This window comes from Equus quagga, chromosome 12 (genome assembly GCF_021613505.1).
Source record: "Equus quagga isolate Etosha38 chromosome 12, UCLA_HA_Equagga_1.0, whole genome shotgun sequence".
NCBI lineage: Eukaryota > Metazoa > Chordata > Mammalia > Perissodactyla > Equidae > Equus > Equus quagga.
The window spans coordinates 101,738,264-101,882,442 of NC_060278.1; the positions used below are offsets into that span (position 1 = coordinate 101,738,264).

The window sequence follows — 144,179 nt, forward strand, 5'->3', positions numbered from 1 at the left end:
CTCTGAGCCAGTAAGTGGCAGAGCTGGCCTGAGATGTGAGTCTGTTCTTCTAACCACAGCTGAAGGGCCTCTGTTTTGTCTTCCACTCTCTCCACAATTAGCAGAGGGCAGGACCACCCAGGGATGCTTACAGTACTGTCCAAGTCATTGTCCAAGTTGAGAATGCAATGTGGGAAGTTCGTGTATTATGGAGACTGGACTCTCAAATCCCATGTTTTCTATTTCAGTCACCCTGGTCAACACTTGGTATCACCAACTGTAAAAGATTTGTCAATCTTACAGTTGGAAACTATCTCATCTGTCCTTTCTCAAGTCAGGCTCAGTCCAGCCCCTTGCATATGGTACTGACCACGTCTGTCCTTATCAGTCATCTGTCTGTCCACAGCCTTTACCCACGTTTTTCCCTATTGCTTTGTCTTTTTCTTGTTGATTTGAAGGAGTTCTCTGTGCATTCTGGATGTGAATTATTTCTCTAATAGAGGGATGGTTTTTGTGTCTTTTAAATAAAGTCATAAATGTGTTCTTCCATATTTTCTTCCATAATTGTCAGTCTTGCTTTTTAGGTTTTGTTAATCAACGAGGATTTATTTTTGTAATTAAAGTAGGGAATTTTACTTTACTTTTTTCCAATTTGATAGCCAATTTTGCCAGTCACATTTATTGAATTGTTCCCCATCTTTCTCTTTTTAAATTATATGTAAGATGTAAATCTTTTACAAATCATCATGTATTACTTTTATAATAGCCAGCCCTGGTGGTCTAGCGGTTAAGATTCGGTGCTCTTACCACTGTGGCCCAGGTTCGTTTCCCGGTCAGGGAACCATATCACCCATCTGTCCAACGTCATACTGTGGCAGCTGTGTGTTGCTGTGATGCTGAAAGCTATGCCACTGGGATTTCAAACACCAGCAGGGCCACCCATGGTGGACAGGTTTCAGTGGAGCTTCCAGTCTAGACAGACTAGGAAGAAGGACCCGGCCACCCACTTCCGGAAAAACTGGCCATGAAACCCCTGTGAGTAGCATCAGAGCATTGTCTGATAGAGCACCAGAAGAGAGGATGGAGGAAAAAGACCGGGCAGCCTTCTGCTCTGCCATCCACAGGGCCACTGGGAGTCAGAATTGACTCGATGGCACTAACAACCACCACCCTAAGGACAGACGAGAAGCCAAAGCAAAAGGTGACAAACGCAGGGGTAGAATCCTGAACGCAGTTTCTCAGCAACTGTCACAAAGAGATAAGGAGAGCTACTATAATGGCCAACGCAGAGAGAAGAAGAAAACAACAAAAAGGGAAGAACAAGAAGTCTCTTCTAGAAGATTCAAGAAATCAAAGGGAAATTTAAACCTAGACTAGGAATGCGCAACAACCAACAGAGAAGCACACTATCTTCAGGGGAAGGTAAAGGGAAGGTGGAGACAGCACACTGAGGTCTACAGAATGAGACAAAGATGACAGGCTCCTTGAAGAAGATCCCTGTGAGGAAGAACCCGTAATTCTAGGAAGAGACGGGAAAGCCGCCCTCAAAGTGGGGAAGAAATAAGTCACAAGGGGTGATGGGCTATTGACTGAATTATTTTAAGCCATGGAGACTGAAGCCGTCAAAATCCTAAGACGAAACTGCCAACAGATCTGGAAAACAAGAGACTACAGACTGGAAATGCTCCACATATATCCCAATCCCCAAGAAAGGAGATGCTGAGGAAATGCCGAGGAGTGGAGTAACAATGTGACCCCCGCTCTAATTTCCCTGCAAGGAAAGTGATGTTCAAGGTACTGCAGCAGAAGGCTTGTTACTCACATGGAGCAAGACATGCCTGATGTCCAGGCTGGATGTCGGAAAGAGAGAGGCACACGGGTCTAATTGCGAATATTCGTTGGCTACTGGAGAGCACCAAGGAATTTCAGAAGAAGGCCGGTCTATATTTCATAGACCACAGTAAAGCCCTTGACTGCGTGGATCATGAAAAGCCGCGGGCTGTTCTGAAAGAAACGGGCGTGCCCCATTCCTCGATGTCCCAATGCGTAACCTGTGTTGTGGACAAGAAGCCACCGTCAGAACAGAATCTGGAGAGACAGAATGGGTCCCTGTAGGCAAAGGTGTCAGACAAGGTGCATTTTATCTCCTTGTCTGTTTAATCTGTATGCAGAACACATCATACGAAAAACTGGGCTAGTTACAGATGAAGGAGGAGTGAAAACTGGTGGAAGAAATATCCACGATCTAAGATACGCAGGCGATACCATCTTAGTGGCAGAAAGCAGCAATGACTTGAAACCACTTCTGACGAAAGGGAGAGAAGAACATGCCAAAGGAGGACTGCATTCGAACATCAAGAAGACAAAAATCACGAGCACGGAAGAAGTACACCACTCTAACGTAGACAAGGAAGACACCGAAATTGTTAAGGGTTTTGTTTACCTCGGTTCAGTCATCAAGGTGAATGGAGACTGCAGCCAAGAAACCAAAACAAGACTGCGACTTGGAAGGGCAGCAACACAAGAATTAGGAAAGATCATCAAGTGTAAGGAAGTGTCATTAGAGATCAAGGCCAAGACTCTCCACAGCCTCGGATTCCTGACTACTATGTACGGGTGCAAAAGCCGGACAGCGAAGAAGACTGATGGGGAAAAAATGGATTTTCATTTGAAATAAGGTGTTGGAGGAGAGCTCTACAGACACTCTGGACTACCACAAAGATGAGCAAGGGGGTCCGATACTTTCAGCTATTCTTAAACTGAGCTACTTTGCAGCAATCCTGAATCTTTCCGGAAATAATTAAATGAAGTTATAGAAATGAAAGCGCAATGAGTGGCCCTTGATAGTTACTAGATAAGCATTTCTCCTTCCTTCCTTTTAAATATGTTGACTTTAAAGGATCATTGGGGGTGGGGCCCTCCCTCTGCCTCTCCCTCTCCCCTCTCCAAGGATCCCATTCATTTTTATACATAGGAGCTTCGTCAACTGCCGCACATTTCAATTTTTAGGTTCCCCTCAGAATTACTGAAAATCTGGCAAAGATGTACATCTATTTTATTGTGGCGCCTGCTCCCATACCCTTCCCCTGATCACTGCCGTGTTCAGCTATCAAGAGTTACATTTAAATATGGGAGTTGAAACACTCTGTGAGGCTATTAGCCATGAAAGATAATCAATTGGAAATGGGTCCCTGCTGGGTGATTTTCAAGCAGAGTCATCACCAAGAACTAATTGCCCTGGCAGCTTTTGCTCATCATGACCATCACCATCCAATTAGAAGTCACAGCATTTTGCTGAGTCCTATGATTTATCTACAAGTAGTATTTAATATTGATTAAGCATATCAAGGCAGAGGGCATAAATTCCCAACATTCTTGGGGCACAAAGTCCAGATTTGTAATAATTTCCCTCTTTGCTGGTTACTACAATAATTATGTGCTAAATAAAGTGGTGAGATTTCAAATGATTTTCTGTCTATATAGCGCTTACTACACTGCTGGAGTAAGGGGTTAGTGGGGTTCATAATTGCATACTGACACCAGGTCATCGACACTCATGATTCTTGGTATTTTTTGGCCATTAAAAAAAAATTTACTACATATCACTTGAACTATGCAAAAATAAGGGCATGTATGGATTTTTAAAAACTCCACTACTAATGCCATTAAAAGTTACTAACTCAATCATGATAATCGGCTTATCTAAATTAGTACAGACTTAAAATAATACCCAGTTTTGGAGGAGGGAAAAGAAAATTCGCTCTTTCTGCATTGCTGGTGAGTGTAAACTGGTACAACCCTCGTGGAAAGCAATTTGGCAACATTTAGTGAGAGCCTTAAAAACGTTTATAACCTTTGACCCAGTAATTCAATTTCTGGGAATCTATCTGAAGAAAATAATCCTATGTACGGAAACAGCTTTATGCATTAAGATGATAAATGCAGTCTTTTTTTTTTTTTGAGGAAGATTAGCCCTGAGCTAAGATCTGCTGCCAATCCTCCTCTTTTTGCTGAGGAAGACTGGCCCTGAGCTAACATCCGTGCCCATCTTCCTCTACTTTGTATGTGGGATGCCTACCACAGCATGGCGTGCCAAGGGGTGCCATGTCCGCACCCGAGATCTGAACTGGCGAACCCCGGGCCACCGAAGCGGAACATGTGCACTTAACCGCTGCGCCACTGGGCTGACCCTTACTTTTAATTATAAAAAATTAGAAGAAACCCAGATGTTCACTGAGGGAGCAATGGTAACTTATATTTATAAGTAGTATATAATAACATGAGGAAACAACATATTAGGTTTCAAAGTAACAATTTTCAAATCGTGCACACATTAACATGCATTAGACAATGATGTAAAAACATACTAAGCAGAGAAAGAGACTAAGAAAATAGAGCAAAATGTTAGCAACTGTTGTCTATGGATTTGGGACTAGATTACAGGTAATTTTCCTTTTTTGTATTATTTTGTTCTTTCTATAAGCAAGAATTGACTTTATATTAAAAAAGATTGTGTTGCAATAGTTTTGTGAAAATTAAGATCAATATTTTCCTTTGGTGTGAAATAGTGATAATACATTGTATTGTCCCCAGCACAGTATCATCTGTTCTTGAAAGATGTGGTAACGTTCTTTGGGAATATTGCATTAAGGTAAAGCACAAGAAAAGTAGGGGTTAAGTGACAGATGGCAATTAGGGAATAGATCCACTCTATGTCTGAAATTTCTATTTTCTTTTCTTTTTGTTTTTTTCAGAAACAAAGTCAGCTGCTGAAATGACTACTGCACTAATTGACTGAATTCTTACCTTATCCTAAGTTAGAATACCAGAGAATAACAAAGAAATCCATGAAGGTGATCACTTGTTCCAGGCTCACATTTGGAAAGAAGAGGTTCTGTGCAAGTCACAAACTGCATCATGAACTCTTTTCGGTTTGCTATCCAAGTGTTTTCCAGAGACCGGCAGAAAATGAGGTTAAAATTCCAAAGGTGGGAGTGGGGTGCGGGGGAGATGGAAGCAGAAGCAGGGTGTGGAAGTAAAATAGGAGAGAGATGATCATAAACTTTTTAATTCCAAAGGATTTTACCAGTTAAATTAACGTATCATGTATATTTAGAACATGGACATCAAAGTAAACAAATGAGAACCTGGGGGATAAATTTAAAAGCTATTTTTATTATTTATTTAATACTTGCTTGTTGTAAAAAGCCTAACAGAATAGAAGGACATTAAAATATTAGAAGGATATTATGATCATAGAAGGATGTTAAAAATCTCTTCTCTCCCCACACCTGCTTCACTTACCAGAGATGGCCAGCATTCCAGTTATTCCATAGCCTTCGAGACAATATCCATGCTCATACCTTCTCTTCTAAACATCAAACGGGATTATACTGGACAGAGGGCTCTGCAACTGGCTTTTTGTTTACTTAATAATTGACCTTCAACCACTCTCCAGGTCAACACACATGCGTCAACTGTGCCTTAAAAAAATAAAAAGATTTGTGTGGTCATCCACTGCATGGCTGTATCATAATTTGACCGGCTCTGCCGGTGCTCATGGAAATTTCAGTTGTATTCTGCTGACTGCTCTCATGGACAATGCTACTCTCAAAGGTGAGTCCTTGTACATATTCATTTGCATACTCAATCAAATTAATTCCAGGGGAGAAATTCCTATAAGCAGAATTGCTGGGTCAAAGGGTATTCGCATTTTATATTTTGGTAATTATCGTTAAATTGCTCTCCAATAACTCTCCTCCTAGCACAGCCTGAGAACTCTCTTTCCCCAGTCTCCCGGGGTGGAATTAAACTTTGTTTGTAATGAATAGATGATTTCTATTCTATTGTGTCCACTTATTTTGAAAGTACAGGCATTTTTTATTTGACCAAAGAGAAGAGGATAAAGGACGAGATGTGTGTAAGTTTGTCATAATTCAACTATGAGCAACAGCAACTACTATTAACAAAGTAAATCCAACACAAAAATTATGTCATTAACTCCCAAGTCACATATAAATGATTTGAGGATTAAGGAAACTCCTGTATATCCTAGCAGGCATGGGTAATTGAGAACTGTTGGGTATTAACTACTCACTTAAAAATGTAAATTATAAAAAAAAAAATGTAAATTATAGTTCGCTAGCTGTTGATCTGGGGCTTATTATGTGCCAGGCACGGTTCTAGCTCTTTACATAGATTAACATTTAATCTTCATGACAACTCCGTGAAGTAGGCACTATGATTATCTCCATTTTACAGGTTAGAAAAATGAGGCATAGAGGTCTCAAGTAATACGACCGAGGTCATGCAAGTAATAAAATCATGGAGCCAGAATTCAAACCAGGATCCTGACCACAGCCTTTGGGCTCTCAACTACCATGCTATCTTTGAAGTTCATCTTCAGGAAATAAGGATGCATTCCACAGTTCTCCACAAAGCTTTTCATCACGGCATTTACAACAGGGAAAAGTTCCTTACCTGCCTTTGGGTTGGAGGTGCCCCTAATAGCAAGATCTTACAATGGCTAGATTATAGGTCTTTAGTTTTTATTTTGCTTTTCTACATTTCCTCAGCGACCGCATATTGCTTTTGCAATAAGAAAAAGTTACTGTACAATACTGACGGTTCTGAAGAGCGGAACACTTTCAAGACCAGAAAATGGCTCATCTTTCCAATGTCTTCTCCAACCTTCCTACCAACAGCCACTCAGCAGCAGGAGGGCTTTGCTACCTCAAACCACAAAACCACATAGACACCAGAGGCAAAGTTTCACAATTCCTGACTGTCACATAACCATGTTGGTGACTCACACACTTCACACAGAAATCAGGAGGATACTCTATGCCCACTCAACTGAGCACAGATTTGAGCATCACAGGGTCTGTACGCCCAGTGGAGTTTACCACGGCAGGGGAGTGAGATGTGCAAAACACCACAAACCCCAAAGCAGAATGTGATGAGAGCAACTGTTTGCTTTGAGAAAGAAGAAAGAGAAAGCACTTCTGGTTGGGGCGGGGTTAAGAGGTGGCATTTGAAAGAGGCTTTAAAGGATGGGGAGAATTCCAGCAGAGACTGGAAAGGCCCTGCTAAGGGCTGCTCAGGGGTTGTTGGCACTCTCCTCTGATGCATTTTTTGTTTAAATTCTTCTGCTGTGCAGTACACAGAGTGCTTAGAATCCACTGCCCCCAGTGACACTGGGATATGGATTGCTGAGAGCCCTGGAACAGCTCCAAGGTTAACGCTGCAGGATCTCGGATGGGTTGTTGAGTTTGAAGCCGGGCTCCACCACAGTCATTACCTATATGACCTTGGGCAAGTTCCATGGCCTCAGCTGACTCATGCATAAAATGGGGAGAAGAGCTCTTCATACAGTTCTTGCGATGATTACGTGACTTATGGTAGGTAAGGCTCTTGCAAGAGTGTCTGGCAAAGAGTAATCACAAAGCAAAGGCGAGCTTTGTCATTACAGTGAGTGCCAACTGCGGCAGGTTAGGGTGGGGTGGGCCAGTCTCTCCTGTAAAGGCCTAGATCGTATGTATTATAGGCTTTGCCCATGGTCTCTGTCTTAACTACCCAACTCGGCCATTGCAGCCCGGAAGCAGCCATAATAAGGTAAATGAACGGGCATGGCTGTGTTCCAGTCTCATGTTATTTATGGACACACACTTGAATTTCATATAATTTTCACATCATAAAATGCTTTTGATTTTTTGTCTTTCAACCATGTAAAAATCTGAAAACCATTCTTAGCACAAGAGCTGTACAAAAACAGGTGGTAGGTTACCATTGGGGGAAACTGGGTGAAATGTACAAGGGATCCCTCAATATTATTTCTCACAAGTGCACGTGCATCTACAACTATCTCAACTGTACACATTTATATGGTCACTGACAAATAATAATGTACCACTTTTATAGAAGTCATAATAGTTTATAACATTGTGAGATTCCGATAAAACTACTTACAGAAACAGGCAGCAGCCAGATTTAGCCCAGGGACTGTCATTTGCTGCTTTGGATTAGACTATTGGTCCCAATTCTTTACCTCCCTTTAACAGGATTACATGCATACACCTTCATTATAGGACTTTGCAGAATCCTCTCACTGCAGATGAAATATATTTCTCCACCCGTTTTATGTTGGGCTTGCTTGAGCCAATGGAATATTAGTGGATATGATGTGAGCAGCGGCTTTAACCAGTTTTGTGTTTGCCTTGCCCTCCTGCAGTCCTGTGATTGGCCATGAGAAGGTCATGGTAGTCGCTGACCCAAGGAGAGTGTGGGACATCCATGGAATAAACTGGAACACAATCTGAAATCTGGAGCCAGGTCCAGTTAACCAGAAGCCTAAAACTGAGCCACACTTGTCAACCACAAGTGCTTGTGGTAAGCCACTGGGTTTTGGGGGATGGTTTGTTATGCAACATCCTGTCAGCAGTAGGTGACTAATACACCAGCTCACAGTCCTAGCCACCAAGCACTAGCATACTGCTTTCCAGTTTGAGTGGCTCTCGTCAGGGGGTATGTTTTGTTTGCTCCAATGCAGTCTTCGTTTTCCAGATGAAGGACTGTTGATTGATAGCAAGTAGTTTGACTAAACAAATGTGGGGTTATTTTAATGGTTGACCCTGCCCACTGGATATAAATAGCAAGTGTCATGGCTAGACAGGGAATAGGAGAAAGTTCAGGGGGAAATGTGTCTGGTTAGTCTTGGCCTACCCAAGAACAATTTTTTATTTTATAGAGGTCATAATAGTTTATAACATTGTGAAATTTCAGTGGTACATTATTATTTGTCAGTGACCATATAAATGTGTCCCTTTCCCGCTTGTGCCCATTCCCCAATCCCCTTTCCTCGGGTAACCACTGATCTGTTCTCTTTGTCCATGTGTTAATCTTCCACATATGAGTGAAATCATGCAGTGTTTGTCTTTCTCTGTCTGGCTTATCTCGCTTAACATAATACCCTCAAGGTCCATCCACGTTGTTGCGAATGGGACCATTTTGTCTTTTTTTATGGTTGAGTAGTATTCCATTGTGTATATATATATATACCACATCTTCTTTACTGAATCATCAGTCGATGGGCACTTGGGTTGCTTCACGTCTTGGCTATTGTGAATAATGCTGCAATGAACATAGGGGTGCATAAGTCTCTTTGAATTGTAGATTTCAAGTTCTTTGGATAAATAGCCATTAGTTGGATAGCTGGGTCATATGGTATTTCTATTTTTAATTTTTTGAGAAATCTCCATACTGTTTTCCATAGTGGCTGCAGCACTTTGCATTCCCGCCAGCAGTGTATGAGAGTTGCATTTTCTCCACATCCTCTCTGACACTTGTTATTTTTCGTCTTGGTGATTATAGACATTCTGTCGGGTGTGATATCTCAGTGTAGTTTTGCTTTGCATTTCCCTGATGATCAGTGATGCTGAACATCATTTCATGTGTCTATTGTCCATCTGTATCTTCTTTGGAAAAACGTCTCTTCAGATCCTCTCCCCGTTTTTTTTTTTTTTAAGATTTTATTTTTCCTTTTTCTCCGCAAAGCCCCCCAGTACATACTTGCATACTTTTTAGTCGTGGGTCCTTCTAGTTGTGGCATGTGGGATGCTGCCTCAGCGTGGTTTGATGAGCAGTGCCATGTCCGCGCCCAGGATTTGAACCAATGAAACACCGGGCCGCCTGCAGTGGAGTGCGCGAACTTAACCACTCAGCCACAGGGCCAGCCCCTCTGCCCATTTTTTGATTGGGTTGTTTGTTTTCTTGCTGTTGAGTTGTGTGAGTTCTTTATATATTTTGGAGACTAACCCCTTGTTGGATATATGATTTGTAAATATTTTCTCCCAGTTGGTGGGTTGTCTTTTCATTTTGTTCACGGTTTCCTTTGCCTTGCAGAAGCTCTTTAGTCTGATGAGGTCCCATTTGTTGATTTCTTCTTTTGTTTCCTTTGTCCAAGTAGACATGGTATTCGAAAAGATCCTCCTAAGACCGACGTCAAAGAGTGTACTGCCTATATTTTCTTCTAGGAATTTTATGGTTTCAGGTCTTACCTTTTAAGTCTTTGATCCATTTTCAGTTAATTTTTGTGTGTGGTGAAAGATAGCGGTCTACTTTCATTCCTTTGCACGTGGCTGTCCAGTTTTCCCATCACCATTTATTGAAGAGACTTTCTTTTCTCCATTGTATGTTCTCAGCTCCTTTGTTGAAGACAAGCTGTCCACAGATGTGTGGGTTTATTTCTGAGCTTTCAATTCTGTCCTATTGATGTGTGTCGGTTTTTGTACTAATACCATGGTGTTTTGATTACTATACCTTTATAATATATTTTGAAGTCAGGGATTGTGATGCCTCCAGCTTTGTCCTTTCTTCTTAGGATTGCTTGAGCTATTTGGGGTCTTTTGTTGCTCCATATGAATTTTAGGATTCTTTGTTCTATTTCTGTGAAGAATGTCATCGGAATTCTGATAGGGATTGCACTGAATCTGTAAATTGCTTTAGGTAGTATGACATTTTAACTATGTTATTCTTCCAATTCATGTGCGTGGAATGTCTTTCCATTTCTTTATGTCATCATCGATTTCTTTCAATAATGTCTTATAGTTTTCATTGTATAGGTCCTTCACCTCCTTGGTTAAATTTATTCCTAGATATTTTATTCTTTTTTTTTGCAACTGTAAATGCGATTGTAGTCTTTTTTTTTTTTTTTTGAGGAAGATTAGCCCTGAGCTAACATCTGCTGTCAATCCTCCTCTTTTTGCTGAGGAAGATTGGCCTTGAGCTGACATCCGTGCCCATCTTCCTCTCTTTTACATGTGGGACACCTGCCACAGCGTGGCTTGATAAGCAGTGCGCAGGTCCGCACCCAGCATCTGAACTGGCAAGCCCCAGGCTGCCGAAGCAGGGCATGCCAACTTAACTGCTAAACCACCAGGCTGGCCCTAGGATTGTTTTCTTGAGTTCTCTTTCTGTTAGTTCACTATTAGAGCATAGAAATGTAACAGATTTTTGTAAGTTGATTTTGTACCCTGCAACTTTACTGTAGTTTTTTATTATTTCTGTTTTCTGATGGATTCTTTAGGGTTTTCTATATATAAAATCATGTCGTCTGTGAACAGTGAGAGTTTCACTTCACTGCCAATTTGGATACTCTATTTCTTTTTCTTGCCTAATTGCTCTGGCCAAAACCTCCAGTAAAAGGTTGAGTTAAGAGTGGTGAGAGTGGGCACTCTTGTCGCCAAGAAATATTTTTAAAACTTGACTAATTTTAAAGAACGAGAAGAGCAGATTGTTAGTCCATACATCCTTGATGGAATGATTATGGTTAATGCATCATGACGTGCAGGGAATGCATCTCTAACGTGACTGCAATGATCCTTGCCGTAGCCTACTTGTGATTGTCCATCTGGGATGGGGCCCTCATGTAGATGGAAGAAGTGGAAAAGGAAAAGAGAGCAGAGGTATGTCATTCACAAGGTGGCAGACTGCTTGGTGTGTAGGAAGGAGTTAGGGTGAGGAGCGAGAGCTATGAGGCTAGAGAGAGGGCCTTCAACCCACAGTCAAGCACTTCTCATGTGGGCAACAGGAGCCATTGCAAGCGAATGCTCAGGGACCACTACCTACTAGTGACTGATGACTCTGCCCTTCAGGATCTCAATCTATATCACGGGGCCAGCATCACCTCTGTGGGAAAATTGCTGTATGGAGCAGATGTTTGTGAGGCCCTGAGCACCATCTGGCACTGGTAGCTACTATAATAATTATTATTATTTTATTGAGGTTATGATAGTTTAAAACCTTGTGAAATTTCAGTTGTACATTATTGTCTGTCAGTTGTGTTGTAGGTGCACCCCTTCACCCTTTGTGCCCACTCCCCACTCCCTCTCCCCCTGTTAACCACTAATCTGTTCTGTTTGTCTATGTTCGTTTATCTTCCACATGTAAGCGGAATCATATAGTTTGTCTTTCCCTATCTGGTTTATTTCGCTTAACATAATACCCTCAAGGTCCATCTACGTTGTTGCGAATGGGACGATTTAAACCCTTTTTATGGCTGAGTAGTATTCCATTGTATATATACACCAGCCTTCTTTATTGAGTCATCAATTGATGGGCATTTACGTTGCTTCCACCTCTTGGCTATTGGGAATAATACTGCAATGAGCATTGGGTGCATACGTCTCTTTGAATTGCTGATTTCAAGTTCTTTGGATAAATACCCAGTAGTGGGATGGTGGGGTCATATGGTATTTCGATTTTTCTATTTTTAATTTTTTTTCCCTGAAGATTAGCACCTGAGCTAACAACTGTTGCCAATCTTCTATTTTTCTGCTTTTTCTCCCCAAATCCCCCCAGTACATAGTTATATATTCTAGTTGTGGGTCCTTTTAGTTGTGGCATGTGGAATGCCGCCTCATCATGGCCTGACAAGCAGTGCCATGTCTGCGCCCAGGATCCGAACCGGTGATACCACAGGCTGCCAAAGCAGAGTGCACGAACTTAACCACTTGGCCACAGGGCCAGCCCCTAACTCTTTGTTTCATTGATCCTTTGTACTGTCTTTTTTGTGTTAATTTCATTTATTTCTGCTCTATTTCCCTCTTTCTAGTGACTTTGGGCTTTGTTCTTTTTCTAATTCTGTTATGTGTAGTTTGAGATTGCTTATTTGAGATTTTTCTTGTTTATTAAGGTGAGCCTGTATTGGTATGAATTTCCCTCTTAAGACATCATTTGCTGCACCCCAAATGAGTTGGTATGGTGTGTTTTCATTTTCATTTGTCTCCGGATACTATTTGATTTCTTCAATGATCCATTGGTCGTTCAGGAGCATGTTGTTTAATCTCCACATCTTTGCCCTTTTCCCAGCTTTATTCTTGTAATTGATTTCTAGTTTCATAGCATTATGGTCAGAAAAGATGCTTGATATCATTTCAATCCTCTTAAATTTATTGAGGCTTGCTTTGTTTCCCAATATATGGTCTGTCCTTGAGAATGTTCCATGCACACTTAAGAATGTGTAACCTTCTATTTTTGGATGGAGTGTTCTATGTATATCTACTGAGTCCACCTGGTCTAGTTTTTCATTTAATTCTACAATTTCCTTCTTGACTTTCTGTCTGGATGATCTATCCATTGGTGTTAGTGGGGTGTTGAGGTCCCCCACTATTATTGTAACCTTTTAGTTTTAATAGTTGCTTTATGTACTTTGATGCTCCTGTGTTGTGTACATATATATGTGTTATGTTTTCTTGGTGGAGTGTGCCTTTTATCATTATATACTGCCCCTCTTTGTCTCTCTTTACCTGTTTTGCATTGACGTCTACTTTGTCTGATATAAATATGATGATACCTGCTTTCTTATGTTCACTATTAGCTTGTAACATCATTTTCCATTCCTTCACTCTGAGTCTGTGTTTGTCTTTAGGGTTGAGGTGTGTTTCCTGGAGGCAGCATATTGTTGGGTCTTGTTTTTTAATCTCTCCTACCACCCTGTGTGTTTGGTTGGAGAATTTAATCCACTTATATTTAGAGTGATTATTGAAATGTGAGGGCCTAATGTTGCCACTTTATTGCTCATTTTCCAGTTCTCCTGCATTTTCTTTGTTTCTTGTCCCATGTATTTCAGACTACCAATTCAGTTAGGTAGTTTTCTATGTTGGTTTTCTTAGTTTTCTCCTTATTTGTAATTTGTGTCTCTGTACTAATTATTAGTTTAGTGGTTACCACGTGGTTTGTATAAAACACATCATAGATGAGATAGTCCATTTTCTTATAGCCTCTTATTTCCTTAGACTAAGCCAGTTACTTCCCTTTTCTCTTCCCCTTCTAAGTTGGTTGCTGTCACATCTTTTTTCCTTCTTGTGTTGTGAGTTTGTGGTTAAAACGATAAGATTATATTTATTCTTGGTGTTTCCCCTCCCTTTATTTTTAAAGTTATACTTAAGCATTTGCTAACCTGTTCTGATGGAGAACTGCAATTTTCTGATTTTGTTTTTCTACTTACCTCCTTGCTCTGGGTCTTGTAACCACCCCTCCTTTTTTTTTTTTTTTTCCAGGTATGAGGGCCTTCCTGAGGATTTCTTGTAAAGGGGGGGAGGAGTTTGTGGCAATGCACTCCCTTAACTTTTATCTGGGAAAGTTTTTATTTCTCCATCATAGTTCAAGGATATTTTCACTGGATAGAGTATTCTTGGCTGAAAGTTTTTGCCTTTCAGAATTTTGACTATATCATTCCACTCTCTCCTAGCCTGTAAGGTTTCTGCTGAGAAATCTGCTGACAGCCTGATAGGGGGTTCTTTTGTAGGTTATTTTCTTTGGCCTTGCTACCCTTAATATTTTTCTGTTTGTCGTTGACTTTTGCAAGCTTCACTACTATATGCCTTGGGGTTGGTCTTTTTACATTGATAAAGTTTGGAGATCTATCAGCCTCTGTCACATGGATTTCCAGCTCCCTCCCCAGGTTTGGGAAGTTCTCAGCTATTATTTCTTTGAACAAGGTTTCTGCTCCATTCTCCTTCTCTTTTCCCTCTAGGATCCTATAATCCTTATGTTGCATTTCTTAATTGAGTTGGATATTTCTTGGAGAGTTTCTTCATTTCTTTTTAGTCTTAGTTCTGTCTCCTCCTCTATCTGAAGCATTTCCATATTCCTATCTTCCAGACTTAATCCTATCCTTATTATCAGCCCTACTGTTCAGGGAGCCAAGATTTTTCTTAATTTCCTCCATTGTGTTTTTCATCTCTAACATTTCTGATTGGTTCTTCTTTATAGTATTGAGCTCTTTTGTGATGTAGTTCCTAAACCCGGTGAGTTGTCTATCTGTATTCTCTTTTAATTCATTGAGTTTTTTAATGATAGCTATTTGGAATTCTTTGTCATATAGGTTATAGATTTCTGTGTCTTCAGGATTGTTTTCTGGGTACTTGTCATTTTCCTTCTGTTCTGGAGATTTAATATACTTTTTCATACTACTCCATGGTGTGGATTTGTGCCTCCAGAGTGTGGTTACTGCTTCCACTTGCTGCCACTGGGGGAGGGGGCAGGAGCCGTGTCATCTGTGCCCACCAGGATCCCTGTCAGCTGTTCCTGACCAAGCCTGGGCCACTCCTTGGGATTGCAGCGGCCCTGCAGGGTCTCCTGTTAACTGGGAACAATCACATGGGAGCTTCAAGTTGCTGGTGCCTGCTCCCACAGACCCACCTAGACATGCTCCCTCCTCAGGGACTGCAGCCATGTTATGGGCTTTTGCAGCAGCTGGGAGTTTGTTCGCCCAGACTTGAAGCTCTGCTGCCATCCGGTCCCACTGGATCTCACTTGCCCCCTCTGGGCTGCAGCAGAGCCATGGGCATCTAATGCAGCCAGTGGTTAGCTCACCCAGTCAAGACACTCCTGCTTCTAAGGTCACCCGGCCTTCGTGCTTGGTGGGTGAGGCCTCTCCACTAGGGCTGACCAGAGATTCTCCCTGGGGCCACCGTGGGAACGTGGCTTTTCCCACTGGTCCACAGAGCAAACTCGGGGGGTTTAGGGCTGTAGTCCCGTTTCCACAGTCACGCTAATGCACATGTCCACTCTCGGGGCCGTGGCAGTGCTATGAGCATGTCAGCCAGGAGAGAGTCACTTGCAGGTACTAGGCTGTCTTGGGGTTGGAGAGTTCTCACCTATCTCCACCTCCTCCCTGGGCGTCATCCATCCACCTTCCGACGTACAGCAGCGCAGATCTCTCAGGCGTCCTGAGGTGCTGTGTGAGCATCCTCCATTGATCAGTGAATGTCCAATTAGTTGTAGTTTGAAGGGGGAGAGAGAAAGAAAACTGCTCACTCTGCCATGTTGCTGACCTCACTGTCTATAATTACTGTTTTTAACAGCTAACCCTAACACAAAAATAGCCATGACAACAAATTTTAAATCAAAACACATTTTTTTCCCTGCCCAAAGGCCCAGCGCCTGGTTGTATATCCTAGTTATAAGTCCTTCTAGTTCTTCTGTGTGAGCTGCCGCCACAGCATGGCTACTGACAGGCAGCACGTTGTGGTTCTGCAACTGAGAAACGAACCCGGGCTGCCAAAGGAGTGAGAGCGCTGAACTTTAAACATTAGACCATCAGGGCTGGCTCAAATCTTTTCATAGCCATATAGGGTTTGCTTTTCATTCTTTATTATTATTTTTTTTGCTGGGAAAGATTCACCCTGAGCTAACATCTACTGCCAGTCTTCCTCTCTCTGTTTTCCTCCCCAAAGCCCCAGTACATAGTTGTATATTCTAGTTGTAAGACCTTCTAGTTCTTCTATATGAGCCACCACCACAGCATGGCAACTGACAGATGAGCAGTGTGGTTCTGCACCCTGGACCCAAACCCAGGCCACTGAAGTGGAGTGCACTAACTTTAACTGCTAGGCCATGAGGGCTGGCTCAAATCAAAGCTTTCATAGATATAAAAGACACTTCCAGGGGGCTGGCCCTGTGGCCAAGTGGTTAAGTCTGTGCACTCCGCTTCAGTGGCCCAGGGTTTCGCTGGTTCCGATCTGGGTGCGGACATGGCACCGCTCATCAGGCCGCCCTAAGGCAGAATCCCACATGCCACAACCAGAAGGAGTCACAACTAAAAATACACAACTATGTACTGGGGGGCTTTGGGAGAAAAAGGAAAAAGAAAATCTTGAAAAAAAAAACAAAACACTTTCAGTGGCGACTACCTCTTGAAAGAAAAAATGAGAGACCTTGATGGGAGAGACCTTTCACTGCACATCTTCTGCTTTTGCTTGATTTTTTTAAAAAACCCTATGTATCACTATATTAGATAAAACACTAAGAATACGAGACTTCTTATAAATGGCTTTCATATTAAGGAAAGATGGTGTGCTAAGCTAATTAAGCAAACGTTTGACAAAGGTAAATTTACTTCATATCACTTAGATGGTTGAGAAACACTAGAGTCTTTAATTACCCCGACAGCTAGATGACAAAGGCTTTCTTATTTGAACTGTGATAGAACACCAATATTTGGGAATAGCACGCACCAGAAAAAAATCATATTCAAACATTCTTTTCATATCAAAAACAATCTAATAAGTGAGCAGTTTAAAATTAAATATATTTTCACACACTGTTCCGACAGCCCAGGGGCCAAAGTCAGCCAATTGCCTGTTAATTTATTATTTTAATTGAAATTTTTATTGAGATCATTGTAGACCCACGTACAATTGTAAGAAGTAACACAGAGATCCCGTGTATACTGTGCCCGGCTTATACCGTGGTATTCCCCACCTCCTCGTCTTTGTACAATCCATGAGCTAAGAGCGGTTTTTGGATTTTTAAATGGTTGAAAAAAGTCAAAGAAAAATATTTTATGATGTAAAAGTCACATGAAATTAAAATCTCAGCGTCCATAAAGATTTAATGGGACCCAACTATGCACATTTGCTTACAGATTGTCTATGGAGGCTTTTGTGCTACTACGAGGTCAGAGTTGAGTAGTTGCAACAGAGACCCAATGGCCCATGAAGCCTAAATACTTGCTGCTGCTTTACAAAAATGTTGGCCGAGCCCTGGGCTAGACTGGGCCAGGGTCAGGGAAGAAATGAGTATCTGGAATAAATATTTTTCTTTCCAAGACAAAACATTTCTAAATGACACCTGCACCATGGATTCCCTCAGATATCAACATTAGAAATGTCTTCTTGCCAATGGGGACAAATGGACAATTGAAGAAGAGGCAAATATATCTAGCTTTTCTCAAAATCCAGAGACATCTATTAGTTCTAAAAGAACTGCATGCTGGGAACCAATTTCTCTTAAATATAAAGGGATCACTTATCAAAGCTTAAAGAAATGGAAATAGATTGTTACCAAATCCACAAATAACCACCAATAAAACTGAAATACCATTCCCCTCCTGGGATGCAGATGACACCAGGCTGGGAACTATACTTAACTGCTCTCTTATTTGTCTATTACCCTCCCAGCTATGGGGTAAAAAGCCTATCTTTAGCGTTAGACTTTTGTGATCTTTCAAGAAACACATCGCATAGAGAGAGAGAGCACATCAGTGTGTGCAATGCCTTCAGAACTTCAGAATTGTTTGACAAACGTACAATTCTGTTTTCTACAGGCCAAAGTCCTTCAAACTAACATGCGAGGATTGGGCGGTCTGAAGAGTAGTTTATGAGGAACGCACTGTACACTGTATTACACAGAGCCCTGTTTGGTGAATCCAGCCCAATGCAAGGGTTATTTTGGGGGGGATGGGGGTAAGTATTCAATTGCTGCTTGACTTGGTTAGGATGAAAGCAACAGCAAGTTCAAATTTCACCAAGAAAACCAGACTCCAGAAACTCCTTTAGCATTGAAGTCTTTACATAGGGCCAAGGGGACCATGGATGGAATTCAGGGGGTGGCCAGAGACTTAGATGAGAAAGAAAATGAATCTTTTACTAGCCTCTAAGGGAGATCGAGCACTTCTGTCAAATCTGCGTGTAGGCACCAAACCGCAGCTGCGTTAGCAGGAGCGAGCTGTGGTATGGTCAACAAATCAGCTCTTTTCATATAACATCACGGCTCTTGTAGCTATCTGGAAATAACACTTACGCTCATTGCTGCCTCAAAATAAGAGTAGTTACTAGATCTGCTGGAGCTTTTATTTAATGTTAATAAAAATGTACATAAGTAAAAAAAAAATTGATGTCTATTTCAATATAATTGCTTTCCTTCACAAACCTATGCGTTTGTTTTATTCTTTAAACACACTCTGAGAGGCGACCCACAGACTTCAGATGACTGACAAGGGGTCCACGACTCAAAAAACAATGACAAACTCTGACCTTAAGGCAGATCACCAAGCAGGCGGGGTTGGGTAAAGGGGTTCACTGGGAGGCCTCAGACATGGGTCTAACCCTGACAAACCGCACGACCTCACACAGGCATCCTCACCTCTCATCTTCATCTTCTTCTCTTTTAAAGTGGAAGCATCTCAAGGTGCATGTGGGGAGTAAACAGGATCCCACCTGCAGTGTCTCCTGAGTGCAGCCGCACACAAACTCAGGTGGCTATTTACACTCAGGGGAGTTCAAGTGCGGTTATCACCAAGATCGGTATGGAAGCAAAACTTATAATTTTGTAACCTGCCTGTGTCGGGGGAATGTGGCATTGGTCATTCCTGCAATACTTGACCCAGTGTATGGTCGGACAGCCTAGGGACATTTTTCCAATCATCTAATACCCATACTTGAAGTTTTTTCCCATCCAACTAGAGACCTCACCATTCTTGCAAAACATCCTGTCCTTTTTTCTGCATCAACAATTAGAACAAATGATTCCATCGCTGATTCTCCAGCTCTGCTGGTGGAAGACCCCTAGACTAAGGAAGTCAGTGAGAATCAGACTGCGGCCCTGGAGTCCAGCACACTCGGGTTTGACTATCTTGCACTAGCTGCATGACCTCGGGCAAGTTAACTTCTCTGAAGATCAGCTTTCCCTTCTAAGGAAGGATGCAAATGCCTTTCCCCCGTGAGGTCTGAGGGGCGTCACAGAGGGATACCACATGGGGATTCTGAACATTATGGTTCACAGTGCTTGCTCCCTGCATCCAGAGCCCTGGCTGGCCAACCTAAGCAGGAATCTTGCTTTCAATGGCTGAGGCCCTTCCTGTACCTGTACCCAAAGCAGACAGTCTTCCTTCTTAGGGGACGTGTTCTTCTTTCTTCACAAGACTAGCTACACAATTAGCAGGACCCAATGCAAAACGAAAATGCAGGACCCCTTGTTCAAAAATTAAGAATTTCAAGACAGCGACACCAGAGCATGCAACCAAGTGCGGGCCCTTTGTGACAGCACAGGTGGCACGCCCATGAAGACAGCCCTGCTCCTTCAACTGGAGCACCTCTTCCCACCTGGCTGCATGTTAGAATCACCTGCAGTACTTTAGAAAGTACCGATGCCCAGGCCCCTCCCCCAGAGAGAGATTCCAAATAGCTAAGAACTTCCCAGGTAGCTACTATTGAGACCCACTGAACTAGAGTGACAGGAAACCTGGGAGGAGTGCCGTGGGCCACTATCCACAAAGGGCAGGCACAGGCAGCCCCAATAAAGCTCCCAGAAAATAGAAATGCTCATATACAGAATACCCCGGGTGTCCAGGACCTGTGCCACGCATTTCATAGAAAAGCCACCGGCAACCCTCATGAGCCTGCATTACTGATCAGGCGCAGAGAATGCTCACGACCCAGAGTCCCCTTCCAGGCTTTAACTCAGCCCAGGCCATCATCTCCTCGTCGCACCCTTGTAGGAGGGAAGGTGTGTGACTAGCCAGGTATCAGGGGACGTGAGAAGTTTCTGTGCAACTTCCCAGCAGCGTTAACTGGGGAGGCATGGCTTTCTTCCCTTCTGGCTGCAGCTCAAGTTGCCACCTTGGACCGCATGAAGATATGGGGTGGGGTGGGAAGTAAGACAGCAGCCACGATCCCCAAAGTCATAAAGCCACACACTAGTTTCTCAGTTACTTCTTACTCCTCTCTCCCCACCAGATAGGAAATGTGAAAAGGACAGAGGTAAGTCAACTTTTGTTTTAAACAAGTTGATTTTATCATTAAGCCAAACGCCTGACGTGGCCCATTTCACAGATGAGCAAAGCGAGACTCTGAGGTACAAGCCTCCAGCCAGATGTCAGCCACAGAGTGTCGCCAGAGGCAGGGTTTTCTCACCTCCTTCCTCCCCAACTCCATTAACTTATAAAAGACGGATTCCTTTGGACTGTTCCGTTATCACTCAGATCAATTTTTATGCTAATATTGAGACCCAACCTAACACTTTAAAAACAGACTCTGGAGCTAAAACCCAACCCTGTTCTAGGAAAGCTTCACCACTTTCATGCTTCAGTCCCCGCCTCCAAATAAGGGCAGGGACCAGGGTGAGGTCAGTGCAGCACCCCCTCGGGTGCGAATATGAAGTGGTGCCCCAAATCTCCCCGATCAAGGTAAACAGTCAAATTTTCTAAAACCAAACGTATTGCAAAAAAATCCACAATGAACAAAGTGTCAGAATTTTAAACAAAGATAGGCTCGAACTCTGCACTTGCATGGCCCTGCCTTAACTCCCAGACCAACTACCAATAAAGCTTCATAGAAACAAAGCAGAGCCAGCCCTGATGGCCTAGTGGTTAAAGTTTGGCACACTTCGCTTCAGCAGGCAGGGTTCAGTTCCCAGGCACGGAACCACCCCACTCGTCTGTCAGTAGCCATGCTGTGGTGGCAGCTCACAGAGAAGAATCAGAAGAACTTACAACTAGAATACACAACTACATACTGGGGCGTTGGGGAGGGAGAAAAAAAAGAGAGGAAGACAGGTAACAGATGTTAGTTCAGGACAAATCGTTACCAGCAAAAAAAAAAACCAACCCACAACTTTAAAAACAAAACAAAGCAGCTGACTTGTGGGCCACAGTTTGCCAACTTAAAAAAATGTTGCAGTGTTATTCCTTGGTTACTGCGCTTTTGGTGCCCTAGGCAAGTGTTGCCTCACCCCGAGTCCCGGCTCCGGATGGCACCTGGGAGAAGCAAGTGAGTGAACAGAGAAGGCTCTTAGTACAGTGCCTGGCTCAGAGTAACGGCTCACGTCACCATGGCAATAGGAATTGAGGCTCATCCTTTAAGGAAGAAATTAAGTGCAGGGAAAAACAGAAATTTCTGTTCCATAGCGTTTAGAAGGCAAGAAACCTTAAGAGGATGTCACTTTGATTTCTGGCTTCTTCATTGGAGATTTCATAGCAGATCTGAATAAGGATCAAAAGGACCCAGTTTTCCACAATGCCTACCTGGAACTCATCTACCTTATCTGTCGCATGCAGCAGCACCTTCCTTAAATTGGCCCCAGGAGGCTCAGCATTCTTAATAATTCTCCCCCGTGTTCTACCCATGACCAGTTACCCTGCTGCTTGCAGCCAATAGTCCAGCTCAGGAGTCAGCAAACTATGGCCCTCCAAGTCACAGTCTGCTTTTTGTAGATAAAGTTTCATTGGCACGCAGCTATACCCATTTACTTACCGACTATCAATGGCAGAGTTGAGCGACTATGCTATGACAGCAGAGGTGAACAGAGTTGAGTGGTTTTGAAAGAGATGAGGGCCAGCAAAGCCCCAAATATTTACTAGCTCGTCCTTTACTGTAAAAGGCCCATCAACCCCTGGACCGGGTGAAGTCAAACGGCAAACACACTCATTAATCAATTTCCCCTTTCAGATCCATCTTGACTCTGCAAACGGAGGTCGGTAGAGAAACTGTGCCTCTCTGGTCTGTACAATGTCAGCAGTCCCCTGACCATTACGGCTGGTTCCCAGTTTTATTTGGGGATTATCTGCGCATTTTAAATCTCGTCCCAGCAGGGTTAGCCGGTTTTCTCCCCTACTTCCTGATTTCATAAAGATTTACTGCAACCCAGACACGTTCCTTCTTTTTCTTAGAGCTACTTCTGTACTAAAGGCTGCTTCGGTACTAAAGCCAGAGAGGTGCGTCGTCACAAAGAGACCTTATGGCCCCACAATGCCTCAAATATTTACTATCTGGTCCAAAACTTTTTGCTGACCTCTATTCTCCTGGGAATCCAGATTTGCTAGGTCATACCACGGTGGATCTAAGACCTGTAATGTCCATACAGCTGTTGAAAAGACGCCTTCTAGAAAGGCTGACCTCTTTCCTGTTTATCTGAATAGCTATCACAGAAGCACGAGGAACGCTTATATGATTTTGATCTCTGGGTTCCCACTTGAAAGGTCAACAACCCTCCAGTTTCTAGAACAGCAACATAGATAAGACTCACGACAAGCAGCAGAAAGGTGACGACAGAATCTATACGACGCACCAGCATTCAGTAACCAAATACTTTTCTGAACAACTGAAAATAGTTCCAAAGCAAAGAAACAACTAATTCTATCACGGGCTCTATCCTTTTCCTCTTAGAGATTCAACAACACGTCATCACTCGCCTGATGTCAAACTTGAATTCGATTTGTCCAAACAAAATTCATAACAAAATAAGCTACGTACCTCTCGCTATTTCGTAAGTGAAATCTTCCCCCGTAGACAATTTATAGAAAAGTTCTCACATCCTTTTTCTTAGTTTACCAGCAACAATCGATCTATTTAATCTGTTTTAAAAGGACAGATGTTTAGCTCGATAAGGGCACACAAGAATTTGTATTAAACAAAGACTGTATTTGAAGAAAAAAATGTCAAAGTAGAACAAACAAAACAAGTTTGGATAAATTATACACCCTCCGCATTCTGCAGCCTCCTAAGTTTCAGTCAAGTAAAATGTCTGTTTACGAGAGGTGTGGATTTTCACTTGTTGGTTCAGCAAATACTGAGTGCTGACTGCGATGAAAGACGCCAGTGTCAGGCTGTCCCATGCACCACGTGTCCCAGAACCAAGCCCAGGGCCCAGTGGATCCCTAGTCTCTTCTTTATGAATAGAAGTACACCAATTTTGAATTCCACAATGCACAATGCCAGGCTGAGCTGGCGTTGGCTTGATCTTTGGTGCCACCTACAGATCAAAGCGCATTTCACTCCACTGCGGCACTAAGACCATCGGGAGATTCTCTGTGCGTTTATAATTCAATTACTGAATGTGGGGGATGGAGAACCCCACACCACAACCTGCCTCTGGAAGAATGGACTGTTCCTCTTACACCATTCTGCACATGAGTTTGCCTTTTTATTCTAAGACAACAGATAAAAGGAACCCCACAAAAATGTATAAGGCGAACACTCTTATAACCACCACCTGGGTTAAGAAACAGAATATTTCCAGCTACGGCCGACCCTCCACGTACTCAGTCCTCACCCTCACCTTTCCCACTATACAGATCAGTTTTAGTTTTTCATGTGGTCTGAACAGTTTAATAATTCCAGAGACGAATCAGTCTTAGAATTGGAATCCATCGTGAAGAAGCTATCTCTGTTGGATAGCAGCAAGCTCAATGGACCCCCGGGCCTTGGAACCACCGAGTCAACCTGCTTAGACGACTCCTGGAGGGCAGCCACCGACATGGAGCGTGTCTCCATCACGTGGCCTTGGCATTGGTCCTCAAGCCACGGTGACTGCAGCCACTGCCTCTGGAAGACCTGTAAAGTTGGAGCAGCCATCTCCAGAGCTGGTGACTAACGTCTGGCTTGATGGCCCCACCTCGGAGGGCTGGGCAACAGCACTGGTCTGGACTCCGGACAGCTGAGCACCCTCTGTGGCTGAGCTAGAGGCACTGGCTGGGCTCCAGAGCCGCCTCCAGCTGCCCCACGGAGACCAGGGTGCCGAGCTGCCCCGAGGCACTGCTCTCGGGCGGGAAGGTGACCAAGTCCGAGTTCTTGTTCTCACTCTGCTCGCTGTGCTGCTTCTTGTGGCATCTCAGCGAGTCGTCCCTGACAAAGGAGGCACCGCAGGTCTCGCAGCGGAAGGCCCTCTGCGTCACGATCTTGGCCACGTGCTGGGAGCTGCCGTCTCGGGGCCCTTCCTTGCCCTGCGGGGCCCGGTTCTCTGTTTTGGCCTCGTCCCTGTGCACCTTGTCAATGTGCTTGGCCAGGCTGCTGGGCCGCTTCGTGTCGAAGCTGCAGAAGTCGCACTTGAAGGGGCGGTCCTTGCAGTGGACCCTGCTGTGCACACGCAGGGCGGCTGCGCTGGAGCAGGAGTAGCTGCACTCGGGGCACTTCTCGGGGTGGTCGGCCTGATGCAGCCGGCTGTGCTCCAGGAGGTCGGCGCGGTCCCGGCCCTGGAAGGCGCAGTGCAGGCACTTGAAGGTGTGCTTGATGCGGATGTGCGACTTGAGGTTCGCCTTCATGGTGCAGCGGACGTCACAGAACTCACACTTGAAAGGTTTCTCCCCCGAGTGCACGATCATGTGCCTTTTCAAGTCTGAGCTGATTTTGAACTTGGCGCTACAGAGCCAGCACTGGAAGGGGGTGTCCCCTAGCAACGGAAGGTGTGTTTCCATTAGAGCAGGCAGGCAAAACAGAACTCCCCCCAAACATGCGTCAGAACACCTGGCCGCAGAGAGTCGGCACGTCTTTTGAACTCCAGCTACCCATACCCTCCTAATACCACCACTTACCATGTGTAGTAACTCACTTACTCCTCACAATCATGCTAGGAGTGGGTACTGTTACTCCCATTTGACAGACGGGATAACTCAGGCTCAGATAGGTCAAGTTATTTGACCTAGGTCAAAGAGCAGGGATTTGAACCCTGGCATCACAGCATCAGAACCTACACTCGTCGCAAGGACACTTCTGTTTTGAATCTTAAACTCTCCTGTAACTTGACATCCCAAAATTGAACACGGAAGAGGTGCGATTTACATTACATACAACTGTTCCAAATCAAGCTAAGACTTATAAACAAGCTTCCTCTAGTATTTAAGCTATATTATCATATGGGTTAATTCGCTTGTATTACTAAAGTTTCATAGTTTTACAACTATAGACTGAGTTTTATTTATAAAATTAACACATGAATACGGCAGCAGGGGCCAAATAATGAAAAGCCATGGCCGCCTCTGCCTTCCCTGGAGGCAGTGCTAAGGGTGTTTTGGTTCTTTTGGAGGTTATAACCTGAGTCATCGCCATCAGTTGAGTATGAGCAAAGACGAGGGTCTGACTTACCCTCCACATCCCTCCTTTCCCTCACCTCCCCCCGCGTGGTGTTGCTGGGATTTTTATCCTTCCAGCATCACCTTCTAAGCTGAGTAACAGCCTAACAACTTCTAGTCCATCAGCTTAGGTTTTTTTGTGGATTCCCTCCCTCTTCATCCCACCTCCTCTCCCACTTGTCAGGAATAGATTTTTGCATTTAAGTTCAATGACATTTGCATTCGGACCTGTGAATCCCCACGCTTTAACTAGTTGTTTTCAACTTCAAATTGTGGTTGGACTCTATATTATCACTGGGTATGTAATATTCATCACAGCCAAATACTGCACATCCACCTCCTTAGAGGGTCACCGTCACACCTGGGCCAGGTGAACGTGTTGCTAGCATCAAGGTCAAATTGACTCTCTTTTCTTACATGCTCATCTTGGGCCACATTTTATCTTGCTTCTTGACTGGACTGTGCATTTCTTGAGAAAAAAGAATCTCACTGTGATCTCAAAGTCATCCAGTCTCTTAATTATATAAGTCTTTACATGGAATTTCTAATGGATTTTTCTGAGTTTCTGATTTACTGAATTTTTTCTTTTAAGCTCTTATGTAAGTATCATCCAGATATTTCTCTTTACTGCAACCCCAGGGAGCCATATTCAGATATTCACATATCAAATATCTCATCCCAAATTTTGTTTTCTCCCTTGTTTTGCTAGTTTGTCTTCTGGTACCTTCCACCAGAATGGTGGCTGGGAGTAAAGTCTGGGTCCTTGCATATCTTTGTCTATTCTGCCTTCATACTTGAGATAGTTCGGTTGGGTATAGAATTCTATGTTCAAAATCATTTCCCAACTTTGGGGGCACTATTCCACTATTTTGGAGAAAGCAGTATCACTGAGAAGCCTTTCTAAGTACGGATCTCCCCACTCCCTCTGTCCTGCTTGGCATCTCATGAGCCCTTTCACTCTCCTGGACCCTTAGGATGGTGAACTTCTTTTTCTCATTTGATTTTTTCACTTCTATTTTCTTTTCTTCCTAGGCCTGGTCAGAAACCGGATTTCTAGCTGCTGCTTCTCAGTTCTCCAACTCAATTTTGTTTCCCCATCTCTGAGAAGTTTAACTTCATAGTCAGCAACTTTAGTTTTAATTCATCCCTCTTTGTTCTCACAACCTTTGCATTGAACTCTTCTTGCATACAACATTTCTGCCAGTGGGTAGATACCAAGTAGAGTCAAAAAATTCTTGTCCGTTAGACAAGTGCTCTGTCAACTCCAATATGAGTTATTTGTTAGACTTAGAGCATTTTATACCACTTATTTCCTGCAAATGACTCATACTTCATAGTTGACCCTTCATATTTAGGAAGAGTAGACTAGTTTAAGTATTAGATGGAGGTGCCATGGGTTTTACCTGCTACTGTGTAGTTTGGGCTCTTTTGCCAATAGGCTTCAGCTTCTCCTCTGAGCTCTATGGCCTTGGCAGCCTACATGCCAGTTTCCAGTCCAGAGCTCTCAGGTCAAGTCAGACACTGGCTGGAAAGCTTCGCTCCCAACTCTAAGGCTGTGTCCCATGTGTCCGCTGGGATAGTTTTCTTTACTCAATTTCTGATATCAGCGTATTCCTATCTGCTTGTCATCCTCTGTAAATTCATTGAAAAATCATTTTATGAACCTCCTTATGAGCCTCCCAATTCCCATATTCTGTGCCATGATGGGTGTTGGCTGGTTCATTCTATCTACATCTATTGATTGTTATTTCAATGGGGTCTCACAAAGAAGGGAAGGAAAAGCTCTTTGCTAAGTCTAATTTCTAGAACTAGAAAGTTGTGATTTGCAGTTACATTCAACTGATTTTGCTCCATGCTTCTGAGTTAAGGCATGCAATCAGAGTAAGTTCCATCATTGGAACACCTAGTTTAAAGGTCAGACTTTTATTCGAGATATATCCTTTGCTTCTTGACTACTGTACCAGGTACTCATCCCCAGCTGTATTCGGCATAGTCAAGTTAGGAAACTGGGCTGCCAAATTTTCATGTTTTACTGAAAGCTATTGTGCTGGTGAAAGAAAAGCCACAAGCTTCACGATCACCACAGAAATTCCAAATTTCTCTACTTACACCACCAAGTCATTTAGGTTGCTTGTGTTTTTAACTAAATGAAGGTTAACTAATTAGAGAATAAGTAAGGCACAGAGGTCTCCAGGTCAGGGACTCACCTGTGTGGGATCGGAGGTGGACGGTGAGCTGGCTGGAGTTGCGGCTAGCGTAGGGACAGAGCTGGCATTTGTACGGCCGCTCGTCGGAGTGTATCCGCAGGTGCTTCTTGAGACTGCTGCTGTCCACCGCGGCGTAGTCGCACAGGTGACACTTGTGGGGCTTCACACTGGTGTGGCACCGCATGTGCATGGTCAGGTTGTCTTTCCGGCTGAAGCACTTGTCACAGAACTCACACTTGTGTGGTTTGTCTCCTTCAAACACACAAGATTCAAGGTTTTAAGGGTCTATCAAGATGACTACAGAGATGGTAGCTTGGGGCATATGAGTCTGCCTCTTCCTTCTGTCCAAATGCCCAGAGATGGGAAGATATAGTGAAGTCCAGATAAGCACATCAGGAAATAGGAAGGTGTGCCATTCATTGAGGCCTAGAAATTTTGAAGAATCTTAAGGGACAGATTAGATAAGATTGAAGGAGAAAAATCATAGGCCAAATCCCATTTGGGAAAATGGGAATGGTTATGGAAGTATTCAAGATCAGAGATGGCAGGTGTAGGTGTCTTGGAACAGCTTTCCGGCTCACTAGTTGATCAACCACATAGAGAATGGTCGGGTTGACCCCTTCTCTCACTTGCACCAAACTGCAAGCAGCAATGTCATCCACCCCCCGGGCTGTTAGGAAATGAGGGTGCTTACACCAGAGAAATGATGCAAAGGCCCCAAGTATCCAGAGATACCCTGGAGAACAGAGAACCCCATGCCCAGAACATCCACCAAACAGTGTTCTACCCTTCCCTACAACCACTCCAGAAGGATCACGTCCAAATATTTCCATGATAATTTCCATTCTATGATTGCCAAAATAAAAGTTCAAGTTGACGAGCAGAAAGGATGTCGAGAAACGATTTAGAAGTAGAAGAAGGAGCTAAACAACCTCCCAGAAGGCTGCCCCAAATGACCACAAGGAAAGTGCAAGACAAGACATGAAAGCTAGTTCTTGATGGCTCAGGACAGAACAGACACAATAATTATTTCTCAACACTAAAGCAGCCATGGGTTTTAACATGGCTTATCTAGAGGCAGGGTGGTACAAGTTCAGAAGCCCAGGAATGACAAGATCTCAAAGCTTTCAGACGAAAAATGCTCAGCTCAGCACACAACTCCTCAGACAACACTGGACGGCAGCAAGATGGGAAAATATCTGCAAAGTCCTACAGAAATTATTTAAATGGAATCCCATACTGTACTAGCATTCAGTGGGAAGAGAAAACAAAGCCAATTGACAGACGACTCAGGGTATCACACTTGAACTACATCATTTATGTTCATTACTACTTCACGATTAAGATCGTCAGTAGACCAGCCACTAGATCCCAACATTAAATGGAGGGCTTCTCAGTGCTCCTGTGCATACTAAGCATCTGGGGGTGAGGAGTGTCTCATTACGATGCGGATGTCTTTCCAGCTTCGAGATAGAATTTACATATAACATTGTATAAGTTTAAGGTGTACCATGTGATGATTTAACACACGTATACTGAGGTATGATTACCACGTCAGTCAACACCTCCATCACCTCGGATAATTGCTATTTTTTTGTGATGAGAACATTTAAGACCTACTTTCTTAGTAACTTTCAAGCATATAATACTGTATTGTTAACTACAGTCACCACACTGTACATTAGATCCCCAGAATTTATTCATCTCATACCTCAAGTTTGTACCCGTTGACCAACATCCTCATTTTTCAAGCTGAACTCACAGAAACAGTAAAATGCAGTTTCTGATTCAGTGGGTCTGGGCGGGGCCTGAGATTCTGCATTTCTAAAAGGCTCCCAAGTGATGCTGATGCTCCTGGTCTTCACTACACTTTGGGTAGCAAGGTTTAGAGTATTAAGATAGCACACGTTTAACACTTTGATAGCAACTGTACTGAGATATAGTCCTTTAGTGTGATTTTATTACATTTAAAAACATTATTCTGGGAAGGGGCCATAAGCTTCATAAAATTGCCAGGAGCCCATAGCAGAAAAAAGGCCGAGAACACTATCTGGAGAGAAGACAAGGGGCAGAGCTGTGACTGGCCCAGAGGGGCACTGGGACGAGCAGAGCAGTCTTCAGCTGCCACTGAGACTGATGCTGTCATCACAGCCTCATCTACACCACCTCTCCATCCTCTGAAAAAAAGTCTGAGGCAGAGAGAGTACTGTGGGCACATTCCACCAAATTTTCCACGGAAAGTGTTTCCACATTCAATTAACTGTTTAACAGCACAGGGAAAGAAAGAAAAATGCCTCAACTCATTTCATGATAGATTCACCCTGATATCAACGCCACATGAATACAAAGTGGGATGAAAAATGCAAACGTTATAAGTCAATCTCCTTTATGAGGCTAAATAAACACCACAGGACCATCTTAAAAAGAGCAAAACAGTGGGCCAGCGGCATAGTGGCTGGGTTCGTGTGCTCTGCTTCAGCAGCCTGGGGTTCACAGGTTCGGATCCTGGGCACAGACCTACACACTGCTCATCAAGCCATGCTGTGGCAGCATCTCACATACAAAAACGAGCAAGACTGGCAACAGATCTTAGCTCAGGGCCAATCTTTCTCACCAAAAAAAGGGAAAACATTTGAAATTCAACCATCACTCTCAATTTAAAAAACCCCCAAAACTGACCTCCTAAGGCTAAGGAACAAGAAATTTCTTTAACATGATAAATGATCTCTGCAAGAATCTAGGACTCCAACTGCAAGTGATAGTGAGATCAAAGCATTCCATTAGAGCCTGGAACAAGATACAGATGGATGTAAGGTTGAACTAAAGAATGAGAGGACAGCTAGGGGCCTGGAGACACAAAATTTTAAACCAGGTTTGCTACTATCTGCACTCTATCAAGTTTCTATGTCCCCACTCTTCTCCCTAAAGACATCCCGTTCCCTCTCTGAATTGGGAGCTGGGGAGGAAGGGCGTGGCAATGATTAAATTAGAGCTGGGTGACAGTGTTCTTCGATTTGCTATTTTAATACAGTACCTCATAGTATTTGTTTCGTTTGCACTTTATTGCTCATGGGCTTTTCATGTGAGTATTGGCATTTGTTTAGGTGATTGCCTGTTCATGTCCTTCTCCATTGGGGTTATTTGTAGTAATCCTCAAATGTTCTGAGGATTAATTCTGCCCTACCTTGCAAGTTTCTTTTTTTTGAGAAAAATCAGCCCTGAGCTAACTACTGCCAACCCTCCTCATTTTGCGAGGAAGACTGGCCCTGAGCTAACATCCGTGCCCATCTTCCTCTACTTTGTATGTGGGATGGCTACCACAGAATGGCGTGCCAATTGGTGCCACATCCACACTCAGGATCCGAACCAGCGAACCCTGGGCTACCAAGAAGCGGAACGTGCGAACTTAACCACTGCACCACCAGGCCGGCCCCACAAGTTTCTTGTTGTGGGACACCTGTCTCAACTTCTTAATGGTGGCTTGTTATAAGTTTTAACTGAGTCATATTTGTCTTCTTTGTGGTCTTTGCTATTTGCCTGTCTGCTTACACCATAAAATTTGTCATCCTGCATTTCTTGTTATAGACTTTAATATTTAATATATTTGGTGTGTGTGAATGGTGAGGTGAAGGATCATTACCTTTGTCTTAATAGACTGCCAATTGTCGTGGCACCATAGGTCAGAGTTCACCCACTCCTCCACCAACTTGAAACGCCATCTTTATCAGATGTGGAATTTGCACTCACAGGTGTTTCCACACTCCCTTCTGTTCCATGTTTAGTTCAGTTCTACTATCATTATCTCAATCATAGCTCTATGGTAATTTCTGATGAAGCAAAAACTCTTGTCCAAAGTTCTTGGGCTAATTTTGTGTCTTCTCTCTTCCAGATGAATTTTACTATCTAGAAAGTGAGAGGATAGTGGTTTGAAAGTAGAGGTGGCAGAAAGAACACATCCTGTCATTGTAGGCTTCAAATAATATGATTTATTCGCCTTTTATTGGGGTGATTAAGAATTTGAAAAAGCAATATATACTCACTGTATAAAGTTAAGAGAAAATTGACGCTTTTTAAGTCTTCTATCCAGAATTACTATTAACATTGATTTTCCTACTTTTTTTGCTTAAGTTTTTACATGAGGAAAAAATAGGAATAAAGCATTTCCTATCCTGCTCTTCCCAACTCTACTCCTCACTCCCTATTATGTATTTGAAAATTTAGTTTTTCATCCAGGACAAACTGGTATTTAAGGTACAGTCACGAGCTGCGTAATGACGTTTCCCTCAGGGATGGACCGCACACACGATGGTGGTCCCATGACGTCAGTACCAGAGAGCCTAGGCGTGTGGTGGGCTACTCCATCGAGGTTTGTGTAAGTGCACTCTATGATGTTCACATGACAAAACCACTTCACGATGCATTTCTCAATGTATCCCTGTCATTAAAAGACACGACTGTATTTAAAAAACCAAAGTAACTCTAGAATAAAGGTAATAAAGATCCAAACCAAGTTCAAGGCTCAATTTTCCAAGACTTCTCCAATGTGATCGCAGCCCAGCTTTCTAATTTCCTCTCCCCAAGTAAAGCCCTCAGTGAGCCTGCATTCTAGGCACAGATGCCCAGTTCTCAGCCACTCCCACGTTTGCTGTCAATTCCATCTCTACAGCTCTCAAAGTGTAGTCTGAGTGTCCTCGAGACTCTCCTGTTGAGTCCGCAGAAGTATTTTCATACCACTACTAAAACATGACTTGTCCTTTCCATTGTTGACATTTACATTGATGCAGGAGCAACTGGCACCTTAGCATGGACCCGCCAGCTCCACCAGCAGTCCTGATCGTCCTCACCGTCAAGCCCTCCCGGGGAGCACAGAGCCGGTTTCACCCAGGAATATCCTTGCAAACAGCAAAAACTGTAACTTTGATTAACTCTCTCCCCCTGAACAACCCTTTAACATTCTGTGTAACGAAATGGGAAGTATGTCTAAGGATTCTGCTGCAAACCCACACACACTGGCTGTCTTGAGAACGAGCTCTTGTGGGGTGGCTGCATTGCAAACTTGGTGCTTTTCCCACGCAGCACCATTTTGACTTGAAAGAAGTGACCGACTATGGTTTTTTTCAGATTGGTATTTTGCAGACATTCTTAAAAATGAACAAAGTGAGCCTGCCATTTCAAAGAAAATTACCAACAATACTGCAATGATAACATTCAGCCCATAAAATGAGACCTTCAGAACATATCTGCTATTCCAGGCTTGCAGCTTCCCAGTTCTTAGATTTTTCTGACGAGATTGGTATATTAACAAAAGTGATTTTTTTCCCCGTGGTATAATAAAATGGGCCAACATTTGGAAGAATTACACAAGTTGGTAAACCAGTATTTTCCAAATGACCAATGCATGTCAAAAGTCAAGCATGTGTGAGTCATTCAAAGTGGAACACAGACCAATGGATTTTAACAGTTTGACAAGTTTATGGACACTGTCACAGATTCACGATAGCAACTAATCTTTAAGAAACTACCATTTGTTGTGTTCTGGTATGTATTAAAGAAAAATAATTATCTGAAAACGCTAGCAAAATAGTCCATTTCCAATCACAGTGTGAGAGGCCAGGTTTTCTTCATATACTTCAACTGAAGCACATGGCAATGACTTTCCACAGGTATGAGAAGCCAGCCGCCTATTAAACAAGACATGAGGGATTTGCAAAGGTATGAACAATGCCACTTATCACACTTTTTATTTTGGAAAACAGTTACTTTTCATAAAGGGGTTAACATATAATGGGCTTGTTATTTTTAAGTGAAAAAAATAGTTTTGGTTCTCATTTCTAATGCAGTAATTGTAGATAAAACATGAAAACTGAGGGTCTTCAATATTTAAGTGTAGAAAGATCGAGACAGTGGTTCCATTTAGCAAAGATTCAGCTTAAGCCTTAAACAACCCCCTACACATATACTGCCATCCCTGCCTCCCACTTACAGCTGGGTCAAGAGATGGCATTTGGCTGACGCATCCATTCTCCTTTTTCTTGGTCTTAGAACCTTCTCTTTGTAGCTGGGCACATGGCCACACGGATTCAAGACTTCATTCAGCCAGCCTTCATTTCCACGGCTAAGAGCGGTCATGTGACTAAGTTCTGGCTGAGTGGGCATGAACCCAAGTGATGTGTGTAATTTCCAGGATGTACCTTTAAGGTGTCAGGAAGCCCTCTCAGATATCCAATGACAGCTACATGCTTGAGGTGTCAAAATAAGAGCCCAAGCCCCTGAAAGCACAGGGTGGACCGCCATATTTAACTTGGACTATCACAAGACAAATCCTCTGGTTTTAAGCCACTATTATTTGGATCTCACTATTCTACTAATCACAAGGGATGCCACTTCCGGGTCATGCCGAGGGAGAGATGCTGTGCGTCCCCCAGTGCCCTCTTACTTTCTATTGGTTAAGAGATTCAGAGAAATAGAGCAGTCGCCTTGACCCAGAGAAACAGCCCAAGTAACACATCTACTAGAAGAGCAATCGGTCAGCCCACATCTGCATCCCCGACTCAGTGAACCCCACCGAGGACAGGGCCCTACCTTATCCTTTCTGTATCCCCATCATGCTCTGTAGTACTCCTGAACCATTATTAATCCAGTCCCTGCCTCTCTCTCTAGCTCGACCTAACACTGTTGACATTTGGGGCCTAACAATTCTCTGTCGTAGGGTCTGTCCTGTGCACTAGGATTTTGGCAGCGCCTCTGGCTCCCACCCACCAGATGGCAGTAGCACCGTCCCAGTTGAGAACCACTGCTCCAGCCATCCTCAGGACAGTCACCTGCTTTGAAGTGGCCTGAACTGGCCATGTTGGTTGGGTCTCATCTCTGTTCAAGTGGCTCCTGCAATCTGCACACCCTTACTGACATCTCAGCAGCCTTGTCTTTCAAGATGAGGATAAACATTTCCTTCACTAAGAGGCCGTTCATGACTCACTCCTCCCAGACAAAATGGACCCTTCGTTCTCTTATTTCTATGGCACAATACCCATTTCCAGTAGAGAATACTAGTTGTCCAGAGAGCTGTCCTTTTAATGATGGAGCTCCCAAGTTTCAGCTGGGCACGTGGTTGCCCTTCTTGAAACCATTTCTCAGCTGCCCTTCAGGCTCGGTGTGGCCACAACTAAGTTCCGCTCATATCTCACTAGTCATAAGGATGCTTCTGGGGCACAGCCTGAGGGAAGGATGCCGTAGCTCCTCCCCCTGCTTCCGCACTCCACTGCTTAAGAGAGCTGGAGTGTTAGAGCAGCTGCCTTGGAGCTGGGGATGAAGCTGTGTGTTGAGGATGACAGTCATTCTACCAGTTGTGGACCACTCGCTTCTTAAATTGTACTTGAGAGAAATAAGCCTGATTGTGCTTAAGCCACTTTGGTTGGTTTCTGTAAGAGTAAACAGGCCAGTATCCTAGCTCATACAGACTGCCATAGGGTCTACACTAGAAACCAAAGGTTGGCAAAGTTTTTGTAAAGAGCCAGGTAGAAAATACCTTAGGCTTTGTGTACCCTACAGTCTCTCCAGCAACCACCCAGTACAGCACTGTAGGGCCAAAGCAGCCACAGATGACAGGCACACAGACGGCCACAACAAGAGTCTGGCTCTGGCTCATGGGCCGCGGTGTGCAGACCCTGGTTCTAGCCCATGGCATTCCTTTGCTCCAGCACATCTTATTTCTCTGTACTCTCAGCTGTTGGGTGCTCCAAAGGCGGCACCTTAAGAAGCAACCTTACTGCTCTCCTCTAAGATTCCTGAGGCTACAAGGCTGGTCCAACCTGCTGCTCCCTCTGCCTGGAATGCTTTCTTCTCTTCCTTGTCTGGTTACTTAGCCATCTTTCACATTCAAGTCAAGAGTCTCTTCTTCAGAAGTCTTTTCTGACCAGCCTAGATCAAATCCCTCTGCTACAGGTTCTCCTAGAACGAACTCTCTGGCCTTTGTCAGTTACCATTTCTGCCTGTGATTCTTAGGTTCCAGCCACCCCACTAAGTTCCCTGAGGCAGAGACCACTTCTGTCCTGCTCTCCACTATATGCCCACGACTTAATTCACATCCATTTCCTTTAACGCTAACATTTTGAACAAAGGAATGGATACCTACCCGTGTGGATTCTTAGGTGGCGGTCCAAATCTTTCATGCCATGAACAGTTTTGAAGTGGCAACCTAGAATAGAAAAAAAGCCAGCTTTTCTTAAAATATAACCTCAAAAAGGAAGCTACTATGAATCTGAAGATCTGGTGAGTCACACGGTGTTTCGACGCCACAGGACAGCTAAGACCCACGGAGAACGCCCCTGCGTCGTGACCGTGCAGACGCAACACGAGGATTCAGTGTGTGAGTTCACGCAGGGCTGTGTGATGGTGCCTGGCACAGAGAAGGGGCTCGGCGTGTACCTGGATAGCAACAGTTGAATGTCCTTTCCCCAAGGGTCGCCGTTTGCTCCTTTGTCTCTGAGGGAAGAGTCATGACTGGGGCTTTCTGGGTGTCACTGCCATCAGCGGAGGGACAAGGTGGCTTTGGAACATCATTATCTAGTTCTGAAGCTGAAATCGAGACAAAAAACAAGTGTTAATTTCTCAAATATAGCCACCATGGTGAGTCTTATAGAGCAGGTTTGGGCTTATTTCATCTCCCTTTACCACCTCTCCAAAAACATTCAAAACTGAAACCACACACACTGGTCTCACCAAAGTTCTCTTCCTCCAACTGCCAATTTCCAGGAAATACAGGGGACAAAGGGACATGGTAACAGGAGACGGACACAATCTGCAAGATCCAGACTGCAACACCTTATCGCAGCGCTTCTCGAATGACACGGTGAAGACCAGTGTGTAAAATCATTTCCGATCCATCACAGGCCAATATTTTTATAAAATATAACACACACAAATTACGAGAAAAGACAAAAATAAGAGCCCCAACGTTCTTATTAGCTATCACGGATAGCTGGATGCGTGGCAATGCCGAGCTAATTTTAAATGCTTACTCTCAGTTTCTGAGCTTTCGTCTCAATTCAGTAACAGGCCACAGACCACACTTCAAGCCCCACTGCCCTCCAGGACAAAAATCGGTTGTTTCAACAAGTAACTTGAAGAAAGATGGAGGAGGGAAAAACCAGAGACGAAGACTTGAGCTGATGGTCTGCCGGATCAGGACCTCATTTGGCTCCTGATTTAAACACACTGTGAAAGCCACTTAAGTGAGAAGTGTGAAGACCAACTGAAACTTTGATAGGGGATTTTTAAAAAAATTTTTTAAAGGTGTGAAGATGAAATTAGAGTTTTTAACAGCATTCTTGTAGATGAGGGATGGATATTTACAAGTTGTATATATGTCTGATTTGCTTGAAGCCGTGCAATGGGGACGTGGGAGTTCACTGTATCATTCTCTCTACTTTCAGTAAAGTTGAACCATCTGAAATTACCGTTTTTGTGGGCCAAAATGGTCAGATAGCAATTTCATATGGTTCAATCTAATATGTAGGCTTAAAAATTTCTATAACCAAGACTAAGTACTCCTCAAAGACTGTAAAGTGATTTCTCTCCAAGTAGATTTAAGTCCAAGGAAAAAAAGAGTTGCTTCTAATGTCTGAAGTCTTAAGAAAAAAAAAAAAAATATATATATATATATACATATGGACTGGTTTATAAGTCACAGACCAAGGTCTGAAACTTTTTTGTCCCAAGGATAGAAGGTGAAGCTGGAGAGCACACTGGGTGGGGGGGGCACAAGTTTTAGGCATAGGGTTTGCTCAGCTACATGCTAGCTGTGTGACTATGGGCAACTTTCTTACCCTTTCTGAGTCTGTTTACTCTTCTGTAAAAAGGAACACTGACCTGCCTCAGAGCTGTAGCGTGAAGAGATGAACAACGTAATTCTCAGTGCAGCGCTGGGCTGTGTCGAGTACCCGCAATTACGAGGCTTCAGTTAGAAAGGACTGTAGATGTCACAGTGGAATAGTACGGCACTTGAAGCCCCTTAACAAGGTCTGAATAAATGACCTAGTTCTGTGGCTCTCAACTGAGGGGTCATTTTGCCCCGAGGGACATTTTTGATTGTCACGATCATGTGTGCACATGTGCGTGACAGTGGCTTCTACGGGGTGGTGGCCAGGGATGTTGCTAAACACCCTCTGATGCCTGGGACAGCTCCCACGTCTACATCAGAATCGCCTATGTTGTGGGTTAACTGTGGCTTCCCAGGCCTCACCCCAGGCTTACCGACAACTAGGGGCAGATCTCAGAACCCTGCATTTCCAAAGCAGAATCACTCCAAGTGATTCTGGCACAGGGCTCTAAGCCTCTTCTGCTCGCAGGGTGGTCTCCTGGGCACTTCCATCAGCATCAGCCAGGAGCTTGTTAGAAATGCAGAACCTCAGGTCCCAGGCCTACAGAACCAATCTGCACTTTAACAAGATCCCCAGGCGATTCCCATGCATTAGAGCACATCGCCAAGCCAGCGCTTCTCAAACATGTGCATCCGAATCACCTGGAGGGCTTGTTAAGGCACAGGTGCTGGGGCTGCACCTCCAGAGTTCCTGATTCAGGGGGTCGGAGTGGTAATTTTTCCACTTCTAACAAGTTCCCAGCCGATGCTGATGCCGCTGGTCTGGGGACCACACTTGGAGAATTTCTGCTCTTTGAGAAAGGAAACTGACTCAGGCGGATGCTCAAGGTTGCAGGGCTACAAGTTTTCAGCTGATGAGAAGCCACACTTGCCAGATCTGAAGCCCATCACTATGTCTCTCAGAGGAAAAACAAAACCTTGCGCTACTTAGCAATTCGCATATTAAAAAAGAAAACCATCAAACACTTGAGAGTTTTTAATCCCACAGAAACCAAGTAAGACTGAAAAACTGAAATCTGAGAGGTTGTAAAGCACCGTGATTTAGGGAACTGACTGGGAAGCCAGCTGGTGCATTTCAAATCGCAGTTCTATCATTTATTAGCTGTGTGACCCTGGGTAAGTTACTCAACTTCTCTGTTCCTCAGTTCCCATGTGTAAAATGAGGATTACAGCCCCTATCTTCTAAGTTTAGATGAAGATTAAGTTCTTTAGCATACATCAAAGAACCTTGTATGTAAGTCAGCACTACATAAATGTTCTTGGTTTTATTCACTGATGTGTACACATGCGAGCTCCCAATTCTCAGGGAAAGGGAAACGCACTGTGCAATGCAAACCTGAAAACAGGCAGATGGGAGATTGATGGGTTAGAGCTATCAGAAAACTGAGACCAACACTATCCAGGGTTAGAATGCGATGGAGAGGCTGTAGGGTCCTCAAGGAGACATCGTTCACCTTTAGGTACCCAGGAAACCAAGGAAGGGTGTAAGGCCACACCCTCCTGAGAAAGGCACAGCAGGCCCAGATCCTTCCAGTCAAAGCGGGGGGTGGGCCACATTTGAGAGAACCCAGTTGAACACAAGGGGCATTTTAACCCTTTAAGAAATCGATGTTCTTTTCGTAAGGTTGTTTTCCTGCCCCCGTACCCCGCCCCTTTTTTTTTTAACTGGTGACTGAAGTCTACCAATTAGCCTGTTCCATTCTATTTCCTCCAAAAGCCACTCAAGTTGCAAAGCCACCTGCAAATTAAGAGGGGCCCAACCTAAAGAAAAAAGAAAAAAAGCAGGCCTCTTGCTGAGCATCACAGACCTAGAATGCAGGTCAAAACACATCGGTTGGAAGGCTGCTTTTTCTTTGCACCAGAGCCTAATTCGGATTGTTTATGTCCTGTTCCCATGGGGGGGGGGGGCACCCTGAGTACTGCACAACACAGAACACCCTCCCCAACCCCTCAAAACCCAGGGCACGGCTCCAGGAGGTGCCCTCCCAGCGCTGTCCACAGGAATAAGTAGCTGCCCATGGCACTTCACTTTGATCAACAGCCTAGGTTTATTCAGGAATTCTCTTTTATAGTCGCTACCCCAAAAGATTCAACCCCCTCAATAAATCCCCAATTTCTCTTCCAGAAGAGCAGGAGGAGGCCTCCCTCCTACCCCAGGGAGACCCTCCCCTTCCCACCTACCCACCCCCCTCCTAGGCCTTGGGCACCACGATATTTTGGTTAAGGCAGCTCCGTCAGGCCAAGTTTTCTTTTTCAGTACGATCTATTAATTTAGGAGGGGCTTCTTTAAGCTTCTCCCCTCCACCAGCTCCTTGGGACGGCGTGGTCATGAGACCAGGCACAGGTGGCTGGGGCTGCACCTCCGGAGTTCCTGATTCAGGGGGTCTGAGTGGTAATTTTCCCACTTCTAACAAGTTCCACCAGACCGACCTCTGCTGCTGGAGGTCTGAACCTCCTCGCAGAAGAGACTCGGGATCCCCCCGCCCGGAAAATTCGGCGGAGGAGAAGAGAAGAAAGTCCAGTTAGAACTCCTCTCCCCACCCCCTCGCTGAGAAAAAGGCACCAGTTAACCACAGGGGGAGGAGAGGAGGAGGACGGAGAGCGGATCTAGCAGGAACCTACACTGTCTTAATCCGAGTGCAAGATAATCCGAAGGGGAAGCGCTTTAGAAATGCAGATTCCCCGACCCCACCCCAACCCCGAGATTCCAAAGGGGGCGGATGCCCGAGGAGTTCGGCGAGTAGCAAAGCTCCCTACCCGCGGGCTCTTCAGAAGCGGAGGCTCCAGGGACCACAGGGTGAGAAGTGCCGCCCCCAGGGGTTAGGGTAGACCAGGGTCTCTCCGCTTCGCCCCGACCCCCTCCGGCCACCTGGCAGCCGGGGTGAGCCTGCTAAGTCCGGCCGCGGCACTACCCTGCTCCGCACCCCCACACCCCCCGCCACTCCAACGGCTCCACTTAGAGTAAAAGGCAAAGTCCTTACTGGAGCCTGCGGGACCCCATCACCTCTCTGACTTCATCTGACCCCTCGCAGCTCCAGCCTCATTGACGCCCTGGCTGCTCCTTCTGCCTGGAACGCTCTCCCGGAGGCATCCTCACGGCTCGCTCCCTCACAACCTCCAGGCTTTACTCGACGGTGCCCTCCTCGGGGAGGCCTATCTCTGCACAACGCGTTTGAAACGCCCCCTCCCCCTCATATCTCCCTTCCCTGCTTTACGATGTTTTCCCCTAGCGCTCACCCCTAGCACACTTTACGCTGCACCGCTTTATCTCGTGTACCATCTTTCTCGTCCCCACTGGGCCATAAGCTCCAGGAGGGCCGGAGTTTCGTTCTCCTTGTTCCCTGCTCTGTCCCCCTCCAGCATCTAGCCCCAGGTCCCGAGAGAAACTCTGACGTTTTTCAGATATCCCCCCATTCCCCAAAAGGACGCCTGAGGCGCGGGATTGGGAACGCCCACCTTCCCGGCGCGCAACCCCAGCCCAGCGCCAAGGAGGTGGGGGACCCCGGGTGTTAGCGCGCCCCGAAGACAGCCTCAGAAAAGATCTGACAGCATCCTTCCACCGTGTTTCGGACACGAAGCGTCGCTTACTAGCGCTTGGGGGGAGTGCCTGGAGGAATCCACGTTGGGAACAGCGTAATTTACCCCGAGAGGAGGAATTTACTAGGGGTGTAATTTACAAGGGTGGGGGCGCCCAGGCCCAAGCCTCAGAACCGGAGTTGGAAGCTTCACCCGCCCTCCCGGGCCCGGTTCCGGTACCTCCCCCAGGCGCGGGTCGAAGAAGCTGCCCCCAGCCCCCGGGCAGGGCGTCCGCAGCGCTACTCACCCGGCACCCGCACCACCTCCCCCGCCGACTCCCGGCGCGCAGGCTGCGGCTCCTCGGAGTCCAAGTGCTGGGGCTTGGCCTGCTTGCGCCGCGACATGGCGTGAGGATCGCGTCCCCGCGGTGAGTCCCTACGAGTGGCCTACTTCACATGAGCAATTCCCCGAGTTCGGAAATCACCCCTCCGCAGCCGGCGCGCGCGTGTCGCGGCAGTTCTGCTCCTCGGCCGAGCGGGGCGATTATATCGAGTGCTGACGGCTGATTGGCCCGGAGCCAAGACCTCAGGGGTCGCGGGGAAGCGCGGTCGGCTCCCCCGCAGCCCGCACCACCTGGAGGCTCGTTAGAAATGCAGACTCTCGGGCTCCACCCCAGACCCGCTGTATCAGAATCTGCATTTTAACGAGCTCCCCAGGTGACTCGCATGCACATTAAAGTTTGAGAAACCGTGTCTGCATTTTAACGAGATCCCAGGTGATTCGTTTGCCCATTAAAATTTCAGAAGCACAGCTCTCCTCCAACTTGAATGTGCTCACGAATCACTGGGGAGCTCGTTAAAATGCAGATTCTGACTCCGTGCGTGTGGGGTGCAGCCCGAGAGTCTGCATTTCTAACGAGCTCCCAGGTGATGTAGCGGCTGCTGCTGCACCGGCCGCGCGCTTTTAGGTTGCGACTTAACTGGTCTGGGCTGAAACCTGGGCATTGTTTTTTTCTTTAAAAAAAAGTTGCCCAGGTTATTCTGATGTACAGCCAAGGTTGAGAAGCACGACCTCCCCTCGTGGTTCTCCACCTTGGCTGCATGTTCGAATTTAAAATTTAAATGAGGCCAGAGTGTGCCTCGCTGCGGGGGGAACCGTTGCTGGAGGAGCCAGTTAAAAATGCAGATTCCGAAAGTTTTGGCTTCAGGCGGGGAGCCCAGGAATCTGTATTTTTATGCAGGACCCCCGCCCCGGGTCTAAGACCACACGGGAGAGGCGTGTGGGGCCAACAGGGGCGCGCGCCCCGCCCAGCAGGTGACTGAGGCGTGGTCCTCCGGGGGTTGAGCTAATTGGCGTTCGTGCTCAGACTGGCTGAGAGCTTGAGGAGACCCGAGGGGGTGGGGGAACCCGCTCCTTGCGCCAGGTAAACGACATCCAACAGGGAGCAAGAAAGCCACTTACATCCCCCAGGCGTTTACTTTCTTCAAATTGGGGAGTTGCTTAAGGCCGGGCTGTGCCCCAAGCTTGCCCAAACCTGAGAGTCACGTGGGGGCCCTTGTTTAAAAAGACCCGGTTCGGCTCTGAATCCGTGGGGGCGAGACCTGGGAATCTGTATTTCTAACCGCGCCGGGGGTGAGTTTTGGTGCTGTGGTCGCGCGGGCCCTGTGGGGTTTCGCGGCGTCCTGTAATATGCCTTCCGAGAGGTTACCGCTGGCAAACCCTAGGGGACGGCATGTAAGAGGAGCATTTTCCTGTTTCTCAAAAACTGCGCTGTCTTTCTCAGACTTCCCGTTGATTTTCAAGTTGGGAGTTGATTTTAGGGGGTTTTGTTTAATGCCGGGGAAGTCACTCGACGTTAAATTGTCGAGACAAAATATTTCTAAAGCAACTCAAAGTTTTCTTTGAGATGTGTGTGTAGCTAGCTACATTATACGTAAAGCCATTTGAAAACATACATACGCGCTTACGTTTATGTCTTCTTTTGGAGTGTCTCAGAAGGATACTGGATAAACTGGGGACAGTGGTTGCCTCGGGGGAAGCTGAAAATGGAGTGGACCCAGCCAGGAGGATGGGAGACATGCGGTAGCCTTTATACAGCTTGAGGTGTGTGGGTGTGTTTGTATTTGCTACAAGTATAGATCATTTCTTCTCAGGCACACATAATTGGATTAATCAATCCTTGGAAGATGACACGCTGTCATTACTGATCCGTCACTGGCTAATACTGGTTGCTTGTTTCTTCCTTGGCTTATGATATAATAAATATCAGGGAACCCACCATGGGACCTTAACCATAACCTACATCTCTCATATTTCCCCCTTCTCCCCCACCTCCAGTTTAACAGCCATCAACGTAAACCCTACGTACTTAATTCCTTTGCCTTTTCTTTTTAGCAAGTTTTTTTGCACCTACACATATTCTTTAAAAAAAATACAATTTTAATTTTTAAAGAACTTCAAAAAGAGGGTATGTAATCTTCCAGGAATTTTCTTTTCTCCTCCCATTTATTATATTGCTAAGATCATCCAAATTGCTGTCACTGACTTTCTTCCGTTTTGACTGATGTGTAATATTCTGTGATGTGAAAATACCCCAGTTAATTCATCTGCCCCCTGTTGATGGGCACTTCCGTTGTTTCCCCGTCTTTGCCTTGTGAATAGTATGGCTGTGACCTTTCTAAAAAGTGTCAGTTTCTTAAGTGAATGGATACATTGGTTGGATCTTGGTGACTGCTTAAGAGAGAATGCCAAAGTGGAGGCGCTGACTTACATTTCCCCCAGCAAGGTAGAGACACCGTGGAGCCACACCCTTTCCCACACTCTGTATTATCAGATGTCTTAATTTTTGGCAATCAAAGTAATATACAATGATATTTGACTATGTTCTTGGTTTGCATTTTCCCTGCTCGTATTATTTCAACAAAAAACAGTGAAAATTGCTTGTTTTCCAGAAATGACAGCAACTGCTTAAATTTCACTTTTTTGAAGGCATTGTTTTAATATTTTGCAATGCATCCGTTCAAAGTTATGGTCCTAAATTAAGTTTATTGCCGTGTTTGGTTTTAATGGCTTGATTTCAAGGGCTTTAACTGAAAGAAAAAAAAACCGTCACAGGATATTTAGATCGAAAGGAAAGCAGACTATTACTGGCTATGCTTACTAAGTCATGATTCTCCGTTTTGGATCCCTTTTACCAATTATCTAAATAGACTATTCCTTTTTTTGAAATCCTGCTCGTAAATTTTCTTCTTCCAAATTGAAGAGGATGCATCACTGTATCTTTAACAAATGAGTTTCCAACCCACTGAAGCTCTTTATTTGGAAGATGTTTAAACAGATTAGAAAATTCTGCTGTTAAGTTTAAACACGCAGAGGTTTTTATAAGGTGACGTTTTCATTGTCTTCAGCAACAAAATCACTGTAACAAGACAATCATGGCCAAAAAGGCATTCCAAAATACTTTCTCAATGGGCGGTGTCTCTTGGAAACTACTTTCTCATTCTTTATATATCACCTTTATCCTGATATGTTTTTTTTTTTTTTTTAGGAAGATTAGCCCTGAGCTAACATCCGCTGCCAATCCTCCTCTTTTTGCTGAGGAAGACTGGCCCTGAGCTAACATCCATGCTCATCTTCCTCTGCTTTATATGTGGGACGCCTGCCACAGCATGGCTTGATAAGCAGTGCGTAGGTCCGCACCCAGGATCCGAGCCAGGGAACCCAGGTCAGGGAAGTGGAATGTGCACACTTAACCACTGCACCACTGGGCCAGCCTCATGATATATATGTTTTAAAAGGTTGTTAGGTAGTCTTTCTTCACCGAGAAAGTCAATAAATTTTCAACTCTTGTCACTTTGTAAAAGAAAAATGGAGAATAACTGTAATTTCGATAACTCAACTACTTTGCCAAGAGAAAGAGTTCGTCTCAATTATACAAAAGGTTCTCTGTGTCACTCTACATCTTTTTAGGAAGCATTATGAAGATTCCAGAGGCAGTATCATGCAAGTAGGAGTACAGACTGGAGCCAGCCTGAGTTAGAATCCCGGCTCTCTTACTGTGTGACTTTGAGAAAGCTGCTGTGTCTCAGTTTTCTCATCAATAAAATGGCACTGTTAATACAGCTAGCGTGGTTGTGAGGATGAAAGTATACAGGCCAATGTCTAGTACACAGGCAGTACTCTCTGTTAACAATTTATACAGTGTTCTTATTTATAGTAACAATAACAACAGTATAACAATTACAGTATTTATAGTACTAGCAGGAGAGTTATAGGTGTTGATAATAAAAGCTAACACTCATCTAGGATGGTGGTTCCAATGAACTAGACACAGTCTGTTTTATGTGGAAATAAATTGGAAGCAAGTAAGCCTGTGTTAACATTACTCAACCCTTCTGAGTTACAGATTCCCAGGCTTTCATACCAGTTTCAGCATATATATTAAATGAGTATTTTTAATACTACTCATTTAATATTGCTGAAGTAATTGCTTTCTTTTTTAAGAGAAATAGATAAAAATAAATTGTCTCTGATTGTCCTGGGCCTCCTCTGGGTGCGACCACCTTGCTGGGTCATGTTCTCCTAAGCAGCTACCTCATTTGACTTGTGTCATTACCACAAGTATTCTCCACTACCGATATAGGAATGAACGAATAGGTGTTTATCCAGGTACAAAGGATTCCCAAACGGGGTGGAATGCTAGACAGGAGCAAGTCTTATTTCTTCATCTGCCAGGAATTCATTTATTTGTTCATCTGGTAATAATGTACGGAGCCCACACTATTGCCTGGTTCTAAGTGTTGGGTATAGAGTGATATGCTAGACGGACTAGATCCTGCAGGGCAGGCAGAGAAGGAAGGAAGCAATGAATGTACAAGGTCATTTCAGACAGTGAGGGGTGCAGAGATCAAGATGGAATGGGGTGGTGTGATAGAGAGTGGCTGGGTGGCAGTGGGGGGTCCCTGAGTTTGACTAGAAGTGACCTTTGAGCTAAAGTCTGAATCTAATAGGCAGCCATGGGAAGAGCCAGGCAGAGAGCATTCCTGGGAGAGGAGACAGCCAAGGCTCTAAGGAGATCAGTTTTGATGTGTTTGAAGCAAAGAAAGAAGACTCAGTTACTAACTGGTTCGCAGGAAAGAAAAATATGGCTCGTAAAAACATGAAAAAAAAATATCCAAGCTCATGTATAATTAAAGAAGTGCAAGTTAAAATAAATTGAAATAGTGTTTTATACCCTGTCTGAATAGAAAAGATTAAGCACACACACTTACTAGCGAAGGTGAGCATATCCTATGGCCCAGCTCTTTCCCCCCACACTGTGCTTCTCAAACTTAGGGTGCATGAGAGTCACCGGGGGACCTTGTTAAAATGCAGATTCTGACTCCGGTGTGTCTCAAAATCTAACATGGATCCAGATCACCTGGGGACCTTGTTAAGAAGCAGACTCTGATTTCAGTGCTTCTCAAACTAACGTGCCGAGTAATGACCTGGGGATCTTGTTAAATGCAGATTCTGGGCAACGACCCTAGACGAGGGTGTCCGGCCTCACTAGTTATAAGGGAAAGAATATTAAATAACTATAAATTCCTTGTTTTTTTTTCCACCTATCAGATCAATAAAAATTAAGGATGCTAATAACATCTACTGTTAGCAAGGAGCAGGGAAATTGGTCTCCTAATGCATTGCTAGTGGGAGTGCGACTGTTTGTAACCAGTCTGGAGGGCAATTTGGCAATAAATTCGTAAATGTGCCCTGCCAATGATCTGTCAGTTCTGCTTTCCATCTGTTCTCCGCCAGAGAAACATTTGCACGTGTGCACAGGGGGCGGGTCTAAGGATGTCTGTTGCAACACCATTGTCATAGCAGAAAAATTGAGAAATAACCTCACTCCCCAACAGGAGGGGAATGGTTAGATTAAACTGCGGTTTAGCCATATCATGGAATACCAGGCAGCAAATAAAAGTAATCGGCCAGGTTTATGTACACAAGCATGGCTAGAGCTCCAGACCAACTGCACTGAAGTCAAAAAGCAAGTTCCACATAGATGCAGAATTAAACGCATATTTAAATCCATATGTTTTCAATGGTGAAATATGAAAATCCAGAGGAAAAAAGTACTAGAAGGATCAAGATTGGCTATGTGTTAAGCAAGATGGGGGCAGAGGAGAAGCTTGGAGGAGGAAGGGTTGGAGAACCTAAATTTTCTGTGTGTAAGAGAACATTATCCTTAGAACATTTCCTTTTGTAAAAAATAGGGGATGTATTTAGTTAAAAAGCAATAATTAAAGTATGGTTCTGTCATTCAATGGAATACCATGTGATCATAAAAAGTGTAATGTATTCCTGTGTGCGTTGATATGGAATATTCTTCAAGATATATTAAGTGAGATAGTCAACATAAAAGTGTACAAATTATGCTGTTGTGTATATGTATATATGTATGTAAATACATGTATAACAGCATCTCTATAAAATTTAACATACACATATACACACACCCCCCCCCACTCACAGGCATCAACTTGTGAATGCACAGGAGACCAGAGCACTGGTACCTTGTCCCTGGGGGCAGGACAGCAGTATTTGTGATGCAGTCGCCCGCGTGACTAACATCTTGCTATATACCTTTTTGCAATCTTTTAAGTTTTAAAATTTTTAATCATAAAACCTGGCACCCATTCAAGAGTGTATAAAACATAAATGTGCAATTTAAGTAATAAAACAAACACCCATGTAACCAACAACTTTAGAACATTCTGAGTACCAAAAAAACCCTTCACATGTTCCTATCCCATAGCGTCTCCTTCTTTCTGCCATCTTCTTCCACTATCTTTAATTTTGTGTAATTATTATTTAAAAATAGTTTGGTCACCTAAATAACACGTTGCTTCGTTTTCCTACTTTTTGAACTGCAGGAGTAATTTTCCTTGCTGCTTTCAGTTTGTGAGCGTGCTGCTGCAGGCAGCTGTAGTTTGCGTGTTTTCACTCTCATCTTCAATTCGGTAGTTATGAGCAAGGTGGCCGCGCACATCCTTGCACGGGTTTCCTGATTCACGTGGGTAAGTCTCGCTATGCCCAGAATCTGCATTTGACAAGATCCCAGGTGATTCTTCACATTAGTTTGAGAAGCACTGAAATCAGGATCTGCTGCTTAACAGTGTCCCTAGGTGATTGGTATCTATGTTCACTTTTGAGACACACTGGAGTCAGAATCTACATTTTAACAAGATCCCCCAGTGATTTTCATGCACAGTAAGTTTGAGAAGTGCTGTGTAAGGGCTTTGTATGGCCATCATAGCACATGCTCATGTTCCACTTTCCTAGGAAATGCCATACTAGTTTCTCATGTGGCTGTATCCCTTTACCTTCCCATCAGCAAGGAGAATTTTTTAAATTAAAATGAAAAAAAGAAACTAGTGAAAAAGTCACTCGGGCATAGTCTTAGTTGAAAGTGGAAATAACTACTGTACAAATCCTCGCTTCCTCCTCCTCTTTCCTTTCTGCTCCCACTCCCCAGCCCCTCCCCTTCATGGACTAGAATCTGAAATGATGACATAAAATGCTGGAGGACACTGTGTGGGCAACAAAGTGGGGCCGGGCCTTTATGTATACAGAAAACAGCCTCCAGTTCACCTGCCGGCTCCTACAGGTTTGGAAGTTCCTCAGCTGTAAAGGAATGTTATCCAAGAATAGGAATTCTAAGCTTCCAGACTCCGGGCAGGGTGTGGCAGGCTGGGCGTGGTTAGCTGTCTTACCTACTCTGGAGAAAAATGACATTCCAGTCCCTTTCTGGTAACAGTGAAATTACACTGACCAACTGTCATTTTCAGGTTCTTTTAGTGTTTCCATGTCTTACACCACACAGTCTCTGAGTGACGTTTTCTACCAGAGCCATTAATTTAACAAACATTAATTGGGTTCCATCTGGATGTGAGGCGCCATGCTAACCTTGAGGAAGGCAACAGCGAGCCTTTGAAAAAGTCAGAGTAATGAGAAGTAAGTAAACAGGCAGTTACTAGACAGTGTGATAAATGTTCACACCATGATCAGGCAAAGCTTTCTGCAAGAGGTGGATTCATAACCCCACATCTGTAGATGTGTAGGTCTTGGGCAGACAGAGAAGTGAGGCAAAGAGGGTTCCAGGCAGAGGGAATAGCTCGTGCAAAGACCAGGAGGTAAAGAGATGCACTTTTGAGGAATCTCAGTCTGGCTGGAGTGGGCAGAGTGCTGGAGATAAGCGAAGGAGGTGAGCGGGGAGCAGGTATAAGGGCTTCGTATGGCCAGCAGGATATGCGCAAACCTTTCCCTGCCCCTCCTTTCCCCTCCCTCCCTGTGAAGCCTCGGCCACCTCCAGAGGCAGATCCCAGGCCTGGTTTGGGAAGGTAACTTACTCTCCTCAGCTGAGGAGCACAGAGGTGGTGGTGGTGATATGACAGTGAAAAGAGTGAATGTTCAGACGCTCACCGTGTGCTAAGTACTATTTTAGACCACATTTTATGTGTATCATCTCACCAGAGTCCAGCTCTTCATGGCTGTGTGATTTTGAATAAGTCTCTTAACCTCCTTGAGCCTCAGTTTCCTCATCTGTAACATGAGGGTAATAATTCTACCTACCTCAAATGGTTTTTCTGAGTATTAAGAGAGCGTATGTGTAAAAGACTGACAACCAGTAAATAAGCAAGAATATTAGTTATTATTATTGGCAGCCATCCACCTACTACCCTTATACTATGATAACTTTTAAAACTATTTAAAAATGTAACAATTATTGTAAATTTCATTGACTTTATTGAATAGCTACATTGTACCGAGCATGCTGGGGACACACTGGTGAAAGAGACAGAAGGGAAGGTGGTAATGCAACAATATATTCATATTGGCTTCTGTTTGCACAAAGAAACATTGGAAGGCTATACAGCATAATAAATGCTGTTGGTGCCTCCCCGCATCCCCTTGCCCTGGTCACCTTGCTGCATGCTGGACTGACTTCCAACTGCCGGTACCTGCATTTCTTTCCTGAGGGTTTTCTCCTGTTGCCAGCATCCACTCTGCCCACGTGTGCAGCAGCCTGAACAACCTGGGCTAGTAACCTCCTCGTGGCACCTTGGGAGGAACGCTCAGTCAGGGAATGATGGGAGTCGGTGGGTAAACACCCCAGCTCTCTCGAGCTGCAGGTGGGTAACCACGAGGCACAGGTGCCTCCCTGTCTCCAGGGCTCCCAGCAGGAGTGTACACCAGTTGCCCACAGTGGCCACCGTGTTGATAACACACTGTATCAGCCCCTTCCCTCCTCTGTCTCACTTCCCCACCCCCCTACTGGTGTTTCCTGGGATCACCTCCTAAATAAGTTACCTGCTTTCTAATCCTTGTCCCAGGATCAGCTACTGGGGAAACCCCAACAAGAAAGAAAAAGAAATCAATAAAAGTGGTTACCCCTAAGGACCAGGAAGGGAACACAGGAAGGGCAGGAGACGTCTTAACGTACACCATCTTACATAGTGTTGCTATCTGGACACTGAATGTATGAACTATTCGTGAAAGACCCCACAAAAACGTCAGCAGTTCTAACCGTGAAAAAAAAGAACACACAAGTTATTGAGGTACAGTTAACAGTCTGTGCCACAGTACCCCATTCCTGCTATGCTCCTTTCTGCTTGATGCCAAACCGCCTGCCATATTGCAAAGGTGTGAGTCCCCCCAGCTCCTCTCTCTTTGTGTTAGAGGCACAAGTCCAAGGCTGCAAACGGACTGGGGCAGTTGAGTGTGATGGTGAATCCTGGCATTGCCTGTCTGGCAGTGAGCGATGTGGATCGGTGGTGAATCCATGCCTTTTGGGCCTCAGTTTTAGCACCTGAGAAGTGGGCATAATAAACACCCACCCTGCCTTCCTCGCACAGCTGTAAGGAAAATGCCCCCTGCTGGACTTAAAGTTCCCCCTCCATAAGTCTGCAGGCCTGAGGAGGTTCATGGATTTCTCAGTCGATCAATCAATCAGTATGGAAAATCTATTTAACTTCAGGCAATGGTCTTGTAAAGAGTCTACAAAGAAGTAAAATGAATGATCTTTTCACCCAAGAGACACTGAGGAGTCATGTAGCCTAATGGATGTTCAAAAATATAAACTTTGATATAAGACAGAGCTGGGGAAGTCAGTTCTAAAGCTTGGAACAAATGGTTTGACATCACTGGGCCCTGGCTTTCTCATCTGTAAACAGAGCATTACTGCATCCTCTACTGCTAACGGCTGCCTCGCGGGCTGATGAGATAGGAAGTGTAACATGCTTAGGGCATTACTTGGCACAGAGGGAGCAGTCAGTGAAAAATGACTTTTTTCTGTCAATTACTATAGATACCCGAGGCTTCCTTTGACTCGGTTTCTGTAATGGAGGGTCTGTCAGTTGGGATTGGATGCTTGTAAGTAACAAAACACCCAACGAATACTTCCTTAAGGAAAAAAAGAGAATTTGCGTCAAAGAACGGAAGGTTGGGAGTACCTTTATTTCAGGTCTGGCTCCCTCCAGGGGCTCAGACACCATCACGCAGGCTTGGTCTTCCTCTCTGCTCCTCCAAGTGTGGCTTTGCAGTGTGCTGGCTCACTCCCAGGCAGTTCTCTCATGGGGCAGGCAGCTCTGCCATGGCTCCTAATGAGCCCCACCTGCTGACATTCCTGCTCTTGGCCAATCCCCTTCCCTAGAGGTCGGGCTGGACCTAGAGACTCACTTCTAACAAAGAGAATTTGGCAAAAGTGATGCAATGTCACTTCTGAGATAAGATGACAAAAAGACTCTGGCCTCCTTCTTGCTTACCCTGTCTTCTCTCTCGCTTGCTCACTCTTATGGAAGTCAGCTGCCATGTTGTGAACTGTGCTATGGAGAGGCCCATGTGGAAGGACAGTGATGATGGCCTCTGGCCAACAGCCAGTGAGGCGATGAGGCCTTTAGCCCAATGGTCCACAAGTAACTGAATCCTGTCAACAACCACGTGTGTGAGCTTGGAAGTGGACCTGTCCCCAGTCAAGCCTTCAGATGAGACCCCAGCCCTGGCCAACAACTTGATTAACATCCTTGTGAGAAACCTGGAGACAAGACCCAGCTAAGCTATGCTTTGATTCCTGACCCACAGAAACTCTGAAATAATATTTTTTGTTTTAAGGCCCTAAGTTTTGGGGTAATTTGTTATATAGCAATTGATGTATATTATATATCTCTACTTGGAGGTTTGGGCAGTGCCAGCCTTATAGCCTCATAGCTCCAAGGAAAAAAAAAGATAAAGTGCCTTTTTTCTGATCACCCAAACAAAAGTCCCAGGATCTAGCCCAGGTTAGGCCTGACTGGCTTGCTTTGGGTCATATGCCCATCCTTTAGACCAGGAGTTGGCAAACCACAGCCTGCGGGCCAAATCTGGCCCACTGCCTGTTCCTGTAAATAAGGTTTCATGGGACCCCGCCTCGGTCATTTACACGTATTGCCTATGGCTGCTTTTGTGCTAAAACGGCAGAGCTGAGTAGCTGCAACAGAGACCGGATGACCCTCTCCACCTAAAATATTTACTATCCACTATTTCTGTTGAAACCAGCAATCATTTCTGTCACTTTTGAAAAAATCTGCTCACCCTTGCTTTAGACCAATAACTTTGACCAAGGTCATAGGGTACTACTATGATTGGCCAAGCATGAGACACGTGCTCTCCCCACATGCAGGCGGTGTGTAAGCCCATTTGAAGCATATGGGCTGAAACTAGGGGTGGAGTGGATCCCCAAGGAAAATCTAGGAAATGCTAAGAGAAGAAGGTGGCAGAGGGAGCTGAGGCTCAGGGCCTTGACAATGAACATTTATGGTTTTGTCTAACTATGCCACCCTCCTTCCTTTGGGGGTCTATAGTCATGTGCTGCATAACGACATTTCAGTCATGGACAGACCCCTATACCACGGTGGTCCCATAAGATTAGTACCATGTAGCCTAGGTGTGTAGTAGGCTATACCATCTAGGTTTGTGTAAATACACTCTATGATGTTCGTACAATGACAAAATAGCCTAATGACGCATTTCTCAGAATGTGTTCCCGTCATTAAGCGATACATGACTGTAGTTCAAGTGGGGCTGCCTGTATGGAAAGCCATGGCTGGGCAGAGGAGTGGGCTACTGGCCAGGATGGGCTCGTCCCAGCTCTCCATATCCCCCTGACCACAGAGCTGCTCTAGCACTGGGCATGCGCCTCAGTGGAGAAGAACCCATGGGGTATTTTTATACCAAAGCAAGAGAGAGAAGGACTGCTCTCTGGGTTTGCTGAATTGGGATGATGTTAAGCTGGAGTTGCCTGTGACCGCATCCTTCTGCCGTGTACAGAAAACCCACTGGCAGGGGGAAAGAATAAAGCCAAGCAAAGGCCAGCAGCGATGAGAATACTCATGAAAAAGGCCACACAAGACGACCTTCCTGGGTTAGGTCCCGAGGTCCCTGAAGCAGTGCTGACCCTGGTGTTTCTTTCTTAGATTCTGGAAACTACCTGGTCTCCATCCAGAAAGTCATCCTTTTACTTCTGCTAGGTTTACTGTGTTTTCTGTTACTTGTAACCAAAAGTGCTGACACTAGATGGTCAAGCTGTAGAGAAAGGCCAGAGAGGGCCTGCCCTCACCTGCAGTCAGGAGGAAGCGAAACCCCTAAATAAGCAGAAGCCATGAGGTAAGCAAAAGATGCAGAAGAGAGGGTGAGGCGCAGAACAGAAAAAAGAAAACCAAACAAACAGATCAACGTGGAGTATCTGAGGCTCATTGACGGCTGAGAAAATACCCGAGCATTCCCAGCACTGATAAACTTTAGTTCCAGCTTCTCATCTCCTGCACGCCTGGTGCTCAAGCTGTTACTGTTTCGCCTGCGGATACTTTCATACATTTTTTTTTTTTCTGCTTTATCTCCCCAACCCACCCCCGTACACAGTTGTATATCTTAGTTGCAGGTCCTTCTAGTTGTGGGATGTGGGACGCCGCCTCAACGTGGCCTGACAAGCGGTGCCATGTCTGCGCCCAGGATCCAAACCCTGGGCCGCTGCAGTGGAGCGTATGAACTTAACCACTCGGTTACGGAGCCGGCGCCTCATACATTATTAGCCCCTGGGTCTTAGAGGCATCGAAGCCCTGGTTTAAAAGTCCCTTTAAGAATGAACTAGTTTCAGGAGCCGGCCCCGTGGCCGAGTGGTTAAGTTCACGCACTCTGCTTTGGCAGCCCAGGGTTTCGCTGGTTTGAATCCTGGGTGCAGACATGGCACTGCTCATCAGGCCACGTTGAGGCGGCGTCCCACATGCCACAACTAGAAGGACCCACAACTAAAATATACAATTATGTACCGGGGGGATTGGGGGAGAAAAAGGAAAAATAAAAAAAAAAACTCTAAAAAAAAAAAAAGAAAAAAAGAATGAAGTAGTTTCACATGAGTTGTATGGAATAATTTCTGAATCTTCGGCCCAGAGAGGGTGGAGTGAAACCATCCACCCATTCAAGGTGTAGAAAAAGGCCCTGATACAAAGTAGGTATTTAACAAACTTTTACTGCCTGAATCCTGAATGAAAGATACGGTGTGAAATGAAAGAAAAAAGAAAGGCAAGCTACAAGACAATATGTGGTGTAAGCACCCAATAAAAATAATCAAAGAAAAAGTAGAAACAAAAACTATACATCTAAGTTGTGTAAGCATGTGATTGCTTTTGGGGGGAGAGGCGAGAATCCAGTGTGGGAAGGAGAATAGTTTCTCATTATAGACCACATTGAAATGTTCCAAGTTTTTCACTCTGTGCATGTATTGCCTTTTCAAATAAAAATGTACTGTCCTGGACAGATAGATGATAAAGCAGAAATTGTAACATGTTGATGACAGAATCTTCATGGAAAGAATATGGGTGTTTACTAGAAAAAATTTTCGACTTTGCTCTATGATTGAAACTTTTTACAAAACAAATTGTTGGGACATTTTTACTTTAAAAAGTTCCCCTCTATGATGAAATCAAAGGGCAGCCCTGGAGCACGGGTGCCCATCCAGCTCTCAGGAGGGACAGTCCCCTGGTGGTGGTGGAGGTGTCTTTCTGCATAGAGGTGCCAAGGTTTGCACTGTTAGAGTGAAGACATCTGAGCAGGATTTTTAGATAAGTGCAAGGACTGAGTGTAAAGCAATGATTCTACGTTAGTATGGCCTCAAATTCTGCCCAGTAGGAGTCCTTGGTAATGGTTGGTGACAAGAGATCCAATCAGAGCTTTCTTCTTTGGGGGTGTATCAATTAGAGCTCGTTGATTACAAGCAACAGAAACTGACTCTGGCCCACTGAACCGGAGCAGGAATTCATTGGCAGCAAGGGGGCTGAGAGCATCAATGGGAGGAATGGAGAGTCTGGCTCAGGTGATGGGCAGAAAGTGAGGCAGGCCAAACAGGTGTAATCATGACCAAGGTACCCTGCTGGGACTGTCTGCTTGGGATGCTGCAGGGGGACATCTCTGGTACTGATGCTGGAAACCCCTAAGCTGAACCCCACTGCCCGCAGAAAACACTGCTGCAGCCATCACACGCTGTTACACCTCTGTTGAAATGCTGCTCCTGTGAATGAATTTTTCATCCCTCCCTGTGGCTTTTGCTGCTTGCTCCGTCTTGGGCAGGAGCACCTAACTGGCCAGGCCTGGGTCATGTGCTTGTCCTCCAGCTGCAAGGAAGTGGGGGAGTAGCTGATGCTCCCCAGGCTGTACAGTGGGGGAGGGAGTAGGATACTGCCGTCCACTCAAGTGAACACAATGACAGATGCGCTCTGCACAGGAACGGGCTGGATATCAAGCAGCCCTAATACTGACAAGTATGAGCTTCGGATGGCTTAACCAAAGAGACATATGCACTGAGAAAGCAGATCATTAGCGCTGTCACTATATATGCCTATATTAATCGACTGCCTACTATGTGCCACTATATATGGCTACATTAGTTGGCTGCCTCCTATATACTTAATATGTATTATTTAATCTTTCCTTATAAGATTGCAGGTAGGTACTGTTATTACTTTTATTATTCCCATCATAGAGAAGAAGAGACTGAGGTTCAGAGAGGTTAGGTCACTTGTCTGGGCCGTATCTCTGGGAAGATGCAGAGCTGGGATTTGAACCCACTTCTTTTTGACTCCATTCACTATCCTCACTGCCAATTGTTCCAGTTCTCCATGGGCCTGCTGTACCACCTGGGCATGAGAGGTCTTTGAATGACAGTCTTTAACTGCTTAAAGGTAACTTGGGTGTGTCTGTGCTGTCTACACTGGATTAGGTTGAAAGACCCTCTGTAAAGATTCATCTGTAAAGATGAATGCTGATTTGCTAACTTGCAGGAACTTTTAATACTGAAAAGAATGTAAGTTCTTGTTGAGCCTTCGGCAGACCAATCCTTCCAATTAGTCTCAACTCTGCTTATCTTTCTGAAGACACATGGTAACTCAGACTAGCTCAAAATGAATGGAATCCTCTTGAGGAAGCTGTGAAGTCTCTTAAAAGCCGAGGCATCTCCAGCACATTATTCCTTTCACGCATCTTCTCCTGGGAGGCACTGAGTCTCAGAGCCAAGTGGGAAAGTGATGCCCCAAACAAAAGACGCCCATCAGGTCGTAGGCACATTGAGGGGGAAGTCCTATGGACAGATTTTCCTTTCTCTTTCCCATAAAAGGGAACTGACCATAAATTAAAAAGGAAAGAAAAAAGAAAAAAAAATGGGAAGGAAAAGGAGGCAAGAAAAGATGGGAAGAAGAGACCTGTGGTATTTGCCCTCAGATTTTACAAGGACAAATACTTTTTTCATCACGCTTGTGTTAAAAGTGGTTTTAAAGTGGCATTGTAGGGAAAGCATTATTTCATTCATTCAAATAAAGGCTGAACACTGGACATGGTGATTCAGTAGGCAATCATCAATTGAGGATTTCAGTAATAGGTCCTGTGGAATGAGTCAGTTTTTGCTGTGTAACAAACAACCTCAAAATCTCAGTGGCTTTCCTCAACAAGTGTTTCTTTTCTTTTTTATGGGTCTGTGAGTTCGCCGTGGCTCTGCTGGATTTGGTTCTAGGCTGTGGGTTGGGTTGAGGTCGGCTCCAAGTATCTGCTCATTTCTCCTTGGGTCCTTAGCTACGCAGGGCCTGTTCTTCTCGTGACAGGTCATTTGAGAACAAGAGGATGAGCCACATTGCATGGACATATTTAAAACCCCTTTTCCCATCAGGTCCACAAGTGCTCCACTGACCAAAGCAAGTGACACGGCTTCGCCCAAAGTCAATGGGCAGGGAAGCCACCCACCCACCATGATGCCAGTGGGCAAGAGAGGATCAATATAAAGCCAGGGAGGGAGGGCCAATGTGGAAACAAAGATATCATCTGCCATACTAACATTGAAAATAAGAATACAATCACACAGGGAAGAATAAACAGATTGATGAAGGCTCACAGATCTATTTAATAATAATTAATAATAATAATAAAGTAATAATAGTAATAATAAATTTATATCTAAAGCATTAGGTCAAGAACCCAAACTTTGATGAGCTTTGTGGCATGTGACTTGTTATTTTTCTTGGAAAACAGAGCCAGGGGATGTGAAACTCTAATTTTTGCCTTGGGTTGTGTTGCTGCATTCCACCACTAGGGAGGAGCATTAGTCATTATTTTATAGCTTCTGGGCTTTGGCCTTCCATCACGAAGGGCATGTTGGAAGCTGACTTACTCCTGCTCTCCCAGCATAATTATCAGTAGCGCCACCCCACTGTCAAAGGTGTCCCAGTTTGGATGATGAGCTATAGGACCGTCCTATCTACATGGTATAAATGTGGTATTTTTCCTCCAGAAATAAAGAACTTCCCCAGGAGCTAGCACTCCACAAGGAGCACTAACCATTTTTTTTTCCTTTCCTTTCTAGAAAAATGCTCCAAATACAAATGACCTCTCTCCCTCCAGACCTTCATCTGTTCCAGTCCACCTTAGAATGCTCACCCTCCGTTTTCCTGTTCCCTGCTCTCAACTGTGTGGCTCCTATTTAATAGTCACGTTGACTTCCCACAGCAGCCCCCCCTGGGTCTTCCAGATCTGGCTTGTATGGCTTCCTCGTTGTGCTGCTGTCTCCCCCATTAGAGCATTTATGTGCTGTGACAAATGCTTATTTGCCTGTCTACCTTACTAGACTGTGAAGCCCCCAGAGGGCAAGGATCCTGCCTGCCTTGTGTCCCCACCATGCCCTTCTGGCAATCAGTATTTGCTGAATGAATGCAATTGTTATTACTGTTTTACTTACTATTATAAAATATGGCAGACATGCAAAAAACATAGAGAATAATACTGCCCTCGACCCCATTTTCTACCTGTTCCTCTTCCCCTTGCCCACTCTTCTCTGGGCCACATTAACCTCAAACACCCTGGGCACATTTCTATTTTAGGGTTTTTGCACTGGCTGTTCCCTCTGCCTGGAACGCTCTGTCTTGATATCCACGTGGCTCCCCCCAACCCCCATTCCAGTCTTTGTTCCAAGCTTCACTTTTCCAGGAGGCCTTCCCTGACCACCCTATTTAATACTGCGACCCCTCTCCTTGTACTAACTGCCCTCTCTCCTCAGCACTTATCGCCTTCTACGACGCTGTAGGATTGTGTACTGTGTGTTGTTCTGTTCCCCACGGGAGAAGTAGACTCCACAAGGGCAAGGATCACGCTCCCTGTTTGCTCATGATGCCTCCCAAGTTTCCAGAACTGTACTGGCACATAGTAGGTGCTCAAGAAACACTCATTGAATGAATGAATGAATGAGTTCAATGAACATTTACTGAGCATGTTCGTCCAGGGGTTAGAGTGGTTAAAATCAGTCTCACCCTCAAGACCCACGATTTTGGTAGAGGAAAGGACAAGACAACGACAGTGGCACTTGAGACAATAAGCTGCTTCAAGGCGGTGGCTCAGTCGTACAATCCAGTGTCCTCATAGCTCCTTGCGCCCTGTTACAAGTTCCATACATGCACCCAGAATGAGTCTACCTGTGAACTGATGAAGTCGTAACAGCCCGTGGTGTCCAGAACGTTTGCCCTGTAGTCTCCCTTTTCCTAGGAACTACATTACACCCAACGCCACTTTCAAAGTTCAGTGGGGTACCTCTCAGGGGAAGATAATACTGAAAAAATACAGCCCAAGACAAATGACTATCGTCATTGGCCAAGAACCACAAAATCAGCAGTAAAACTTAACTACGTCCTAAATTCTTTAAAAATGTTATAGTTAGCATTTTGAAAAAGATAAATTGGTTTAAGGAAGAATACTCAAAAGTACTATTTTATTTACAATTTGCAAAAAAATCTTGGCTATCCTAAGAAACCATGTTTTAAAAATACAAATAAATATACATTTGTGTGTTAAACAAACGTACATGTGATATGTGTGTGGACAGATGCGTTTCCCGAGAACAAAGGCTGCCAGTATTGTGCCAGAAGAAATCTCGAGATTTCTCGAGAACCAAATCTCGAGAGAGTTGGTTGTGGGAGGCAGCAGTTAAATGTTTAATAAGTACCTGGCACACAGTAAGTGCTCAATAAATGTTAGTTTGCTAAAAGAATAGAGTAGCACTTGGCCAGGTACCTCTACCTTTTCCACTCATCTTAGAGAAGTGTGTCAGTTCCTTGCCAGGGCCCACCGTGTTCATATTGGCCACTGGGCTAGAATCAGCTGCTTTGTTTGTGTTCATGCAAAGCTGGACAAATGTGCCCTGTTTGCTACTGGATTCCAACCCAGGATTCCGGCTCCAAAGCAACATCTTATCAGTGCAGTCATGCATTGCTTAACGACGCATGTGAAGCATCGTTATGATATGTTCACTGTGTGAACATCATAGAGTGCACTTACACAAACCTAGATGGTATAGCCTGCTACACACCTAGGCTCTGTGGTACGTATGGCACCACTGTCATATGTGTGCTCCGTCCTTGACCGAAATGCTGTTATGTGGTACATGACTCTATATGATTCAAGTCAAATTAAATAAACTAGCTGTGTAACCCAGGGCCAGCTGCTTACCTATTCTGTTGCTTAGCCTTATCAGCCCTAAAATGGTGATGGTAATAATAGCTTCTGAATAGAGCTGCTGGGGATGTTCAATGAATTAACGTCAGTGACACAGAGTAACTGCTCAATAGGAAGTGGGTTTTACAATAAAAATTCACAAATAATTCTAAAACCCTAAATATATGCATATCTTAAAAACTAGGGCAAACAGTGGAAACAACCCAAATTTCCACCAACTGGTGAATGGATAAATAAAATGCAGTATATCCACACAATGGAATATTATTCAGCCATAAAAAGGAAGGAAGTACTGACACATGCTACAACATGGATGAACCCTGAAACATTAGGCTAAAGTGTCAGATACAAAAGATCCCAGATGGAACAATTCCAATTATGCGAAATGCCCAGAATAGGCAAACCCACAGAGACAGAAATATTAGTGGTTACCAGAAGCTGGGAAGGGGGGGAATGGAGAGTGACTGCTAATGGGGATAGTGTTTCCTCTTGGGGTGATGAAAATGTTCTTCAATTTGATACTGGTAATAGCTGCACAATTGTGTGACTATACTAAAAATTATTGAATTATATACTTTAAAAGGTGAATTTTATGGTATGAATTATATCTCAATAAAACTGTTACAAAAAAATAACTAGGGCAGAACAAAGATAAGTAAATATCTTTCTGCTCAACCTATTTCTTTGCCCTGTAGAATGAAAACTCTCACATTCCTCCTGTCTTGGTTATAATCTCCCAGCCCCTGGGGGCCACTTTCTCCATTAGGCACAGCGGGTGTAATGCTCGGGGCCTGTGAAAGTGCTTTCATTTCTTTTAAAATCAGAAGAAAAAAACCTTAATGCACTCCAGCCTGGATTATATTCATCTTTATGCCCACACAGTTGTAAAATGTTATTTTATTTTATTTTATTTTGAGGAAGATTAGCCCTGAGCTAACATCTGCTGCCAATCTTCCTCTTTTTGCTGAGGAAGACTGGCCCTGAGCTAACATCCGTGCCCATCTGCCTGTACTTTATATGTGGGATGCCTACCACAGCATGGCTTGCCAAGTGGTGCCATGTCCGCGTCTGGGATCCAAACCCACAAACCCCAGGCCACCGAAGGGGAACATGTGAACGTAACCCCTGTGCCACCCGGCCGGCCCATATAATTTTAAATATATATATATATATATCTGTGTGTGGAGGAAGGGGCACTGTGCAGGCAAAGTGCCCACAGCCCAGGACACTGGCAGTGTGACCCTGCTGCACCCCAATATTTCAATGGTAAACTGAAACCTTTCTTGGAGCTTGTGTTCTCCGGTTTGGGGATTTGTGGGGGGCCCTCCTTTGCTCTCATGATACCAGGATGAAGTCAGAGGCACCAAGTGAAATTAGAAAACTAAACCAAACCAAATGAAAAGTGGACTTCTGCCTCTGCTCATTACCCACTAGCCAGATGCTCAACACTGGGGGAAGGAAGCATGAAGCCAGTAATGAAGTATGGATCAGGGCTCAAGAGCAATTAGGCCAGTGACCAGCAGAGTGGCCTTGGGCAAGTCATGTGACCTCCATCTCTTGCCTCTGTTTCCCCATCTCACTGAAAGTGCAGCAATAGGTCAGCAAAAGAGCATTTTCAGGAGTGAAGTGTTGGTTGAAGGAGGAGTTCGCCCTCTCTGCAGGCTGCGTTCTCTGAACTTGCAGTTCATGCTGGAGACTAGGAAGTCCCGTGGTGGAAAGCCCCATGCGCTCAATCTAGTTCCTCAGATAACCTCTGACCTCAAGAAAGGTCAGTATCACAGCAGCAAAGGAACTAGGAGTGGTGGAGGAGAAAAACGATTGCAGATTTTATCTGAGATCCTTAACTGAAATCTTTCCTGAAGACCCAATGCTGGCTAATGAATCAAAGAGAAGTTTCGGCTGCAAGCATTCTGTTTTTATTGCTCAGAGGAGAATTCTTCTGAAGACAACACAAGGAAAGGTCAAATTTTAACAAAAAAAGCAGAAGTAGCTAGGATCTATAGCGGGCTGTGTTCCAGGACCCAACCCTTGAATTCTTGGTGTCCTCAAGAGAGCCCATGTGAACCTAGACCCCAGCCGGCTCAGACCGGCTCCCTTGGATCAAGCACAGCAGAATTGTGTTGAACCCAAAATTGAAATATTTGGATGTGTATAAGAAGCTCATAGCAAAGATGTTAACTTTGAATGCCCAAAATTATCATTGTAAACTAAGGCACAACAAAATGGGGCCGCCATTCCCATACTAGGAGGGTTCACCCAACCCTGCCACCGCCATGTTGACAGTCTGGAGATGCGTGGGTGGGTGGGAGTCAGGCGAAGTGGACTCCAGCAAACAAGCCCTGATTCAGAAGGTTGGGTAAAGGTCGTGACCGGCCGAAACAGGCCGATTAGAAGAAGGGCAGATGATTTCAGCGCTGGCTCTACCTTTCTGCCTCTTCCAGTTAACAGCCCTGTGACCTTGGGCAGGTCTCCGAGCTTCCCTAAGACTCTGGTTCTCTACCCTAGTATTTCCCATATTGCCTGGATCAGAAAAATCCCCAAAGGTGCTAGATTTAAAATACAGGTTCTCAGGCCCCCACCCCAATGCACTGTAACAGAATTTCCAGAGCTGGGCTGTGGCTGTGGGCACTTTTACAAGTTTTCTAGGTCACTCCTATACCAGGCAAGTTGGAAACACATCCTTCTCGGCACGATGTGGGTGATGATAGGACATCCCTCAGGGGTCATCGGGAGGAGCACAAGATTATTATTTAATGATAATACACAGAGCATCTAGCACTGTGTTGGCTCATCATGAGTCACTAAATGTTAGCTGTTATCTTGGAAAATCATTATTGCCATTTATTTAGTAAATATTTATTATGCACCTACTGTGTGCCAGGTACTTCGCTACGTATTGGGGTCTAATGGTGGACAGAGTTCCTGTCCTCATGGAGCATGCTCCCTGCCAGTGGGAATGATGCACAGTAAGCAAATAAGGACACAGATGAGCCTTTCATTACAAGTGAAAACTGTCAATACAACGAGGCTCCTGTGAAAGCACTGACTTAACTGCACTTTGGGAGGAGGACGGTACCTTACTCCTGGGATCTGCAGGAAGAGGGGTGGGAAGTGGGAGACAAGAAATTTCTAGATGGAATAGAGAGACTGCGGAAAGGAGCTGAAGTGCGCTGCAGAAACAGAAAGGTTTGTTTATATTCAACAGCCTCTTTCATGCTGGGCACTGACCTACGTCAGGGCTTCTAACGTCGGCACTGCAGACCATTTGGGCAAATCAAAATCCTGTGTTTGTTTTCTCAGGGTGCTCAGGATACGACACATTTCAAACATGAGATTGCCTATTTGCCATGTGTGGCAAGGTGCTGTCTCTGAACTTTCTTTGTAATAATACTTGCGCTTGACTTTGAAGCCAGTTATTTAAAGCAATCACTCCAAAGCCACTGTGGAAGATGCACACTGGGGAAGAGTAATCTTTTGGCAGTCCTTGGCTATAAGTTAATTAAGGTGAATCTGGATACCGTCCTGTAGCGCTCCCTCCTAAGAATATCTCCAAAGATTCCTTCTGTTCACCCGCTCCCTGACCGCCGAGTGTCTGTGATTGCAAGTTTAAGAAACCCTGATCTAAACCAACATCCTCATCTTACCTGAGGATTCTTAGTTCCAGAGACATTGTAAAGAGCCGGAGCCCTTGAAAGGAGTTAATGAGATAGCAGGTACTAGAATCTAAGGACTCTTGGCTCCACTTCAAATTCACGTTCAGATTTTCATGTTGTAAAATATGGGCCCAACCTGGGCTGGCCCAGTGGCGTAGTGGTTGAGTTGGAGCGCTGAGCTTTGGCGGCCTGGGGTTCGCTGGTTTGGATCCCAGGGGTGGACCTAAACAGTGCTCATCAAGCCATGCTGTGGCGGCACCCCAGATACCGAATAGAGGAAGGCTGGCACAGATCTTAGCTCAGGGCCAATCTTCCTCACCAAACAAAAATAAAAATAAGACCACCCCTGCTCAACCACAAAGCTACTTCAGTTACAGAATTAATCTGGCTATAGTTGAGTTGGTTGAAAAGGAGTTGGGCTTTACTGTAAAAAGTGCCAACTTAAAAAAAGATGAACTGTAAATGAGAACTACAGTAACAAAAATGGAACTCAGCAAATATGAAATGAGAATTATAAATAACATCATTTAGTAGCTACACTATATGGAAAGCCATTATGCAATCTATTATTTTAATTGACTTGTCATATTTTGGAGCAGAGAATGTTTTGCTCTATTTGCAAAAATGCAGTTTTTAAAAAGTACATCCTAAAATAACGGAGAATGGATAGGTAGATTATTTTCTTTTTGATTTCCAATGACAGTTGGTAAGGTTGAAGCCAATGGCTTGGTCTTTGTCACAAACACTGGGTTGTTTTTCCATCCAGCTTGGTGAGGAGAACATCTTTCTGGGACAACAATCCATCCTAAAGGGAAGATGAGGCCTGGCTGCCTGAGGTGCCCCCCTCCGGGAGCTCCCTGTGGTCTGTGGCATCTTGGCTTGAATCATCCTTCATCCTTCAGTGAAGCAGTGCGATTCCTCCCTTCTTCAGGTAGGATGATTCCCAAATGCAGGAAGTACCACCCCTCCCCAGTGAGAGCTAAACACTGAAGCAGATTTACTGAGAAGCACATTTACTGACCTCCCCTTCTTGAGACTCATTTAAATTTTCATGTTAATGTTAACTCCTAATCTTAGGGGCCAGGGCAGGGCCTGGGGCAAGGGTTGGCAAACTGGGGACCAACGTCTGTTTTTGTGTGGTCCGTGAGGTAGGAAGAGCTTTTACATTTTTTTTTTTAAAGATTTTATTTTTTTCCTTTTTCTCCCCAAAGCCCCCCGCTACATAGTTGTATATTCTTAGTTGTGGGTCCTTCTAGTTGTGGCATGTGGGACGCTGCCTCAGCGTGGCTCGATGAGTGGTGCCATGTCCGCGCCCAGGATTCGAACCGACGAAACACTGGGCCGCCTGCAGCAGAGTGCGCGAACTTAACCACTGGGCCACGGGGCCAGCCCCGAGTTTTTACATTTTTTAAAAGGTTGAAAATAAAATAGTATTTTGTGACACATGAAAATTACATGAAATTCAGATTTCGATGCCCATAAGCAAAGTTTTCTTGGAACACAGACACACCCACTCCTTTATATGTCGTCTGTGACTACTTTCACGCTACAGTAGCAGAGTTGAGTAGTTGCAACAAAGACCATGTGGCCCGCAGAGCTGCAAATATTTACTATCCGGCCCTTTACACTTACAGTCAGCTGAACTCTGCTCCGGGGCAAGGGTCTTCAACTGAGGTTCTTGTATTTTGGGAATATACAAAGATTTTTCAAGAGGTGCATGGGCATGATTAAGGAAATCCAGACCCTCAACTTTCATGTGTACTTTTTCCTAAAATTGATCCTCTAAGAACACACCCAGAAGGTAGCTCACTTTAAATAATCCATACTAAATCAGTGCATGGAACTGTAAAATCTCTGGGACGCACGCACAAAAGGACAGAATATTGGAAATGGTGGTTTCAGTGTTAAAAAGGTAAATGCTCCATGACTGGAAAAGAAATCTCAGGTGGATTGTAGTTCTTTGCTTTTAAAAAAATTGACCCAATTAATTATGATTGATCACTATGTGATTTTTCTGGCATGTAATTCAGAAGGAATTAAAATAATGGAGAAGCGTTGCTGTAACAATAAAATGTCCACTTCTATATCCTTGTAAAAATTAATAAAGGGAAACCTCATTTAAAATGGAGTCAAGAGGGGCCGGGCCCTGTGGCCGAGTGGTTAAGTTTGTGTGCTCTGCTGCGGCAGCCCAGGGTTTCGCCAGTTTGGATCCTGGGCATGGACATGGCACCGCTCGTCAGGCCATGCTGAGGCAGAGTCCCATATGCTACAACTAGAAGGACCTGCAACTAAGATATACAACTATGGACCAGGGGGGATTTGGGGGAGATAAAGCAGAAAAAAAAAAAAAAGCTTGGCAGCAGTTAGCTCAGATGCCAATCTTTAAGAAAAAAAAAAAAAGATTGGCAACAGTTAAAAAAAAATAAAGGAGTGAGGTGGCCAGAAGGAGGAGCTCCCAGGGAGTACCATGGGAGGTCAATCACAGCAAAGATAGTCATTTGCAAACCCCAACAGAAAGGAGTTTCAACAAGAAAGAAACATCAATTACAGGAAGAAATGTACGTTGTATCCCAAATAGAAATCGACTACCCCAGCAACTCAGCCAGTGAGAAACCATCACCATGAGGCACTCTTGCTTTTCTCCAATGGACTTTTGTTCAAAACAACCTCTTGCAATTTCTTCCTTTTCCCTATAAAATAGCATCTTTCACTTTGATCGCTGGACTTGCTTATGGCTTTTGCCACAGCATGCAGGCCCTAACTTGCAATTCTTTGTTTTTTCCTGGAATAAACTCATTTTGCTGGTAAAATAACTGGCTGTTTTATTTTTAAGGTCAACAGTCTTTTCTATGTGAATGAGACCTCTCAAAGTTTATATCAATAAAAAAAAAAATTGGGAATATAACTGAAAATTACCTGTATGTCATTCTAGCAGTTGGTAAAAAAAAACTTTTTTTAAGTGATATTAATCAAGGATATGTAAGCTGATTAAAAATTAGGCCTATCTATCTCATTAAGATATGCATTAACAGTAAAATTTTGCTTATATTTAATAATTATTTATCAAAATGTGTAATATATTTACATTATCTACAAAATAAAAAAATTATTTCTAATGCTAATTTGATGCAGAAGAAATGTTTAAATCTTGGAGCCCTATGGTCATAGGGAATAAAAAAATGTAAATTTCAATTTACATAACCATAATTTTGTTGCCGAGAATTAGATGAAATGAACAACAAAAAATTTTCAAGCTTAATAATGTTTTCTATTTTTAAGTCCCTCCCTCTATTCTGGAAGCTTCAGGGACTGATTCTCTCAACTGATTGGCCGAGGCGAGAGACCTCCCCAATTTTTTTCCTGGTAACACTGCCATTTGGTCTCAACTTTGCTGGTCACTGGATCTAGGGCATCCAAGAATTGGATCAGATCAGTCTATCTCCACTAGAATAAAATTTAAAGATTCCTGAAGAGAAAAGAATCCTATGTTCAAAGGTATCGCTGATCTGCCAAGAGAAAAGAAATACCATGTCTGTACCCTTTCTGAGGAGTATACGCAAGAAATTACTCTAACTGAATAAAGATAAAATCAGAGTAAAGATGTGAAATAGGGGAAGAAGAAAAGTATAAGAGATTATGGTAAACAATGAATATTGTAATCTTGGGTTCAGTCTAAATGGGTGATGGTAATTTGGGAATTATAAAGTACGAGACATAATATAGGGCAAAAGTTCACAAAAGCCTGGAAATAAACTCGTGAGCTCTCTCTGCAAAACTCAGGATTTGGGGAGGGAGGGGTGTAGAAAGAGATGAGGTCCAAGTCGTCCTCTTACGTGGGGGGAGATTTAACAGAAGGTTGGGGCACAGTTAATATTTCTATTTGATGTAGCAATAGAGAAATGTAAAAATTGTTAAATCTGGAGAGTAACGATTAGCAGAATGGAGACATACAGAAGAACTTTCGAGAGCAAAGGGAAAAGTTGGAAAAGGAGAAAGTCACAAAGTTTAATAAGTGGCAAATATTAAGACAGAAGCACATAATACTAAGTATTTGTTATTATGATAAATGTACACCTTTGAATTCTTCTACCAAAGACAGAGAAGCTGGTAAAGAAAGACATTAAGCAACAGAGTAAGCAAAGATAAACCAGGCAAATGTAATAAAATTTAAAATAGGACATAGAACATTGTTATGAGACAAAGGGTAATTTAAGGTCAAAAGCTATTAAATGGAAAGGACATGTGTATAAAATGTAAAACTGACAAAGAACATATAATAGCCACAAACTTATATTCATCAAACAACATATGGCAAAATATAATTGAACAAAACACCCTAGTAATTTAAGAAAAGCTTGATAAAAAGGCACAATGGTAGTGAGAGGTTTAAAAATACTTCTTTCAAAGTTTATCAAGTAGACAAAAACTACGAGAGGTTTCAAAGAAGGGAGTAACAAAGTCAACATGCTCGATTCATAGATATCCATCAGGCATTTCAAAAACTGGTCATGTACATGGCCATGAAGAAAACTAATAAATTATAAAAAGCGTATTATTTTACAGGTCACATTCTCAGACCAAAACCCATGAATATCAGAAATCAAAAATCAAAATTAGTTTCACAAATTGTAACTACTTGAAAAATAAGAAACGTATATATAACTTTATATAACCCTCAGATTCTATCTTCCCACCCACCAAACCAACCCACCCACTGTAACCTGAAACCTGAAATAACCATAAACCTGAAATAACAAAGCATGTAGAAATTTATGAAAGAAGCACATTTTATATAAAAATCTATAGGAATATGGATGTCATGAAAATGTTTGAAAGACTCTGAAATAGGCAAAAAAGAATCCTGAGTGTCCTGGCAGTTCCCAGCTCTGGGTTATCTGATTCTAGAAGAGTGAGTGCCTTTCATTGTTTTTGAGATATTTTACAACTTTGTGAGTTATGGAAACATATAATAACGCAAATAGCTTGTCCACAGGAATGCAAACAGACTTCATCTGGTGGAATGTAACTGATTATTACCCTGGAGATACTGACCCGTTTTGCATGTCTGTAAATTCATTTCAGCATTCCTGATTGCCTGTGTAAGTATGCATTCGTTGAATTCTCCTCAAACCTGTGGTAACATCTTACTGATCCTCATTACATAATGAGTTAAATAAAATCTCTAACACATGTTCATTTTACATTTGTAGGACAGTCACAGTTTTAACTTTTTAAAAAATTCTATTTTGAGCCAGCTCTGATGGTCCAGTGGTTAAGGTTTGGCATGCTCTCCTTTGGCGGCCTGGGTTTGGTTCTCGGGCATGGAACCACACCCCTCGTCTATAGTAGCCATGCTGTGGTGGTGGCTCGCACAGAAAAACTAGAAGGACTCACAACAAGAATATACAACTATGTACTGGGGCTTTGGGGAGAAAAAAAGAGAGAGGAGGATTGGCAACAGATGTTAGTTCAGGGCGAATCTTATCCAGCAAAAAAAAGTTATCTTTTAACATAGGTGAGGTTAGAATGGAAAATAGATGCATTACATTCATTTATTATTAAAGGCTGAAAATAAGTAAACACAGGAAATCAGAATCACAAGATAAACGGAAAGAAAAGCAGGGGAAAGAATAAATATGAAAGACAAAAGCTGAAATGAATAAAATGGAAGGGGGTAGAGGAGGAATAAATAAAAGGAAAAGCTTTACTTTTATTTTTATACAAATGATAAAAAAGATAAACTCTTAGCAAACTACCTAAGGAGAAGACTGAAAATACAAACCCCCCCCCCAAAAACCAACAGTAATAAGAAAATTACTAATTACTAATTAGTATCACTAATTACTACTAAGAAAATGCCAAAGATTTTAAAATAATATTAGGAGAATGTTAAATAGCATTATAGGGTTACAGATTTGAAAATTTAGAGGGAAATGAATGATTTTTTTCTTTTGTAAAATATAAATTACCAAAATTGATCCAAATGAGATCTAAAAGATGAACAGACTGGGAATTACAGAAAAAATTGGAAAGTTTGTTAAAGATGTTCATCAGCCTAGATAATAAACAGATACTTCCTGAGATACTCAAATTATTGCTGGTCTCTGAAAAAGAAGGAAAGAGCCCCAATTTACTTTCAGAGTAGTATAACCTAAAATGAACAAAGAGGCAAAAATCAGACAGAGCACAAAAAAAACTAGAGATCAATTGCACTTATGCAGATAGGTGTAAAAATGTCAAGTAAATTACTAGTAAATGAGATCCAGCAAAGTATTGGAAGAATTATCCACACGACCAAGAAGGTTTGCTTCCGGAACACAGGGTGATTCAGTGCCAGGCTATGTCCTACCCTAATTCACCACATCAGCATGGTGAGGTGCAAAACCCAAATAGTTAACGTCGAAAGATACTTGATAAAATTCAGCAACCCACTCGGATAAAAACTCTAAGTAAAAACTAGAGGAGAAGAAAATGACCTAAGAACTATAAAAACCACCCCTCAAAGGAGCAGTGCACATCATATGAACTTGGGAAATTCTAAAGTCATTCAAATTAACATCAGAGATGCAATGAGGATGCAGCTGGATCAACCATCGTTTGCAGGCTCCAGCTAATGCAGTTGGACAAGAAAACAAACGAAGAGTATAAATACTGCAGGGGAAGAGAGAAAACAACCCGGCAATGAGACGGCTGTATCATAACCAGCATAAATCAAGTTCATCAGAGACCAAGAGTTTCTAATATACACTTATTGTCGATTAACAAGAATTTTTCACTAAGGTAGTCCACTATACACAAATATACAAATAGAGCTATTCTTTGTGTTTGCAACAAATAACTGTTTTAAAATGGAAAAAATCTTATTTATAATTACAATAAAATTACATCATAAAATATAGGCCTTATATAATAAGAATAGATTATATATGAAGAAAACTATATAATTTTATCAAATAATGTTTACAACAGGATTTGAATAAAGGTTTTTGGGTGGAAGGTTTAACAGTTTTTAAAAAAACATTCTTTTTATAAGTTGATCTATCACATTGATGCAATTTTAATCAAAATCCTCAAAAGATTTTCTTTTTGGAGGAGGATAACATGACAGTTCATTTGGAAAAATGAATATCTAAGAATTGCTAAGAAAATTTTGGAAAAGAATAGCTGGGGGAAGCTTTGTAAGTCTAAAGGATACAAAAGCTTAGCTTAATGCTAATACAATAAAATATGTGATGCTGGCAAACCAGAGAAGCTAGAAAGATCAGTGGGACAAAACAGAGATTCCAGAAATCGATCCAAGTATATTTGGGAACTTCATCTAAAGGTGAAATTAGGATTTCAGTTCGGAGGAAAATAATATGTTATGTAACAAATGGCCCTGGTCTATGTGGGCAGGCAAACTCTGGTATCACACATATGTAAATATGAATTCTTGCTGCAGTAAGATGCTAACTAAAAAGAAACAAACAATAAAAATATTAAAGAAAAAAACCTATCTCAGGGAAGAGGGGACTTCCCTAGAAAACACAGGAGCTACAAATGAAGCAACAGAAGAAACCGACTGCATAAAAAGAGTTGTTTTCACGTGGTAAAGCACCACAAGGAAAGTGAAAAGACAAATGACAGGAAGGGAGGAAACTCAGCAACAGGTGACAGACATGGCGTTCATATCCCCAAGTTCCCAACAACCCAAGGAGAAAAATGAGGCAGTATGAGTTAAAGGTTCATAGACGAGAACAATGCAAATGATCAACAAGTCTATGCAGAGATGCCACAGAAATGCAGATCAAAACACCACCTGGGGAAACGCACAAAGAGCAGATAAACCATTTCACTCATCGGACTGACAAAACTTCAAAGATTGGTAATACCCAGGAATGGCAATAGTTGGAGCCCCCACCAAAGATGAGGCTACCATTTTGAAAAAGTGATCTGAGTCTATGCAAGTACAAACTATGGAAACTTGTTGAAATTCCCGCAATGAGGAATTATGTAAGACATTGACTGCGGCAGTCTGTCATGGTAAACAAACACAAAAGCAACCTAAATATGCATGAATAGGGCGATGGTTGATAAAGCTTGGCATATTCATACTACTAATTTTTGCTTAAAAAGTTAGGGATAGCCGTACTGCCCCACAGCACTGTTAATAAACGGGATAAGAGCAAGTTGCAGAGAAATGGACATAGTGTGACACACCTACTACAAAAATAGGAAAAAAGCCCTGTCCGTGCTGTTTTTGGAGTCTATGTACGTTGGTATGAACACAGGGAAAATTAATATTACTTACCTTGGGTGGGGTTAGGCTAGGCAGGGCTGAAGATTACTGACGTGCTTTTTGTATAATTCTGTAAGTTTATTGCAAGGAACAAGTTTTGCTGTTGTAGTTTGTAAAGACAAAAATCCAAATATGCACAGCGTGTATGTATATGCATGACTGTGTATGCGCGTGTCTATGTAGGTAGGGAGGGCGGCAGCTAGGTGGAGATATAAAATACAAAAAGAAACACAACATATAAAAAGTGTGCCCAATTCAACCCCAACCGTATAACTGGAGTGGAAGACATTCATACATAAGCACAGGAGAAGAGATTAGAAGGACGCCCATTCAAAGTGGCTACAATGTTTACACTGGGTAGTAAGATTGTTAGTGCCTTCAATTCTTTCTTAATATGTTTCCCATTATTTTCTACCTTGAATACACATTACATTCATAATCAGGAAAAAAATCCTTTCACAGTTGAAAAGGAGGGCACTCTGGGAAGAAAGATGTAGAAAACAGGTTTGTGACAATAGAAGTTCCCCAGCTAAAATGCAGTCGCTGAAGAGTTTCCTAAAGAGCTACAAGCAATAATTCTAAAGCAATGAAATTATTAAAATACTAACATACACACACTGTAAGCCTTTTCAATTTCTTACCAAACCATAGTTAATGGCTCATTATTACTAATGCCGATATGGAAATAAAGAAATCCTGGCAAAGAAAACACAGCGAGTTATCAGACTTGTGTTCAAACATTAAGGGTCAAAGAAAGGCGACAAAGCCGAGTTGTAACTCTTCATCTATTTCTTAAAGGAAGTGGACTCTCCATTTCCGGCAGGCAACCCTCAAGGTTTCCAGCATCACCATCTTGTATATTTCCTTGGTTTGTTATTACTGTAAAAAAGTGAAAAATCATGGGGCCAGCCAGGTGGTGCAGCAGTTAAGTTCGCACGTTCCGCTTTGGTGGCCCAGGGTTTGCTGGTTCGGATCCCGGGTGCCACAGCCATGCTGTGGTAGGCGTCCCACATAGAAAGTAGAGGAAGATGGGCATGGATGTTAGCTCAGGGCCAGTCTTCCTCAGCAAAAAAAGGAGGATTGGCAGCAGATGTTAGCTCAGGGCTAATCTTCCACAAAAAAAAAAAGTGAAAATCATGTATTTATGTGAAAGGGAGCTGATCTGCATGAGAATTTTAATTAAATAAGTTTGCATTAGGGAAGAATAAAAGTGGTGGCAACTCTGGTAAAAATGTATCTCTATGTTCTCATAACATTTTAAATATGCTTCTTTCACAAGAGTAACCTCCCCTCCTCACCAATCGTTGCTGACCCTGTGAGAGCAGGTTTCACTCACTCATGATTTATGAAGAGCCCAGCACGAGTTGAAGATCAGGCCAGAGGCTGGAAATCAGAGCGATTAGGACTCTAGCTCATGTCTTCAGGTATAAACGGGTAATTCTAGTGCGCTCTCTGGCGCCACCTACTGATAAAACAGCATTTCAATTCAAAACAAAATTTTAATTTCCATCTTTTCAATATAGCCTATGCTTTGGAAAAACCTAGGTGCTTTTCCAGTCGCACTCGTCTGGACCCTGGGATTGCACATATATTAATATCTAAAACAATGGCATCCTAGGACACCCTGTCCTAAAGGTGCGCAGGAACTTGCATCATATTTGCATCCAAACAGAAATGTCAGGTTCGTGAGTCTGAAGTTTCAAAATGAAAACAACTGTTGGGTCACTTCAGGCGCCACACATACGGAGTTGTTGACTGTGAACGAGGTAAGTCGTTTGTATAATATTTGAGTGAGGACTAAAAACCTTTGCTTCTCCAAGTTCTCTTGAATTATATGATAATTCACACCCCCTCCATCCCAAATTATATCATGACTGTAAAGAATCATTAACATTCAGTATATTGTAGTCATGTAACAATTTATTAGGAAACTTTTCCATTTTTGCTTATTAGCACTAAACATTTTCATGGGGGGTCAAATATCCATGTAACATTATGTAGAAAATGGTCCTTCGTGCCAATAGGTTTGTATCCACGTACGAAAACACGAATACCCGAAACTGGGGGGGGCATTTCAGAATGGGGACTGAAAGAGGCTGGGAAGTACCATCTGCTACACAAATTGAATGAGGTGGGAAAAACCTTTATTATAAGAGTTGCAAAATCAAGTTGGAAACAAACAAATGTAGTCACTACTCAACGCATTTAATTCCAGACCCTCATGGGAATCATCTTGGTAATGTTTAAGATTCTACAACAGTTATAACGTGGCGGGTCAGAGGTGGTCTCAAAGTTATTACAGCGTTAAAAAATTAGAGTAAGCAGTATAAAATTACAATTTATTACGGGGTGGGGGGTGGACAACGGCTCACGACAGTCCTTAAAAAACATTAAGAGCAAACCTCTTAGAGAATTCTATTTATGATCTCTTTTTTGTCACTCCTTTTTTCCCCTGTCTTTTGCTTTTTTAAGTACTAATCTGGTATAGAATCTGCTGGACAGAGCAAAGTTGGGTGGGCTCCTCCTTGAATGATGGAGTAAGTCTGCTTGGGTAATTCTTGCTGGGAAGAAGAGGAAAATATAGGTGGAGCGGTGGTGGCCACGGCAATGTTCTGGCCTCCGTCGCTCACCACAGTCACCTCAGCTGTCCCCTCCTGAATCAGAGCGTTAAGGCCTTCAAAGTCAGTGCAAGTAATACCCGAACTGGTGATGAAAGTCTGGCTGCCAGAGCCTTCCTGGGGGCCCCCCGGGGCTGTGGGGATGAGAGTCTGGTGCACAGTGGCTCCGTCAGTCTGGTCATGAGTGGTCAGCAGGACAGCTGGCTGGGTCATCGCGCCTGCCTGGCTTGGACACCCAGAGGACTGAGGAGAGGCGATCAGATTGACCGGGCGCAAGATCTGCAGCCGGCCGTTCCCTGGGAGTTCCTCCGGGTTCTGAGCCACCAACGCGGGTGGTACGATGTTCACCGCAGCAGCCGCAGCCTGGACGATGGTGTTCGCCTGGGGCACTTGATGCCCCACGATGATTTTGACTCTCCCCTCGCTGAACTGGGGCACTTGGCTGGGCTGGAGGGGTACCTGGAGGTGCCCCACAGTGAGGGGCGTGGTGGGCTGCTTGCTGGGGTCGATCTGAAACTGTAGGACGGTCACATCCGAGTTCTTATTCTCATTGTACTCACTGTGCTGCCTCTTGTGGCTGCGGAGCGAGTCCTCCCGCATGAACGAGGCATCGCATGTGTCACAGTGGAAAGTCTTCTTGGCGTCCAGCTTCGCCACCTGCCGGCTGCTCTGTCGGCCCGTGTCTTTCCTCTCCAAGGCCTCGTTCTTGACCATGTCCCCGTGGAACTTCTTCATGTGCTTGCTCAGGTTGCTGGGCTGCTTGGTGTCGAAGCTGCAGTAATTACACTTGAAGGGGCGGTCGGTGCAATGGATGCGCTCGTGGATGCGCAGGGCGGCCTTGCTGGAGCAGGAGTAGCTACACTCGGAGCACTTCTCGGGGTGCTCCGACTGGTGCACCCGGCTGTGCTTGCGGAGGGTGGCTTTGCTGTCACCCAGGAAGTCGCAGTGCGGACACTTGAAGTTATTCCCGCTGTGCTTGATGCGGATGTGCGACTTGAGGTTTCCCTTCATGGTGCAGCGGACATTGCAGAACTCGCACTTGAAAGGCTTCTCCCCCGAGTGCACGCGCATGTGCCTTTTCAAGTCCGAGCTGATTTTGAACTTGGCGCTACAGAGCCAGCACTGGAAGGGGGCGTCCCCTGTCAACACAAGGTGAGTTTCCATAAGAACAGGCAGGCAACAATCACAGCGGATCCCCCCGAAGCACACACCAGAAAATCGCTTAAACCAAGGCAGGCGGGTGGAGACCTTCTAAATGCAGCTCCTAGGAGCCCCTGGGAGGAAGAAAAGGGGGGTCGGGGGCTTCTCTTCTTTCCCCAAACCTAAACCGCCACCACGTGCTTCTGGTGCGCCACCACCGTTACAAAACCCAGAAGAAAAACGGAGACTGAAAAGAGCTATTTAATTGTCCCAGTGAAAATAAGATCTGTGAATCTACTTAGTATATTCTTTAAAACAATCAAGCTATCGTTCATAGAGTTAATGTGCCCACTCTGCTAGTTAATCCTTCACAGTTGTACAGTTTTGCATAATCCGTTGATTTTGATTGAGTTACGTGTTGTAACAGATTGAAGGACACATGTTGCCATCAGTCAACTTCATGCTCACTCATCAGAATATTCTTTTTACAATGATTGAAAGGCCCAGCTTATACTTCATGCAGATTTTTATTAATAAAGACGTGTTTATTGCACAGAATGTATTTATCCTTCACTGCCAGCTGCGTTCTTTACTTGTGAAGTTACAAAATCCAGCTGCTTTTGATTTTGTTTTTTAAAACTCATATTCACTGACAGATGAGCAGGGAAAGTGAAATTGCAAACATCTGACTGGACGTGATATTCCAAATAGGATTCGTCAATGACTGGCAAGTCCAGATTATCTAAGGCACTGAGAGTTCAAGCAAATTGGTGACCCGCCCATTTTAATATTGCTTAAGCAACAGAGTAACAGCAGCTAACATTCTTCAGTTGCTTCTGGGATGGCAGGCGCTCTGCTGAGCACTCCGCAAGAATGGTCTCATTTGATGCTCCCAACATTCCCACGAGGTGGGTACTATTATCAATATTGTTCTAGACACTATTGTACAAATGAGGAGACTGACGCCTAGAGAGACGACATAACTTGCTCCTGGTCACCCAGTAGTACGTGGCAGAGCTTGGATTCCAAGCCAGGCTGACTCCAAAGCTGGTATTCTCAGATGCTGCATAATTAGCTGTTCATGTGACCGATGTTTGCTTTCTTAGGCCATAAACTCAAAAGAATGGGATTGTGATCCGGCTTTCTGGTATAAGGCCGACAACACCACCATGTGCTGCTTGATAAATGCAATTAAAGATGGCAGGGAACAAATTTAACAAGCCTTTAGAAAACGGAGAAGCCCAAACCCAATGCTTCGTATGACTAAACACCACTGAGATTATGCAGACTAAACTAAACTAAACTCCAGAACAAGGAATGGGAAGCTATAGCCTGTGGGCCCACAGCCTGTTTTTGTAAATAAAGTTTTACCAGAATACAGCCACGCCCATTTGTTCCTATGTTGTTTATGGTTGCTGTCACAATACAAGTGCAGAGGTGAGCAATCGTGACAGAGGCTGTATGGCCCGTGAAGCCTAAAATATTTGCTATCTGGCCCTTTACAGAAAGTTTGCTAACTTCTGCCTTAGAATGTTGTTCTTAACCCTTTTTTATGCCACTGACCCCTTTTTCCTGGTTTCGTGAAACCCATGGAAACTTTCTCAGGATACTGTATAAATGCACAAAGTGAACTAAACTAAAATTCAACAGGAATACAAAGGAAACCAATTATATGGAAAGAGTTGCTAAAACATTAAAAGAAAAAGATTTGTGCTATGGCAACGTGTGCTGGATTAATGCGTTAAATAACAAGATCTCACGGCGGGTCGGTCACTACAATCGTTTCTAAATCGAGAAGAGCGTAGAGGATATTTTGATCTCGCTGCAACAACTGTTAGGAAAAGATCTGTGATTCCTCCTGGCGACGTGTTCACAGGCACTGTTACCAGATGGGCTGCCTATTTTCATAAGGGAAGGACACACCAAATTTCAGTGCCGGTTAGTGAAAATGAAGATGTAACTGTCCTCCCATCCAAGTTCATGGACCTCCTAAATTCTATTCAGGGATCCCTGGGTGGAGGTGTCTATGGACCCAGAGTAAGAGTCTCTGCTCCAGAACGAACGTCCTACTAGGTTTTCCAGTTACAGCCCTGCCCAAATTAGTGACAAATTTTTTGCTCCTTTTAGCAATCAGCAGAGGTAAAACCCAGAAACACCAGATAACCAATCTCAGAGCTGAGGTGCAGAGCTTAACAACACTTTCTGACATGAAAGCCAAGGGTTTTAAATCCTTTCCTCATCACCTTTTTTTTCCCTTTAACCATTTATTTACTTTTTTTTCTTTGAGGAAGATTAGCTCTGAGCCAACATCTGCCACCAGTCCTCCTCTTTTTGCTGAGGAAGATTGGCCCTGAGCTAACATCTGTGCCTGTCTTGCTCTATTTTGTATGTGGGACACTGCCTCATCATGGCTTGATGAGCCGTGTGTAGGTCTGCAGCCAGGATCTGAACCCATGAACCCTGGGCCGCTGAAGTGGAGCATGTGGACTTAACTACTATGCCACTGGGCTGGCCCCTATTTACTTCTTAAATGAGGCATACTGGTCAGTAACAGTATCTGTCCAAAGCTAACGACTATGTTCGTTTCTGCCCGCTGATCCCCAGTGTCCAGTACATAGTGGGGAGTTAATGAATGTTGTTGAATGAATAAGTGACTGATAAATATTTAAGCTGACAGATCTTTCTTGGGTTTAGCTTGCTCCTAAGACAACTGACAATGTAGCTGTCGATGGAAGGGCAAAACCAAGATCCTATTAATTTTACCGTTTGTAAAATTTTATAAGCGCCATGCCACAATTTATACAAGGGAAACGAACATTCAATGGAGACGATGCATAAAGGGAACATGTTTAAATTTTTAGAAAATGCACCTTTTCCAGACCAATCTAAGGATGCTGCTATAAATGGTAAGTTTATCCTTACGAGTCAAAATGATTCTTAACACCTTTCATAAATGAATCCCTCAGCTACTCTATCTTATGCCGCGGGACATTTCCAAAGAAAATCAGTTGGGCATCAGTTATGCCAATGTCTTAACTTGCTGTAGGAGATTACAAAAATGTCCCCAAATATCCCCACCTCCCATCCCTCCGTGAAGCCATGGCCTCTGCCATGTATGTGATTAGGTATGCTCTCCTGACAGGGGCAGAATGACCTGCCATGACCCCCGCTAATAGACTCAATTGTGTCATTGGATTTGGCTGATGGTATGTTAAGTAGACGTGATACAAGTAATGGCTTGAAATGGACTTGTGCCTTGGGATTGCTCACTTGTGCCTCTGTCATCCAACGCCATGAGACGGTCAAGCCTGGCCTAGCCCACTGGTCCCAGGAGGAGGATGACAGATATGTGGAGCAATGCTGGATTACCTCAGCCAAGGCTAGTGGACGGCCAGCCCACAGCTGGCAGATCCTCAGACTTGTAAGTGAGCCCAGCCAAGAGCAGCAGAGTTGCACAGATGACAACAAGCTGATCCCCAATGTGTGAACAGAAAAGGCATCTTGTTGTATCCACTGAGGTTTTGTGGGGGGTTTTGTTACATTGCATTATTGTGACAATAGATAACTGATACAGATACTGGTATCTAGGAGTGAGGTGCTGCCATAACAGAAAACTGAAATATGTAGCTTTGGCTTTAGGATGTGTTAGGAGGTAGAGGCTGGAAAAACAGCAATTCACACTATTTAATGGCAAACAATTGGTAAAACTATCTCCTGCAGTAACTCAGAAGACTGAAAACATATCTACTGAATTTTGGATTTGAGCAAACAGATTAATTCCGGACAGAACGGTGGAAGTCTTACAAGCTGCATATGATAAAAGTACGACAAGAAAGAGACAAACTAAAAATAAAACTGACCATTTTCTAAGCGGAATTCAGAGAGAATATAGAAAATCAAAGATGTGCTGGCTTGGATAAAGATTCTCATCTCCACCAGCAAAAGGTTTTCAAAGTAAGACAAAAGCCTGGGGACAAAGATCATATTCAGGGAACTGGTCTCAGAGGGAAAACTGAATGAGAAATGAGGGGTGTGAATGTAAGGCTTTGTTAAAATCTCCAAAAGAATTAAGCTGGTGCCAAGTAGGTTTTCTCAGCTGGACAAGGTTCCTAGGAGTCTCAAATGATTCAACCCACAGAAAGTTATAGGCTGAAAGTGGCTGTAGTTGGGTTTAGGGGAGAGGCAAGTCTCCAAAAGAATTGCAGGTGTGGCTGTTGGCACATTGATACACAGGAAACTCACAAAGTTTTTGAGATAGCTCTACCAGCAAAGCTGTCACCAGCCTAGATTAAAACAAAATCTAAAAAAGATCCCCAACGTTCAGTAGGCAGGAAGCAGGTGAAGAAAGTTTCTCAGAGGTACATTTTCCAGTCCTTTTCATAAGTGGCTAAGGAAGGTGAAGGAAAGCATGCTCCCGTGGACAGAGTCAAGAACCAGGGAGCTGAGCCAAGGCCTAATCAAGAAACAGTCGCTGTCTCCAACATGGGGGGACCTGGGAACCTCTGCCCAAAGGGAGTTCAGAAATCTGTGGACCAGTGACTGCCAAGTGTCTCCCTTTCAAATACCAGGATTATCATAACGATCCTGGCTCTGTTTCCTCACTGTACGTTGGGAGTGTGGGGAAAACAATCTGTCTTTTTACTTTAGGGGTCTCTAGGTCAAGAAAAGCAATATCCAGACCTGATGGAGATCACAGGATCCTGGTCTTTAAGCCTGAGCCTATGATTGGATGAGCCTTGTGGGGGTCTTAGGAGGTGGTGAATGCATTTTGCATATCAGAGAGATGTGAATAATGGTGGGGTAAACTATGGTTATTTGCAAAAATGGCCCCAATTCTTTACCCCTCCTTGTATCTCTTGCCTTGCCGTGTAACCTTGCGGTGACCTCACTCTGTTGGTGAGCTCAGCCCCAGCCCTTCACACCAGGCCCACCCATATAACTTGCTGTAGCCAAGGGGATATTTGCAGACTTAATGTGAGCAGAGGCTTGAAATGGGCTTACACATTGGGGCACGCTTGCTTGTACCTCTGCCACTGTCATGAGAAGGGCAAGCATAGGGTAGCCCAGTGGTCCCAGAAGGAGGATGAGAAATACGTGGAGCAGAGCCAGACTGCCTGAGCCAAGGCCAGTGGCCAGCCAGGAGATCCCTAGCCAAGCTCAGTGGAGACCCAGCCTTCCCCATATATAGGATTAAGCCCAGCCAAGATCAATGGAGTGTCCAGCCACCCCCCTGCTGACCCGAAATATGTGAACAATAAATGCTTATTATAATACACCACTGAGGTTTTGTGGTGGATGTTACACAGCATCATTGCATCAATAGCTAACTGATATACTTGCCAAAAGAAAAATATACATAATTTGTTGTTATCTACTCTGCTGAGTTTTTCGATCAAGCTCTCCCATGCTGAACTAATCAAATTATACTTTAAAAATGGCTGAAAGGCCTAACCGTACATTATGGAGAAATTTATTAAAAATGCATTGTTTGCATGTCTATTTCATTTAGCGCACCACCTGGATTACATACCTCACCAGTGCCAAAGTTATAAAGTTACGCAAGATATATGTAAAGTTATAAACTTGATGTTTTTTTCCTATTTTACTGAGAAAGGTACTTCTGGGCAGATGAAAAGCAAAACGGCAAACAATGGGATGACCAAACACCCCCAGTTCATTTGCTTGCGTTGTGACTAAACGCTTTAAGGTGCTTATGATTTAAGCACTAGGAAATGGGGAGCACAGAGTGAGAGCGATGCGAGGGACTGACCTGTGTGGGATCGGAGGTGGACGGTGAGCTGGCTGGAGTTGCGGCTGGCGTAGGGGCAGATCTGGCACTTGAAGGGCCGCTCGTCAGAGTGTATCCGCAGGTGCTTGTTGAGGCTGCTGCTGTCGGCAGCCGCGTAGTCGCAGGTCTTACACTTGTAGGGCTTCACGCCCGTGTGGCACCGCATGTGGGTCTTCAGCTTGTCCTTCCGGCTAAAGCACTTGCCACAGACTTCACACTTGTGGGGTTTGTCTCCTTCAAACACGCACACAGATGGGATCAGGAAACAAGAGTTAAAAAGAACACTTATTTCCCACTGCCTTATGAAAAGAGTAATACACAATCACCAAAGGCTATTTAGATGGATGACTGGCAAAGAGCTAACAGCCTGGGAGAGGGGGAGTTTATTTTTCTGTTTTGCTTACTGGTGTTTTCTTATTTTTCCTGCAATGAGTATGAATTCTTTATTAATTAAAAATAGAAGGCAACTCAAAAATTTTAAAGTACAGCTAAGTACAATAAGAAACTGCTCATTGTCTCTTGTATTCGTTCTCTCCTTTTTCCTTTTCACAACAGACTCGCCCTAAAGCTCAGAATCCCTAAGTTTTAGGAAGGTTCGTGGCTGAGCTGCTAAAGATGGCATTTCTCAGCCTCACTTGCAGCGAGGTGATTCTGCGATGAAGTGCTCGTCAAGGAAATGGCGAGAAGGTCAGTGTGTCCCTTTTGGAAAGGAAACTGCTTGCCTTCTACTTTTTCTCTTTCCCTCCTTCTCAACAGCTGTAAACCCAAGATGTGGGGGTGGACAGGCAGGAGAGGGCAGCGCACCTGCAGATGGTGGAGGACGTCAGATGACATACTGTAATGACACAGACGAGACTTAAGTCCCAGAACGATCTCATCGACAGAGCCACTTTCTTGCTCCAGACCACCTGCTCCCCTCTGAACAGGTGTGTGAGAGAGACAGAAGCTCCACCTGGTCTGAGCTGGGGTTTGGGTTTCTTTCTTACAGCACCATAACCTGTACCTCACTGACACACATCACGACTTGCCACCCAGGAACAACTGCTAATATTTTGATGGACATTTTTCCAATTATTTTTGTGTGTGTGTACTTTTTTTGGTACAAAAACTATGTTGGCTAACATCAAATTAAACACTTTGCCTTTGAAAGGCACTGTGCCTATGAATGACTTTATTGAATTCTCTCCACAACTGGGATTAGAACCCATGATGGTCTTGCTTTCTAAGCCAAATGCACCACTGTTTCTCCACTGACTACTTTCTTGCACAAAATAATTAAAATATATTTTTTTCTTTTTTTAGTGAGGAAGATTGGCTCTGAGCTAACATCTGTTGCCAATCTTTCTCTTTTTGCTTGAGGAAGATTGGCCCTGAGCTAACATCTGTGCCAATCTTCCTCTATTTTGTATACGGGATGCCACCACAGCGTGGCTTAATGAGTGGTGTGTAGGACCACATCCAGGATCTGAATCAGCGACCCCTGGGCCACTGAAGCAGAGCGTGTGAACTTAACCACCACACCACTGGGCCAGCCCCACAAAGTAATTTTGATCATCTTTTCACATCATTAAATATCTGCAACGTGATTTTTAAGGCTGAAGTATTTCACTGTATGGATGTACCATAAATTAACCAATTCCCTACTTGGCCATTGAACAGAATGAAGTAGATATGCACACACTGATGTGGAAAGATGTCCAACAGTAAATGGAAAAAAGCAAGTCGCAGTGCATAGAATATTAACTTAATGAGAAATGGAAAAAGCAAACTGTGTGTTTCAGGCCTGGTGCGGGCTTGCCGGAATTTAAGAATGAGACACAGCAGACTAGTAAGATTGGGGACTTCTGGGCATAGATTAAGAAGGAAGTGGTCTGCGAGTCAGAATTTTCACTTTTCACTTTATATATCAAATACGTATTTTGGCCAAATCCTAAATAGCCAAGCGCTAACATCAATTGTCAGCCAAAGTTGATCACTATCATTATAGGATAAACATCTGGCATTTAAGACTACATCTAAAAGTGTATTAAAGATTATAATTCTTCAAAAAAAATTTTTTTTTGAGGAAGATTAGCCCTGAGATAACATCTGCCACCAATCCTCCTCTTTTTGCTGAAGATTAGCCCTGAGCTAACATATATACCCATCTTCCTTTATTTTTGATATGTGGGATGTTTGCCACAGCATGGCTTGATAAGCGGTGCATAGGTCCACACCCGGGGTCGGAACCGGTGAACCCCAGGCCGCCAAAGCAGAATGTACAAACTTAACTGCTGTACTACCGGGCCGGCCCCAAAAGATTATAATTTTATTTATTTATTTATTTATTTATTTTTTTGAGGAAGATTAGCCCTGAGCTAACTACTGCCAGTCCTCCTCTTTTTTTTGCTGAGGAAGCCTGGCCCTGAGCTAACATTGTGCCCATCTTCCTCTATTTTATATGTGGGATGCCTACCACAGCATGGCTTGCCAAGCGGTGCCATGTCCGCACCCGGGATCTGAACTGGTGAACCCCAGGCCGCCGAGAAGCGGAACGCGTGCACTTAACCGCTGCGCCACCAGGCCAGCCCCCAAAAGATTATAATTTTAATATTAAAAATGTTAGTAGTCAAATTTAAAAATCCAGGAACAAGAATTTCTCAGTATTGTCAGCTGCCAGATAGCTCCCGTGGTCGCCATCCTGTGTATTTGAAACACTGAGCCGATGCTGCATGATGGTGAAGTGGGATGGTTTTCGGTGAGCTCTGCTGGTAAAGAGCTCTATTGTTGTTGCTGTCCTGGGGTCACACCCTTCTCTCGGAAAGTAACTAAGGGAAGGACACCCTCCTGTCAACTCTCCATCTGGAAGATGATGGAGACGCTGTGGTTATCCAGAAACTATCTACAAATGCAAGCTTGGCCAACTGTGTGTCTGCTTTCGGAAGATTTGCAGAAGTGGACTTAAGGTCATTGTCCTCACTTATATTTTTATAATGGTTCCCAATCATCATTAATAATTACAGCACTTTACTCTTGCAATGATCAAAATGCTACGCTTGACCGATGGAACTTCAACAGATGAAACCCACATGGAGAGATCCACTGCTTGTTACATTGAGAATGCTTACCAGGACTTGAAACTTAATAACCTAATAGTTCGATAATTAGAGTAAATCCAAATGACACGCCACTGTGAGGCTGAACAGATATGATGATCCCCTGCAAGAAGGCGGTCATTGGCCATGGCCAAGGAATATATGAGATAACTATGGGGCAGTTCACCTTCCGAAGGCTGGGGCTAAAGAGCAGGCTTTGGGCCATCAGTGATGCCCAAGGCAAATTTCAGTGTGTCCCCACCTTAGACATGTTCATACTCTTTGAATTTACACATGTCTGTATCATTTAAATGATGAGGTTCTAACATTTTGTTAAAAATAGTCTAAAAGCAATTCCTTCTCCATGCAGAAAATCTGAGAGACATAAAAATACTAAAGAAAATCAAAATCACTGGAAATAATCACATTTTTCTTTTTCCATACATTAATCCTTTTCTCTCTTTAAAAAGAAAGTATTTATTTATTAAATTTCCCCTTCCAAATTGCAAAAATAACGCACACTCACTATATCCAATGATACAATGGAAAGACACAGAAAAGTTACTCTTCTGTCCCCTTCTTCCTCTTTCCCAAGCATTACAGACATACACACGCACGCACACATTTATAGGATCATCTCCTCAAAATGTGGAGAATATGGCATCTAAATTTTACCTAATCCTGGCACATTAATCGGCTGCTGTAGCAGTTCACATTTCCACTGGCAAATTTGCTCCTATGTGTTCCAGCACTGGATTTTATTGCTTTATGCACCTTCTGCCAAAATCATGTGTAGAAACAACATCTTGTTTTTACTGAATTTGTATTTGTATTCCCGTGACAGCCAGTGAGGTTCTGTGTCGCATGATGTGTCTGACGTGTCTGGATCCCCAGCTCCCAGCACAGAGCCTGTGTTTGGGCACGTGTGCCAAAGAAATGTTACTTACCTGTGTGAATTTTTAAATGACGCTCCATGTCCTTCATGCCATAGGCAGTCTTGAACTGGCAACCTTGGAAAGGCAAGGAAAGATTAATTGCAAAGGGAAACACAGTACCTTGAGAGTGAAGAAACCTGGCAGAAAGTTCCTTACTCACACGATGAAAGTTAACCCCACGGGAACAGGACAAACAGCCGTCCTGTGCCTCCTGATAGGATGTACCACGAAGGACACAACATCCCTCTGTGCTTCCTGCCCAAACGGCATAACCTAAACCTAACCACGAGGAAACATCAGACAAACCCACACTGAGGCAGATTTCACAGAATAACTGACCTGTACTTTTCAAAAATGTCAAGATCATGAAAGACAAAAGTTTAGGATTAAAGGCAACTAAAGACACAGGAAAACTACAACGTGTGATCATGGATTGGCTCCTCGACTGGGGAGAAAATGTTTTTCTTTTGATATAACGGACATCAGTGAGACACTTGGTAAAATTTTCACAAGATCAGTAGGTGTGATAATAGTGTGTAAATTTTAATTTCCTGGTTTGGATGATTGTACTGTGGTCATACGAAAGAACCTCCTTGTTTCTAGAAAATACACACTGAGATATTTATGAGTAAAAGGACATCACGTCTGTAACTTGCTCTAAAATTGGGGAAAAATATATGTATGCATAGAAAGAACAATGAAGCAAATGTGGTAATATGCTAACATTTTGGAAATTTAGATGACGGGTGTACAGGAATTTTTGTATTCTTTTTGCAACTTTTCTCTAAGTCTGAAATTACTTCCAAATAAAAAGTTTTTTTTAAATGAAAGGAAAAATCTTTCTGAATATCTTCCTAAGCTAGAAACAGGAAAAAAAATTCACAGCACTCTGCAGTTCTCACAAGTCCCATGTCAAAGGCCTGTGGTATACAGGTCGTGGAGCCCACAGGTGTGGTGAGTAGGGGGAGGGAGGCAGAGAGAGAAGGGGAGGGGGAGAGGGAGAGAGAGGGAGAGAGAGAGAGACAGAGGGACAGAGAGGTGATGATGTAAATGCTGTGGGGCTTTGATTTTTAAGTCGGGCGGTTTAGGGCACATCGACGTCAGGAATTCATGAGTTAGGGCCCTGGAACCTGCTAAATGTCACATCCTCTACACACGTAGTACACAATGCTGCCTTTACCTGGATAGCAACAGTTAAGCCTTTTCTGAGCAGGTGGGGCCGTGGGCTTTTTGGCACGTGACTTGGCAGGGAGAGAGATGACAGTGGCCGTCTGGTTTTCATTGCTTTCCGTGGGCAGATAAGTTTGATAGCCATGTTCAAAAACAAATTCTGGAGCTGAAACTAAAAGATATGAGGATGATTAATTTTCATAATATGAACACCCAGCAACTATTCCCTTTGTCTATCTTCCTTTATAGAGAATGAACCTGCTAGATTGCTTTCCCAGTCTCCCTTGCTGTTTAGGAGGGATCATGTGACCCTGTTCTAGCCAATGAGACACTAGAGAACATCTGCTGGGAGGTGTCTGCAAAAGCTTTTCTCCCTGATTTAAAAAAGAAAACTGAGGGCAGAAAGAGAGGCAGTTGAGGAAAGCTCATTCTTGCTGCCCTGGTTACCCTACTTCCTGTCTTTGGACATGCTGGAGTGAGGATATGATGCCTGGATCTGTGGCAGCCATTCTGTAACCGTAAGGGGAGAGCAAGAAAATCAGATGTTGAGGTAGCGCTCTGAAACCATCCAAATCTAGATTTACTGAATAAACAAAAAAAGTCCCTATCCTTTACGCCACATAGGCTTTCTAATTTCAGTCAAATGTTGGGTACTTTCATAAGCTTTATCACAAAATCCTAACCAACTAGAAAGAAACTGATCAAAGGAATTCCGGGCAAAACTACAAGTACTCTCTAAAGACACAAGTACTCTTTACAACAAGTACTCCTAAAAAAATTCTCATACTCTCACTGAAGTTTTAAGGAAAAAAGAAAAAAGAGACCAAACATCTTTATCATCTTTATCTTTGTCATTATAAAAGATAAAATAGGCAGTCTCAAATTTCTTTTTTCCGCTTATAAAAAATGTTGTGACTACTTTGTTAATTAAGTTTATGGTTTGGGGTTTGGAAATATTTTCTTTCTTCCTTTATGACATGTAATTTGTAACATGGAAATTTGGTTTCAAACAAGGAGTAAATTGACCGACAGGGGCTTGTTCATTGGGCGAATGTGTTTGAGACCCACTGTCATATCCTGTTTCCCAAACTTCAGACACTGAGGCACCACCTTCGACGTTTTGGCCCTTGTATTTACAGAATATACTCAAGTCAACACAAGCCTAACATCACTACCTATTTTGGCTCTGCCCGAAGCAGTAATATTCATGTCACAGGTTGAGGTGCTAGTTATATTTTCTCTTAACAACAAATATTATCCTTCTTTGATTCTAAGATGTTATTGATTGTAAGATGCACCATTATTTTATGTACAATCAATTCAAAAAGCTGCCAATTAAACACATTATGATGCAATGCTTTCATATTCCATAGATATTTTATATATATTGATATTCCTTAGAAATTTTACATTTATTGAATGAGTTCTTTTAGACTTCTTTGGACATTTGACAGGAAACCCAGGCTCCTGACCTCCCCCTCTTGGGCACCTCTTGCAGCGACAGCATCATTCTGATGCATGTCGCAGAACCCCTGGTCCTACCAGCATTTGCTTAGAGTAAACTCATGGGTTCAGTTTTTCTCAATTGAAATATGCAGAGGGAAGTTAAGCGGCTTTTGTTTCATGTCAGCCAGCAGATTCTGACAAACTGATGTTTCTTCTTCACCCCAAGTCTCTCTGAGGCATGAGTCAGCCACACGTGCCTCTTGTTGAGATGTTTTCATCTGCTCTGTGGGATTCGGCTATTGCTCCTGCTTCCACTGCTCTGCTCGGTCCTCAGTGTGGTCCCCGGCCAGCTGCACTAGACCTACCCAGGAATGTGCTGCAAACGCAAACTCTTGGGCCCCACCTGAAGCTAGTGAATCAGAAACTGGTGGACCCAGCGATCTGTGCTCTAACGAGCCCCCAGGTGATTCTGGGACATGTTCAAGCTTAGGAACCACTAGCCGGACCATCCTTTCCACACATCGCAGCGGTGAAACCAAACCCAGCTTTGTCCAATTGAAGGAATCCGTCTTTCTCGGTTGTTGCTTTGCAAGGACTGCAGCTGTTCCTCCAACAACAAACATCTGCTTCATGAATATCAAACTGACCCCCCGCTACTGTCTCAGGTCTTTCTGGTCACATTTACTCTTCACCTTCAGCCTGAATCATCAGGCAGTATCTTGGGAGATGTTTTCAACAGCAATTAAACTCAATACATGGAGTTCCAAAAGTGCACATCCCTCTGCTCAAGGCATGCTCAAGACAAAAATGTGATCAACGGCGCTCACGTTGACAGGTACGCAAAAGCAACTGTTTTGTGACTGCCTGTTGGCTGACAGCAATCCCACTGATTTGAGGATGCACCTCCATCCATGTTAAAATGTATCTTCAAATTGATATGAGTCCAGGTGCAGCCACTTACTCTGTGCCTGACCTCAGGCCAGTTACATAGGCTCTCTGAGCCTCAGTTCCCTCACCTGTAAGTGGGGATAATCACCTTACCCACTTCATGAGGTTGTTGCAAAGTTTAATGAGAGAATCAGTAGCCCAGGATGTGGCCGTGGTCGAGTCTTCATAAATGTTAGCTACCACAGTTGAAGAGAACTGGGCACTGGGTACCAGACTCAACAGGAATGATCAACTGTCCTTGTTGGCCTGGGACTGAGGAGTTAGCCAGGACATAGGTCGTTCAGTGCTAAAACTAGGATGACTGGTCATGCTCTCATGACTTCCCAACTTTCTGGTCTTTTTTTTTTTTTTTTTTTTTTTGCTGAGGAAGATTAGCCCTGAGCTAACATCTGTGCCAATCTTCCTCCACTTTATATGTGGATCGCTGCCACAGCATGGCTGATGGGCAGTGTAGGTCCGTGCTCAGGATTGGAATCCACAAACCTGGGCTGCTGAAGCCGAGCATGCAGAACTCAAACACTAGGCCATGGGGCCAGCCCCAACTGCTCTACAACTTTTTGAACAAAAAGAAGGCTGGAAGGCACTGGAGTAGGAGATTGTGGGGATGGCCAGGCCCTTGCTACAGCTGAGCTTGTGAAGTCCTCCCGGGAGGTCAGTGTAGCCCTGCATCCTCCTGAGCCCATGATGTCCTGCCCTCCAGGAGACGGGCTGGGCTTCCTCTCCTAACCGCCCACCTGCCCCTCCACCAGGACCCTCAGCATCTGTGTCATGGGAAGTCCCAGTAGAGAGGAAACAATGGAGTACTCCGGATATTAACCCCTTCCAGAAACATGGTTTGCCAATATTTCCTTCCATTCTGTAGGCTGCCTTTTCCTTCTGTTGTTTCCTTTGAAGCACAGGAGTGGGACGTGGTCCCGTTGGTCTATTTTTGCCTTGGTTGCCTGTGATCTTGGTGCCTTGGGGAGGTGGCAGGAAGCAATGAGAGACAGGCACCCAACTGTAGGGACTGTCGTGGGGGTGGGGCTAGTCACACACAACGTGAGTCACCCCAAGTAGATGGCTCTTAGGCCACAAAGGGGTTGCCCAAGAGCTTGGGCTCTTAAGTCTTGTCTCCTTGAGCCTCAGTTTCCTCACCTGGAGAATGGGGACAATTTCCATTCCTGTCTCCTAGGACTGTTGTGAGGACTAGAGATCAGGCGTGTAAAACTGCTATTGCAGTTGTCATTACTCATTGGTTTAGTCAGCAAAGTACTTATTAAGCACCTCCTGTGTGCCAGGCACTGGAAACACATCAGTGACACCCTGCCTCCATGGAGCCGACACTCTAGTTGGCATGGTGCAGCTAAATATATCCTCTACAGCTAATATAAATATATAGCTAAATGCTACGGAGAAAATAAAGCAGGGAAGGGCACAGAGAGCGCTGGGGGGCATGCAATTTCAAGCAGGCTGATGGGGTGGCCTCAGTGAGAAGGGGTCATTTCACTACAGAAGGTGGACACACGTAATTATTAAGAGTATTCTGTTGCAGGCGTCTGGCATTTAACAGCCACCAAAGGGGCCTGGGGCATCGTCACCCAGTCTTGTTGAAGGCCCCTGGCTGGCGTTATGAGGGTCGTGCCCTCCCTGCCCTCCCCCACACTCGGCTTCCTTCCAGGATCCCCTGACAACAGCGAGACCTGCAGATACCCCAGGGAAAGCCTTGAGGCCTTGATCACCGCGGGGCTGCCTCAGCCCCTTGGGGTGTTTGACCTGATGCTGGAGTGGCCCCTCATTCCCAGATGTGTTTGTGTGTGTGTGTGTGTGTGTGTGTGTGTGTGTGTGTGTGTAGTCAGACTGACCTGGGACTAACTTCTGTCTCCCCGGCTCGCTAGCTATGAGGCCTTGACCAAGTCACTTCTCTGCTCATCAGCTCTTTCGCTAGTAAAATGGGGATGTGATCAGTGACTTCTGAGCTGAGCTGGGCACACGGTTAGTGCTGGACAGCTCTCAGCCGGCATTACAGTAATTATACACAATAACGGATATATTCATCAGTCCATCTTCAGATTCGACATAACCAGTGGCATCGGCCTTGGGGATATGAGTGCCCAGCAGAAGTGAAGGCAGCAGAGACAACCCCGGGCAGCCCAGATCCGCAGAGGTGGGACGACTCAGCCTCAGGTGGGAGCTGCTTCTGGTAGAGGACCACTTGCCCCCGTGAAGAACGTTCTCTAGGCGCTCTCTTCACTGAGGGCGTAGCAAGGGCCACTGCTTTAGGTGGGGGTCTCATCTCTAACTCTACACAAGAGCCCAGCGCCTCATCTCCTCCTTGGCCCTGGCTGTTGAACTCAAGTGCCATGTTTAGTGAGGCTCCCCCCGGCCACAGCTCGCAGCCTCACACACCTGTTGCGGGCTTTCGCTTCTGTTTTTCTGCTCCTGGGGATTTCCCCTGCTCTCGTGGGTGTCCAGGTGTGCACCCGAGAGCCTGTCTGTTGCCTTCAGCCTGGTCTGCAGCAGCAGCAGCAACTCAGGGGGTCAGTTTCTCAGTCACTACGTGGCTTAAAATGCACGTCTGTTACCCAAGTTTCAGAGAGAACCCAAAGCTCACTCTGAGGTTGGTACCCACGGGAGTCTCACACTGTGGGGCTCACACGGACCAACCACAGCTCCTTTACCCCAAGACTGCCCTGACCCTCTTTGCCTCTCCCTTCTCTTCTTCAATTTAAAACCTCCATTTTTTAAATCCTTTTCTTTTCGTAATCAAAAAATGTATTGTTTTTTCAAAAGGAAAGTAAACACTAATAGTAGAAAATCTAAGGAGTACAGAAAAATGTAGAGAAAAAAGCTGCCCAATGCTGACACCACAGGGCAATATCCACCCATGCATCGTATGCTCATTATATACTGTACTTTTTCTCTGAACCACTCATCTCTGCTGTGATTAAATAATTATTTGGGAAATTATTTAATGCCCATCCTCTCCTCCGTTTGGCTGGATGGGCCCCATGGAGACAGATGCCTGATTCTCTGCATCTCTGGCCCTGAGCACCTGACACAGAACTTGGCAAAGGGCAGGGGCTCCCAGAACAGTTGTTGAATCAACGATCGATGACATGGCTAACACATTGTTTGAATGCAGAGTTTTAAAAGTATAAAACTGGGATCATGGCTTCAATCAGTTTCTATTCTCCTTTTCGGTTAAAAAGTTTTACCATGTTAAGGCAGTCTGCCATGTTATCTTTCATCCAAAACGCAATTTCTACCAGCTGCAGAATATTCCTCTATTTTGGCTGTCGCACAGTTAACCAGCACCATTTCTTTGTCATTGAATTGGTTTCTAAGTATTTACTTTCATAAGTAATACCTACCCAGAATTTTTAACGTATCTCTAGTTTCTTTGGATACTGTCCTCTAAGCTGAAGAATTCGTCAGAATGGCGTGGTCATTTTATTGCCTGGTGATAGATAATTATAAGATCCTTCCGAAAAATCTAAATCAATTTATGTTCTCCCCTTTTCCTTGGCTACCACACAGACTATCTGACAGGACAAAATGAGATCATTTAAGTTGACTTTGCAATCCTTTTATAATTGGTGAGGAGGAACCCCTCTCAACATTTGTTATTCATTCACACACCTTCTTTACTGAACTGCCTGTTTATGCTATTAGCTCTTTTTCTCTATTGAATATTCATTTTTTCCTCATTGACTTGTAAATGACCTTTACAGAGTAAGGGTGGTACTTCATTGTCACATATTCAAATCTACTGCTGTTTTCTTCCAATGTTGTCCATGCTGAAGATTCACATTTAGGGTTCTCGATCCAACTGAAAACCCGGAATTCTCCTCGTGAGGAAAAAATCCATTTTTCTCTGTAACGGAAAGGCCTCCGTACTCTTCCAGAGGCTTCTCACGCATGTGGTGTACACCCGCCCAGGCACACGGGCTCAGCAGTCCCTCCGTCCCACCGAGACGTTACCCCAGGGGGGTGGTCTGGGTATCTGTGTGTTTCACTGAAGCTCCGGATGGTTCTTTGGCCCAAGGAAGTCTGAGAAACACTGCAATGAGGCCTTTGCTAAGGGGTAGGAGGTAGTGGTCAAGCGCACGGATCCTGCAGCCCGGTCGCATGGGGTTGACACTCAGGTCTGCTGCTCTCGGGCTCTGTCATCTTGGACAAGTGATTTAGCCCCTTCGCGCCTTACTCCCTTATTGGTAAAATGGGGATCAAACTTCTTAGTACCCAATTGATGGTGGAGAAAAACTACTTCATATAGAATACTTAGAAAAGTGCCTGGCACATAATAAGCACTAGATAAGAATTAGCTATTATTATTATTATTATTGCCAGATCCTTCTGGCAAATCATTAGTTTGTCTTACTAAGTCACTCACCTGCTCAACAACCTTCAGTGGCTCCCCAGCATCTTCAGAATAAAGGCCAAAGTTGAAGTATGGCTCCTACCACATACACCCTGTGCCATCTCTAGCTGCTGTTATCAGATGTAGCTTGAGCTTTCCCACGTCTAAACCACCGTTAGGAAATGCCCACTTCCCACCAAATTCCTCCCAAAGGCCGAGGAGTCTTTCAAGGCCTATCATACATTTGATCTCACTCACAATTTCTTCCCTGGCTTCCCCCGTTGGGGCCAATCTATGCCATTAACTCTTTGCACAATGCTGTACTCGTCAAAGACGTCTGAGCTGGGGCCGGCCAGGTGGTGCAGCGGTTAAGTTCGCACGTTCCGCTTGGCAGCCCAGGGTTTGCTGGTTCGGATCCCGGGTGCGGACATGGCACCACTTGGCAAGCCACGCTGTGGCAAGCGTCCCACGTATAAAGTGGAGGAAGACAGGCACGGATGTTAGCTCAGGGCCGGTCTTCCTCAGCAAAAAGAGGAGGATTGGCAGCAGATGTTAGCTCAGGGCTGATCTTCCTCAAAAAAAAAAAAAAAAGACACCTGGGCTTATGTGTCTTACGACTAAATTGTCCTCCCCAGTGGGCCTGGAATTCTCCACTGTCATCTCCATGATCTCGGCTCCAGCATCTGGCACAAAACAGTCCTAAAGCTGCCCTCACTGGGCTCTTGTGATGGGGCCGACAGATACCGTGTGCTTAACGCACATTAACGCATTTAATCCTTACAGCTGCCCTTTCCTGCGCCCATTTGATAACTGTTTTACCAAGTACCTGGGATGTGCCAGGCCTGGTGCTGGGGGCAGGAAAACAAAGCTGATTAGGTCTCTGCTTGCAGGGAGATTTACAATCTAGTAGACTAGAAATTAAACCACTAACTTGGGGCCCAAAGGCCAAACTGAAACTTCAGATTCTCTTGTAAGGCTTTCAAAATCAGTTAGGGAGGCCGGCCTGGCGGCGGAGTGGTTAAGTTCTCACGTTCCGCTTTGGCAGCCCAGGGTTTGCAGGTTTGGATCCTGGGTGTGGACCTACACACTGCTCATCATTAGTCATGCTGTGGCAGCATCCCACATACAAAATAGAGGAAGACTGGCACAGATGTCAGCTCAGTGACAATCTTCCTCACCAAAAACAAACAAAAACAAAATTAGTTAGTGGGGCTGGGCCTACCCTGTGTCAATGTCTTCCAGTCAAAGACCACCAGAGACACACCTGTAGTTGAACAAATTTATGACTCACTGCAATGAGGGAAACCTCATACCATGGGAACTGTGGAGCATCTGAGTAAGTAGGTGCTAGAAAGGGCTTCTGAGAGGTTTGGAGCTCTTAGGTGATTTTGGGGGAGGGATCAAGGAAGCCTGCATTGGAAGCCGCCAGGAAGTGGGGAAAAGTCTATGATTGGGTGTCTTAATAAATATCACCAAGAAGCAGGGGCTAAAGCTCCAACAGGCAGAGGAGCAGGTGTCCCTCAGATTAGTGGGGGAGGGGGTGCCCGGTATCCTGTGGCTCAGATAAGATGACAGAGGGATCTTGTTTTTGTCCTGTCCCGGCACAGTCACAGACTGGCCCTGTGTCATACTGACGTTCTGTGAAGGTGTTTATGTTCAACAGGACAGCATGGCCTACCTGCGAAAGCCAGCCCACTCCCAGCCACACCAAGAGCTGGCGCTGATGCCCCTCCTTCCAGCTGGCTGTCGGGGCTGCCTTCCTCTTTCTCAGCTGGTTGCTCACAGGCGCCCCCCCACCCCCCATCCCATTGTATCTGCTGCTGGGTTTGCTGCCATGGCCCGACCCCTGACAACATGTGCACTCACTTCTCTGGCTAACTGAAGACTGCTTGTTACCAAATAACTAATTAATTGCAACTGGGCTAAGTGCTAGGCGGGGAAGCACTGAGAAACCTAATCTCAAGGGTGGGGGGCGGGGGGAAATCACGGCTAGCTTCTAGGTGGAGGTGACTTTTAACCTGGGGCCTAAAGAGTAGGAACTAACCAGAAAAGGCGGGAAAGATCATTCTGGGTCAAGTGATTAATTCGACTAATACTGTTGGGGGGCTTGTCATGAGGCAGGCCCTGTGCTAACATTTTCGTGTGCTGTTTCATTTCATTTTCACAGCCCCCCGATTTGGTAAGTAACGAGAGCTAACACTGACAACTCTAAGTGTCTTCCACGTAGGAGCCCAACGAGCCTGGCTAGAACCCTCTAAGGTGAGGACTCTCATTGCTCCCATTTTACAGGGAAACAGAGACACGGAGACCCTAAGTCACCTGCCTTGCCCAGCAAGTGGTGCAGCCGGGATTCGAACCCGGGCAGCCTGGCTCAGGACCCCAGACTCTTAACTACAAAGTCTGTGGCCCTTCTATTTATTTGTCCCCACTTTAAAAATGAGACACCCCGAGCTCTTACAATTTGTCACGGTCATGTGGCTCCTAAGGCCCTAGGCAGCCAAGACTCAGACTCAGGGGCCTGACTCCGAAGCGCCAGGACTATAAGCCATGAACTTAGAAAATGCACGCGGGTGCTTGTCTTTTTCACCAGCATCAATATCTAATTTGACTGTTCCTGTGCAGCTTTCAAAGCTAGCAGAGAGAGAATAAATTTTAGTTTATGTCCAACTATTATTGCAGGAGGACGTATGAGCCGAGTGAGGAAGCCATTGGCTTAATCAAGGACTGAAGAGCGACAACGAAGTCTGGACGACGTCTGGGTGAGGGTATCCGGAGAAATCCGCCAGTGTTGGGGTTGGACCACCTCCTTGGGCAGTGAGTGGTTCTCCGAGCTGGCTGAGTCCCGGAACCCCCTGGGAGCTTGTTAAAAACCCAGCTGCCTGCGCCGCAGCCTGAGATTCGGGTTCGGGAGGCGCAGCCGGGCACCAGCATCCTTAACCAGCCCCTGGAATCCCGGCTCACAGGCAGGTCTGGGAATGCCGCGAGGGGAACCCTAAGGCCAAACCTGGGGGGAGTTGGGTCCAGAAAACCAAACCAAATAGTGGAAAAGAAAGGGGGAAAAAAGCAAGATTCTGCTCGTTTTGTGGCACAGAAGCAGGAAGAACCAGGACGAGCAGCTGAGCCGGGCAGAGAGGAAGCACTTCTCACCGTCCACCCTCCTGTCCGTTCATAAAAGCGGCCGTGTATTGAGCCCCATTACTCCGTCCCCGGTCCTTTATGTGGATTATCAGAGGCCTCACAATAACCCAATGAGATTAGGCGTTAGGCTCCCAGTTCTAGTCGCTGATAGTCTTCGGTGTCACTGTGACCCCTTCTACAGAGGAGGAATCAGAAGCAGAGAGCGGCTGGCCTGCAGTCCAGCTGTGGGAGATGCGCTGGGATGCCGGTCCAGCAGCCCTGTCTCTGGAGCTTGGAGCCCCCTTCTACACCGTGAGGTGGGCACAAGGAGGACCCAGGCCTGGCCTGAGCATCTGGGGCAGTGGGCAAACTGAGGCACGGCTAGAGTGAGCGACCGCAGGGCAGTGGAGATGCTAAGAGGAGGGTGGACGTCTCTGAGCAAAGAACTAGGAGTTCAGAGGGCGGAGCGGGCATTTGGGGGTGGGGTCAGCTTCCCTGATGGATGGGAGATTCGGGCAGTTGTTCATTTACTCAACCAAGAACCAGGGCCTGGAACGGCGCTGGGGCCCCAGTGGTGGACACGAGGGGTGCGGCGCCTGACCTCACGGTGCTGCCGGTTCAGGGGTGGGACGGACCTCAAGTTCATCCTGCAAACAGTCATTTAATTGCAGGGACCTGCGCTGGCCTGGGAGAACACTGTGGACGTGTGGGGTCAGAGAACGGCTCTTGGAGGAAATGCCTTTAAGTTCAGCTCTGACCTACGTGTAAGGATTCAGCCAGTTCCAGGCAGAGGGAGCAACACATACAACAGCTCCGAGAGCCGAGGAAACGTGGCTCATTTGGAAAACAGCAAGGAGCTCATCATGGCTGCTGCAATACAGAGCGGAGTGAGTGTCCCGAGATGAAACCAGATCCTTTGTGTGGAGACTGTCATGCCAAGTAAAGGCGGGAACAGTATTTCAGGCAGAGGGAACAGCATACGCAAAGGCTCAGAACCCAGGAAGATTCGATGGCTGCAAATAAAGTGTGGGCCGTGAAGCCTCCGCACACTGGGGGTTGTTTCATAGGCTTCACACCCAGTGTATGCGGTGACTGCGAGTTTGTTTCTGAGGACAAGGAACCAAAGGCTGGGTCTTCAGGGAGAAGACCACTGGGATAAGGGCCAAAATCCATTAAGTCCCAGGACTGTCCTGAACTTGTGGTGGGACCTCGGCTGCGTCTCGTCCCCATTTGCAGCTTTACTTGGTCCGGCTGTAAGATGAGCAGGTTGTACCAGGCCCATCTCTAAGGCGGTTTTTCCTTTTCACATTTTCTTGGGGACTTCCTCTGAGATGAGAATTAAGGTAAAGTCAGGAGAAAGTGGGAAGACCTCAAGGGTCTTCTGTTAGGGTTTGTGAGGTGATTCAGTTCATTTCACTTCAATGTTTTAAAAACGCAGCAGAAACGTTATTTTGATGCCTTAAGGAAACAACTACAAAACTTTGCTTACTGCCAAAAAATTCAAACATCACACCAATAGACAACTGATCATGTTACAGTGGCTTCCCCCACTTCAGATGTTCTCTGCTCCTCAGCTCCAGATAAACTATTTGGTAAACATTGTCTGAGAATAAGCTAGCAGAAGCCTGTGGGCTCCATCCAGGCTCAGAGATGTATTTTGTTTGGCCAACAAAGTTGTAAAATTGGGGAAATTTTACATTTTTCAGCTTCTCAGAGAAAGCCAAATATCTAACTGACTGGATCCAAAGAGCAGCTTTCTCCACTTCACCAGAGTCCCCACCATTCCCTAATGCCTACTGCACAGCTTACTTCTCTCATTAACATAACCTGCCTCATTCCTCTTCTAGGAGCATTCCTTGAATATAAGACCGTGTCTGTATGCACATGTATTTCTTTCTATACTTAAGAATCCTTCTATGTCTGTATACAGATCTGGCTCCCCTTTTCAAGGTTAAGTCATATTCTGCTGTCTGAATCTCTGGTAGTTATTTAATTTCCTCTTGACGTGCATATACAAAAGTTCCACTTTCTTTATAGTCTATACTGTAAATATCCGTGTACATTTTTTTAATGAAGTTTTATAGGATAAATACCTAGAAGTGGACTTACTGGGTAAATATGTTTATGTGCATTTTAAAAATTGAAAGATTTAAAATTTTAAACTTACAATGTTAAATTTAAAAGGTATCACAAAATTGCCCAGGTTACATGAATTTACATACCCAGAAAATGGTAGTGGTACCCCGGCCCCCAGCCTTCTTTTGATCTGCATTTCTTTAATCACTAAGGCGATGGAGCATCCTTTTATGTTTGGTGGCCTCTTGTATATCATCTGTTGCCTTTTGCTGACATTTCCACTTAGTTCTTTTTCTCTACTCTTATTGATTTTAGGAGTTCTTTATATATGAAGGACATTAGGCCTTCACCATACATGCTGCAATTTTTTTCCCAGTTTCTTATCTGTCTTTAGACTTTTTTATATGTTGTTTTTACTTTGTGGAAAAATCATAACTTTATTTGCAACCACATACATGAGTCTTTTTCTTTTGGGGAGGGTCCCACAACCTGTCTTCTTTAGTAGGCACAATATTAATAAATATATTTCTTGATTTAAAAATTTGAATTAAGGAATACATTCTCCATTTCCCCACAGGATCCAGCAGTGTCTGTACTAATGATCTCATAAATGGGTTACTTCATATTTTTACAGTCACCTGTCTGATCCCTTAAGACAGATTATATAGGTATAAGTATAGAGGTGTGTGTGTGTCTCTTTGTGTGTGCATCACATTTACGAGAGAACGTCTCTGGTTTCATGGGCCCCTTTACATTTTAGAGCCATCGGCAGTGTATTTTTGGTGGAGAGAACAGACACAGCTGAGGGCTAGATGACCTTTTTGGTTTCCCTGACTGGCAGCAAAAGGAGGGGAGGCACCGACGCCTGTTGGTAGATTCAAAAACAAAAAAACTCCACGTTTTTTGTCCCTTTACATAAATAATGCAAATTCAGGGATCACATATGTCCTCCCACCACCCACGATCACCGTCTTCTTTTTTTCATTGCAATGTATTTCCTGCAAGTATTACTTTTCTTAGTATATAGGTTTTTGTTTTGGAAACCTGGTTTTTGTCTGTTTTGTTTAACATGTGATGACAATTTATAACCCCTAACACTTAATGTTTTAACCTAGCAGTTCCCCAACCTGGCTGGGCAGCTGGCTTCCCAGTGGAGCTTGTTAAAAATAATGAATCGGCAACCCTGGGGGGTGGGCCCTGGGTCTGCATTTCTAACAAGATCCACGGAGGCGTCTGGGACACAGGCAGGCCAGCTCGAAGGGACCCCACCCGGCCGCCGCCGTACCTGTGATCGTCTGGGTCTCTGAGGTGATGGTTCTGGTGGTGCTCTGGGGCTGGGTGGCAGGCACCGTCTCCTCCGATACAAACTGGACCGTGCTGGGGGCCGCCCCGGATGTGCCGGTGAGCTGGCAGCCACTTTGCTTGTGAGCGACGAAGGCGTCCAGGTTGTTAAACTGCTGCTTGCAGATGCCACAGATGTGGATGTCAGGAGTCAGCTCCACCAGCACCGTTGTGCCACCTGGAACTCCATGGGACGAAGGCAAAGTCACAGATTAATTCCAAACGGTTTGAAATCACAACACAAACCAGATTCACGGTAGGAAAAGGGCATGGTGGCAGACGTGGCTAGGTGCTGGCCCAGCATCCACGCCACTCCCTTTTTCTTCCTTGCAAACAGAATCCCAATTCTGTCCTAGCAGCAATGGACCCAGACCCAAGGGATGGCTCGTGACCCATTACTGCCCACAGGGTCACAACTGGCCTTTTCCAAGAAAGTCTTTGATGTGCAGGGACCAGCAGCCATCTCCTACCCCAACTAAAAGGTAGTTGTACTCCCCAATCATGATGAAAACCAATCCCCCTACTTTTCCAACCCTCTGCTCCCATTATGAGAATCCTAGTCTAAATAATCTTGATCCCCTACTACTCTGAAACCCCTCCAGCACGATGCTGGAGGAGCTTCTGGGAAAAGTGTGGCTTTTGTGATAAAAAGGGAGCAGACGTAGTTGACACTGTCTCCCTATTCTTCTGGCCTTGAATGCAGATGTGATGCCAGGGGCTTCTGCAGCCATACTGTAACCATGAGAAAGAAACTGAGATCCCTACAAATGCTGGCCCTTATTTCACTGAACCCCTGAATTAACCCTGGAGTTAACCAATTCCAGACTTCTCCTTAGGTGAGTATAGTTCAGTTTTGTTACTTGTAGCCAAAATTCATCCCTAACTGATAGGGACATTATTTCTCAATAGTAATGATATCAAGAGTTAATACTGTGCTAATATTTGCAAAGCACTTACCCTAGTACTTGGCACTGTATTAGAAAGTGCTACATAAATGTTTGTTCAAGAAATATAATTAATGGCTCTAATAGGGCTACTTTAATTTTTATTTAAAATTTTTTCTTTGTCTTATTATAAGGAAATTCACGTTTATAACAGAAAATTTGGAAGAGAAGGGGGGGAATCACTCACCATCTTTCCACCTATGAGTACCAGGAACATTACAAAATATTTTCTTCCATTCATTTTCAATTAAAAAGTGTTTAAGATCAGAATGTATTGTAAAATCAATCTTTGCTCCACATAATATCGCATGAGCATTGTGCTATATCATTAAAATCTCTTTAAACATAACTATTTAATGACAACACATTAAGCTGTTACTCATGCCTCATCATCTCAGTAACTATAAGGTCTTTACATCATTTCCAATCTTTCTCAAATCTAAATAATATGGGAACTACCTTCCATGTATATGGCTGGCATTCATGCATTGTAATTTCCTGAAAATTTATGAAATATTTACATTATGTCGGATTTTCCCCAAATCTAACTAAGACAAGGAGTCCCTGTGCGGAAAGACAATTTGGTTGACTTGCTAAGGAGAGAGACTCGGGGCTGAGCAGGGTAAGGTTTGATAAGCGAGTGCCCCGTGCACCTAAGTTCTTTGAAACCAATGGATGGTCTTTTCTTCTCTGGAACACCGCCTCCCTGTAGCGACTGAGGTGCCCCTGGGACTGAGAGGAAAACAAGGAACTAAGGGAGAAGTGACTGGCATCACAGAGGATTCCTTAGTGACCGTCAGGGCTGATACCCAGGATGAAATGGGGAGAAGTTTCTGCTTCATAGGACGGTTCTGAGGATCAAAGGCCAGCACAGGCGCCCCATCCCTCAGCATGTCACCTTCGGGGGTTATTATATAGAGGGGGCACCCTATTTGATTTTGAACGAATCCCCCTCTGAAAATGTGGAATGATAAAATATACCTCCCTTCTGGGCTTGTAGTGAGAATCAAGTGATTCCAAAGAAAAAACACTGGACAACAAAAAGAATTGCTTTACCTTTGCAAAGTTCTCCAAAGCTGTCTCAGACTTGGCATCAGAATAGCCGGGGTGGGTGGGGGGTTGTTAAACACAGACGCCTCTGAGCCCCACTACGGAGACACTGAGTCATAATGGAGGTGGGATGAAGGGGGGCTGGGGTTCAGGAAAATCTGGGCTTTTTACAAGTTATGCAAGAAATACCCAGCCAAACTTGGGAGCCAACGTCTCCAAAATTGTTAACAGTAACAGCTCACAAGCTACCCGCTTACTATGTGCCAAGTGTGTGCAAACCCGTGCCGGGGGCTCAAACTTTATGAGACTTCCAACCGCCCGGGGGAAGGCCGGCGGATCCCTCCCCTCCATCCGATGGGTGGGGCCCGGAGAGCGTTTTTTTGTTTTTGTTTTTCTTTTTTTAAATGAGCGCTCGCGCTCCCAGGTGGCTGGTGTGCGCTCAGTCCCCGGACCACACTTTGGGAAACAATGCCACGGGCGAAAAAGGCTGCTGTCCTCATCCGGAAAATGAGAATGAACCCTAAACCCAAAGCAAGCGCCCGCGGCGCCGCTCCCCATTCAGATCCCCACCTTTCCTGTGGGAAAGACTCTGCAGAGCGCCGGCAAGCCCAGCCGGCCAGACCTCATGAAAGCCTCGGCTCCCCAGACTTCGAGGATTCTGAGCCACCGAGGCAGAAGTTTTCCCATCCCCGTTGCCGCGGTTACCCCCATCCCCCCCCCAAACTCCGCCTGGGGGGCGTGGAACGCCCCGAGGGGGTGGCGATGGGCTGAACGGCAAGCCCTCCCCCACCGTTCCCTTCCAAGGGGTCTTGCGAGGCTGCAGAGCGCCCCCCGCCTGGCGCCGCGCTGGGCGCCCCCCGCCCCAGCCCACTCCGCCGCCCCCTGCGCGGCGCGCCCGCCGCTCCCGAGTCGCCGGCTCAGGGCCGTCACCCCGATTTCGGGGCCCCGGGCCTGCTGGCTGCGTCGCAGACGTGCCTGGGCCCGGGCCCTGGAGCGCGCACTGGGCCCCGGAGCGCGCACTGCGTCCGGAAAAGCACTTACTTTGCACGGAGCCCGGGAAGCTCTCGGCCTCGCCGCTCGCGTTCATGGCCGCACACTGGGGGGGTCCCCGGCCGGCGGGGGCGCCAGGGTGGGGGGCGCTGGTCTACATGGTGCAAGGACTTTTCCTTTTATTTTTCCACACCCCCCCAGCCTTCCTTCTCCCAACTCTGCGAGGCGGGGAGGACGGATGTAAAGCAAGCTCCACTTCCGCTGCCTAGAGGGCGCTGGCCGGGCCGGCCGCCCCAACCTGGCTTTGCATCAGCGGCTCCCGGGGGAAGCTGCGGGCCAATCCCGATGCCCGGGCGCGCGGCCCCGAACCCGCGGAATCCCCCGGGATCTGGATGGCGCGCACGCGTCCGGGCGGGTTGGGCGACCGCGGGCGGCGAGGGATGCGCCCCCTGGGCTGCGGCAGCCGGCGCCCCCGCCCGCACCCCGGCGGTTTTGACCACGCGTTTGGCTTCCCCGGCCCTGGCGCCTTTGCACCTGCCGCCCTGGGCGTCCGGTCCCCAAAGCAGCCGGGCAGCCGCGTTGCTTCCGGGTCGCCGGGGTGGCTTGTGGAGAGGACCGCGTCGGGCTGCAGTTGGGGGGTGGGCGCGCGGGCCGCGATGGGCTTGGGAGAAATCCCCGCTGAGCGTCAGCGCCCGGCAAATCAGCAGAGCGCTGGGCGGGTCCCCTGCCCGGCTAGTGAAATAAAGGGGACCGCGATCACGTGGATGATGAGTAGCAGCTGGTACCAAACGCTGAAGGCCTCCAGCTCCAGGGGTCTGCCATCTGGATCGTGCACACAGTCACCTGGAGGGCTGGTTAGAACGGACCGCTGGGCCCACCCCAGAGTTTCTATTCAGTCGGTCTGGAGTGAGGCCCGAGAATGAGCATTTCTAAGTTCCCAGGTGAAGTCCCTGACGTTGGTGGACACTGCCCCCCCCCATCTGTCCCCGCTCGCCGGACCTCATCTCCCGCTACTCTCTCCTTCCCTCGGGCGTCAGCCCCAAGGCTCTTCAGCTTCAAGGATTTTGCACTTATCTTCCCTCCGTATCCACCTGCCATCCTCCCTAACGCCTTCACGTCTGGATTCGAATTCACATTCTTAGACAGGCCCTCCTTGGCTAGCCCGTTCTAATATTGCAGCGCCCTCCCCCTACACTGCCCCCCGCTCCCTGTCTGCCTCCACTCTGCTTTATCTTTCTTCTTAGAACTTATTACATCGAACATTATGTATCTGGAGTATCTTTGTCTGTCTGTCTCTCTGTCTACCTATCTTCTATGTATCTGTATATCTGTCTATAGAAATAGATAATTTACTTGTTTCTCTTTGCCCCTTACGTTCAATAAGCCCCCAAGAAAGGGAGTGTTTTTTCTTTTTTAAAATCTCTTTGCTTCACTGATATCTCCATCTCCAGCGACTTGGCCTAGGTGGCACATAGTGGGCGTAGTGGTAAACATGGCTTGTCCATAACTAAGGGAATTTTCTCTGCTGCTTCCTCGAAGGGTTTGCTATTCCTCCAGAAAGTATTTATTTCTAAGTATAGGCACCGTGCTAGCCCCTTGAGTTTCAAAGGTCAGCCAAACGATTTGGTGCTGCGCTAAGAGAATTTGGCTGGTGGCTAGGGATCCAGGCAACGCGAAATAATTAAATCAGCAGTGAAATTTCCTGACAGTCATAAGGTCTCAGAAGACATAAGGCAGGAATGTGATGGTGGCTGCGGGAATGGTCAAGGAAGGCCTCCCTGAGCCGGTAATATTTGGAAGAGGGTGTGGGCAATTCCAGCTTGAGGAATTGGCACGAGCGAGCGAGAGTCCTGTGGCAGGAATGAGCTAGATGTGAATTGTCCGCTGCCCACCAGTCCCGCGGCAAGTCTTACAGCTCCTCCTGCTTGGCCCAGGCCAGCTACACCTGCCTCCTGCTTGCTGTTACTCAGACCTGCCCCGCTCTGCCTGCGCCCGGGACTCTGCATCTGCTCATCCCTCTGCCTGGATTGCCTATCCTTGCTGGTCCGACATCCGGGGCCAAATGGAAGGTCACCTTCCGGGGGAGGATTTCCCTGTCTCTTATCTAAAGCATCTGGCCCCTTGGTACTCTCCTACCTCACCTTCGTTCTACCTGTCCCTGGCTAACCTGACCCAGAAAGGCACTGCAGCTGGGGGCAGTGTTTATTTTTAATGCTTGATGAATGTTTACGGATGTGCACACCTGGGTAACCCACACCCGGATCGAGGTCCGGATCATTCCCAGCCTCGTGCCTCTTCCCAGTCAATGCCACTCCAGCTCCCCAAGCCCAGCGAGGCAAGCACCATCCTGACTTCTGGGGCCACAGAGTCCTTTTGTGGAGAGCAGTATTTTCATATTTGCCGGAAGAGAAGAAACACCGAGTGGACTGGCTAAGAACAAATTCTTAAGCGCGCTCCTTGAGCCACTCCACTCCTGCATCAGAATTTCCTAGGGCAAGACCTGGGAATCACAAGGGCTTCAGGAAATTCTTATCATAATAAAAGTCTGGGTCCTACCGGTTGGTGGGTAAGTCTGTAGTCCTGGAGTCAGGCTAGTCCACAGCCACATAAATCCTGGAGCTACTATGCTGTAACCAGGTGGGTGACCTCCGCAACGGATTCAGCTGCTCTGTGTCTCAGTTTTCTGTAAATTGGAGATGATACTAGTACCTGCTTCATTAAGCTGTTTTTCAGAGAAAATCAGTCAGTACTCATAAAGTGCTTAGAGTAGTGCCTGGCTCTGTAACTGGGCCACAAACCCTAGCTATTATTATTTTTTATTTCTACTTGGTTCTTATGTGTCTCCCACCAGACTGCAAGCTCCAGGAGAGCATAGACTTGGCTTATTTTATTAACCCTGTCTCCCCGGAGCCTAGAACAGGGCCTGGCATGCATTGTTTGTCGTTGATTGAATTCATGTCTGTTTCCATCAGCTCTGTTTTAACTGTTTGCTACTCTGCCCAGCCAGGCCTTCTCAGTTGCACCCATGGAACATGGCAGTGTTTTTTTTCTGGTCTTAAAATTTCCTCTTTTTGTGTCTTGTTTTTTCTTTCTATAGTTGTTTTTCTTATAAGAGTATTGCAAGTTTTTGGTTAGAAATTTGGAAAAAAAATACAGAATATAAGGGAAAAAATAAAACTCATTTATAATCTGCTGTCCAGAAGTAACATTTTGATTGGTGAATATACCTAAAGTCTTATTTTCTTTGTGTATGTACGTGTATGTATATGTTTGTATAGATAAACACACAAGTTGTATTCATATATTTTAGAAAAATGTGATTGTAACTTACTGCTGTTTTTAATCTTTTTTGGGGGATACATATTATGATCATTATTTTAAAAAATAACACAGATAATACACAGCTACCTGAGATCCCACCAACCAGACATAAACAGTGTTTATATCCTTGTGTGTGTGAGGTGTGTGAGGAAGATTGGCCCTGAGCTAACGTCTGTGCCCATCTTCCTCTATTTTGTAGGTGGGACGCCTCCCACAGCATGGCTCGATGAGCAGTGTGTAGGTCCACGCCCAGGATCTGAACCGGTGAACCCCGGGCCCCTGAAGCAGAGTGCGCGAACTTAACCACTATGCCACCAGACCGGCCCCAACAGTGTTTACATCTTTACTGTGTATCTTTTTAGACTTTTCCCATAGAAATATAATAGAATGAACCATATGAATTGCTGATATCTGTCTATTTTTAACTTAAAAGTGTTCATTTCACGTGATTCAAATCAATATGTGCTCACCATGTTAATATTATACTCCTGGTAAAGTTTGCTGGTTGTGTACCTGGCATCAATTGTCTCAAATTTTCCTCAGAGTAGAATTTCTGATTTTCAGCCGACTGCCTGACCTCCTGGGAAGAGATTTTTCCCAGCCTCCTTCATAGGCAGACATGGCTATAAGACTAACTTCTGGCAATGTAAATGAAATGTTGTGATGTGACTGCTGGGAAATCTCCTAAAAATAACAGTTGACATACTGTTGGAGGAGGTCATCAAGAGGATGTGACTGCCGGTTGACCCTCCAGCCGGACCCGGGCAATCGGAGGTTCCTCGCCCCTCCCCTGTGCTTGGAATGGACACTTCACATACAGTTCCCCCAGTGGGAGCTGTTCCAAGAACACGGCCTTGAGAGGGGAGGGTGTTGAGAGCATCTGGATGGCGTTCGTGACAGAATCCAGTTAAGGCCTCCATATGAGCTTTTAAGATTCTGGGGGCAGGTGTGGAGATCTACTCGGCTTGCAGCCTCCAAGACAAGCCTAGGAAGTAAGTTCCCTTGCTTATCAAACCTGCTGCCGACCGATCTGGAGTGGTCTCTCTCTCTCTTTGGTCTCTCCTTGCCTGCTGTGTATAGGGGCCAGTTTGCGAACCAACACATATGCCATTTGTCCCTCCTTCTTTTTCACTCCCTCCCTTCCTGGCTAGGAATGAGGATGTGGTGACTGGAGTGCTACTTGCTATTTTGGACTCTGAGATTGAGGATATATAGTCTAGTGTGGTGGAGTGGTGAGTTGCAAGTAGCCCAGGTCTCTAACTTCTTTATAGAGATGTCAACTGGCCTGCCCACTCCTGGGTTCATTTACGTGAGAAATGCACTTTAATTTTGTTTCAGCTACTGTTGGTTGTGTATGTGTGTGTGTGTAAGGGGGGCTGCTTCTTTCACATGCAGCCGAGTCAAATCCTAATCAAACACAATACTATGCATATTGTTTTGTAATTGGCTTTGATTTTGAAGACTTTTCACAGTTTGGTTGGTGCATTAGAATGACCTCAAAGTTAAATCTCAGGATGCCGCAACCCCGTTTGTGGAGACTCTCTTCAGAAGGTTTGGTGTGAAGCCTGGGCGTCGGTACCTTTGACCAGCTCCCTGGGGGATTCCAATGCACTTGGTGTTTGCAAACCTCTGCTCCCCACTGTTAGTTAGTTTTGTTTTGTTTTGTTTTGTGTTTGTGAGGAAGATTGGCCCTGAGCTAACGTCTGTGCCCATCTTCCTCTATTTTGTAGGTGGGACGCCTCCCACAGCATGGCTTGATGAGTAGTGCTAGGTCCACGCCTGGGATCTGAACCTATGAACCCCGGGCTGCTGAAGCAGAGTGCGCGAACTTAACCACTATGCCACCTGGCTGGCCCTTTCCCCATTGTTAGTTTTAATGGTTGCATAATATTTCATTATAAGGTTGCATCATAATTTATTTGATATGCTAATGGATGTTGTTAATAACTTTTTAGATCTTATAAGTAATACACTGCAATAGCTTGTTTATTGGCCCCTGTGAATGCATTCTCTCTCTGTGCCAGCCATCCTGAACAGAGCTGTCAGGACACCTTGTTTCAAGGCTGTTTGTAAGGGCTTTTTCTTCCTTTCCCTTTTCAGATCATTTTATCAATATGGGTTCCTTCCGGATGAATTTATCAGTAAGGATCACATTTCTTAAAAAGTTAACAGGTTTTGTGTGACTAGAATGCTCATGATTTCTTCTGTTCTTAAATTTGACCACTTCTCATTTAGTGGATAAAATATAATTTAGAAATGGCCAAATTCCTGTGGGGTACAGACATATTGGTAATCCTACTCAATGTTTGAATCTAAAATCTAAAGTAAATTTGAATTTGTTGCCAATGCTTAAAAGATGCTAGATTTCTCATAAAAATTGGGATTTAGAGTTTTTAAAAAAAGAAATGGAAAGATATGGCAAATCTGGCCCTGGATTATCATATCATAGCACTTGGCTGGGTCTGAGAAGCTGCTCCTTTGGATGAAGCCCGACCTCTGCAATTCACCCCAGTCCCCACTCCTCCCTATTACTTCTTGATATCAAGACTGAGTATCAGTTTCCTAGATCATTAATCTTGTGCTGCATGTATTTGAATTTATTCCAAGTCTCCAATATGTTTCTGATAGAAAAAGGGATTTATCCTTTCCTATGGTTTAAATATTTCTTTCAACTAAAAAAATCTCTACCAAGGAATTACCTATGTAATTATTGTGTCATCTATATTGTGTCATCTATATTGTGTCATCTAATCCTCAGAACAGCAGAGAGGTAGGCACTATCATCACTATTTTATAGATGTAGACACTGAATCTCATAAAGGTTAAATATGTTTCCTCCAGTCAAAGGCCGATTAAGGACCATCTCAGTTAAGAATCTTTGAGGACAAGTAACAGAAACTATAGAAGAACAGAGGTTTGCATAGTGTTTCAAAATCAATGCATTGGAACTATTTCCTTGCTTAAGTAATTTCTGGAAGGAGATTTCCAGATACGTCCTTGAATTATTAAGAGAATACACTTTAAAAAAATTCTGGTAATGTTAATTAACAAGAATAAAGAGGTCATAGTCATTGGATTAATTAATGGTCCTAAGATTTGTGAGCAAAGATATCCTTCTCTGAACAAAATGGTTCATAATTTCAAGTGACCAAAATTTTTCCAAAGGAGACACTTAGCAAATGTAGTTACCTGTGGCACTCATGCACAATCCACTAAAATGTAAGTTCTCAGGGCAGGAACTTTTGCTTATTTTCTTCCTTGTACACCAGCATCAAAACAGTGCCTGGTATATAAAAAGTGATGGATGGATGGATGGATGAATGAATGAATGAACAGTATCAAGGTCCTTTGAAAGATAACTCTTACAGCTAAGCTTTGACAATTACAAGAGTGTTTTTCCCTTTTTAGTAAACATACAGACAAAAGTGTGATATGATGACAGAATCTAGAAAATTTATAGATTCCATTTAAATTGTATGGTAGCCAGTATGCAAATATTTTTAAACTTCCCTTATTTTTCTAGGCAAGGCTCACAAGAATGGCTAACCCAGGGCTTTGCATTCTCAAAAGCTTATGTCAGCAACCTCTCCACTCAGTTTCTCAAAAGTACTACAGAAAATTGTGGCCTGAAGTTTCGGCTATAAATTTAACCGAAGCTCGTGGGCTGGCCCTGAGGCTGTTGCCCTCTGATTCATTCCTTGCCTCCCCTGCTCAGCTCTGCATGTCGGGGGAGCTGATCCCTGTCTGTATTTTCCAGGCTTCTGGGGCTTCTAGCTTCCTGTTGGGTTTCGCTGATGAGTGGATGGGAGAAGCCAGAGTACTTCTTCCCCTCTTGCCCTGTCTTGGTGACAGTGGCTGCATTTTGTCTATGGCCCCAGATCCCAGGTGGGTCCACTGTGGCCTCAGCTTCTGCCAGGTGACTCTGGTTCCTAGTCTCTGACAACACCACCTCCTCCCTTTGTTCTCAGCCTCCTCCCTGTGCAGAAGGGTGAGTGGCTTCCAGCTGTCACTAATCTCTGGGTTGCCTGGCCATGCCCATTTGGCTTTTTGGCTCTTTCATCACCTCTGTATGAATTCCCTGCATTAAATTTACTTAAATCCTCAGAGTTGCTTCTCTTTTTCTGGTTGGACCCTGCCTGACATCAGCTGGATTAAAGTTGGTGGGACTTAAGATTTTATTCTTGCTTTTCTGGACATTGCAGGTGATTCTAACTGGAGAGTACCTTACTGTCTCCAGGGAACTTGCTGAGAACACACATGCTCAGGCACCACCCAGATGCGCTGGAATAGAATCCCAGGGTGTGTGGTCGAGGCATGCAGAATGGAGACACACTTTGGCTGACTCTAATGAGCACCTCCTGACTCCATCGCTGAAACCTGATCCGAAATCTTGGAAAGGAACCAGGGGGAAATTTATTCCAAGATTGATTCACTAACAATATTTAACAACTGCCTGTGATCCTTACGTAAACATAAAAGTCAACGAAGAAACACTTGAAGTTAAAGTAAGAGCTAAAACCTTCTGTTATAGGACGTGCTCAAGACTCAACCTGCTGGGCTTGGAGAGGTGATTACACAACCCATTATTTTGTTGAGAGCTGGCTCTGAGTCTCGCCTGGCACCTAACTGAGGGTAGCACACCTGTGTTTTAATAGTATATTCACTTAGATAACTTCAAATGGGCAAGCAGACACAGGCCTGCTTTTTCTTCACTCTTTTATTTAGTTAGTGCACGAACAAGAAAAGACTCAAACAGTATAAAAGGGTATACAGTGAAAACTGCGTACCCTTTCAACCTCCCCCAGCCATCCAATTTCCTTTCCAGGAGTCAACCATTATTACCAGTTTCTTGGAACTGAAGAACACTTCAGAACTTTCCCACATATATGCAAAAAGGTCTACGTATATTCATCCATTTCTATTTTTCCAAATTATTCTATCATGCAAACAACAGTCTACACCCTGCTTTTCTTTTTCCGTAATCGTGTATCTTGGAAAATGTTACTTGTAAGTGCATCTAGACTTGCCTCACTGCTTTAGGAAGAGTTCAGTTTTCCATTGTATGTAGACATATAGTAAAATTTACTTAAACAATTCCTATTAACGAACATTTAGTTTGTTTCTAGTTTTTTGTTACTACAAACAAGGCTACAGTGAAAATGTGTATCTATATCCGTACATGAGACAGTATATTCATAGAATAGTTTCCTGAAATAGAATTACTTGGTCAAAAGGTATGTGGATTTAAAATTCGGAAGCGTTCCAGTGGCGTGGCACCACTTAGAACCCCCATCAACGACTGCTTACGGCACCTGCTTCCTAGATCCTCGAACAGTGTTAGCACATTTCTCATCTTCGTCAATCTGATGGGGAAAGGATGACGTTGTAGATTTAATTTGCGTTTCTCTAATTATGATACAGGTCTGAATTTAAGCAAACAAAAGCAAACTCTTAACACTCAGCTCCAACGAAACAAAACGGTGTAGTTACAATCTGTGTGATTACAGTAGTTTTCTCTTAGTGGGGGGGATATGTTCCAAGACCCCCAGGGGATGCCTGAAACCACAGATATACCGAACCCTAGATACACTACTGTGTTTTTTCCTATGCATACATAGCCATGATAAAGTTTAATTTATAAATTGGCACAGTAAGAGATTAACAACTGTAACTAATAATAAAACAAAAAGTATAACAATATGCTGTAGTAAAGATTACCATAGATCTTAGCAACCCCAGCATGTGATTTTTTTTCTTTCCTTGTTATGTCAAGAACTTTCACCTTTTCACTTAAAGGAAGCACTTTACAGCTTCTCTTTGGCAGATCCGAATTGCCAGCATCATTATTCTTGCGTTTTAAGGCCATTATAAAGTACAGTAAGGGTGACTTGAACACAAGCACTGCGATACTGCAACAGTCGATCTAATAACCCAGATGCCTACTAAGTGACCAACAGGCAGGTAGGGTATACAGTGTGGACACGCCGACAGAGGGATGATTCATGTCCCAGGTGGGACAGAGTGGGACAGCTGGAGATTTCATCACACTACTCAGAACAGTGCGCAATTTAAAACTTATAGATTCTTTATTTCTGGAATTTTCCATTTAAATTTTCAGACTGCGGTGGACCAAGAGTAACCGAAACCGTAAAAAGCAAAACCGCGGATAAGGGGGGACTACTCTTGATGCAGAAAAGCTTCAAACAGGATGCAGAGATGGCAAAGGAGACACATGGTTCCAAAGTTTGAATGTCACGGTGTGAATCTGAGAGTACAGGTGAACGTGCTGGGGTCCCCAGGGGGTGGAAAGTGAGTATGAAATACTTTTCATCTGTTTTGAAATGGTTTTAATAATATGTTAGGGATGAAATTCAAAGCAGATATTTGCTGAGCTGTTGAAACACCCTCAGTGACACTATGACTTGAAAACCGCTGATTTAGTTTTCATTTTACAGAAGGGGGAACTGAGGCCCCTTCCTCCTGGAGATCCAAACCTATTGGTGGAAATTTGAAATAAACTTAAAAAAAATCTTTTTTATATATTTTAGTTTTGCAATAGTTAGAACTCATAAGAAGTTGACATAGGGGAAATCAGGATCCTTGTGAGAAAGATTTTTCATCCTGAAAAGAAAGAGGTGCGTGAGAAGAAAGCCCTTTGGCACCCTCATTCTCGCCTTCCTTCTCTTGGCCCTGGGCACTGCCGTCGTGAGTGGAGCTGGCTTCCAGAGCTGCAGCAGCCACTTTGTGGACAGCAGGTAGCAAGCTTGGGAGTGGAAGCCGGGTGCTGAGGTTGGTGGAGAGCAAAAATAAAAAGAACCTGGGGTCTTGCTGTGTTCCTGAACCATTGAACCTGCCTTGGGACTGCCTGCTTCCTGACTTTGCATTAAATATAACAATTGATGTCCTTATAAGCCAGTTCTCTCCAACTTTTTCCACATCAGGGTACACGATTAAAATGATAATAATTGTCCAGCACACTGGGGCAAAGTGGCAGAAATTTTGAGGCATTGATATGGAGGCTGGTGAAAGAAACCATATTTTTTAATATTATTTCCTTAAAATATAAAAAATAGAAAGTTTTAGAAAGCAATTTTACAAAACACCAGATTTTTATATGAGAAAATTGAGTTTGCTCCCACAGACACAACTTTCATGTGTCAGATTTTATGCTTAATGTGGCTACATGTAATTCCTGTTCAGGCCTTTTTAATGATGATCTTGTCACATATTTGATAGGTCTTCTCAATGAAAAGCTTTGTTAGCACAAGGAGGCCATATGAAAATGTAAAACTAGTTTTTAAAACAACCTTTCAGAAATTTCTGACGCTAACGTTTTATTTAAAGACTCTAACAGCCAGCATCTCCCTTTCTTTCATTGACAAATGTTGGAATTTCTTGTGGTAATGCAAATAGCTTTCAAGTCGAGCCAGACTTATAGATGAAATTGCGTGTATTTCACAATAATGACAAACCACCCGGGCGTGGTTCGAGCAGTCTCCTGCCGCCAGCCTGAATCCACTATAAAAGGACACAGCTGAGAATGTAGAGAAGTAACCAAGTTATATACAGACAGAGATCAGAACCATTACCTGGAAATGGACCAGCTAGGAGTTCTGGCCAGACCCCCAACCAACTCCATGTTGGTTGGTTTGGGCGCCATGTTCCTTCGGCGTCTGGATCACAAATTCCTGCAGCAGCTCCATGATGCCTTGGCCACTGTACGGAGCAGCAGGCTCTGCAGCCGGCTGCTGTCTGGATGTCCAGCTGGTACCGTACCTTCTTGGCCACATCCGGCACATTAGCCACCATCAGAGCTGTTCAATGGAGGGCCTAAATAAAGACTGATGGTGCCTTCTGGTGTGGAGGGTCCACAGCTTTGGTATTTGTCAGTTTTCTTTCGGTTGCTAATGAGACAGATCCACATTTGAACTGGCTTTGAACGAAGAAGGGAATTTATAACTGTAGCTTCAGAGATGGCTTTAAGGATGGTATTATCAGGAATGGCTCGCTCTGTCTTTCTCTTGGCCTCCATTTAGGAAAAAATATATTTAATCACATTAAATTTTTACATTTGGTTTTAATTTTTATCTACGTTATAAAGGCACACAGTTTAAAGAGTTAAATAATCATCCAATGCTTGCTATGAAAAAGAGTGATCTCCCCACTCTTATTTTCCCCGGGCCCCAAAGGAATTATAGTGTAATTATGTTTAGACAAATATTCAATGTTAACATTATGTAAATCCCAGTCGCAGCTGAGTCATAGTGTATTCTGATTACTTTTCCTGTTCTGCTCAACTTTTTGTTTTCATTAGAGTTAAAAATTTTCCTTTTCTGTTTGCTTGCTTTTCTGTGTCCTAATTCATCTGAATTCGTCACCACCAGTCGTGGAAATCTCTTCTGAAGGTATTCAAACACATTACAATTTCTATCAACTTCATCTTTTGAAGAAGATTCTTCAAGCTGGATTGGAGCAGCTGAGCTGCTGTCACCCAGGATGCTGTCTTTGCCATCATCCTGGAGATGTTGTATGTGTCTTCCTCATGGCAGACCCTGTGGTTCCAGAGATCTCATGTCTACCTTTTTGGTTTCTTCCCCTTTTTGGTGTAGTAGAGTCCCATGACAGAGTACAAGGGAGGGACATTTTAAGATCTAACTTGTATCCTCATACTTTATTGATGATTTGAGTTTAAAATTCTTGGCTAGGTAGAATATTACTCATCAGTAAAAACGAACAAACTATGGACACGTGTTAAAATCTGAACAAATCCCAAAGACGTTGTGTTGAGTGAGAGAAGCCAGTCTCAAAAGGTCACATCCTGAGTGATTCCATTTTTGTGACATTCTCTAGAAGACAAAACGATAGTGATGGAGAACAGATCAGTGGTTGTCAGGGTTTAAGGGTGTTTGATTACAAAGGGGCAACCCTGGGGAAGCTTTTGGGGTGACTGAAATGCTCAGTATCCTGATTGTGGCGGTGGTCACCCAAATCTAAAATTCATAGAACTGTACGCTGAAAGAGAAAAACTCATTATCTGTACTATAAAATTAAAAAAAAAACATTCTAGCTTAAAATTATAGTTGATTCTTGTTATTCAGAGTAGTTGTGTGCCATAGTTACCGTGACCTCAGAATTAGCCAATACTGAACCACAGCTCCTAGTGGAAATACAGAGTTGGGTTCCTTTGAGCCTCTGGTCATGACATTTTCATCAACTCAAAAATACATGACCTTATTTTATGTATGTTTTTGTTGAAAGACACCTTATTTAGTATATATGGTTGATTCGTTAGCAGTGAACTCTCTCTCAACAGAACTTACTTAGCCTGAACAAAGCTTGTCTGGCACACTGATGTTCCCCGTAAGGCACATCCCAGCCTTCCTGCGTGTGGGGGCTTTAGCCATCAGTTCAGCGCTGTGCTTGGGGCCCATTTTAAATGGTTTGAAATCACTAACAAAAAGCACAAACAAGCAAAAAACGTGGCACCACATAGACTGTGAAGAGAACCCTTGCTTAGAGTATGAGAGCTGAAGTGTGAGGCAGAGCAGAGCCTCGGTTGACCTCAGCTGGAAATGTGTGTGACACGTGACTCAAATTTTTCACTGCTCAGCACATGTCTCTGAATGACCTGAAAACCACCTTGAGTGTTGATTTTGGTGTTAAATTTTAGCAGGGCTGGCCCAGTGGTGTAGTGGTTAAGTTTGCGTGCTCTGCTTTGGGGGCCCAGGGTTCACAGGTTGGGATCCTGGGCAAGGACCTACACATTGCTCATCAAGCCACGCGGTGGCAGCATCCCACATGCAAAATAGAGGAGGATTGGCACAGATGTTAGCTCAGCGACAATCTTCCTCAAGCGAAAGAGGAAGACTGGAAACAGATGTTAGTTCAGGGCCAATCTTCCTCACCAAAAAAGAATTTTTGTAGTGAGCAGGTAAATTCCAAATACCGAATCCACTAATAATGAGGATCAACTGTAATTGTCCCTCAGAAATTTGAAGGTGTTACTCCATTGTCCTTGAGTTTCCCATGATGATGATGATGATGATGATGATATGTTTGATGCCATTCTTTTTTTTTTTTTTTGAGGAAGATTAACCCTGAGCTAACTACTGCCAGTCCTCCTCTTTTTGCTGAGGAAGCCTGGCCCTAAGCTAACTAACATCCATGCCCATCTTCCTCTACTTTATATGTGGGACGCCTGCCACAGCATGGCATGCCAAGTGGTGCCACGTCTGCACCTGGGATCCAAATGGGTGAACCCCGGGCCTCTGAGAAGCGGAACGTGCACACTTAATCACTTTGCCACCGGGCTGGCCTGTCTGATGCCATTCTGATCGTTATACTTTTAGGTGAAAACTTGGTGTTTTCTCACCAACTTTTAACTACTTTTCCTTGTCCCTTAGTAATCTGAAATTTAACGATGATATTTCTTGGTTGGATCTATTTCCATCCATTGCACAGGGTACTCAGAGGACCCTTACTATCTAATAACTCACATTCTCTGGTTCTGGGACATTTTATTGCATTTTTTTCTTCCCCTCTCTTTTCTCTCTTCTCTTTCTAGAACTCCCGGTATTTGGAATTGGAACTCCTGCACTGCTTCTCTCATTATCTTCTTTATCATTTCTCTCCAAATTTCACATCTTGGTCTTTTTGCTCTGCTTTCTAGAATATTTCCTCCACTGTGTCGTTCAAGCTTTCTATTTAGTTTTTCATTTCTGCTTTAATTTCCCAGAACTCTTTTTCCCTGAATTTTGAAGATGGCATCCGATTCTTATTTTGTGGGTGCAGTATTTTCTCTTCTCTCCCTGTGGCTGTGAATGGTTTGTGGGGGATTTCTTCCTCCTGCATAGTTTTGGTTTCCTCCGGGTGGCCTCCCTGTCTCTGGTTGGTTGTTTTTGCCTTCCTCTTTCAGCTTTCCTCAAAGGTCTTGTGCTCCTTGGCTGTCCAATCTTATTCTAGAAAGAGGCACGAAAGAGCTGACTGGCAGCCTGAAGCCATGAGGAGAGGGTGGGTTGCTTGTCAAGCTTGAGCATCAGTGTAGGGTGACCTGGTGGGGCTGTGTCATTGCCCATCTCTCCACCTCCAAACACTCACACATCAGTATCTTTTTCCATTGTGGACAAATTTTGCACAAAATACTCGTTCACTCACCTGCCTGGAGGATATCAGCCCTCTTGCCTGTGGTCTTGGGTGGTCTCCCCTCTGTTTTCAATTTAGTCCCTGTGCCTGAAGCTCCCTATCCAGAGACTATCACTTTTATTCTCTTGAAAGAATAAAGTCCAGCTGTTGGAACAGGTTTAAAGAGTGTCAGGTGCCCAGCATGGGGTGTGGGAGGGAGCCTGGGGTCTTACTCTTTCTCAGGTTTTCAAATACTTTAGTTTTTGCCCCACTTCCGCCTCCAGCTTGCAGAGGTATGTGGCGCCAGTGACTCCTGAGCCTCTCCAGGGCTCTGCAGGACACAGGATTCCTTTTTGGCCTTTCCCACTGCTGGCTTAGGAGTCAGCTTTCCTGAGTCTGCTAATTCAGTCACCACACATTCATCTGCTTTCCGGTGTTAAAAGATGGTTTTCAAAAAAGGTAAAATAATGACTCTCATACAGACAGAAAGCGAACACACTTTTAAGATTTTTATTTAATTCATTGAAGAGGAAACTGATGAGATGTTAGAACCAGTTCAAAGGAGGATCCAAAGAACAGACACATTCACAGATCAGGAATATTTACACAAATGTGCAGAGGTGTATTAGATCCTACTGCCACCGAAACAAATGAGCACAAACTTCGTGCCTTCAGACGCTAAGTGGTTACTTCTTATAGTTCCGGAGGTCAGAAGTGCCAGAACCAAGGTGTCGGCAGGGCTGTTTCCTCCTGGCAGATCTAGGGGAGAATGCATTTCCTGGCTGTTTCCAGCTTCTAGAGGCTGCCTGCGTTCCTTGCCTCGTGGCCCCTTCCATTTTCAAATCCAGCAGTGTAGCATCTTCAAATCTCTCTCTGACCTCTGCTTCCGTTATCACGTCTTGTTCTCTGACTCTGATCCTCCTGGCCCCCTCGGATAGGGACCCCTGTGATTACAGTGGACCCACCTAAGTAATCCAGGATCATCTCCCATCTCAGGATTCTTCACTTAATCCATCTGCAAAGTCCCTTTTGACATGTTAAATAACATATTCGCAGGTTCCACGGGTAGGGCAGGTCTATCTTTAGGGGCTATTACTCCAACTACCACAGGAGGCAGAACTGGTATTTCCGCCGGGTTTGAGGGAAGAGGAAAGAGAAGGGTTGTCCCATTGCAGAACAGAATTCATTTGAAAATTTATAAACAAGGATTATTTTGCCTTCCTATCAGCTCTTCAGTGTACAGAGTTGTAAAGAGCTCCCAAAGATCAGAATAGGATCACGCAAAGGGTGTCCTATAGTTAATGCAAAGTTTTGCCTTGAAGCATACAGTTTTCCCTTACCAGATTCAAAATTTTATTGGGATTTCCCCTTCAGCCGTTTTCTCTTTCCTAGAGGGTGTATGTCCTAAAAAAGACTTTTCTGATGTTTGGAGGTGCTCTAGATCAAATATTGGAACCAGGAAGTGAGCTCTTACCAGACGCTGACTCTGCCGGTGCCTTGATCTTGGATGTCCCAGCCTCCGGGACTGTCAGAAATGTTTCTAAGCTGCCTGGTCTCGGCATTTTGTTATGGCAGCCTGAACGGACGAGGACAAGTGGGGTGTGGGGAGAAGGGAACGGATAATGGACGCTTGGAGCTCCCACCTTTCTCTTGGCTCCGCATCCCTCTGTGTTGGATCTGTTCCTGGGCAGCCTCTCTCCACACATCCATCAAATGGCCCAACGTCGGCTCTACCTTAGTCTTTTCCTTAGAATTCGCAACTTCACAAAAAACACAATGATTTCTTTTCCTGAGCAGTTATATCAAATCCAAAAAGATTTGTAGGTGTCTCTGCTCAGGTCTTTGTGCTAAGGTATCCTGACTCCCAGCCTGGGACGTGCGCCTCCATCCGTGCAGGGGAAGCTGTGACGAGGTGACTCACAGACACTCTCTGAAGGGAGCACAGGCCCCTACGAAGAATGACTCTATTACCAGAGGTAAAATGAAGGCATGTGGAATAGATGAGACAGAGGATGTCAAGCAGAGCTTGCCCAGATTCTCCGTGGGGCTTTGCTCCTCCAAATATTACGATTTGTCTGATTATGAGAGCGTAGGGGAAGGAGAGAAGCTTCGGCCACTGGATTGTTCATGCTGTAGCTCAGGAGTTCTCAAAGTGTGGTCCCCGGGCCAGCAGCATCAGCCTTGCCTGGGAAAGTGTTAGAAATGCAAATTCTCAGGGCCCAGCCCAGACCTACTGAATCAGAGACTCGAGGTGGGGCTGGCGATCTGTGTCTTAACAAGTCTTCCAGGGGATTCTGACGCACACTAAGATTTGAGATCCACTGCTGGAATGGATGCTATTGGTACCTCGCCCAAATCCCCAGTGTCAATCAGGCTGGTGCGTGTACCCCCTGGCTGCATCCTTCTCTGGAGGATGGGCCCTCCTACTCCCCTGCTCTATGGCATCACCCAATGACAGACCTACACAGGTGTGCAATTCCCTTGGAGCGGGAATGACTCTGGCCAGTTTGTGTCCTGCAGCTCCTCCTGGGATCCCACGAGTGTCCTGCGGAGGCTACAGCCTTAGCTTTTTACTCCTCCTCCATCGTGCCATCCTCACTCCCCTTCCCTTGACAGCCGTCCGTCCGTAAATAACTCACAGGAGAAGCTCCATCTTAGGCTCCGCTTCCAGGAAACGCAACCTAAGATGCCTGCCATTAGGGCCTGACCTTGATAAGGCTTTACATTGACATTCCCAAAAAGACAAAATGATAGTAACAGAACACAGATCAGTGGTTGCCGGGGGCGAAGGGTGGGGAGAGAGCGTGACTGTAAAGGGGCAGCATGAAGGATTTCCTTGAGATGATGGAACTGTTCTGTCTCCTCATTGTGGTGATGGTTACACAAAATCTAGGCACGTTAAAATTTATAGAATTGTACATCTAAAGAAAAAAGGTCAAGTTATCTGCATTGCAGATTAAAAAATTAAAATAAATAGATTAATGAATGAAAATTTTTTACCCTTGGAAAGTTGTATAATCTGAACCCCCAGAGTGGGGCTCTCTGGAGGTGACATTTGAGGGTCCGGGAGGGAGCGTGTGTGTTAATGGAGTGCTGCACGCCCCTCCTCTCTGACACGGTATTAGAGGCAAGTTGGTCTCATATTTTCCATCTCTCTTCCATGGTAGTCAGAATGATGCCCGCCCCTTCCAAGACGTCCACATCCTAATTTCTGGAACCTATGAAACTGTTACCTTTCGTGGCAAAAGGGACTTTGCAGATGTAATTAAATGAGGGATCTTGAAATGGGGAGATGGATTGTCTGGGCGAGCCCAATGTAATCACAAGCGTCCGCGTAGGGAAGCAGGAGGGTCAGCGTCAGAGAAGATGGGGTGATGGAAGAAGGGGTCAGAGAGAGAGGTTTGAAGATGCTACACTGCTGGATCTGAAGATGGTGGAAGAGGCCACGAGCCGAGGGATGCAGGCTTCCTCTCGAAGCTGGAAGCAGCCAGGACATGCATTGTCCCCTGGAGCCTCCAGGAGGAAACAGCCCTACTGGCTCCTTGGTTTTAGCTCTCTGACCTCCAGAACTGTAAGGTAGTAACCACGTAGCTTTGAAAGGCACTAAGTTGGTGGTCATTCGTGTCAGCAGCAGTAGGAACTAATACACCTCTGTTTGCACACTCATTCAACCTTCCTGATCCGTGAAGGTGTCTGTTCTTTGGATTTTCCTTTGAATGGATTCTAATTCCTCCGCAAGGAACCAGCCCTGCTCACACCTTGAATTTAGCTCAATGAGACTGACTTTGGACTTCTGACCTCTAGGACTGTCAGATCATAAATTTGTGCTGTTTTAAGCCACTAAATACGTGGTAATTTGATACAGCGGCAAGAGAAAACTTCCCTCTGCTTTGGGACACAAAGGGGATTTTCGTACCAGTGCCTGAGATGAAAAGGCTGGTGTGGAGCAGTGCTTGAATATCTCATTAGCTTAATAAATAACTCAAAATGAAGCCTGCAGCCTGATTGTATCAGGATCACTTCTATGGTTTTTGAAATGGCCTCAAGTCCCCAAACTCCTATTAAGGTAACAGAAATTCAACTAAAAGCGTGAGAAACAAAGATCTTGTTGGGTCAGCATTTATGTCTGACGATAGCACATAAAAGGTTTCCAAGACCTCCTGCAGTCACGGGAAATAAAGTCGGTGTTAATGAGGGCACGTCTGGGAGATGTCAAAGGTAGAAGAAAGTTACGCAGCCACAGTCCCTGACTTTTAATCTCCTTTATCACATTGCAAAGATAACTTGATGGTTGAAACATCACGACTGACTTCCTTTTTGATTTTTACCAGAGATTTCACCGTTCGCTTCATTTTTCTGTTGGCAGCTATGTGGCATATTTTTTTCCCAAAAAACTTATTCAGCACTTCAAGGTGTCATTACTCTTTAGTCCTGTGTCCTAGCATATTTGACTCAAGTTGAAAAAAAGAGTGACTTTGGTCTGTGTACTTGGCTGACCAGGCATAGAGTGAAAAGGAAAAAGTGAAGAGAATTGACCAAGATTTCAATAAGGTCTTACAACAGCTCATTTCTGGCGTAAGTTCCACATATTTATTCCTTAAAGGCTTCCTACTTGGAAATGCTTAAAGAGATATACAAATAACTTGGTTTCGGGCCTGGCTTCTGTTGGGGGTTGAATTGTGTACCCCTAAAAAGATATGTTGAAACTCCAACTCCTGGTACTTACGGATGTGGCCTTATACTTGGACAAATAGTCTTTGCAGATGTAAGGATGATATCATACTGGAGTCGGGTGGGCCCTTCATCCAACATGACTGATGTCTTTATAAGGAGAGGAGGAGAGATACAGACAGACGCACGAAAGGAAGCTGTATGAAGACAGAGGCAGAGATTGCAGTGATGGGGCTACAAGCCAAGGAATGTCAAGGACACCAGCAGCTCAGACAGAGGCATGGGACAGTCTCCCCGAGAGCCTTCACAGAGAACATGGCCCTGCTGACGCCTTAATTTTGGACCCCTAGCCTCCAGAACTGTGAAAGAACACATTTGTGTCGTTTAAACTGCCCAGTTTGTGGTACTTTCTTACAGCAGCTGCGGGAAACTAACACAGTTTATCAACCACAGCATATCGACACTTGGGGCTGGATCCTTCTCTGCTGTGGGGCTGTCCCACATATTGTAGGATGTTTAGCAGCATCCTTGACCTCTACTCAGAAGATGCCAGTGGTGCTTGCCCATTTATGGCCACCAAAAGTGTCTGCAGACATAGTCAAAGTCCCCTGGGCACCATACCTCTCTGGTTGAGAGTCACTGGTTTGTAGTTTTGGAATCTTCCGTCCATTGAAATTATGGAGGTGTAGCCAGATGCACTGATTATAGTTAGCCTTGTTAGTTCTTTTGACTAATAAACTACTTCTAGTTGCTGACCCCTCTTTGTGGACCAGCATCCTCGGGTTCTGTGCTTGGCCCTGGCACGTTTCTCCCCTCTATGCAGTTGGCGGACTTCCATTTTCTGCATTCCTCTCCTTGGGCCACAAAGAAGGCCCGTAGGGGGCCCTGAACATGAACACTTAAGACAACACTGGCCTCCACGTGGTGCGGACTGCCTGCCTTACACCATCTCAGGGGCACAACTTGGTAAAGATGCAGACTTCTGGGCATAGAATATGGACTCTGGATATGTGAGGATGGGACCCCCAAAAATGTATTCTCACCATCTTCCACACGTGACTCTGAGGTACACTAAGTTTGAGACATATTGGTCTAGAAAATGGAAAACATAGTGAGTTTAAATGTGCTTGTTTCTGCTTTTCATATACACTAAAGAGGAACTTCTGGGTCACAATTATACTTTAAAGTTCCTTCAAGCAGAATGTTTTAAAATATTTGCCCAAGATTTATTGAGAGGGAGGAACCCTGAAGGTAGCAACAGTCAGTCTCTCTGAAATATTCAAAGCCATTTATTTTCTTGGAGGTTCCATTGGCTACAAGTAGCAGAGAACTTGACTAATGGTGGGTGGAAACCTAAAGATCGTCATGGCTGATTAAAAAGAAGGCTACATGTGGGCGAGCTGTCCTAGGGAGCTGCGGCTCTGTGTCCTCAGAGACTGGGTGTCGCCCATCCACCCACTCCAGCTTACACTGCATGGTGTTTTTGTCTTTATGTTTGTCATTTCATTCTTTTCAAAATGGCCCTAGCCCTTCCTTTCACTTCCTCGTAGGACTGTGTCCAAAGACAAGAAGCGGGGAGATGACTAAGGTAAAGGAGAGAAGTGTCCTAATGGGCCCCTCTTCTCTTACCTGGGGAGGAGGGACCTTGTCTCTGAAATTCTCCAGTAGGGTCCTTCTTACGTCTTATGGGATGGGGTTGTGTGGCCACTACCCAGCCACAGGGTAGGTGGGGAAGTAGCCTTTTCCAGCCTCCTTAGTGGGAGGCAATCAGGGGAGGCGAGGGAAGGCAGAGACTGCAGGGTGGCTAACGGGGTCCGCCACAACTCCCGGCTTCCCACCTGGGCACTAATCCAAGCGCCCCTTCCGACTGGAGGCGTGGTTTCTGAGAGCAGCTTCCTTCTCTCCTCACATTTCCAGCAATGTTTCCAGTGTTGTTCCATTACAAGTGTTCCTGTTACAGACGGGCACCCAGGTACCTGTTCCTCTAGGCAATCCCCCTTAAAATGTTTCTGGTGAAATAAGACATAAAAAAGATAGAAATAAAGGGGCTGGCCCCGTGGCCGAGTGGTTAAGTTCACGCGCTCTGCTGCAGGCGCCCCAGTGTTTCGTTGGTTCGAATCCTGGGCGCGGACATGGCACTGCTCATCAAACCACGCTGAGGCGGCATCCCACATGCCACAACTAGAAGGACCCACAGCGAAGAACATACAACTACGTACTGGGGGGCTTTGGGGAGAAAAAGGCAAAAAATAAACTCTTAAAAAAAAAGATAGAAATAAAAAGAAATAATTTCGAGCATCTTGGTAAAAAATAAAATTTGGAAAGCCTAGATTTTATACTAGTGAGGAGGTACCTATTGTTTCTTCTGTGTCTTCCGTAGTGCATAACATTGTGTTCTGGGCTGAGGTGGAATGGCAATGGAGACCTGCCTGAAATAAAATAAAACAAAGCAAAAAGCACTAACTAATACCGCTAAAAAGTGCATGAAAAAAGTGCCCCAATAACTAAGGACACAAATATAAATACAACTAAGTAGTTATAAAGCTTAAAGCAACCTTAGGGGTCATTTCGAAGAAAGATTTTTAACTGGGGGGGGGGGGGTGGACCCTCTTGGGAAAGTTTTATCAGTATCTCGGAGAAGAAGGTATGTATTTGTGGAGAACATTTATGATTTTCTTGCTGCTTAGAATATATTCCGCATATTAATGCTATCAACATCCATCTTTCTTTTGGAGAAATTGCATCTCCTCTATTGCAGGCAGTCTTGGTAGGATTATTAGCCAAGATGCCCTTCCCTCCTTGAGCCAAAGGACTGGCCAGATGCTTGTTTTCTCTCCTGTCCTGGTGGAGACCATGGATGGAACTCATTCATTTCAGGGACTGAACTTCAGCCGTCTGTCAAATCATTTCTGCGACCTCGTGCATCAGTCAGGGTTCCATCAGGAGACAGGACCCACACGGTACTTTGAAGAAGGAGAGTTTACTGTAAAGAATTATTATCTGCAACTGAAGAGTTTTAAGTTGTAGAGTGAGAACTTAGCTACCATTTCTTCTGTCTTCCCACAGTGCATGCATTGTCGTCTGAGCTGAAATAGAATGGAAATGGAGGCCTGAAGGACACCATAGTGTTGAGGGAGAATATCCAAGGAAGGAGCGGTTTGGAAGGGGACCCCTCCCCAAGGGTGGGGAGTCTTGGGCGTTCTCACTGGAGATGTGATGGTTGCAGCCCATTGGGCGGCAAAGAAATCTGCTGGGTTTCCCGGGCCAGAGCTGGTCCACAGTCATCGGGCAAGCAGGAAACACCTCTCTGGGGTATAGACAGGCCAAGCTGGTGGGTGGGCATTGAGAGGAAGGTGGGGTTTTAAAAGCTCACACTACAGCAGGGCAGCATGTGGCCTGGGGTGTGCTGTGTCCCTGTTGGGAGAGCTGCAGTGAGGTGGGGACGGGGGCGGTCCAAGTTCACTGGGGACGGTGCACCGTGGTGCCAGCTGGAGCAGAATGACACCGGATGGACTCACTGCCCCCAACACCTGCTGCCTGCAGCTGTGCAGAGGGGCAGGAGGAAACAGGAGGAAGAGCTGGAACGAGCTGGAGAGCCCCTTCCTCGCACCCTGTCCCTCCAATGACAAAGCTTAACATCACATCACTGGCAAGGAGAGAGGCTTAAAAAATCCAGTTCCATCACCACAAGCAGTTAATGAAGGCTGAATTTGCGGCTGAAAGGCAACAGAGTGATAACCGGCTCATCTAGACTCTCTGGAATGCTCCTCGTTCTGGGTCTGGCTCTTTTTAATTCTGTAAGTTCTTCAATATTTTCTCAATAAATTCTCTGTTTGCTTAAGTTATCTAGAATTGACTTCTGTTGCCTGTAACCAAAAATACTGATGTATACGGGATGATAGTAGGAGACTACGTACTTGCTAGGATTCCTTTTATATTTTGAAAGTGAAAAGGAAAACTGCTATTTTATAAGCCAGAAATCCAGAAAGTTAAGCTTGAGAAATTCTTCAAATTACTTTAAATGGTGAGAAAATACCCAAAATAGGCTATCAAGAATGTGGAGGAGTGAGAGTGGGAAACCTCTTCCTGAGGAGGGTAAATAAAAAACATTATGTGAGCCCAAGATTTTTTAGTCTATCTAAGAATCTGGTCACAAGTTAAAAAAGATGATGGGAAAGTGCTTGAGACGAGTGTTTTTCAAACTTTACTGAGAATACAAATCATTTAGGGATCATGTTAAAGTATAGATTTGGATTCTGTGGACATGGGATCTGTGTTTCTAACGAGGTCCCAGGAGATGCTGATGTTGTGGTTCCATGGAGTACACAGAGCAGTGTAGATTTATTTATAAGAAAAATGAGGGGCCAGCCTGGTGGCATAGTGGTTAAGTTCGTATGCTTTGCTTTGGTGGCCCAGCGTTCACCGGTTCGGATCCTGGGCACGGACCTACACACCACTCATCAAGCCACGCTGTGGTGCCGTCCCATATAGAAGAAATAGAAGGACTGTCAACTAGGATGTACAACCATGTACTGGGGCTTTGGGGAGAAAAAAAGAGGAAGATTGGTGACAGACGTTACCTCAGGACCAATCTTTCTCACCAAAAAGCAAAAAAAAAACAAAAAAAACACCCCAAAAAACAAGAAAGATGAGAGCCAGGGAAAGTAACTTCTCCAAGGCCATGGGGCCAGTTTAGGGGCAGAGCCTGAACTAGGAATTCCAATCATATGTGAAATCCAAAGAAACACATGAAGAAACGTTTGGCTCAGATGCGGAAGACAATGATGGCTACCAGGACAATTTTTAAGGCAATCTGTGATCCACAGGTACTGATAAATGATCACAGAAACTAGTATTCCTTAAGGTTGTGTCACTTGCTTATTACTTTCACTTTTTTTCTCCATCCCCATGTCTTGAGTTGAGTCCCTCAGGAGCAGAACCTGAGACCAAGAATGTCTGAGAGGGATCTATTAGGACGTGATCCCAGGGAAGCCAGGCAGGAGTGGGGCTCTGTGACAGGGTACGAGGCCGAGCAGAGTCCCGTGGCGGGTAACCTCAGCTGAACCCCCCAGAGAGCTCTGGGGACAGTGTAGCTCATGCTCAGCTGTTGTCTTAGCTCAGGCTGCTCCAACAAAATTACCAGAGACCGGGGGCCTTAAACAACAGAAATTTCTCTCTCACAGTTCTGTGATCCAAGGTCAAGGTGCCGCCGGATTCAGTTCCTGATGGGCGCTCTCTTCCTGGGTTGTGGATAGCTGCCCTCTTGCTTTATTCCTACATGGCGGAGAGAGACAGACGGAGTGAGAGAGAACCTCTCTTGCGTCTCTTCCTATAAGGGCACTAATCCCCTTCAAAAGGGTTCCACCCTCATGACCCAATTACAGTCATCTTCCCTTGTCTGCAGGGGATTCGTTCCAAGACCCCCAGAGGATGCCTGAAACCGAGGATAGTACCGAACCCTAGATAGACTGTGTTTTTTCCTAAACATACATGCCTATGATGACATTTAATTTATGTGAGGCACAGTAAAACATTGACAATAACTAATAATAAGATAGAACAACTACAACAATATACTATCATAAAAGTTATCATAGATCTTAGCAACCTCAGCATACCATTTTTCTCTTTCCTTAAGTCGAGAACATTCACCTTTTCACTTAAAGGGAGAACTTTACAGCTTCTCTCTGGCATGTTCAAATTGCCAGCATCACTACTGTTGCACTTTGGGGCCGCTAGGAAGTACAATAAGGGTCACTTGAACACAAGCACCCCGGCATCACGACAGTCATCTGATAACCGAGACGGCTAATATGGAGCTAACGGGAGGGTGGCGTCCCCAGCTTGGCACACCGACGAAGGGATGACTCACGTCCTTGGTCGGACAGAGCAAGACAGCATGGGATTTCATCACATTACTTAGAATGGCTTGCAGTTGAAAACTTACGAATTGTTTACTTCTGGAATTTTCCATTTAATGTTTTCAGACCATGGTTCATGGCGGGTAACTGAAACTGGGGAAAATGAAACCATGGGTAAGGGGGGACTATATTGACTTCGAAGAGGTTCAAACAAAATGCGTAGATGGCAAAGGAGACACTTTGTTACAAAGGTGGGAGGTGCTACTGTGTCTCCCAAAGGACCCACTTCCAAATGCCATCACACTGGGGATTAGACGGATTTTGTGGGGGGACACGAACATTCAGTCCATAGCAGCTGTCTAGAACTACTCTGTTCAAGATGGCAGCCCCAGCTCATGTGGCCGTTGAGCTGTTGAAATGTGGCTAGCCCAACTTGAAAGGTGCAGTGAGTGTGAAGTACACACCAGATTTTGAAGACTCGGTCCAAAAAGAAAAAGGGAAAGATCTCATTAGTAATTTTTAATATTGATTCTGTGTTGAAATAATATATTTTGACCATAGTGGGTTAAATAAAATGTAGATTCAAAATTATTTCACCTGTTTGTTTTTACATTTTGTAAAAATGTAGCTCCTAGAAAATTTTCAATGACACAGGTGGCTGGCATTATATTTCTGTTAGACGGAGCTGATTTATATCCTCGTGCCCATCAGTCACCAGTTAAGGGCGTGGCTAAGGAATTTCTAGCTCTCCCTGTTCCCAGAGAAAACCGGCTTCAGAAGCTTGAGGCGGATACGAGCCCAGATGCGTGGCTGTTGGGAGTAGGAGCACACTGGGAGTCTGTGTGCAGGAGAATGGGACAGGGGCCCACAGGGATGTGGCGGGGTGCCGACACTGTCTGTTATGATCTGTGTAACACTTGCCCTGTGACTTAGTTATATTTCCATTTATATGAACTTCTTTTAAAAAATTTTATTTTATTGAGGTCATAGTTTATAACACTGTGAAATTTCAGTTTTACATTATTATTTGTCAGTCATCATATAAATGTGCCCCTTTACACCTTATCCCCACCTCCCAACCCCCTTCCCCTTGGGTAACTGCTAATCTGTTCTTTTTGTCCATGTGTTAGTTTGTCTTCCACATATGAATGAAATCATAAGGTGTTTGTCTTTCTCTGGCTTATCTCGCTTAACATAATACCCTCACAGTCCATCCATGTTTTTGAGCATGGGACGATTTTGTCTTTTTTATGGCTGAGTAGTATTCCATTGTATATATATATACCACATCTTCTTTATCCAATCATCAGTCAATGGGCACTTGGGTTGCTTCCACATCTTGGCTATTGTGAACAATGCTGCAATAAACACAGGGGTGCATAAGTGTCTTTGTGTTGTTGATTTCAAGTTCTTTGGACAAATACCCAGTAGTGGGACAGCTGGGTCATTCGGTATTTCTATTTTTAATTTTTTGAGAAATTTCCATACTGTTTTCCATAGTGGTTGCACTAGTTTGCATTCCCACCAGCAGTGTATGAGGGTTCCCTTTTCTCCACATCCTCTCCAATATTTGTTATTTCTTGTCTTGGTGATTATAGCCATTCTAATGGGTGTAAGGTGATATCTCAGTGTGGTTTTGCTTTGCATTTCCCTGATGATTAGTGATGTTGAACATCTTTTCGTGTGCCTATTGACCATCTGTGTATCTTCTTTGGAAAAATGTTCAGATCCTCTGCCCATTTTTTGACGGGGTTGTTTGGTTTTTGGTGTTGAGTTGTGTGAGTTCTTTATATATTTTGGAGATTAACCCCTTGTCAGATATATGATTTGCAATAATTTTCTCCCAGTTGGTGGGTTACCTTTTCGTTTTGTTCCTAGTTTCCTTTGCCTTGCATATGCTCTTTAGCCTAAGTCCCATTTATTTACTTTTTCTTTTGCTTCTCTTGCCTGAGTAGACATGGTATTCGAAAAAAGATCCTTCTAAGACCAATGTCAAAGAGGGTACTGCCTATATTTTCTTCTGGAACTTTTATGGTTTCACATCTTACCTTCAAGTCTTTGATCCATTTTGAGTTAATTTTTGTGTGTGGTGAAAGATACTGGTCTACTTTCATTCTTTTACATGTGGCTGTCCAGTTTTCCCAACATCATTTATTGAAGAGACTTTCCTTTCTCCATTGTATATTCTTAGCTCCTTTATTGAAGATTAGCTGTCCATAGATGTGTGGTTTTATTTCTGGGGTTTCAATTCTGTTCCATTGATCTGCATGCCTGTTTTTGTACCAGATCCATGCAATTTTGATTACGATAGATTTGTAGTATATTTTGAAGTTAGGGATTGTGATGCCTCCAGCTTTGGTCTTTTTTCTCAGGATTCCTTTAGCTATTCAGGGTCTTTTCTTGCCCCATATGAATTTTAGTATTCTTTGTTCTATTTCCATGAAGAATGTCATTGGGATTCTGATTGGGATTGCATTGAATCTATAGATTCCTGTAGGTAGTATGGACATTTTAACTATATTTATTCTTCCAATTGATGTGCATGGAATATCTTTCCATTTCTTTATGTCATCATCAATTTCTTTCAATAATGCCTTACAGTTTTCATTGTATAGGTCTTTCATCTCCTTGGTTAAATTTCTTTCTATATATTTTATTCTTTTTGTTGTGATTGATTGTAAATGGGATTGTATTCTTGAGTTCTCTTTCTGTTAGTTCATTATTAGACTATGGAAATGCAACTGACTTTTGTAAGTTGATTTTGTACCCTGGAGCTTTGCTGTAGCTGTTGATTATTTCTAATAGTTTTCTGATGGATTCTGTAGGGTTTTCTATATATAAAATCATGTCATCTGCAAACAATGAGAGTTTCACTTCTTCTTGACAATTTGGATACCCTTTATTTCTTCTTCTTGCCCAATTGTTCTAGCCAAAACCTATAGTCTTATGTTGAATAAGAATGGAAAGAGTGGGCACCCTTGTCTTGTTCCTGTTCTCAGACGGATAGCTTTCAGTTTTTTCCCATTGAGTATGATGTTGGCTGAGGGTTTGTCATATATGGCCTTTATTATGTTGAGGTACTTTCCTTCTATACCCATTTTATTGAGAGTTTTTATCATGAATGGCTGTTGGATCTTGTCGAATGCTTTCTCTGCATCTATTGAGATGATCATTTGGTTTTTATTCTTCACTTTGTTAATGTAGTGTCTCACATTGATTGATTTGCAGATGTTGAACCATCCTTGTGTCCCTGGTATAAATCCCAGTTGATCATAGTTTATGATCCTTTTAATGTATTGCTGTATTCAGTTTGTCAATAGGTTGTTGAGGATTTTTGCATGTATTTTCATCTGTGATATTGGCCAGTAATTTTCCTTCTTTATATTGTCCTTGTCTGGCTTTGGGTTCAGGGTGATGTTGGCCTCCTAAAATGTGTTAGGAAGCGTTCCGTCTTCAATTTTTTGGAATAGTTTGAGAAGGATAGGTATTAAGTCATTGAATCTTGGTAGAATTCTCCAGAGAAGCTATCTGGCCCTGGACTTTTATATTTTGGGAGGTTTTTGATTACTGTTTCAATCTCTTTACCTGTGATTGGTCTGTTCAGATTCTTTATTTCTTCTTGATTCAGTTTTGGGAGGTTGTATGAGTCTCATAATTTATCCATTTCTTCTAGCTTGTCAAATTTATTGGCATATATTTTTTCATAATATTCTCTTATAATCCTTTGTACTTCTGTAGTATGCATTGTACTTTTCCTCTTTCATATCTAATCTTATTTATTTGAGCCTTCTCTCTTATTTTTTTAATGAGTCTGGCTATGGGTTTGTCAATTTTGTTTATCTTCTCAAAGAACCAGCTCTTAGTTTCATTGATCATTTCTACTGTTTTTTTGGTTTCAGTTTCATTTATTTATGCTCTAACTTTTATTATCTCCCTCCTTCTGCTGACTTTGGGCTTTGTTCATTTTTCTTTTTCTGGTTCTGTTAGGTGTAGTTTAAGATTGCTTATTCGAGATTTTTCTTGTTTGTTAAGGTGGGCTTGTGTTGCTATGAATCTCCCTCTTGGGACTGCTTTTGCTGCTTCCCATATGCAGCTCATCCCAACTCATCCCATATGTGTTGGCATGGTGTATTTTCATTGTCATTTGCCTCCAGATAGTTTTTGATTTCTCCATTAATTTCTTCAATGATCCATTGGTTGTTCAGTAGTATGTTGTTTAATCTCCACATGTTTGTCACTTTCCTAGCTTTTTTCTTGTAGTTGATTTCTAGTTTCATAGCATTATGGACAGAAAAGATGCTTGATATGCTTTCAATCTTCTTAAATTTATTGAGACTTGCCTTGTTTCCAAACATATGGTCTATCTTTGAGAATGTTCCATGTGCACTTGAGAAGAGTGTGTATTCTGCTGTTTTTTGGATGGAGTGCTCTCTATATCTATTAAGTCCATCTGGTCTAGTTTTTCATTTAATTCCACTATTTCCTTGTTGACTTTCTGTCTAGATGATCTATCCATTGATGTAAGTGGGGTGTTGAGGTCCCCTACTATTGTGTTGTTGTTAATATCTCCTTTTTGGTTTGTTAATAGTTACTTTGGTGCTCCTGTGTTGGCTTCATATATATTTATAAGTTTTATGTCCTCTTGGTGGAGTGTCCCTTTTGTCATTATATACTACCCCTCATTGTCTCTCATTGCTTTTTTTACCTTGAAGTCTACATTGTCTGATATAAGTATGCCAACACCTGATTTCTTTTGTTTGTCATTAGCTTGGAGTATCATCTTCCATCCCTTCACTCTGAGCCTGTGTTTGTCTCTAGAACTGAGATGTGTTTCCTGGAGGCAGCATATTGCTGGGTCTTGTTTTTTAATCCATCCTGCCACTCTGTGTCTTTTTTTTTTTCTGATTGGCACCTGAGCTAACAACTGTTGCCAATCTTCTTTTCTTTTTTTCTGCTTTTTCTCCCCAAATCCCTCCAGTACATACTTGTATATTTTTTCAGTTGTGGGTCCTTCTAGTTGTGGCATGTGGGACGCCACCTCAATGTTGCCTGATGAATGGTGCCATGTCCACGCCCAGGGTCTGAACCAGCAAAATCCTGAGCCTCTGAAGTGGAGCGTGCAAACTTAACCACTTGGCCACAGCACTGGCCCCAAACTCTGTGTCTTTTGATTGGAGAATTCAATGCACTTACTTTTAGAGTGACTATTGATATATGAAGGTTTAGTGCTGCCATTTTGTCACTTGTTTTCCAGCTGTTCTGTATTTCCCTTGTTTCTCGTCCCGTGTAATTCAGACTGCCAATTTAGTTTGATAGTTCTCACTATGGTTTTCTCTTTATTTATCATTTGTGTTTCTGTTCTGATTATTTGTTTAGTGGTTACCATAAGGTTTGCATAAAAATGTTAAAAATATCTCAGATGAGATAGTCCATTTTCTTTCTTTATTTTTAAAGATTGGCACCTGAGCTAACAACTGTTGCCAATCTTTTTTCTTTTCTTCTGCTTTTTCCCCCCAAATCCCCCCAGTATATAGTCGCATATTTTAGTTGTGGATCCTTCTAGTTGTGGCATGTGGGGTGCTGCCTCAACGTGGCCTGATGAGCGGTGCCATGTAGTGAATGAAACCCTGGGCCGCTGAAGCAAAGAGCGCGAACTTTACCACTCAGCTATGGGGCCAGCCCCCATTTTCTGATAGCTTCTTATTTCCTCAGTTTAAGCAGGTTCCATCCTCTCCTCTTCTCCTTCTAAGTTATTGTTGACTCAATTTATTCTGTTATGGGTTGTGCGTTTGCGGTTAAAATGGTGAGATTATAATTACTTTGGATGTTTTCCTTCCCTTTATCTTTACTGTTATAATTGTTTGCTAACCTGTTTTGATAGAGAGCTGCAACTTTCTGATTTTGCCTGCCTATTTGTCTCCTAGCTCAAGGTTTTGTAAGCTCTTTCTATTTTTTTCAGGTATGAGGGCCTTTTTGATCACTTCTTGTAGCGGGATCTTGTGACAATGAACTCCTTCAGTTTTTATTTATCTGGGAAAGTTTTTATATCCTCATCATATCTGAAGGATATTTTTGCTGGATATAGTATTCTTGGCTGAAAGTTTTTGTCTTTCAGAATTTTGAACATATCATTCCACTCTCTTAGCCTGTAACGTTTCTGCTGAGAAATCCACTGAAAGCCTGATGGGGGTTCTTCTGTAAGTTATTTTCTTCTGCCTTGCTGCCCTTAATATTTTTTGTCATTGACTTTTGCTAATTTTGCTACTATATGTGTTGGAGAAGGTCTTTTTACATTGATGTAATTAGGAGGTATAGTAGCTTCTTTTACTTGTAATTCTAGCTCCTTCCCAGGTTTGGGAAGTTCTCAGCTATTGTTTCTTTGAAGAAGCTCTCTGCTCCTTTCTCCTCTTCTCCCTCTTGAATACTTATGATGCTTATGCTGCATTTCCTAAATGAGTCAAATATTTCTCAGAGAATTTCTTCATTTATTTATTGTCTTAGTTCTCTCTCTTCCTCCATCTCAAGCATTTCTGTATTTCTGTCCTCCAAATTGAAAATTCTGTCCTCCGTAATATCAGCTCTGTTATTGAAGGACTCCAGATTTTTCTTTATTTTATTCATTGTGTTTTTCATCTCCAACATTTCTGATTGGTTTTTCTTTATAGTTGCAATCTCTTTTGGGAAGAATTCCCTCTGTTCATTAATTTTATTCCTGATTTCATTGAACTGTTGTTCTGAATTTTCTTGTATCTTGTTGATTTTTTTTTATGATAGCTATTTTGAATTTTGTCATTTAGATTGTAAATTTCTGTGCCTTCAGGATTTATTTCTGGGTGCTTGTCATTTTCCTTCTGGTCTGGAGTATTAATATACCTCTTCATATTATTTGAAGGGGTGGACATTTGCTTTTGCATATTGGTAGTATCTAGTCACAGATTCCACCTGCTGCCACTGGAGAGGTCAGGAGCTGTGTATTCTGAGCCTGCTGCAATCTCTGGAGTCTGTACCTGAACTTTAGAATCTATGCTGACAGGGCCTGTCCGTAATTGCCTGCTTGCAGCTTCTGCTTTACTAATGTAACCACAGGTGCTCTGGCGGGGGTCCCCTGCTCTGGCTGACCAGCTGAGCTGGTAAACTGGTCTACGGGAGGGGTGCTTTCTTTTGCATGCACAATCCTGGGGGCATTCTTGCTCTGCCCTTGCTATCTGCCCTCCTGGGATGCTGGCTTGATGAAGACACCCCCACAATAGCTTATTCCCCTCTGTGTGGAGCTTGCCTACTGCTGGGAGGCAATTTGGAGAGTGAAGGCATTCCTGTGGAGAGCTGTTCCCCCCCGCCCCCCTGGCCAGAGCTGTGCATGGTCATGCACCCTAGGTCACTGCTGAGGAGGGAGAGGAGATCCTCTTACATCCTTCCACTTCCTCCTGGGGGTCCAGCATCTCCCTCTTCAGATGTATGGCTGTGTGGGTCTCTCAGATGTCTATTGTGTTAGTGTGAATGTTGCCTGTTGGTTTATGAATGTCCTTTTCATTGTATCTTAGTGGGGAGAGACTAAGGGAAGAGCTCACTCCACCATGATGCTGATGTCATTCCACACCTATATGAACTTCTTGCTGTTTTTTTTTGAGGAAGATTAGCCGTGAGCTAACTTTTGTGCCCATCTTCCTCTATTTTATATGTGGGACACCTGCCACAGCATGGCTTGATAAGCAGTGTGTGGGTCCATGCCTGGGATCCGAACTGGCGAACCCCAGGCCACTGAAGTGGAACATGTGGACTTAACTACTACACCACCAGACAGGCCCCTATATAAACTTCTTTTAAAATAGAAGAATAAGCAATAATGTTGTGGCATCTCAGGCTTGGTACACTAGTGATTATTTATTTGCAAGATACATTAAAATAAACTCAAAACTATTAACATAGAATCATATTTATCTCCTGTCCCACCAATTTCTGCACCTTCTGGAATATTCGGGCAAAAACCAATGTTTGTTAATCATCAGCAAAGGAATCCTGTTGAAAGAAGAGTCAGTCCTTCTCTGATATGTGTAATTATGACTTCCCTTCTCTTCGATTTTATGAAGCCATTCGAATTCCTCCAATGTGTCACTTTGACACTTAATGCAATGTTTATGCAACAATCATAAAAATTAATTGTCTTCCTTCTTGAAACTATTTAAAATCCTCATCCTTGGCCTGCCTTATTGACATGTGCACATTAAAGTATGACTATGTGACAATAATAATTTTATAACAATGAAGAAATGTCAAACTAATTATGTTGAAATAGTAATTTGTCTGGTTCCTTTCTAATATGTATAATTATTAGTTTTTGGGAAGTGTGCAGAAAATATTAAGTATATTGTCAGAGCTGAGATTCAACCTCTGAAGTGATGTTTACTTTTTCTTCTGAAACATGTTATTTGGGGGTTTCCTTTTTGTCAGGATCTGTTACTTGGTGGTCATTAAGTTTTAGGGAAATTCCAGATTATGTCTTAGATTTCAAAACAGTGTCTAGAAGATGTCAATTCTAATATTACCAGAACTTTCTGTCATGAAAACTTTGTGGGTTTTTTTTGGGGTGGGGGGAGCAGGGTTTTTTCCCCTAATGATAAGGATTGTACTATCTTCTAACTTTGTTTGTTTGCCAGGATATCTATGCAGCTAAAGATAGAAAGTACATGTGCTTCGTTTCTTTAAATATTATCTTAAATATATATCCTCAGAGAATCCTTTCCAATTTAGTCTTCACATTTTTGGTAGTGTTTTCTGCCATCATCTGAGATGGTGTGAAGAGATGAACTGAATCTCTCTCTCTCTTTTTTGTAATTATACTTAGGATATAACTTTACACAAATAACTTTTCATATAAGTATTTCCATAGTACTCCTTAGCTGGAAATGGATTGTGGATATAAATGTGGTTTGTGAATATAAATGGGGGTCTGGCAGGTTGAGGTTTTGTGCCCAGCTCCTCTTTACAGTAATATGGTGGAATTGCAAATTTGTTACTAGAAATTATAGGGTGCAATGTTTGGCCTGATTTTCCCAAAGGCCTGAGAAATACAAGACAATTAGAGCTGATAAATGTGGCTGTTGGCAGAGCTCAGAGACCCCTGTAGTCTCAGAGCCCCTCGCTAACCCTTGGATAGCTCGAAGCCCGCCTCCGTTTTGCAGGGGCCAGCTCACCCATCTTCTGGGTGTGTTCTGGGCAAACCACTTCTCTCTCTCTCAGGCTAGGACCTGCCTCTGAGTGCCAAGCTTTCTCTGTCTCTCTCGTTCTTCCTGCCCCTCCTTCTCCTCCTCCTCCATACATGTTTCTCCTTTCTAGAAGGTAGGGTTGGGACTAGGGTAAGTGAGCCATGCAAGTGGAGGGGTGGATCCTGTCCTTATTTAAATTTTTGATATTTTTTCATCATGGATTTTTTGCATTAATTTTGATTTTTAAAAATATGGCATTAAAATATTATTTATCATGATTACTGAGCTTTTTGGTGCCACCTTAAAATCCCCCGGAGGTGAGTGCTGTGTCTCACCCTAATCCCAGCTCTGCCTCTGAGCTCTTTCCTGATAAATTGAAGTAAATGTGGCACAGTCTTGACAATCGTGGATAATTATTGAATCTGAGTCATGAGTATATAGGGTGTCACACTGTCTATGTATGTTTGAATTTTTCCCATAAAAATTAAACTTTACAAATACAATACAAACATATATATATATGTAATAGAGAAAGCTTTGTTGTACTCCTTTACACATATTATATATAAATGTAAGTATTAATAACATCTTTTCTTATATTGAAAGTTCTAAATTTATTTTGTAAAAACTTAGAAAATATTTTTCCATGGATAATGAAAAAGATTAAAGTCGCTGTGAAATTCCACCTTTCAGAGGACCACCAATAATATTTTTATGTATTTCTGTCCCTTCTTTTGCCTGTGTGTGTGTGTGTGTGTGTGTGTGAGACAACATCAACCAGAGGCAGATGAGGACGTCATTTGGAAAGGCCCATTGGCATGGAGATTTTGAACCTCAAAATTTGGGATCATATATGCAATTGGCACTTTTCATTTTTGCTTACTATACTATGTCATTAAACATTTACAAAATGATCAAAAATAACTTCTTATATGTCTAATGCTGATTGTAAAAGGAATCCATGTTGATTTTAGAAAATTTTGTTTGTCTATGAATATGCACTACCAAAATATCATCATACTACACACACTATGTTGTATTATATATTTTTATGCAACAAGAAATCATGACTATTTTCCCATGTCAGTAATAGTCCATGAGCTTTAATGGTGACCTTGTATTCCATCAAATGAATATAGATCAGTGTGTTGGTTCAGAATGCAGGCTTTGGCATCGTGACTCCCTATCTGATCCCTGCTCTTCCCCTTACTAGTCATGGATCTTGGGCAAGTTATTGGAACGACTCACGTCTCTGTTTCCTTATGCGTAAAGCTAGAAAGTAACAGTACATATCTCATAGGGTTGTTATGAAGAGGACATGAGCGAATGTCCACTAGGCCCTTGGAACAATGCCCAGCGTATTGTAAGTAATCAGTAAAGGTAATATAATAATAATAATAATTATTGAATCATCTAATCCTCTCTCACCAGATATTGATTCCCCCCCACTCTTTTCTTTCTTAAGTAGTGCTGTGAACATTGCCCTTTTCTTAGTCTAAATTCTTAGAAGTGGAAATATTGGATGCAAGAATGCAAATGTTTGTAGAGCTCATGATATATAACGCAGAAGTGCTCTCCAGGAAGGTGGAGCCAATTTCTGTTCCCGTCATCAGCTGAGATATTTTAAATATCCTTTTTGCCAGGTTAGATAGCATTACTATTGTTTTACATTTCTCTTACTAGATATTTATGAATATCTTTTAGTATTAAAGATCTTTTAGTATTATCCCCCATACCTCCTATAAATGACGGTTTTTCCATTCTTTGCTGAACCGGTGTATAGACAAAGTGAGTATTGTTTAAAGTAATGTGAGGTCTTTTGTCGAAAAAAAAAGAGCAGTAGAGACACAGGTGAATGCTGTTTCTCTCACATCCTGCTCACTACAATAACCATTAACACGTGGTTTGGCATCCTCTGGACCCTTTAAGTGATCAATTGAAAATAACACAGTGAGTAAATGATATATTCTTGTTATAAGAATGCAAAAAATGTTCAAATATATCTACAATACTTATTTATAAATGACATCTTACTGTTCTTACTGAATACAGAATGCTTTCTCGTTCAGTGCTGTCACAGATTGGCTTTCACACTGGTACATGCAGGTCTGCTCAGTTTTTCAAAACGGAGGCAGTGCATTCTATGTCCCAATTTTATGACTCTAATCAAAATTTGTTAGCCTTTTCTTATTGATGGACAATGGTCTCCAATTTGTTAATATTATAATTTGATCCAGTCAACATCTTTGTCCCTGTATTTTGCTTACTTGTATGTGGATAAATACGTCCATTTTCAATTGTTGGGGTTATTTGTTTAAAAATACCAATGCAGTCAGTAAACAAACATAGATAAAGTTAAGATTTGAGACAATAAAGTTATAATCTGGCTTTCTCCCGCAGCGGTTGTCTGAGGTATTTCAGCATAAATAATAAATGTGCTTAAATAAAACTGAAAATAAACCATAGAAGACACTCTAGCCCAAATTTCAGTTTTAAATTCTTATTTAAAAACATTAATTGTGTCCTGTTTTTTCTGCCTTTGCTGTGAACTTTAATTTTTAATGGTAACCTAAACCACCTTTAAAATAAATCATTTCTTCCAAAGGGTGGCTATGTCATAATTGCCTGGTTCTTTGGATGATGAATGAGTCATATCTGAAAACAAACTAGTTATCTTTTGAAATTTATTTCAACATGCATTATCTAAACCACCAAAGATGAGAACGGTGCATGGGTAAATATGATAAAAAATTTGATGGATTTAGAAGCATGGTGCTCAGGTGTGGTATTTAGTCATTTTTATTATATTGTTGGGTCAAAAATGTAAAAGAAGATCAGCAGAGGAACTGACAATGCACCTTGGAAATTTTGCCTGTTCTCTTTCCCGGGAAGGAGGTAATTCTAGCCTAGAAGCTCTTGAATACTTTACAAGTAAGGGAAACCAAGTGGGAAAAGCACGTTCTATATTTTAAGGCTGACATTCTCCTAGAAAAAAAAAAATTAAAGATTCAGAATACTTGGCTGTGATTCAGTACCTTAACCGTCCTGGTGTTTTTCAGAATTTCCTGGAGACCCATAAATGCTTCTGTGCTGGAGGTACCCATTGTCGCTGCACACTTAGGCCAGTTTATCAAACTAACGAGCTCAAGAGTGATGCTATTTCCAGGCTCAACTCCATAAGGGAGGGACAGAGAGAAAACAAAACCCAAATTCAGACAGAAGAGTAATCCTAAGGGCCAGGCTGACAAAAAATTTATTAACTCATACACACCAAAATCTTACCCAGAGTAATATTCTTTGTGGAGATTTTAGTCAACAAATCTCACACTAGTTCCCGAAGTCCAAGCATTATAGGGAAAGCACTGTGCTTTTTTCACGGGATGATGGTTATTGATCCAGACTTAAAAAACAGTACTGGGTGGCTTTTTCCATGAACATAATATTTGCAAATAACTGTGGGATGGATAGAATGTACTTTTCTCTTCTTGTGCCTAATGCTTCTTTTTAAATTAACAGAAGGGGAAGGATGTTCTAAAATTCATTTAGAGGAACTTTTTCTTTACTTTGGAATTTGAAAGACGGGTAAGATGGGGGTACAACAGTGAGTTTCTGTGTAATTTGTGTCATCAAAATAACCACCGTATTAGAACATGAGATACAGTATCAATAGATAATGCGAAAAGAAAATGAAACATACAAATGTGTATTTCTTAAAAGCTTTTGTTACCTATTATTTTCTAGCTGTGTAGGGGAAAATTAAACACATGTTGGATACATTTATATTGATAGTAACATATCGTATAATTTAAAATGCTAAGTCCATCTTACAGGTTTGCCTCCTGCAAGGTTGAATCGTTTTGAAATTCAACTGGTGTTTAAATGGATTATTCAAATATTGTCAATCAAACCTGAAAAAAATTTCTCAGAGGTGGCTTAAGACAGTTTGCTTTTAAGATTTACAACATAACCAAATGTGAATTTTTGAGTTGTGAAGCTGTTCTTTTTGCTTTACAAATTTGATTCTGTCTTTTTTTCTCTTTCATCTTCTTTTTTCCTCCTCCTCTTCCACTTCCCCTTCTCCCTGTTCCTCTCGCAAATTTACGGAACTAGGAGGCTTTCTGTATTAATCTCATTGTTTGCTTATTTCAAAAACTTTTCTTTTGGGTACATTTCAACATATAATTTGGATGAAGCATGAAAAAATTTTAATTTGTCTTACTTTTTTTTTCTTATTTTATGATAGAAAAACTAAACCAGCATATATAATATTTCTTAACCTTTATATTTGTTCCCAAGAGAAGACATTTTTCCTGGAATGGCATTTTTAAAAAAAGTAGGTCAACTATTATGTATATAGCTCTTACATTCCTGGTTAGAGTTTTAAAACCTTAAAACATTATTATTTACATTAATGTTTGAAGTATTTCCTTTTGAGGAACTACTCATGTTTTTTTGCATAATGGCTTAGGGTTCAACAGTAATATTTTGTAAACGATGGTGGTAAAATTTGTGTTCTTGGACATTCCAGCCATGATTCATTCTATTTTGAACCTAAATATGAACATTTCTTTCCCGACTGAATGGCCATGCTTCACATTTATCCTAGCCACGTGATCTACTATTTTTGCCTTAAAAAGCATGATCATCTGATTATGTTTTTGTCATTAATTTCATACATGAGTCGTGAAGCCCGCAACTTTCCTCATGCTCAACATACACTTATTTGTTTCTCTTTTTGCTGTAGATGATTGATACCTTTGGGAGAAGACTTTCAATTTAGTATAAATTGAAACCTAAAGCCTAGGTCTGCAATTAAGTATATATTTTTTGCTATAACACTGAAAACCAAAAGAGCATGAAAAAGCCCTTCAGGGAAGCCAGTCCTGCTCCCCTGGCTCCTAACTTGAAGTGTGTAGAGCTGGGCTTGCTGCTACAGCTAAGAAAAATGGTAATGTTACCCCTACTTTACATATTTGTGACCTTTTATATTGTAGTCAACATTCGTCTCCCTCCTACCCCCTAGCATTTCCCCCCTCTTCTAACAGTATCCTCACTTCTCTTTCAGAAGTTACCTTTTCCCCATGAACGTAGTCAATCGAAGTGTTCTGAATTCCCACTATGGAGGCCAAAGAGGTGTCTTCCAGAAACTTCTCCTTATTCTAGTTCAGCCAAGGGTGAGCAAGTGACCTAAGGTCAGTGAGTCAGACTCTCTCACCAGGACTTTGATTTGTGAGTGAAGTGACTCAGAGATAGAAAGACGGTCCAAGGGCCACGGCCTCTGCCAGGTGCTCTTCACTAGGTCTTGCTGTGCTCCCTCGTCTTTGCTCATCCCCAATTTTGCAGTCTTCTCATAAATTCTGGAGGCTCCCAAAACATTTCTGTGAGTTCCTTTTGCTGGCCAAACAACAGCGCCCAGACACTTTCTGTTGCTTGCCACCAAGGAACACTAACTCGCACAGCGTACCTCTCCTATTCATCAGATCGGAGCTGTGAGCAGGTATCGCCACCCCATTTTATATGTTGGGGAATGTGGGTTCAGAGAGGCTAAGTGACTTGCTAAAATCTCACAATGAGTAAATGGCAGAGCCGTAATTGTTCCCGCAGTTTTGACCTCTGCTTCAGAGGTACATCTTGCAAGGTAATTTTTATTTCCTGTAGTGGCAGAGCACAGCTTAAACACCAAAGAGCCTTGTGTTGGCATCTTGGCCAATGGCTGAAAGTCTCTGAGCTTTATTCCCTCATCTAGGAATGGGGATAATAATAATATCTACTCCAAACGACCGTTGTGAGGACCATGTAAGATACTGATCTTGGAAAGCACTTCGCACAGTGATTAGTGTGAAATGTGTGTGTAATCAACGCAATTCCAGAACGAGGAGATACGACACAAAAGTCAGGATCTCCGAATGTTGTGTGGGCAAGTCGAATACAATTGAAGTTCCTTAGCAGTAGGGAAGCTGGCGAGATGGAGCAGACCCTCCAGAACAACAGCCCTAGTTGGGCTTTACCAGGATGTGTGGTCAGGTTGCCGGGCTGTTCCTACATCAGCTGCCTGCTTCCCCCGACCCCTTCAGGAGCTGCAGGTGTGCTCACTCTCTGCCCTCACTCCGAGGACGAAGGCCAATTGGCACAGCTGTTCCCCCATGAAGATTTTTGCAACGGTCAGCCAAGACTTTATTGGGTCATGCCCTAAAGAAAGGAAATTTATTGCACTGTAAAGAATGAAAGGCAGTGAAATGGGGTGGGCAGCGCTGAGGTCTCACAGTTTGAATCCTGACTCCACCCCTAACCTGCTCTGTGACTTTAGGCAAATAGCTTGAACTTCTGAGCAATGATTTTTCACCTATAACATGGGCATAACCCAGTTGCCATGTGTAGGCTTCTTTGTCCCACATCTGGAGAAACCTTCACCTCGGTTCCTCTAGTTCCAGGGTTTGTGGATGTCCAGCTCGCCCTTCAATGCTTTTGTGAATCCCCGGGAGACTTCAATCTAGACCCCATCTGCTGGAAGAGGAGTGAGGGAAACCTTGAAAGACAAAGTTTACTCAAAACATTCTGTTAAATGGGACGAAACTGTCTTAAAACTACAAGAGACTCAGATTCCTTGATGGGCAAGTTTGTTGGCTTTTCCCCACTGTGAGCTCCTGACCTTGGCTGTCCAACAGAACTTTCTGTGATGATGGACATGGTCTGTGTCTGCACTGACCAAAATGGTAGCCACTAGCCACATGCGTCACTGAATTTGTGTGACTGAGAAACTAAATTTATAATTTTATTTAATTTTAATTAATTATAATTTGAATTGAAATAGTCCCCTGTGGCTCATGGCTACC

At 43.9% G+C, this 144,179-nt stretch overlaps 1 protein-coding gene across 3 annotated transcripts; it reads right to left on the bottom strand.

Annotated features, from left to right (window-relative positions):
- Positions 1-23,137: 23,137 nt before the first annotated feature.
- On the bottom strand, positions 23,138-103,394 carry ZFP64 (ZFP64 zinc finger protein). Of its 3 annotated transcripts, XM_046679205.1 has the most exons (9): positions 103,221-103,394; positions 100,130-100,369; positions 86,929-87,090; positions 85,761-85,823; positions 81,722-81,973; positions 36,238-36,387; positions 35,945-36,007; positions 27,814-28,065; positions 23,138-24,927 (listed from the first exon to the last, which is right to left on the bottom strand). In XM_046679205.1, the coding sequence occupies exons 1-9, from the start codon at positions 103,264-103,266 to the stop codon at positions 24,218-24,220; spliced, it is 1,938 nt and encodes a 645-aa protein (XP_046535161.1). In that variant the 5' UTR covers positions 103,267-103,394; the 3' UTR covers positions 23,138-24,217. The 3 variants fall into 3 exon arrangements, with proteins under 3 accessions (XP_046535161.1, XP_046535160.1, XP_046535159.1); XM_046679204.1 differs by lacking the exons at positions 23,138-24,927; positions 27,814-28,065; positions 35,945-36,007; positions 36,238-36,387 and adding an exon at positions 74,096-75,950 and having other exon boundaries at positions 100,130-100,363; XM_046679203.1 differs by lacking the exons at positions 23,138-24,927; positions 27,814-28,065; positions 35,945-36,007; positions 36,238-36,387 and adding an exon at positions 74,096-75,950.
- Between the last annotated feature and the right edge of the window lie 40,785 nt (positions 103,395-144,179).

What these genes read in the sequence shown, in the direction of transcription:
- ZFP64 (XM_046679203.1), bottom strand. Translation starts at nt 103,266, where the DNA reads ATGAACGCGAGCGGCGAGGCCGAGAGCTTCCCGGGCTCCGTGCAAA. An exon ending in AGAGACCCAGACGATCACAG is followed by an intron (nt 87,091 to 100,129) that starts GTACGGCGGCGG and finishes CATATCTTTTAG; the next exon opens with TTTCAGCTCCAGAATTTGTT. An exon ending in GCTTAACTGTTGCTATCCAG is followed by an intron (nt 85,824 to 86,928) that starts GTAAAGGCAGCA and finishes TGCCTTTCCAAG; the next exon opens with GTTGCCAGTTCAAGACTGCC.